The following is a 134,016-nucleotide window of genomic DNA, read 5'->3' on the forward strand; positions in this document are numbered from 1 at the left end:
TGCGACTCTATTCCAGTACGTAGCAGTATGTTTTATTATTTCCTAGTGTATTGCTTAAATGTTACGTATACGTTAGTTATTATCAATTATAATACTGTTCTAACGAATTTTTGTCTAGCGCACGTAGTGTCTGCTGAAAACCGTACGCTTTGCCATGAATAGGCTACAAAGTACACTACAGGTAGGATGTACTTATTGAATTTTGACTCCATTTTTATTTATATACTGTACAGATATACAAATATGTTACAATTACAGTAATAAATTGTTGTTATTAATACGTTAGCAAAGAAAAAAATGCTTATTTCAACGTAAAAGGTTGTCAAAAACCTATAAACATTAATGATCGCTATAGACCGCAGATAGAACATAACACCTGTTCCACAGAAAAATCCAGCGGGGGCGCAATAGCTGAACCGCAGTATAGCCGGGGATCACTGTATAATAAAAATTATGGGCTTCATGGCCCCCCTTGAGCTTCACAGGCCCCGCAGCGATGTACCGGCTGCACCCCCTCTCCTCGGGCCTGCATGCAACACCTTAACCTGATCCCAGCTGTGGGGCTTTTCGGAGGGAGCACGATGGCAGGGGGCTGTTGGGTGATTTGAAATCACTGAGAGATCCATGTTTTTATTTTTTTTAAGCTGCATCAGGAAATTCTTCAGTGTCTTGTCTGTCGTGACAATGATCCAAAACACTAAATCAGCACCAGAGCAGGTGTACACGAACAGTCGGAACTCTGTATATTAGAAAGGTCATTACTTAAAATCCAGCCAAAATGCTGTTGTGCTATTACTGGCAGTTAGTTTTGTCGTCTGGCTGAGATTATTACCAGTAAACAGAGTATCTACCCACATCCTCGTCTATCTGCTCCTTATCTTAGTCGGAGTCACGGGGTGACGGAGCACAGGGCACAAGGCAAGGATGCAGTCTGGCCGGGAAATGAACAATCCGTAAGTTTATCATTGTAAGGGTACACTTACTTTATCTCGTAAGATTTCGTTTGTACTTTTCACAAACGGCCCAGAATAAATAGTTTTAAGTTGGATGAATAGGAATCCATTTGTATGTTAGCTGTTTGTTTAAAAACCTTCTTTAGATGACTATCAGGTCACCTTTGTGACACTTGCATGCAAAAATTATTTGTAACACGCGATAACGTTTCCTGGATTGTTTCATGTCCGTAGTGTTTTGTAAACGTGTTATTCCTTTAGCCCACGAGTGAGATCGTTATGTTAGATATACTTTATCCATCTAGGGAAAGTAACCCTCCTCCCCTTCTTGTGCGCTCCTCCTCGCTTCGCTTGCTTCCAAAAGCCGGTCTTTCTTATAGCCGGGAGATCATTAGCATTCATCTCACATTGTCCCTAGTGTGAAAGAAAAGCGAAAACAGGCGAGCCGGCTCATAGAACATCGCCACGGCAGAAGAACTTCAAATTAAGGGTAAGCTGCACCACCTACGTGATTCCTCTGCTTGCGTTACCATGTTCATAATGGTATAGCTCGACGTTGTATGACCCATTCGATTCACGTGACTTTACTATTTGCGTGACACGAACTTGCACGATTCGTATTACATTTATAATGTGGTTGTTGCCCCGCAGACACGAACTACTGCCATAATGAAATTCTTATTCATATTCTTATAATAAGAACAATAATAACAACAATAATAATGGCTATATTAACAATGGTTATATTAACAATGATTATATTTTTTTATATGAAATGAATGCTTAAGCGAAACGTTTCCTAGAAATTGCATTTTCAGTTACTTTTTATTTTCAAGTAAGACAAAAATTGGAACCGTGTCAGTATGAAACTGTGTGTCAGTATGAAACTGGGATATAAGTCAGTTATCAAGGTGAGTATTTAACAAATTCTGTTCAACTAGTTTATTTTGTTATCTTGGATTTAAATCTAGTAGTAATGTTGCTCATGTTTATGACTGATATATGTTTAATTAGCATGTGTGAGTGAATGGTGTGTGAGTGTGCCCTGCGATGGGCTGGCCCCCCATCCTGGGTTGTTCCCTGCCTCGTGCCCATAGCTTCCGGGATAGGCTCCGGACCCCCGCGACCCAGTAGGATAAGTAGTTTGGAAAATGGATGGATGGATGGATATGTTTAATTAAAAGAGACGATCTGTAACAGAAACTGAGGATGGTCAATACCACTGATTTTCATTTGCAGTTCGATCCAATATCAATCTTGCCGATATTCAGTGTCAGTCTTCCCTGATGATAAAATTTGCCGAACGGGAGCAGGTGGGGAGGTTGGTGATGGCCATAAATTATGGAGGGGATGGGGGGGGGGGAGTTGTACCCGCCAATAATCAAAACCAGGCAATACAACCCCCCAGAATCTCTTAAATGGGTGGAGACCTCAACCTCCCCGATGCTCAACACAGTCATTCCCTTGGGGCTGGTGTCGATAAAACATGATGACCTAATGTTAGAAATGCATGGATCACAAGCTTCTAATAGGCTACATAATTCGGAGGCCTGATCTCAGGTCTCCGATAGCTGCATATTTGTACCTGCAACACCTGTTTAATGTGGATACTTAGATGTGAATATGATTTGAAAAATCATCTGTGATGATCAACGATCCCCTCCATGAGCTACCTGTGCTGTTCATGGGATAAGGAGTCATGGATGGATGTAAAATGCATAGGTCTGTTTCAGCCAGCACTGCCTCTTCTGCATCCAGCTCTGAATTAAGGTCTGTTAGAAGCCCAGTCCAATTTTAATATCTTACAGTTCGTCTCAGACATTATATTCTGACATGTTTTTAGTCTTAGTTCCCTGGGAAGACACATCAGTAGTTACTTTGACTTCATGTTACACACGGGGCTGCACCAGCTGTCAGGCATGCCTGGCATTTTCCTGGTGAGCATTAGGTATGTGAGCCTACAAAAAGTTCTGCTTATTGGGGTGACGAATGATGTCAAACTAAAAAGTGGGGGGCGGGGGGGCACGCCCCCCAATTAAGTGGTAGCATATGTGTTATCAATCTGTGAATGTTCATTGAAATACTCTGCATTCTGGAGATGTCGAAATGTTTCACCTGTTAATTAAAATATTTTGGCATCCTGTTTGCCCTGTACAAGACCTGTCATTGAACATGTGTGGGCTTGTCTCTGCAGTTTTCTTTTTTCTTTCTGGTATTTAGTAACCATGGGGCTTCTAGCTTGACATGGACAGGAGAGGATTGGCTGGTTAATATGCACTTAAAATTATCAGAATATTCGATTTGCAATTAAAACACGAAGTATTTTGCTTCTGATGTTCTGCTCTCTGGTTTGTTGTCTCGACTGGTTTGGATTTTTTGTGAGGAACGTGCTGTGATGACCTTGGCGATTGTGAGCCTGGAACGGCTTACAGTTCATCACTTGATTAGAAGATAGCCTTAAGCGATCTTCTGTGGGTGACCCCCAGGAAATGGTCTCAAAACTTCTGCCTAGAGATTCTAGATAGACAGGCACCCTCAACAATGGGGTGGGTTAAATGAGAGCACATGAGAGTCATCCTTAGATTTTGTTGTTATAACTTAACTTTGGTTTGCCAACGACTTGAAACGTTCACCCAAACCCAGACTGGCTCATAAGCTATTTGTCTGACACAGACCTCAAACAGTCCTATAGACACTAAGCAGCCAACAATTGTGAATAAAATTTGCCAGAAAACAAAACAGAAAGAATTCTATCTAGAGCAGTTGACTGTGTCTTAAACAAGTGAAGTTTTTCTTTTCTAGAAGCATTAAAACAACTTAAAAACTCATATTAAACTGCAACCATACCCCTGCCTTCCTTTAGTCCAGTCCATTTCCTCTTTAGAGTAAATTTGTAGGTACCCCAGTCATTTCTTAAAGCTGAATGTCATCAATTTTTATAAAATCTATCAAGGAGCCTTCCAGGACGGGTACATGTTGTCTGCAAACACGCCGACACAGAAATGGTTAAGATACAAGACAGCCCAAGAAGAACCTACAGTCTCATGACCTGCTAGTACGATCCTTCCGTGTGCCACGCCCCCTCGTTACCTCCTGTCAATTCCTGATTGTATTCAGCTGTTCCGTGTTATCTCTGTGATGATCCGGGTCGGGGAATCAGGGTCAGGTAGACGGTAACGCAAGAAACGGGGTTTTTTAAGGCAGAAACACATGCACACGGTAGACTACGTCAATGACCGGACTGGGGAAATAGATTTGAACGCGGACTAAATACACAGGGCTTCTCAGAAATAACACGTGGGGCTTTTCAGAGGGTAGCAAAGCGGCGTGGCACACGGAAGGATCGTACAAGCAGGTCGTGACATACAGCGTATCTATAATTATCTAAAACCTGCAACTTGATAATGAGCAGATAGCAGATTTGAGAAATCGAAGTTATACAGAACAAAATGTAAAAACCTGATCAATATAAATTCCCAAATCATAACTGATTAGTTTGAAATTATTGATATAAAATTAAAAATCCCGCATGTCATCTATTGTATGTTGTATCTTTATATTATTATATAAAAGGAGCTCCACAGCATTCGTGGATGCATAATCACACAGGACCTTTGTATTATTATAAAGTGCTGATTTAACCTTGCGTAAATATACTTTTATTTAAGTCAATATTCATGGAGAAAGTCATTGTTTAGCCTGAGACAGATTATCAGAAAGATTATCAGCTATATGTCCAGGCTAAGAATATGCGTCCAACTTCCTTTTGGCTTGGAAATCTGGGTGGGAAGCTGGCTGTGGACTTTAGGAGTAATTTGAGGTGTATCGCGGAGGTGATTAAATTTTAATTTCAAACAGCTACAGAAAGCTGCACTGGCAGCTGCTGATAGTGGAAGCGGTCCAGCTTGTATTGCCCTCCTCTCGGTGCTCCTCAGAAGCAGGATCTGCTCTCAGGCTAGTTGACATGGCGCTGCAGTAACGTCGTAAAACGGCTCATTAATTACGACTAGGGGTCATTAATGATTAAGGGTGGTTAAGGGCCACAGTCACTGGTGTAGAAGCGGCTCATATGCAAACGGTCATCAGTAGATGAGGACGCTCTCTCTCACCTTCAGTGCTTTCAGGCCAAAACATACATGCAGCCTGGAAGTCAGAGCAGTGAGGCATGATCCAGAGTGTCAAGGCACGACGTTCAGGCAGATACTTAAAGTTTAACATCAAGAGGCCGTGGGAATTTGGAAGAAAAGGATGTATGCATCAGGTATATCTTGGCATGTATGGACCATTTTTAGGATGCTGGATTCTTGGATTTATGACCGAGATGGGAGAAGGGGCATCGATAAGATCATGTGTGAGCGATCGCTGTCACACTGACGTTGACGTCACTGGAAGACGTTATGCAGGTGTGACCAACTTCTGGAATCTGCGTATGCTTACTGGGACAAGTAAAAGTAGGACAGTAAAGCCTGCCATTGTGCATGACTGAGTATGAGGAAGCGATGAGGTGAATGAGCGAGCTTCTTACCTGACTTCACCCAGTCCGAGTACATCTACCCCCCCGCCCCCCCAAAACCGCACTCCTACCCACAACCTGGATTTAATTCAAAATCAAATTCCAGAACAACCTTGTAAAGTCTCCCTAAAAACCTTGTTTATTTTTGACTTAATTTCACAGCCTGTGTCTAAACACATCGGTGTTGCGCAATGAAACGCCACTTTGCATCTTGTTGCTTTGTGCGAGGGTTTCTTTCCCCCCGGAGAAGTGAGAGAATTGAAATCTGTCTGCTGGCGCTTAATTTTCTTGGGACGGAAACACCCAGAACTGGCACATCACTGTCGCTATGGCAGGAGGAGGCTTCTGGGCGACTTGTGAGGACGCTGTTGACATATTGGCAGGTCTTTCTTGCATTCCTTTATGTTACCTTCTCGCCCAGAGCAGGGCTTTGAGGACGTTCCCATAGCAGACGCATTATTCCGGCTATTTGAAGTCCAGCTTCTCAGCGAGGGGGAGGCACAGAGGATCACAGAGTGCCGAAGAGACTCTGCTGGAGTTCTTCCTGCACCTCCTTCAAATTCAGTCATCGAAAAGGTAAAAAAAAAAAAGAAAAACAAAGTTTGATAAACAGCCAGAAGTTAGCGGAGGGTGGGGGTCAGTATTCATTGTGAAAGGCCGTGGGGCTCTTTGTATTCACAGAAGTCATACAGTAGCAATATCAAGGGCATAGGACTGCAACAATGAGCCCGATAGTCATCACATAACAATATTTATTGACACAATTACTGCCCTTTGATCTCCTGCACTGATGTTTCAGCCACAGACATGTAACTGTAGCGTGATTGTAGAGTTTCCCATTATTGATACAAGTGTTGGTGTAATAAGGGGCGTAGAGTCCAGGGGAAGGGGGAGGAAGTGTCCCCCCTGATGTATCTTTTGGCTTTATTGATCCTCCCCAATTTAAATGATTAAGTTGCGCTCCCCCTAATATCAAACTTCTTCCTACGCTGTTCCTATACTTTATTTGCCTTTTGTAGGGATACGTAGGAATTCTTTGGTTTTGGCCAAAATGACTGGTGTGGGGCGGGGGGTGGTTATGATAAAAGTTGTCAGCAAGGAGGAGAGTCGCAATGGTAAAAGAGTGCTGACCTGGGGGGGGGATGGATTGCCCTCTAAGAAGATGCCACCCTAGTTAGCCTTGTAAGGATATAATCTTTTTCGTCTATGACACACACACATATACAGGTGAGAGCAGAGTTGTGGGTCAAAGCCAGGTCAGCCATTTATTTAATATCTATATGGTACTTTTCAGAGTTTAGGGAAGAATTGCAATTATTATTAATCTGCTGGTCACAGGATTCAAACAAAGAACCTTCTGGTTATGAGTCCCAACCTGCCAGACACACGCGGTCCCACGCTCTGCACAAGGAGCGTGGGACCGGGGACTGGGTGCAGCTGGGATCCTGGCACAGGAGCAATGAACAGCACCCAAAGTTGGACGACAACACCTTACTTGTGTTCATTTGAATTCACTTGTTGTACGTCTATGAATGAATCACATTTGTCTTTTTTTTTTTTTTTGCTTGTTAATGCTTATAGTGATATTGTAGTCTGTTGTTTGTGCAGAGGACTTTGTGGTTTGGAATCTGGCTATGCTGCATTAGCAGCGGGGCGTGATCCCCAGTGCCTGTTTGGGCTCTCAAGCCATCGTGCCATTGCCGACCTGTTGATTCCTGCCTCAGCCTACCTGGAGGCTAGTTAAGACTTGAACCAGCAGCGACTGGAACAAAATGACAACTTTCACACATAAACAGAAGGTCTTGAGGTCTTGGTGCCAAGATTAATTGCAACAGCGTGACAATCAGTAAGATTCACATAAAAACATTCATGCAGTTCCATCATGGCGTTGTTGACGTAGCTCGTTTTACTCAGAATTTTTCGAGTTTCTACAGTTTTGTATGAAGTCTGCCGAGCATGCGACTGCAGATCTGTCAGTATCGCCACAGTTTATGTGCACCTTTTGAGCTTTGAACTTTGGTTTCCTTTTAGATATTGCAAGGTTCACTTGCGATGGGAGTGGTATGGTTTCCATGGCGATGGCCTACCTGTACTTTGCAACTGGCACTTGCAGTTATAACGATGTCCAAAACAAACTCGGAGTGAAGGACCATGAGTCTGTGAAGTGGAGGTCAGCTGACCAATTGCCTGTTCCTTTAAAATGAGTCAGCCCACTATAGCTAAAGCCAGATGGAACATAAGAACATAACAAATTTACAATGGAGAGGAGGCCATTTGGCCCATCAAGCTCGTTTCGTGAAAACTTAACTAATAGTTGAATTGTTAAAATCTTATCTAGCTCTGATTTAAAGGACCTCAGGGTTTCAGCTTGCGAAACACTAACAGGAAGACTATTCCATACTCTAACTACACGCTGTGTAAAGAAGTGTTTTCTCAAATTCAGTTTAAAATGTTCTCCTGCTAATTTCCACCTATGGAGTATTTAGACTAATATTGAAGTAGCTGTTTGGCTGAACAGCATCCAGACCTGTTAGAATCTTATACACCTGGATCATGTCGCCCCTTAGTCTCCTTTGCTCGAGGCCAAACAGATTCAGCTCAGCTAACCTCTCCTCATAAGACATTCCTCTAAGACAGGGGTAGGGAACCTGATCCATGGGGAGCCGGTGCAGGTTTTTGGGATGACCTCTCAATCAGCCAATAACAGTGGATTCCAAGGACTGGAGTTGAGAATCGCTGCTTTATTATTGGCTGACTGAGAGGCCATCCCAAAAACCCACACCGGCTCTCCATGGATCAGGTTCCCTACCCCTGCTCTAAGACCAGGAATCATACTCGTAGCCCTATGAGATCGGGGTAATATTGGCGTGATGCCAAATCTGTCCCTGAGAAGCTTTGGCCTTGGGGAGGGACACTCCAGTTCTGTTCCTTTACATGGAGCAATGATGCCACAATGTCTCAAACATGTTTCAAAAAAAGTTTCCTCACAAACTCAAGGATAGTAACGGAACGGTTAGCAACAGAACTAGTGAGTTCAACGCCCACTCGTATCACACGTCCGTGACATCTGCGATGCTTGTGTGCTGCCTACCCCTTACTCTGATTATACCCCATCGGGTAAAATTCAGTACTTTAGATCCAGCCACAAAAAAATGGGGGGTGTCTACAACGACCCATGGCAACGAATTTCAGATGCTGTCTACTTCTGTCTTCGCTGTGTTAGCAGCACTTGTTTGTAGACGTCAGTAATGCATTGCTGTTGACCATGTGGCCTTGCCCCAGTGCCTCTGTCTGGCTCAGCCCCTCACTTCTTGACGTCACTAATATCCTACTGAGCTCCTACTGCCTACTGCCTCATGATAAACAAATCCGTACGCATTGCCGACTGCGTGTGGAGATCATCATCTGCCTGCGCACATCACACAGATCACTACAGACTGCTATCTCTGAACATCAGCTCCATCCGATTTCATTGTATCCTAAAAAACCTACTTGACTTTAGCGTAATACCGCCCGCTTACCTGAATCCCAGGGGATTTTCACCCTTTCTGTGTTACATTGCCACACTCAGAATCCCCTGTCTACAAATATCACTCCCCTTCACATATCACACATTGTTTAGTAGCTTATGGTGGAATGAACTCCCCCTTGATGTCCGAACAGCTGAATCCTTGACTGTCTTCAAGCGACAAGAAATACCTGAAGTAATTCTTCTGTATTCTTACTCGGATTTTTTCCTTGTGTGTGTGTGTGTGTGTGTGTGTGTGTAAAAAAAAAAAATAAATAAATAAAAAAAAAAAATAATAAAAAAAATTGCACTTTCTCAAGAGTGTTCAGATAGATGGTTTCATAGCCTTATTGAGCTAGTATCGGAAAAATTTGTCGCAGAGTCTCAAAGCACTTATGTTAGTCGCCCTAGCTAAGGGCTGTAAAATACTGTAAATGTTATGACTCGGTGTACAGAATAGTACCCGTGTCTCTGAACTATGACCCTTAGTCCACAGGGATTATTCCCATAATGCAGTGTGCCCTTTCCTAGAGTCCAGTAGATGTTGTACACATTTACCCCATCCAGTGACTAACTGTAATCAATGAAATGACCCATTTCCAGATAAACTTATTGACGAGGGAGAGAGATCAATGATCAACTCTGTCGGGTCAGGTCAGGCTGGGGAGCATGCACTGGTACAGTCCATTGCCACGCCTACCACAAGCTGAAACACCACGAGCTGGATCGCCCTCAGGGAAACGCACCACATGGCCATCGTGCCGTAACTGACGTTCCCTCACAAAGCAGGTAATGTGCCTCATTCTCCTCTAGCAACCGCTCCTTCAACAACAAGCGGTACCCTAGGATTCTGAAGGAGTCCTGTCTTCGTCTCAGCTCACTGGATAGTGTCCATGTCTCACAGCCAAACAGCAAGACAGGGAGCACCGGGACTCTAAAGACTTGGACCTTCCTCCCCCTACAAAGATATCAGGAACGCCACACACCCCTTTCCAGCGACCTCATGACCCCCCATGCTCTCCCAATCCATCTGCTGGCTTCATAGGATGAATCAGCAGAGACGGCCAACAGCTGTGCCCCAAGAGGTCATTAAAGGCCAGGGTCTTGCTTTTGATACAGGAGACTCGCAAACCCAGACACTCAGACTCCACCCTCAGTATCTCAGCCCCGATCAGAGTCGCCAGTGACTCTCCGAAAATCACTAGAATCATAATGCTTATTGTTCTGAGCTCCGTGCCAGAGGGCTTTTTGTTTTTCATCGCTTTTGTTCTCAGTACAGCTAAGTCATGAGTAGCCTGGCAGAGGTCCAGAGTCATTGTCCGATATCATGGTCCTGAATTATGAAAGCATTATACTTCTGGATTATAAGAGCATAATTTTGTGAATGTTCTATGGGATCTGGTGGGGAGGCAGAGCTATACCCCTGTCACAGGACCCAAAGAGTGCCACAGAATATGTCCCCTTTAGGGTTCCCACTGTTATTGCATATCTGTCACACTGAATGGCTGTAGATTTTCAGGCACAATTACACATCAAAGGGAACCTGTTTAAACACATAAAACACATTATTCCATTGATTTAAAGAACAAAGATACCCAACACAGTACTGCCCTTGTGTTAAAGTAACAATTTAACCAGATTTTACTGATAATTAAATTCTAGGCTATTCAGTCTCTGCATGGTCCTGCCAGAGCTTCTGCGCCACCTGCGTGTTAAAGGCTCACGCTGGGCAAGCCGCCATTTCTGAACTGAGATGAGGAAACTTTAGAGGGAAAGAGCAGTGCAGGAGAAGAAGGTGGCCACAGTGAGGAAGACTGTGAGGGACCCTGGACAGACCCTGGACAGGGCAAGTCAGTGTCAAGCTAAACACAGCCATCCATCGCCTGCCGCCCTGTGGAGTAACGTCCCATCGCACTTACGTCCCATAAGAGCCTTCATAAAATTAATCGCGAGACGTCCAAAGCAGATGCAGTGGACTTCAATGGACGTATTTTGCCGTGTGCTCGGCATGCAGCACGAACCAAAACAAACCTATTGTTCTGCCACTGTAGAGCTTTAGTTACATATGATTGACATTTATATTATACAATACATTTGACTTCTCCCATATAATGACCGAGATACGTCCAGACTGACGGCCACACTTCTGAGACAAAACCCGGACATGAGTAGATGGATACACGTAGTATGTGATGTTGGGAAACAGACACTCGCCAGAGGTGTGTTCATGGCCGCAGGACATGCGCACAGGTCCTCGTACGAAGTGCTGCTTGATGACCTCGGCTCCCTGCATTCCTCTGCTTTGTCACTTTGATTTACTGGATTAATGGCCACTTCTTACAGTAATGCTGTTAGATTACTTAACATGTGCCTCGGGTTACTATGCCAGTATATTTCCCCGTATGGCATAACTAGTTTTGTGCCGGTACCCAGTTAGCCTTAATAGCAATCCAGCCTGCTTGTTTTAAATACGCTTGCTTCAGTTTTCTAGTTCATTATTCTTGTGTACCAGACATCCTCAAGTGCCATAAGTTTACCGAATTTGTGAAGCTTCACATCCCCAGCAGGGCCGTAAACCGCCTGGGTTACTCCTCTTCCTCTAGTGCATTGATCTCTGCTAATGAGAGTTGGCATCTCCCAGAGTTTATATGTTAGGTAGTGTTTTCTCAGGGAGTTCGGCGGTACATTCAGTATGAATCATATGCTCTTAAATCTTCAAAGTCAAAGGACAGGTGTGTCTGGTGTGACAACATCCGCGCCTGCAAAACAAAAAGTCAGAAATATTACACACACAAAGAAATGACTGTATCCATAATGAAAGGATTACAGAAAGTCCAGGTACGGTAGGACGCTCGAAACCAAAACGTAATCCTAAATCATAGGCAGGGAAACAGGCAATGAGTGAAGAGCAAACCAGGGCAAGCGGAATCCAAGTCACAATCCAAGAGCAGGATCAAGAAGGTTAAGTAAGGGATCACAGCACGGTAAGTTATTGGACGGTCCTTCATGTTCAGTATGCAGAAAACTCGCTAAGCAGAGAGTGATAGGTATATAACTGGTTTCAGATTTTGAGGATCAGGGTTGAGTCGCTGGTTCAAGCTGGATTTCCGATCTGAAGTGGGATTGATTGTTGGACATAACGATGCCCATTCCCTCCGTGCCACGTTTGGGCATTTAGGCGAGCTCAGATGAAACTCCGCGATGAGTAACAGATGTGAGATGTTCCCTTTTGGGAGCTAGGACCGTATCTCGTGGCTGTAGCCCTCCCAGTCAGCCCAGTTTGGGAGCTATGAATGGAAATGTAGGAGCATTTCTGCGGTGTGACCTTAGGAGGCATCACGGGAGAGGAGGTTTGGTCGGTGGTACTGGTGAATGTATCAGGCTGTAAAGCACGAGCTTTGACAGAGAGACCCAGAATGTAGGAGAGATGCCTTAGTGGGATGGTAATGGAAGGCGGTAGGTGACTGGGTCAATGTGGTGGAGTGTCTTAAACAGACTGAGGAACCGTGGACTTGCAGAGGAGGCGGAGTTATTTGCCCTGGGTGGAAAGCCAGACCCTCTGTGGACGATAAACCACCGTGCTGCTCCGCGACTGTCTTCTGACGAGCAACTTTTTGCAGATGTGATTTTCAAAGCTGGACGCTACGTTGAATCCATCAGTCTGTCTCTGGGATATCTGTTGATTTCGTTTCCCACTGGTATGGGGGGTGGGGGGGTGGTGCTATTCTAAAACGCTGTGAGGTGTGTATAAGCTGTGACTGACATGATTAGTACGCATTAAATAAGAAAGCACTTGTGCTCTTATGACAAGAAATTCCCATGCATTTTAACCTTTATACCACGAATATGTTCTCGCATATCAATTACATCATTCCCTGTGAATAAGAGAGCTCCTGAGCACGTCCTGCTCAGGGGATATAGCTGTTCCTTTCTATATAGGTCCATGGGCAGTAATCTGTGGGGAGAGGCTCTAATTCACCTGCATTTAATTGTCTAAAGCAGGGGTGTCAAATGTTTTTGGTCTTACCAGGAGCTGGGAGGGATCAGAAACGTGGACTGTCTTTAAGGGAGCTGGGAGAGATCAGAAATATGCACTGTCTGGAAAGGAGCTGGGAGGGAACAGAAATATGCACTGTCTGGAAGGGAGCTGGGAGGGAACAGAAACGTGGACTGTCTTTAAGGGAGCTGGGAGAGATCAGAAATATGCACTGTCTTTAAGGGAGCTGGGAGAGATCAGAAACGTGGACTGTCTTTAAGGGAGCTGGGAGAGATCAGAAATATGCACTGTCTTTAAGGGAGCTGGGAGAGATCAGAAACGTGGACTGTCTTTAAGGGAGCTGGGAGAGATCAGAAATATGCACTGTCTTTAAGAGAGCTGGGAGGGAACAGAAACGTGGACTGTCTTTAAGGGAGCTGGGAGGGAACAGAAACGTGGACTGTCTTTAAGGGAGCTGGGAGAGATCAGAAATATGCACTGTCTTTAAGAGAGCTGGGAGGGAACAGAAACGTGGACTGTCTTTAAGGGAGCTGGGAGGGAACAGAAACGTGGACTGTCTTTAAGGGAGCTGGGAGGGAACAGAAACGTGGACTGTCTTTAAGGGAGCTGGGAGAGATCAGAAATATGCACTGTCTTTAAGGGAGCTGGGAGAGATCAGAAACGTGGACTGTCTTTAAGGGAGCTGGGAGAGATCAGAAATATGCACTGTCTTTAAGGGAGCTGGGAGAGATCAGAAATGTGGACTGTCTTTAAGGGAGCTGGGAGAGATCAGAAATATGCACTGTCTTTAAGAGAGCTGGGAGGGAACAGAAACGTGGACTGTCTTTAAGGGAGCTGGGAGGGAACAGAAACGTGGACTGTCTTTAAGGGAGCTGGGAGGGAACAGAAACGTGGACTGTCTTTAAGGGAGCTGGGAAGGAACAGAAACGTGGACTGTCTGGAAAGGAGCTGGGAGGGAACAGAAATATGCACTGTCTGGAAGGGAGCTGGGAGGGAACATATATGTGGACTGTCTGGAAGGGAGCTGGGAGGGAACATATATGTGGACTGTCTGGAAGGGAGCTGGGAGAGATCAGAAATATGCACTGTCTTTAAGGGAGCTGGGAGGGAACAGAAATATGCACTGTCTGGAAGGGAGCTGGGAGGGAACATATATGTGGACTGTCTGGAAGGGAGCTGGGAGGGAACAGAAATATGCACTGTATGGAAAGGAGCTGGGAGGGATCAGAAATGTGGACTGTCTGGAAGGGAGCTGGGAGGGAACATATATGTGGACTGTCTGGAAGGGAGCTGGGAGGGAACAGAAATATGGACTGTTTGGGGTCCCTGAGGCCTGTATTGGGAAACACTGGTCTAAACCACTAACCCAGTAATCATGTAACTCTGAGAGCCATGCTGATGACAGAGCAGTGAGCAATGATGTCTGGGCATTTTCTTTAATTACGTAATTAAGAACAGGTTTTCATGTTGATATGAATAAGGGCTAAACAAGTGTGAAATTAAGCTGCTAAAACTGGGATCAGCTTCTCAAAAGCAATTATAATGGTTTGACACCAAATTTCGCAGACATCCAGAGGACTAATGGATAAAGTCAGTCAAAGAAACCCTGAACAGTTAAGGCAGAAGCATTTAATTACACAGACGTATGGTGTATGTTTGTATATCCATCCATCCATTTTCCAAAGTGCTTATCCTACCGGGTCGTGGGATGTTTGTATATGTGACAGTGAAATTTGAAATGGAGCTACTTCCAATGCTGGTTCTAGCTGATGCGGCACCCTTGCAAGCATCACCGCTGGCCCCCCCTGTCTGAGACAAAGTGAAATTTCCTAGCAAGCCGGTGCCCCTCGTACGTTGGTGTCCTAGTCAGTGTCATCTATAGGGTTGACTGGCCCTGGCTATTTCAAACGCTCATAAGCGGGAGGACTAGGCCGTGTGAATCAGTAGCGCAAGGTGCACTGCGTACTGACGAGCTATAGGGCTCCTGGTCTGAAGGTGCACCAAGTCACCTTATTGAGCAGCAAAGAGGGACCGTCTGATGCCGTGTGCCGTTTTTGCAGCACTTCCCACAGGTACAATCCCAGCATGCTCCAAAAATGCTTATTAAACTCTGCAGGAAGCCCATGCACCCAAGGTGCATTATCATATGCAAGCTGTACTACAGCAGTGCTGAGCTCCTCCAGCGTGATCTGCTCTGACTTCATTTTGCACATTTGGATCCTGTGATTAGCTTTGCTTTGTCACCCATGTCAGGCAATTTCTCCTAATTTGGTGTCTGTTTCGTCTATTGGTTCTGTGCTCATCTTTGCTAACTTGCTCCATCTGTTTCTCGTTGCCCTGCGACCCTCTGCAACCGGCTGATTGTCTTGCGCTCCTTCACCTGCCCTCTCATTAGCCTGGTTGTTTGCATGTAAGTTGCCTTTTACCAGTCTGTTCACTAGACTCTCAGTGGTCATGTTGCTGTGTTTCGTTTTCCTAGTTCTGTGCCTTGTGTTGCTCTTTTCCCTAGTTATCGTCTCTTGATCGTTTTGTAGTTAGTTCCTGCTTTTGATTCCATGTGGTCCTTTTATTTTGCGGTTCACCGCTCTGTGTTATGTTTTGTTAAATAAACCCCTTTTGTCTTGGAGCTGTAAGTGGATCTTTTCTCATAAGCACCATTCCTTACTGCTATAACACCAACTGTTTTATGTTGGAAGAGTGCCAGTTTTGCTTTTCCTCATTCCTTTGGCTTTCCTTGTCTGCAAACATCATCTAAAGTGGTAGTTGCGTTTCTAGGTTATTGATCTCACACTCTTGTGTATGAATGACTGTTTTCATGTGTACTGCGGCGTAAGAGACATGCTGGTGGGTTTGTGCTATTTGTCACCATTGTTAGATTAAAAGTCTGCTGCTTTGTGTGATAGGAAAGAAAAGTTCTGGGCGAGTTTGATGTTAAAGTACCAGAAAGAGAGTCTTGTTAGAAATGAACGGGGGGGCAGCCAGAGAGGAGACATGCACAAAAGCGTCATTAAGAGTAACATCACTCTCCACCAACTGAGTAACGAAGGCATACTGTAAGCCAGGGGTGTCAGACTCCAGTCCTGGGGGGCCGGTGCCCTGCACAGTTTTTGGTTTCCCCTCATTTAACACACCTGATTCAACTCCATGTGCTAATTACCACACCGCTCATTAGCTGAATCATTTCTGGCGGAGCAGAGAAAGAACTAAGCTACACAGGACTCCGGCCCCCGAGGACTGGAGTTCGACACCCCTGTCGTAGGCGTTCATAATCAATCCAGTGCCAGCAGAATCTCCACCACGGTAACGGAGGGATTGGCAATGACTCTCACCGCGGGCAGAGGGCGGCTGGATCGAAAGCTCTTTCTGGTGAACTCTGACGGCGAAACAATAAGCAACACAAAAATAAGGAACGCATCCAACAAAGAAACTTCTACAAAAACCACAAAATGACTTGAAAGAATTCCGTCATTCAACGTGCACTCCGTGTACCTCTGTCACGTGTGCAGGATTGATAAGTGGGTGGATGGCTAAGTAACGGCTTGTTTTCTGACAGCCTCTTCAGACCTGCCTGGGCCATGGTGGTCCCACCGTCGAAGGCCGGTCTCTGGCACATTTTCTGCCGTGGTGTCTATAGCTGTGACTGGAGCAGAGGGAAAACCAAGCAGCACAAACGCAGCAAAGTAAGTGGTTCTGGCGGCTGCCACACCTGCACCACCCCCAGATGCCTGCTGGTCATGTGACTCATTCTTAGTAGGTATACTGGGGAACAGCAAGTGAAAATGGAGACACGAGTCCGTAAATATTGCATGCACACTAATAATACAGACAACCTCTTGCCTTGCAGCAGAGGCTAAATGTAGCCCAAAGGTTAAGGAAAAAACTGCATGTAACAAGCAGGAGAAATTTTGCAGGAAACTAGAAGTGGTTAATTAACAGTGGAATGTGTCTATGGGGGGGGGGTCTGTGGATGGTGTGTGCTGAATTGACTTTGAGGATTGGATGAGGTTCTACTAGCTACGCCTGTTTCAGATGAAACTGCTGGGTTTCGGCCTGTGCAGAGCTGGGCAGGATGAGGCCTGCATCGAGTGGGGGGGGTGGGGGACGTCCCCTGTCACAGTCTGCCGGCTCCGTTTGATACCGGCTCCCTCCATCTGCAGCTGCTAAAGAGTGTTAGCCATATGACTTTGCCGTATTTGGGTGGGACGTTAGGGAGAAGCTCAGGTGGAGGTAGAAGGTTAAGGAGAAGCCCAGGTAATGCAGTTGGTGTGTGGAGTTTGGTAGCAGAAAATAGTTCCAACATTAAATTGCTCATTATAAAGTCTGTGCATGATCACAAGTGACCAGGTCATGATTTCTGGTCAGAGACATTACTGTAGAATTTTCCACAATTTTTGGTGCTTTAATCATCCCAGAATGAATGCCGTTTAGTCCCATTGTATTTGAGAGAAGACCAACATTTCTACCAAAACTGGGCAACTGCCAGCATAACAGTCTAGATGGATATAAAGCACTAAACCCCCACTAAAACATTTCTCTTCTTTTAGTTTTGGGGTGAGCTGCCCCTTAAGGAGAACCCCAGCTAAATGCAGGAGGTCACATAAAAGCCTGTCAGATTTGCAGAGCCCTGTTCCAGGCTGGAATTCACTAATACAGTTTGATTAAAGGTACAACAGCATGTCTGTGCCTCAGGCTTCAGAACACAGCGCTTTGATAACAGGCCCGGCTCTTTTTATATTACCTTTGTGTTACCTTAGTGGCTTGTTCTGTAGAAACCTGAACAGAAAGTATATGTATTGCTGCAGAAATACATATATGACAGACCCGCTTGTGTGTAGCGAATCCCCCTCGGAGACCTCTGACCTCTGACCTTTCCCCTGTTCTTATTAGCATGCATGGCTCTGCATTTTCACGCTGGTGTCTGCACTCACTCTGGGCTGGCTGTACATCTGCATGATGGCATACAATGATCGCGATGATGTCAACTGGTGAGCTTCGTCCGTATATATGTTCACCCGCGCACACACACACACACACAAACCTGTACTCATACATTTGTGGGGACCATGCATTCACTTCTATGGGCAAAACCCAAATCTCCACAATGACAACCATAACCCCTACTCAGCCGTAACCTTAATCATATGCAATCAAACTTAATACAAGACTTTTGGCATTTTTAGTTTAATTGCAGTTACAGATTTTTATAAAAATTTAATTTCCCCTAATCGGGACCAAAAAATATGGTCCCCACAACATCAAAATAACAGGTTTTTATCACAACGTGGAAACATTTGGTCCTTACAATGTAATGGATTGTCTCTCACACGCGCACACACACACACACACACACACACACACACACACAGAGCAAGTTGAATAACCGATCAGTGGTTCAAACACCAACACACCAACGTGATTTTGTATCTTACGTGGGAACAAGCAAGCAAACACACCAAACAAAAAGCAAACGGTCACTGCAGGGTTCAAGATACAGATCAAAGCCTTTGACGGACATTCTGAGCTCGTCCCCAGCCAGCACGATGATGCTGTAACAGCCGAGCACTGAGAAACCTGCATACATGCTGCCCCTACATCCCGTCTGCTACTGACCTCTTCTTCATTCCCACCGGAGTTGTGCTTTTGACATGATCACCCAAACATCTGGAAGCCTTTGAAGAGATCTGATCTTTTAAAAGGTTCTTCTTTATGTCCAACAGGAGGGTCCAGTGGCACTCAAAACAGTGGGTGGTTTTAGGGTTGAATCTACAACCCCTGATCAGCACCCCAGACCAAGCATGTCTTCTTTAAAAGGTTGTGTGTGTGTGTCTGTGTGTGTGTGTGTGTGTGTGTGTGTGTGTGTGTGTGTGTGTGTGTGTGTGTGTGTGTGTGTGTGTTGTGTAGAGACCTCCCAGCTGCTAGAGGGCGCCATGTACTGTGCTGGTCATTGAAGGGTAATCAGTTTTAAAGCTGTTCTATGCTCTGTGGGAGTGAATGATCCCTGAAAGCTAGTACCTCTCACATTTTTTTGCCCTGTTGCTTTATTCTTCTGCACAACAGGAAGGCCTTCATTTGCCTGAAGAAATGGTTGAACTGGTTCATGATTGTGGTGGTCTTCTCTTCACTGTTGGCAGTGTACTGCTGCCTCCTGCTGGTGAGACCCTGAAGCTGGGGGGCGCATGCACCACAGACTGACAGCAACTACATGAACAGTAATGCTGCCACCTAGTGGGATGAGCTCAACTACCTTAGGCTACCAAACCATTTTTATTGCTGTGAAGTTACACAAGCCTTTGTGTTTTTTTTTTATATGTAAATAAGGTTTTTAAATGAATCTTTCAGCTGTTTTCGCTGTTCCTTGTGGCCATGAGGGAGCCCTTAAACCACCTTCACGTTATTCATAAGGTACATTTGTTCCAGAAAAAATATTTTTTTATAAATGAATGATTTGTTTCTGTTTGCCTGACTTACCCTTGTGCCCCTTTCCTGCTGCTGCTCTCTGCATATTTTGAAAGCTGCGTTTTAATCTTCCTTTCTGCAGGTACTGCTGGTTTTCTCGGTGTTAATCATCACTGCTGGGCTTTTGGGTATCACCTTTAGGTGGCCAGAGGAGTGGAAGACTGTGTCCCTGTCTCTGCAGGTAGGGGGCGCAATTGGGCAGCGCACATGTACATATGCACCTGTGGTTGTGTCTGTTCCACTGACCCATCCCTGTGTCATCTCACACAGGCCACGGGTCCCTTTCTCCAGCTTGGCGGCGTATTGGCCCTCACCCTGCTGAGTGGATTCGTTTTCCGCAGCTACCACAAAACCCAGAGCAAAGGTTAGTGAGGGGACAGGCTCCAGACGTGCTTCCCCAATATACAGTGCCCCCTAGCAGCTGGGAGGTCTATGCACGACGCACACACTACTCCAACTCCGACATGCTTTCGGCAAGATGGCAGTAGGAATGTTCTGCTGACCTCAAGAAAGTCACCTTCTACAGAAGGCCATAGCTGTTATTATCTCATCCACCATCCAGTTTAGTGTTGCGGTGAGCCTGAATCGTAGCGGGCGAGACCCTTGGTGGGAGGCCAGGCCTTTATAGAGTGGAAGCCGAACACAAGCAATCACACATTAAGGGCGATACGGCGATATCTAGAGGAAGCCAGTGTGAAAATGAGAACACACAGGCATCTGAAAGTCCGTGAGGCCCTGATTCCGTGAGGCTACCTGCCACGTGTCGGTGTGTGGTTTCTGTCCAGCTTCCTCACACGCATGATTACCCACATGCAGCTTCCAAGGTCGTCATCATGGGCACGTTCACGCTGCTGACGGCTGCAGTCTTCCTCTCCCCACTTTCGATTGAGTCTCCATGCCTCTGTGAACGTGTCCCCGGTAAACCAAAGCTCATTGGCCACAGAGGGGCACCGATGGTGAGAAAGATCTCCCAGTTCTATCTACTTATATGTGTCAATTTTGAGCAAATTCTGATTATTGGGATCATTTTCTGTATTAATTACTTGATTAATGACGTTGATTCAGTCTGTTTGATTTAGTTCTTTTCCCTCTTTGATCTGCCTCATTTGTCTTCGATCGATGTGTTTGATATTAGCTCGCCCCGGAGAACACAATGATGTCATTCAAGAAGAGTGCAAAGTATGGGGTGTTCGCCTTCGAGACCGATGTTATGATCAGGTAGGTCCATGTGGAGGAACATGGGTCTTCAGCCAAAGACCAAGCAATGTTGGAGGAGAACAGACACAAGAACCACCGGGTCACTTGGCTAACTGACATTGCTCTGCCTCCTTTGCACACGCCAACGTGCTGGGGAGACCAGCAAGGACGGAGTTCCCTTCCTTATGCATGATGACAAAAGCCTCCGTAGAACGACTGACGTCCAGGAGCAGATCCCTGATCAGGCTGATAACAAGAGCAGCAGCTTCACCTGGTCACAGTTAGAGGGACTGAACGCGGGAAACTGGTTCCTGAAGGTCAGTTCTGTCATGACCTGCTCTGAGCTGGTATGATGCCCGGGTTCCATCTCACTACATGAAAGCAGCTCCTATTTCCCAGATCCCATAATGGAGAAGCTTTTAACACAGCGAGTGCTGCTTTCCTCACTGCTGCTCTGCTTTGTAGAATTAGGCAAAGCTCTACCGTCCAAGTCCTACAGCACATTTGTCTGTGGCTCTTTTTCCAGAATGATCCATTCCACACGGTTTCATCGCTCTCAGAGACAGAGAAGGCGGACGCAAAGAATCAATCCATTCCACGCCTCTCTGAACTGCTGGCGCTGGCTAAACAGGAAAATATCTCTATAATCTTCGACTTGAAGGAGGACACAAATAGCAGCAGTGACACAGACTATGTGATTGACACAATCTTGAAGTCCGGCATCCCTCCTGAGCTGGTGAGCTAGTCTTCAGCTACCTTCATGCTGCCTGTACCTCATTCTCAGTGACTGGATCTCTCACTGACTGTACCTGACTCTTAATAACTGTTTGTACCTCATTCATGCCGTCTGTACCTCATTCCAAATGACTGCCAGACATTCACTGACTGCACCTTACAATGAATAACTGTTTGTACCTCATTCATGCCGTCTGTACCTCATTCATGCCATCTGTACCTCATTCTCAATGACTGTCAGATACTCACTGACTGTACCTGACTCTTAATAACTGTTTGTACCTCATTCATGCCGTCTGTACCTCATTCCAAATGACTGCCAGACATTCACTGACTGCACCTTACAATTAATAACTGTTTGTACCTCATTCATGCCGTCTGTACCTCATTCCAAATGACTGCCAGACATTCACTGACTGCACCTTACAATGAATAACTGTTTGTACCTCATTCATGCCATCTGTACCGCATTCTCACTGACTGTACCTGACTCCTAATTACTGTCTGTACGTCATTCATGACGTCTCTACCACATTCTCAGCGATCGTGTCTGACTCTTGTAGCGCTTTTCCTCTGGCATACAGGAGCTGAGCTGTACTCGACCCTAACCACAAACAGAGACTAGTTACACTAGTTTTCAAGTTCAGACCGGTATCTCTATGCATTTCGACCAGTCAGACGGTGCGATCGCAACCGGCGTGGCTTGGTCATGTTTTCAGCCCTGCTAGTAAGCAGAGCCATATCAGCACGAGTACAAGCTCCCGTAATTTAGAAAATGTGAGAGTGCCAGTTCGTGATACGGCGCATGGATGCCTCGGTTCTTGCTGGCAGTGGGAAAGGCGCCTTTAGAGACTGTCCCACACCCCTTCGTGACCATACCTGGTTCTTAGATACTTTGCTGATTTTTGGGGATCGCAGTGTCCCCAGCCCGCTTAGAAGGCCGGTAGGTGAGCTGGTGCTGCTCTGCTGATCTCCTAGGTGCTGTGGCTGCCCCCCCTCCACAGGAAGAACGTGATGACAAAAGCCCCAAGGTTCAGACACATCTATGACAACGAGACGGAAATGTATCTCCAGAAAGGAAACCAGCTTAACTACAGATATAATGAGATGACCACCCAGAAGATCAGGTAGATGCTGAAGATGGGGCACAGGGCAGATGCATGCACATGTCTACTATCTATGGCAGCTTTACCTTTGATCGAGGTGTTTAATCTGATCTGTATATATAATGGTCCAAGTGTCGTCATCATCATTCAGTCTCCTGAGGAGCCTTAAGACTCACGAAATGAATGCTGGGAGCCATTTTTTATTTTCCGTATGTCACATGATTTGATTTTGAATTGTCTGAGTAGGTAGAAGTGGAAGAGAGTGTTAATGACAATACCAGCACCTAGAGTTGGACACGCCCAGCCGCCTACAAAGGAGACTGATAGTGTCGCATCACCTGACCTGGTCGCCTGACCTAAACACAATTAGAAATGGGTTTTGGAAGAGTTTGACCAGAGAGTGATGTAGAGAAAGTAGCCAATGAGTGCTCAGCAAATATGTGGCACCTCCTCCAAGACAGCCGGAACCACATCCCAGGAGGCCACCTCGTGAAACCGCCGGAGAAAGGAAAGCAGAGTCGGCGCATCCTTGAAGCAATTGGGGCTAAGGGCCTTGCTCAAGCACACAATGGTGGCATCTCTCTGCCAACCACCAAACTTAAACCAGCAACCTTCTGAGTCCCCACAAAGCTGCATACCCCCCCCCCCCCCAAACAAATTATTTTTTGTTTAAAGCTTATTTATCATATTCCACGTGTTACCTTATAGTTTTGATGTCTTTAAAATTATTAAAAAAATGTAGAGAATAGTATGAAAACAATCTGCGGGTGGGTGTGTCCAAACTTTTGACTGGTACTGTATTTGATAGCTTTGGAAAGCTCCATGCAGTGTGGACAGTCAGAACTGTTATCTTATTAACTGATCCACTTATCCTAAGTGTACAGTTTAGCCATTTATGCAGCTAGATACTTAATCCAAACACTAGCTACCACGCCCCCTGCTGGCTGCATTGACTGCCAGTGAATAAGCCCCGACTGGATGTGCCTGGGGGTGACAGCTGCAGTGCGTAGGCCTCGTATGATGTGCTTTTTGACCACATCCCCGTCATACAGTACTCATCCTCTCGACAGAGAACTGCAGCAGAATGTGTCTGTGAACCTGTGGACGGTGAACGAGCCCTGGCTGTTCTCCCTGATGTGGTGTGCTGGGGCCCACTCTGTCACCACCAACGCCTGCCACCTTCTGCAAAGCATGAAGGAGCCCGTCTGGTACTTGGTGAGGACCCGGGTCCGTGGCCCACAGCTCGAAGCTACATTATAAAAAAGCTCTTAAGCAGGCCAGGTCACCGTTAGTGTTTAGTATGCAGATACTGAGCCATCCCATAAATCCATAACTGTTTTCAGGCACCCTCCACCTATAAAGCCATATGGATATGTGCAGATGTGGCGTCACTGCTGGCGATGGCGGTGGTCTTCTTCCTGCAGTAAGTCCGTCTGTTGTCCGCTGACCTCCCCCCCCTCCCCCGAAACACTGATTTCAGGAAACGCTTCACAACATATTGCAGTAACACAGTAATTCTTTTCAAAGATGCTGTGTCGGTAAAACCCTTCGTTGGTGCAGGCAGCCAGGAAATAAATACAGTTCTCATTAAGATCTGCGGAACTTGTAGTACGGTCACCCTGCGAGGAGCCTAAAAAGCGCCGTGTAGTCAGCACAGACTGTAAACGGGCGTAGCAGTCACTCACAACTTCATTACCCGCAGGAGAAGATGGAGGAGTAAGAGGAGATATGACAGTCCGAGCCCTCCACTCATCCTCCAGCCTGAAGATGACGGCTCGCCGACGTTCCCCTAAACCCACTGTCTTCAGATGACTGACGGAAGACATGACAAACTATTTCTCCTACAGAACCGTATCATCTGTATTACAGGAGACAACAGAATTTTCAAGAACGCATTTTAGCATGTTAATGCAGGAAATACAGATGAAATATGCAGGAAATTTTGAGAGAGCTGGTGTGTATTTTTTCATTTCACTTTTTTATTTTTTTACTAGTTTTGTTTTCCCCCCCCATGTCACTCTTCATTTCTGAATCTGTGATGTATGACACTGTGACGCGAGTAGAGTAATAAATCCAAGGGTCATTTTATTTTTTAAAAATAAAACTTTTATACTGTCTAAACACAAACTATTAAATGTAGGCGTACTCACTGGGTTTATAGCACGTGCTAGAATGGATGTTTGTGTGGTGTTATTGTAGAGCAAAGGTAATGGACAGTCTGCTTGGAGCGATTTTGAATTTAGATAAAATGTGTCATTGGTCTAAGTAAGTCTACAGAAGGTGACATTCCTTATCCGTCATTATTCACTGGTGAGAATATGCCCACGATCCCTGGGTCTCCTCCTCATGCCCCATGCAGTTATTGGGGGTTCAGTGTTAAGCATTACAGTGTCTATGGGATAATAAAGCAGAATATGACACTTTACAAAATCAGTATGTATCACGATGTTGCCAGTTTGATGTAGACACAGAGACTAAGAAATAAATATTTCTGTGGATGACGGTTGAATAAATTGCTGGGTTTGCTGCCTTGTCCCCATGTCACTCACAGTGCATGTCACCTGCCTGACCTGGGGACTGAAAGGGAAAGGTCACTCCTGAGTGAATTTGTGAGGCCAGTCAGTCAGTGTTTCCCAGATAACAAACAAAAGAGATGAAAGCTAAATAATACATTAATAGACTCTGGACTGATCGATCGATTCATCCATCCGTCTAGTGTTTGACTGGTCAGTCACTATTTTAGGGCTATTTCATAACTTAAAGCTCCTCAGTGTCAACAGTTTTCCTGTCCTCCCCTGCCCTGATGTGTCCTCTCCTCCCCTGCCCCGTGGTGTCCTCTCCTCCCCTCATCTCCCCTGCCCTGTGGTGTCCTCTCCTCCCCTCTCCTCCCCTCTCCTCCCCTCTCCTCCCCTGCCCCGTGGTGTCCTCTCCTCCCCTCTCCTCCCCTCTCCTCCCCTGCCCCGTGGTGTCCTCTCCTCCCCTCTCCTCCCCTGCCCCATATTGTCCTCTCCTCCCCTCTCCTCCCCTGCCCCGTGGTGTCCTCTCCTCCCCTCTCCTCCCCTCTCCTCCCCTCTCCTCCCCTGCCCTGTGGTGTCCTCTCCTCCCCTCTCCTCCCCTCTCCTCCCCTGCCCCGTGGTGTCCTCTCCTCCCCTCTCCTCCCCTCTCCTCCCCTGCCCCATATTGTCCTCTCCTCCCCTCTCCTCCCCTGCCCCGTGGTGTCCTCTCCTCCCCTCTCCTCCCCTCTCCTCCCCTCTCCTCCCCTGCCCCGTGGTGTCCTCTCCTCCCCTCTCCTCCCCTCTCCTCCCCTGCCCCGTGGTGTCCTCTCCTCCCCTCTCCTCCCCTCTCCTCCCCTGCCCCGTGGTGTCCTCTCCTCCCCTCTCCTCCCCTGCCCCATATTGTCCTCTCCTCCCCTCTCCTCCCCTGCCCCGTGGTGTCCTCTCCTCCCCTCTCCTCCCCTCTCCTCCCCTGCCCTGTGGTGTCCTCTCCTCCCCTCTCCTCCCCTGCCCCGTGGTGTCCTCTCCTCCCCTCTCCTCCCCTGCCCTGTGGTGTCCTCTCCTCCCCTCTCCTCCCCTGCCCCATATTGTCCTCTCCTCCCCTCTCCTCCCCTGTCCCGTGGTGTCCTCTCCTCCCCTCTCCTCCCCTGCCCTGTGGTGTCCTCTCCTCCCCTCTCCTCCCCTGCCCTGTGGTGTCCTCTCCTCCCCTCTCCTCCCCTGCCCCATATTGTCCTCTCCTCCCCTCTCCTCCCCTGCCCCGTGGTGTCCTCTCCTCCCCTCTCCTCCCCTGCCCTGTGGTGTCCTCTCCTCCCCTCTCCTCCCCTGCCCCATATTGTCCTCTCCTCCCCTCTCCTCCCCTGCCCCGTGGTGTCCTCTCCTCCCCTCTCCTCCCCTCTCCTCCCCTGCCCTGTGGTGTCCTCTCCTCCCCTCTCCTCCCCTGCCCTGTGGTGTCCTCTCCTGCTCCGCCCTATTTGCAACTCTTAATAAGTAACGGTGAAAAGCAAAGCTTGTGTCTTTTTGTGGCAAATTGAATAATATGGCTATTTTCTGTGCTTTACTGGGATTTTAAGCAAAAATTCCCAGTATCCGAGCGCCGACGGGACCGAGATCCGTCAGCTGCCTTAAACGTACACTTGAGTTTGCAGAGCTTCTGCATCGCATCCCGCCAGCTCACAGGCCACATTGCAGGTGATTTCAGAGCCAAATCTTAAGTTACTCTCTCAGGAAATGGGAACTATTTTGACTTAGATGGTATAAAGACTGCAGCTCCTGAACACACGGGGAGGGAAGGGGGTGTTCCACACAGCACGATTTACCAGTTAGCCGCATAACTTAAGCCAAATGGGAAACGTATGAAGCGGTAAGTGATATTCATATTGGACAATCCTTACATTTCGCTTAAGTGGCTTAAGGTGCTGCTTCAGGATCTCCTAAATAAGGAATGCATTTAATTAATATTCAGTGTAGTGACCTTTTGTGGCCAACAGGGGGCACTACTCAAATGCGTGGTTTGAGTGGTGGGATCCCTCGTCGCTGTGCATCATCACTGCTTCTCTGGACTTGGACCTGGAACATGCTGCAGACCCACAGCTGATCCCACTCTTAATTTCTGGGATGTGTACAATGATGATTTCTCTCCCACAGATACAGATCGAGCAAGAGCTGCTGGACGGTGCTTTATCAGCAGAAGTAGGGTAAAACAGGGCAGGCGGTCTCAGGCCACTAGAGGGCGTGCGTTCCTCTCAATGTGTCATATTCAAAGCCAAGAGGTTTCCAGGTGTCTTATTCCAAACGTGGATGTACTCAGTGATCACTGTACACTCGCCTGTTTGGATGTGGTGTACAGGCAGGCAGCGGTTGTCACTGATGTACGTCAAAAATGCACCGAGTTCAGTCGAAGAAAAAGACATCCACCAAGCATTAAGAGACCTGGGAATCTCATCACACCGTCCCTCCTCCAGCTTCACTGCCGGCGGGGTGCGACCCAAACACACAGAGGCACTTCGCCATAGAAGATCAACACAGACCTGCCAGAATGACTCTGTACTGATGAGACACGAGGGGGTGTCGTGCAGGAAGATCGCGAAGGCAGGATAAGAAAGCTTGTGAGCAATAAGCGATGGAAGCCAGAAGTCAATGGAGGACTTCAGTCTTTGCGAACGTGGGGAACAGTGCCCCCTGGTGAGCAAGAGGAGATAAAGCAAGTGAACAGGCAGGACATGGGTCTCAAGGACAGTGTGGCACATCACATCGCCATGGCATCCTGCAGAGCCACGCATCTGCTGTTCGTACCACCCGCATTAAGCACTCCTGTGTTTTCCCACTAAGAATCCAGATCTTTCTGGATGTTTTCGTGCACTGGAGCCAGAGACCCCTTCAGCTGTGTTCTTCATAGCCGACTGTAATGTTCGTGGAACTTTGCATTGTGCACCCTGTTGTTTTACCGTTACATAATGCTGGATGGTGCAATGACTCTGGTGTCCAGCAGGTGGAAACAATGGTACAACTGTTGTGGTATTGGATCTGTTTGCCTGGAGTCTTACATGTGTGAATACTAAGGCTACATACTAAAATTTACTTCGCCAAGACTGTCTTGTTACTCATCAGTGCTTTATGTCTAATATTCCATCCATATATCTTCTAACATTCATCTTATCCCGGTTCACTAGGGGGGCTTTTCCCAGGATGTGAATTACTAATATATACAACTGAGCACATTTTATTAAAGTAATTAGTAAAGTAATTTGGGATATCTACTCACAGGAACGACAGCCAAGGCCCACTGAGGTCGTTAACATGCTGAAGTTATTATTGCTGTGAGCGTCTCGCGTTAGGAAGGGTCTCCTCGAAAGACTGAGTAAATCTCTGCACGATTTTGCGGAAGCGAGATGCCATTTTGCTTCTACCTCCCACCACCTCTTACATTCATTTTGAAAAACTGGGAGCAGTGAAGCTTTAGAGAAGCGTGGGGCTGCTGGTCCGTCTCGTTTTCTTCCGCAGAGATCCAGGCGTATTATGAGGTCACTCTGAAGCGGAGCACAGCAGAGAGTCCAACAGACAGTGTCCATCCCAGGGTCCAGCTCCAGGGCAGGTCCAGAGGCGAGATAGTCGGGAGAAATCCAGTTGCTTCCACTTCATCCCTATTTACAGATGTTTGTGCAGAAAACATCTGGCAGTGAATGCTGGAATAAGCAGCAGGGGGCGATATACAGGTCAGAGGCAGAAAGGGTAACATTGACAGCAACATTGTCAAGCAGCCTAAGAGACCAACATGCTTCATGCTGAAGTCCATCCATGATTCTAGCCAGACCTCTGATACAAAAGAGATCCAGCTGAATTCTTGGTACAAAAAATAACCCACAGTTCCAGTTCTGGTCTTGTTGGTGATCCAGCAGATTCAGCCAAAGTCCTGGTACAAAATATCCTGCAGTTTGAATATGAATTTTAGTGCTAAAGAACCTGGTTTTACGACTGACCCTTCAGCTTGAGCTTTTGTGAACTAGCTAATTTAAGCATCAAAAAACTCATCACACCTGGTCCTGTTCGAGAAGCAAAGGGTTTGGGGTGTGGAGGGTGGTGGACTGTCTTCCTTAATTCTCAATGTGCGGAACAAGCTAAAGAACCTCAGTGATTGTTTCTAGCGGTGATGGGCTTTGGTGGTCCTGGAAAATAGGAAGATGTATTATTCTGTTAATTTAGTGTTTATTTCATGCAAATTGGGGTCACACGAGCATCCATCAGGGCATAACAGATCGGAGTAAACGGAGGTTATGGGGTATTCTGAAAAGCCTGGGATGGCGTTTTCCACGGAAGCACATCCCGCTGCGGAGTCCATGGAGCATGTGACCCAATGGGCAGCGGTCCAATGGGCTCCCCAGCTACGGACATTTGGGAACCGGATTTGGACCCGGAGTCGGACTGTGTCCATGAGCTGCATGTGTTACACTGATGGTGTGAATTTGTATTTTTTTAACCAAAAGTCAATGAAATTCAACAGCTAAATTGTAGATTTTTAAAAATAACAGAGAAATAACAACCAAATAAACTAATAAATATAAAAATATGAAGATGCAAGAGCATCAACAACTGACAGATATATCAGTGTAAATACCACATCCTGTATAGATAACATGCACATAAGATATATCAATCCATCCACCCACCCATCCATCCTCTAACTGTCTGTCCTCATCAGGGTTACAGTACGTGAGGCTTGTACATGATATCATAGGGTACAAAACCAGAACATAAGATATATGTCACTATTAAAATAGTTATATGAGTATTGTATGTAAATTGCCATTGTGGACAGAGATTTATAAATACAGCATGTATTAAATATACATTCAGCAGCACAGCTCAGATTTATTCTTGTGATTCCTTGGTGTGTGTGTGTGTGTGTGTGTGTGTCTGTAATATGTTTATATTACATTGTGGGGATGAGATGTTGTGGGGACCATATTTCAGGTCCCCACAAAGATATGTCACTGCATTAAAAAAACTAAAAATTCCAGAAGTCTTGTATTTTGTTTGGTTACTTATGGTTAAGGTTAGGGATGGGTAGAGGTTAAGGGTGTCGTGATTGGGATTAGGGTTTTTCCCATAGAAATGAATGGACGGTCCCCATTTAGATAGGTGCACCAACATGTGTGTGTTTGTGTGTGTGTGTATGTGTGTGTGTTTGTGTTTGTGCACCCCTAGGCTGTGGCAGACCTTGTGTGCAAACGAGTGAGTGTCACTCACAACTCGGCCAGATGGAGGCAGCACCAGCGATCTGCAGAACATTCCACAGTTAGATCCAAGGCTGCCGTAATGGACCCAGCTCTGTCTGGGTCCCGGAGGATGATTGTTCAGTCCACAGCACCGAGTCACACCTCTGAGTCACAGCACCGAGTCACACCTATAGTCACACCTTCAAGTCACACCTCAGAGTCACAGCGCAGAGTGACACACGTCAGTGATCAGTGGAATCCATCAAAGACTGCTGTGCGTTAGAAAAGCTTTGAAAGCATTTTAACAAAGGGAAAGGCCCGTTCTCCTCATCGGCAGTGAACTGCACCCCCACCCCCACTGAAAGTCCTCCCCCCAGTGCACCCCCACAGTTGTTCTCTTTACTGCTGCCCACATTTCTGCTCCGTAACAGGGACACTCTGTACATGTGCTGGCTTGCTGCTCATTTGTTTGTTCTCTCTTACAGGAAGTGAAGAGGCAGGGGGTGTCATTAGCACACATCACCAGGAGGGGGAGCCCACAGAAGGTGGATAGGGTGTCTGCTGTGGTTACCCGCTCCTACATCGATGCTTGTTCTGAATATTGGCCGGGGCCAGAAGGATTATATTGCTCACAGACTTGTAGGATTATAGGTCAGCAACGAGAGCCGAAAGTGTTGGCTGATTGCAGCATCTGTTCCCAGCACAGACACTGGCATTTCCAAAAGAAACGAAAGGAAAATCACAGACACATTCTCAGAACGGCTGGAAAATGTAAAAAGCTAAATAACAAAAAATGACTATGAGACATTGATATTCGTGTGTTATTTTTGTTCGTAATTGAGTGAATCCTACTTTTTTTGGAGACGTTGTGATGAAGCAGCGGGGAAGGCTTGCGGAGCAAAGGAGAGAGAGATGTGGGAAGAAGTGAGCAGACAGAGGAGGAGTGATAGGACAGACAAGGACGGAGGAGGAGAACAGAAGGAGGAGGAGGGGGACAGATAGACAGTGTGAGGAGTTTGAAGAGACGAGAGATGGATTGTCATGATGATAGAAGAGGTAGTAGTAAGGAGGAACGGATGGAGGGAGTGAGGAGGAGAACAGAAGGGTGAGGATGATGATGGGGCATGAGGAATGAATGGAGGGAGTGAGGAGGAGGACAGAGGGGAGAGTTTTAGAGAGACGGACAGCAAGAAGAGGAGTAGATGGAGGGAGTGTGTAGTGCAGTGCAGTCTGAGCAGCTCAGCCTTCCCTGAGTTGTCATGGAAACCACCTCCCCCCATCCTGGTACACTCTCTCTCTCTTTCTCTCTCTCTGCTCTGTCTCATTCCCCTGTTTTTCCCTTCTGCACGCATTGTGTGTGTGTGTGTGTGTTTGAAAGCCTGCAGTCCTTCTCTGGAGCTAAACTCAGAGCCTGGCAAATACACACGCGCACGCCGCTCTCCGTCCTCCCCGCCCCGCCTGCTGGCTTCACACACACACTTTTTCCCTGCTCCTTACCACCGTTTTCCATCAGGCTTCCCTCTCACCTTCCATTCTCAGGTCGGCCTCCTCCTTGCCATGTCATTTCCTGTCTATGTGTCCCTATGCCCTGATGCCATCATGCCTGATCCAGCCAATCAGAGCATTGACGTTACAAAGGCTACATGCTGATGACCCCAGTAATTCTGTAGAATCTACACAGACCATGAGTACAGAGAGAGGCGTCCGCCAGTCCTCATGTGGGCTGTGATACCTGGCGACCCTGCACCTTTAAATCTACCTCTGCATCGTTCTCCTTATATGGGCTGGTGTCCTGTCATGTGACCCACAGCTAAACATGTGACGTGCTGTTACAGGAGGTGTGAATGAGAGCCACTGCAATGTCCCTTTTCCCAGGAAAGCACTGCATTCTGTATTCGACTTCTGCTTAATACCCGCTGTGCCTTAGTCTGTGTTTTACAGGCGGACACCTCTGCGTTCGTTCATTCTGCAGACCCTTCTCAGACACTGTCAGCCATTAGAGACTTGAATATTATAGCGTCTCACTGGCCACCGGCCGCACAAAACACGGAAAAGGCAGCTGGATCTGAGCTGACGGTAAAGGCCCCGTATCAGGACAGGCTGATGTATTTGTGTTACATACTCAGGGTGCAGGCAGGCTTCCGATCCGCCGTCTCTGATGTGTTATGTAGGCGTCTGCCCACTGATTGGCCCTGGCTGATCAGAGCCACCGACGCTTTCGGTGTTTTGTATATTATATAACATTAAAGGAACAGGCCGGCTTCGCTCTGGAGACGCCGGTGGGCCCACGCAGACACACACACACGCAGAGTAGATATATTCCTATCATCGTGGGGACTCTCCATTCATTTCTACGGGCAGAGCCCCTAATCCTTACTATGATGACCTTAAGCCCCACCCAGCCCTAACCTTAACCGTAGGTAACCAAACAAAATACGAGACTGCTGGCTTTTTTTTTTAGTTATTTCAGTATTTTGATTGCATGCTGATTTTTTTTTTTATAAAATTTAGGTTTTGTGGGTATCTGACTAATGTCCCCACAACAGGTTTTATCACATTGTGGGGACTTTTGGTCGCCACAATGCAATAAATCAGATCCATCCGCCCACACACAGACACTTTGGATTTGATCATTATTCCCTGTTTAGCTGTATCCTATTCGTCTTTTTTGCACCCTGCACTGGGACGGGATGGTATATACTATACTATACTATACTATACTATACTATACTATACTATACTATACTATACTATATATAGTAAGTGCATGACATGCATGAACCGTTATGATTGGTTAATGATGAATGACATATGGTAATTGCATGACATACATGAACCGTTATGATTGGTTAATGATGAATGATGTATGATAAGTGCATGACATACATGAACCGTTATGATTGGTTAACGATGAATGTACTTGGGATCAGTGCGTAACTAACACTTAGTTATGTTTCATTAAAACATTAAGTAAGAGTGTACTACTATAATATTTGTGCCGCCTCGGGTAAGGTGTTACCGATGTTGATTTTGATTGTAAGTTTCTGTAAGGTAGCTCTTCCAAGCCACGCTTCCCAGCTTTGCTTGGTGTTGACTAGAAAGATCTGTTTTGTTGAAGGTTCCCTCTCTTGGAACCTTTTTTCTTTCAATCGCTGCTACTCAGCCTGCAAAGCTGCATAAGTTACAGGAATGGAACCACATGTTAAGGAAATCACTTTCCTGAGTGTGTAATTAAGGGCACAGTCTGACACATACACACATGTTTGTATTCGAATTACATTTGGTCCCCACACTGTAATATATACATAACCCCCCCCCCACACACACACACACACACCCATACACTTCTTACTCTCAAGAAGTATTAGTGAAGTATTATTTTAATATTTTAGCATTGTTCTCCTCATTTCCTTCCCCTATACCCGGAAACCCTGCTAATCATGTGCACGGCTGCTGGTGGGGTGACACACTTCCCAGAATGCACCAGCCATTTTGCTGCAAATATGTGTCCAGTCCTAAGGAGTATGGGCCCTAACAGGCATGTTTTCAAGAGACATAAAAAAATTGAATATTTCAATTCACCATCCAGATGAACCAACAGTTTGTCTCCATGGTGACGGGTGCTGATTGACAGGTGCTCAGGGCGAGTCAGAACCTCCTTCTTAATGTTGGTACCCCATGTCCCTCGGTGTCCCCACAGTCCTGGCCCCCTTCATGCTTTTTTTAGCACATGGCCACCTGACAATGGACTCATTTTGAAACTTGTGACATTCTCTGGAGGTGACTGTTATTTCTCTAATTGCTATTATTACCATTATGATCTCCGTCAGTAAAACCACATTATGCCAGGTGGCCTGAAGCACCATTTAAACCCTGCAGTCTGAGAATCTGTGGTGCTGCTGAGGTTTGCATGATCTAAGACTTGGCTCTGTGGTGTCATTGATGTCTCTAGCTCACACGGTGGTTTAGAGACTCGGGTTCTGCGAGCGTGCCCCTTTAAGAAGCAGCCATTGACACCCTATGTACCGCTGTTCCTGTCCTTCCTCTCCCCCGAGGTGCACTCCACAGCCCGTTGCGCGCGCCGCCCCTTTAAGAGGGGCTGCTGGAGCTCTCCGCTCTGCTGCTGACGGCGAGGCCGGCAGCCGATTGGCCGAGCGCATCCAGGGCCAGGCGCTATGCTGCAGCCTCCCTCGCTCTCCCTCGCTCTCCCTCGCCCCCTCAAATCTCTCCGTATAATCAGCAAGTAGGACAGGCAGGCGGGCGGCAGGCAGGCGGGCAGGCGGGCGGAGCGACGATTTGGAGCTGCGAGGAGAGGAAAGCAGAAGGAAGAGGAGCAGAGGGAGAAGGAGAAAAAGCACAGGGAGAGGGAGGGAGGGCTCCAGCAGAGGATTAACCACATTTCACGCCTGTTTAAAGATATCCTGCTTATATGATAGACACGCACGTCCACGCCGGCAGAGCCCAGCGTCCGAACCCTGCTCATAGTCACATCCGAGAGTGTGTCTCTGAGATGGACCCGTGAGAACGTGAAGCTGGCGTGAAGCTGGCGAGATCCTTGCGTGAGGCTGGCGTGTAGCTGGCGTGATCTCCGGCTCTCCGTGGGACGCATCATGCACTGAGGCTCCGCGAGCCGCTCCGTGTTTCTCTCCGGCATCTCTGTCCTTCATCCGGCTGCCGTGAGGGGGGGGGGCCACAGCGACAGCGTCCCCCCGCCGTGCACCCCCAGCATGCTCAAGCACCAGCACTGCTGCAGGTGCCCAGAATGCGAGGCGCCCCGCCTGGCCGCCATGCGCCACGGTGACTGGCAGCCCGAGCCCTATGGATACCCGGCCGGCTACGGGGGCGGCGGCCAGACACTACCGTCCTCAGCCCCTGGAGGGGGGGGGCGGCGGGGGAGGAAGCGGGGGCACGCTCGGGAGGAGCAAGGGGAAGAGCTCCTCTAAGGGTGCTGTCAAGGCCGCGGCCAAGATCAACAGCAACGGCTCAGAGGGCCAGGGGGCGTGGTGGCCAGAGTGCACCTGTACTGGCCAGGAATGGTACGACCAGGTATGCCACCTCTGTCAGTGGGAGCGCTGAGCACAGTCAGCTGGGAGCGTTGGGTGGCATTCACTGCGAGTGGTGGGCAGGCTTAGCTGGGAGTATTAGGTATAGTTATCTTGCAGTGTTGGGTATGGTTAACTGGCAGTGTTGGGTATGGTTAACTAGCAGTATTGGGCACGGTTAGTTAGCAGTGTTGGGCATGGTTAGCTGGCAGTGTTGAGCACGGTTAGCTGGTATTGTTGGGTATGGTTAACTGGCAGTGTGGGTATGGTTAACTGGCAGTGTTGGGTATAGTTAACTGGCAGTGTTGGGTATGGTTAACTGGCAGTGTTGGGTATGGTTAACTAGCAGTATTGGGCACAGTTAGTTAGCAGTGTTGGGCATGGTTAGCTGGCAGTGTTGAGCACGGTTAGCTGGTATTGTTGGGTATGGTTAACTGGCAGTGTGGGTATGGTTAACTGGCAGTGTTGGGTATACTTAACTGGCAGTGTTGGGTATGGTTAACTGGCAGTGTTGGGTATGGTTAACTAGCAGTATTGGGCACAGTTAGTTAGCAGTGTTGGGTATGGTTTTCTGGCAGTGTTGGGCACAGTTAGCTGGCAGTGTTTGGCACAGTTAGCTGGCAGTGTTGGGTATGGTTAACTGGCAGTGTTGGGTTAGGGTTAACTAGCAGTATTGGGCACAGTTAGTTAGCAGTGTTGGGTATGGTTTGCTGGCAGTGTTGGGCACAGTTAGCTGGCAGTGTTTGGCACAGTTAGCTGTCAGTGTTGGGTATGGTTAATTGGCAGTGTTGGGTATGGTTAACTAGCAGTATTGGGCACGGTTAGTTAGCAGTGTTGGGTATGGTTTGCTGGCAGTGTTGGGCACAGTTAGCTGGCAGTGTTTGGCACAGTTAGCTGGCAGTGTAGGGTATGGTTAACTGGCAGTGTTGGGCATGGTTACCTAGGAGTGGTGATAACAGTTAGCTGGAAGTGTTGGGCACAGTTAGCTGGGAATCTTGGGCACAGTTAGCAGAGAATTTTGGGTGCAATTAGCTAGGAGCAGGGAAGGGAACTGAATTGATGGTCAGGTTCCTGTCCTGCTGTTTCTGGTGACTGGCTCAGGATGATGGTCTTACACAGAGGTGGTGTATATCATCAGCGTTTGCTGTTACACACTGGAGTATCACCACACAGGGCTGAGGAAGGCGAAGGGAGTGTGGCATTCCTAGCCGAAGTGTAGGATGCCGAGCTTTAACTGCACGTCACCCCAGCTCTGAGACTGAGACGCCAACTGCGCCAACACACTGCGCCAACATGAGTTTGGCAAGGAGGGCAAACGTCTCTCATCAGTCAGAGGAACGGAGATGGGGGGGCGGGGGGGGGGGTGAATATGAGGAGTACAACCCAGAACAGGTACTAAGGAATCGTATTAAAAGGGTGAATGGGGAGTAGGAAGAGTGTCACTGCGAGCACCACCTAAACATCCAGTGAAAAAGTGACACACACGACAGTGTGAGTTCATGAGCATGCAGATCCCCCCCCTCCCCGCTTACGTGTGAAGGACCAGTAAGTGTGAGAAGAAGGGAAGGAGTCGGTGGAGCACGGAAGTAAGATGGAAAATAGGATATCTTGGGCCAAAGGAGAGAAATCCCTGTGAGGAGCTGAACACAGGCAGAAAGACCCGGGTTCTCCTCTGGTTCTCCATCAGCACCCTGCGGCACCCTCTGTGCAAACAAGCATTTCGGAGATTAAGACACAGTGATCAAACACAAAGGCAGGCAGGCAGCCAGGAAGAAGCCTGAGCGTGTTGATTCGGATGCAGAGGGTCTTTCCTTAGGGTCATCTGAGACACTGGATCCTTACAGGCATGGGCCATAATCTGGGCATCGACGCCCCCTATTGGTTAGCTCCTGCAAGGTCTGTCTCAGGTGGCTGGATAAGAAGTGTCACGGGTAGGGAATGAGCTGTTGAAAGCGAGGAATGAAAGAAAAATCAAATAACATGAGAGATGTGTTACATGTTACATGTTACGCTGTGTTACATGCAGTAAGACTGTGAACAGATTCTGGAAAGATCCCGATGAGCAGGACCTAGGAAGCTGTTGGATTGTGAGAGAACAGCTCTGGCTGTGTGTCCTGCTGTTGCTTTGTGCGGCTCAGCCAGTTAGGATACTGTGTCTGTGAGTGGAAGGTCGCAGTTCAAATCCCAGGGTCAGTAGAGTAATTTCACCATTGCGCCCTCAAGCAAGGCCCTTAACCCCCAGTGGCTCTGGGGACTGGCTGATTGTGCTTCCTGTCACTCTTGATTAAATAAAGACAAATAGTGGTCGAAAGAGTGTGTGTGTGAACATCTCCACCTAATATGTCTCCGGCTGGCTCTAGTGATTACCTGGTTCTCCATCCCTGGCATGGTGATAGCATGGTGAGGGGTGGAGGTCTTGGTACGGTGCACCTTGCTAAAAAGGGTGAGATGTAAAAGATGGAGATAAGCATACAAGGGGCACCATCAGCGGGATTCTGAAACCGAGGGCCATGGAGACCCTGGGGAACCCGCTGCCTTCAGGGCCCAATCTGTGACAGTCCTCCATCCAGCTCTGAGGCTCAGTTCTGTGGCCAGGATCACTGTGAAATATTCATGGCCCTTTATGTTATTTATTAACTGGGAAGATATTGAACATTTTCCAGAAGCTCCCCAGTTTTCGTTGTCCATGTAAAACACCGTGCTTGTGTGAGTCGGGTTTGGAATGAAGCGGACCCTCTGAAGGTGTATGGTGGAGATGTTCTGGCTTAGATCAGCCCTGAATCGGCCCAGGACCGGCCCTGACATTATGTATTGGGGTGGGTTGCTTAGTAGGTCAGGAGTCCGTGCTAGTGATCAGACAGTTGCTGGTTCAAAACCCGGGGACAGCAGACTGATGCTGCTGCTGAGCCCTTGAATATGGTGTTTAAGCCCCAGCTCCAGGGGATCTGCATGCTGGCTGACTCAGGTGTCACTCTCACCTGTGTGTGTCCAAAGGAGAGCATGACTGGACATCTGAAAAGAAGCATTCAAATGTACCTGTACTCATACTTGTATAAATGGCATCTCATTTCATTATAAAACTTCAGAGTTTAATGTAAGCAGACCGTGTCTCCTGCCAGCTGTTTCATAAGGGTGTCCGCTTGCATAACGCAGTGATGTGTCTGTTGGCTAGCAGGGTATGGCAGTCAGCAACGGATCAGAGTCATTCACACTGCTTGTTGTACACCTCAGCCCAGCTCTCGGGATTTTAAGGGCCGTCAACAAGCAGCACTTCTGTCCCGGGTCTGCTGGATTCTCAGGTTCATGAAAATCAAATGTATTCAGGAATGAGTTTCTACCCCGGTGGCGTGTTTGCACTCTGTCTTCCTACGCACTGAGTCCGTGTGGCGTGCTGTCATGTCACTGCGCAGGCTGAGATTGCAGCAGCCTTCGCTCTCATCGCAGTGGATGCAAAACGGGTGAAGAAAACGGTAAATGAGTGTTGAAAAGCCCCCCTGCTGGAGTGTAATCGCCGTTCCGGCCAGTTGCAGGCAGTGTACAGTTCAGCGGGATGGATGCTGTGCCTGTTCTCAGTGCCAGAGTTCACAGAATGATTTTACCGTTGGACCCTTGAGAGAGGTCTTAACGCGCAGTCGCCCCCCCAGGGACCGTCTGACCCCGCGTTCTCTCAAAACGAAAAAAAAAAGTCACTTTAGATAAAATCGTCTGCTAAGTAAATTTATTTAAACTTTCTCCTGCAGTGTGAATCACGTTTCTGCTTGGGCCTGAAAAATGTGGTGGTGATCACATGATGAGGAACCCACCAATAGTAGAGGAGAGAGCCCTCAGTACAGGGACACACAGCAGCATAATATATATACTGGGGGGGGGGGGGCAGGGGTTGCGTGGTGGGAACCCAGGGCAGTGGAGCAGGTCTGAAATGCGGGTCAGTCTGAGCAGCACAGTGCGAGGGGGATGGAGCGCGAGTCCGGACCGTCACTGTGACACATCCGGCGGCCAGACGGGCTGGCGCACAGCGGCGTCTCTCTGGACATGGTGTCTGTACAGTGACTGATGATTACACCACTGACTCATGCTCTCTCATCTGAGCGATTGCTCGCTCGTTATGGGGGTCGTGTGCAGACAAAAACACATAGGAACAGAATCCATCCCCATTCCTACCGGGCTGCCCTGAAGACCACCTGGCGCTGTCCCACAATGCACTGCAACAAACTAGACTGACCGCTTAATACAGCATCATGCTATAGATTGCGTGTGTGACACAGAATCTACGGTACAGCAGATGGTCCATTTGATTTATCCAAAATATCGATTCAGATTCTGCGTACAGATTTGTCACCTTACGATTAAAAATTAAATTAGAAAACTTCAGAGAGTGACTCACCTTACGGGAAAATGGCGAAAAGGTCTTTGCTTCGAAACTGGAGCATGTATATTTGAACAGGGCAGCAGTGTTTGGTTAAAAAGAAAGAAAAAAAGATGTCCATCGTAAAACAATGGCATCTGAAGGGGTCGGGGTCGATAGGTGCACCATGTTCCTCTGTGTCGTTGTGTGATGCAGGGAGCTTCTGCGGTTCTTATTCCTGCTGAATAACACAGACGCTGAACTCAAAATGAACTCAGGATGAGCCCTCAGCTGGACTTGACCCAGAATTCCCAGTGTGTCCCTGAGATATCAGCATGTGACCTTAGGCGCACACACACACACACATACACACACACACACGCTCTGCCCTAAAGGGCCAGTAAATCGGTGTAGCGTGAGTTGCCCTGTTTAACTGCACTGTGCTGATGGCTTTGGTCTGTGGTTTTATACTGACCTACAGTGCGTGCAGTGTAGGTAGCCCTCCCACATCAACAGACTCCACCCCCACCTGCTGTATAGCTCCAGATCTGACTGCCCGCAGTATGAGATAGTGAGTCTGCTCATTGGTCAATGGTTGGCTTTCAACTTCAAATGCTTTCCGAACTCCTTAACACCTGATGCTTGGCTTACACTTTTGTGCTGCTAATTCCTTTGTGGGTAATTTTTAAAACCGCTGTCTCTCCACTTTTCCTTACAGGACCTGGACTGTGATGTCAATTAAGTTTCCTTCTTTTATTTTTGGCTTCTGTTTACTGTAAATTCAGCTGCACTAGTAGCTGGAGTCAAGCATCACATCTGACCAAAAGGTTGGAAGTTCAGGACATAAGAAAATAATTCATAATGTTCCTTTATTATCTTGTTGAGTGAATTAGAAATAATTGGGAAACCGAAGCTAAAAAGGGTATATTTTATGTTTACTCACCAGTACCAACACCCACCCCACCCAACAGTGATGACATCAGAGCAGTGTGTTGAATCTAGGAGAGGAATAGAAACCTGCTTTTTACTCACTAACCCTAAGCCTAACCCTAAGCCTAAACTTAACCCTAATCCTAACCCTAAGCCTAACCCTAATCTTAACCTTAAGCCTAAACCTAACCCTAATCTTAAACCTAACCCTAAAACTAACCCTAACCCTAACCCTTCATGGAGACTGTGCTGCATTATCGCTGATGCTTCCTAATTTAAAGTCAGTAAATTCCATGACACTTCAATGGTGATGGTCACATTTCATTTGACCACTAAAATGATGAATGTAAAAAAGTTGAGTCAGGCAGCTGAATGGCTCATAAATCCTGAAGGAGGGGGCACCCCCCATGGTCCCGTGTCCCCCTTCCCAGGCCTCTTGCTCCACCCCCAACCCTCATGCAGCTTCTGTAGCTGAAGCTCAGCATGCTGCATTGTTGCAGTCTCAGCCTGTAGTGGCTGCTGTCCTGTTCAGCTGATCATCAGGCATTGCAGGCAGGTTGCATCAACCCAGCGAAGCCCCCACACTCAGTGCGCTCTCCTGCCTCCAGACTCCACATCAGACCCAGCAGCAGCAAAGCCTACAGAGCTCATGGATCAGGATTCAGCACTATCACAGTGCATTGGCTGCCTAATGACAGCAGGTGGGATGGGATCTGTGGGAGGGGTATGTGGGCAGGGAATTGTGGGATGGGCTTTGTGGGAGGAGCCCATTGGATACATTTTGTTGGTGGAGCTGGTGGGATGGGGTTTGTGGGAGGAGCTCACTGGATAAGCTGTGTTGGTGGAGCTTGTAGGTTTGTAGGAGAGGCTTGTTGGATAGGCTTTGTGAGTGGTGCTTTTCAGATGGGCTTAATGGGAGGAGCTTGTGACTTTCTGGGTTTAAGGGATTAGATGGCTTTCAGTAACCAGAGTAGTTTATGAGGACCAGGGAATCTGGATACAACACAGAGGGCAGATTGTGCTGGAAAACCCCGAGGTGATATAAAAGTTTAAAACAAATGCTTCTCTGCTCGGCCTGGCAGTAAACAAAACAACACATGGATAAACATGCACATGAATGTATTCATCAGCCGCCCCGTAGCAGCAAAGTGTTATTACTCCGTTCTCTCCACTGCAATGTGCTGCCACTTTCAGCTCCTTACAGATTTTCTAGGCTGAGACGGAGGCATGTTGCTGTGTCGCTATGACGAGAAGCAGCGTGGAGAAGCCCTCATGTAGGCATTTCTCTGGGTGGGGGGGGGTGTCTCCTGCATGGCTGGGTCAGGACTCGCTGGGAGTACCCCCCCCTCCAGTGTCTGTGCAAACCTGGACCTTCTACCCTCAGCGGTCTGTCTTGGCCACATACATTGTGAATCGCGACATTTCCTGACCTTCCCAAGTTTCACGTGGATCTTCTCAAAGTGTGTCTCGGGGGGGGGGGGGGGGGGGGGGGGGCGGTCGGGGTAAATACACAGTGCAGACCAGATCTTTCCATGCTACGCCTGTTCCTGTCTACTTACACCAATGACGCAAATGTGCCATTTACATCACTGTACAGAATGACAGGAGGCCCTCTTCCCAGATCATGCTCAGTCACATGATTCCTAGGGGTTTGTGCCAAGGTTTTGCTTGGATGGAGCAGTAGGACCCAGTGCTGTGCAGCAGCCAGAGTGGCATAGGGGAACCAGCTGTTAGACCCCGGTACAGGGCTATAGGGCCGGCTGTGTGTTTGTTCTATGCCCCTGCCTCGCTCTGTATGAGAATGTTCCAGAAACACATTCTCTGGGAATGCAGCTGGATGCTAGAACTGTGAATGGAAGAGTCTCACTGTACTTCCTGTCAGCCATAGCACCACCATCTGTCCTCTGTACTGGGCCTCTCTGCTCCTCCCCTTTCAGGGAGAGACATCGAGAGCAGGGGGAAAATTATATAGCACAGTATGACCCCCAGCTGGGGACCTGGGGTAGGATATCAGTTGGATAGGAGATGATGTTTATGCTTTCTGCTGTATAGCATAGACGCTGGCAATGTGCAGGCTGGTGTGCATCATACCATCTGGCTCCTACTGCCTCCGTATGACACTCACTCCCCCCCTCCTTCCCCATGCCTGTTCTTCCTCCCCGCAGGCCAACCCTCCCCCTGTGATGGTGAATGCAGACTCCCTGGATGCTGGTCCTTATGTAAGTACCTGGTACCTGCTCACAGTCCCGACTGCCACGGGGGGGGGGGGGGGAATGTAAAGGAATATATCGTTATAGTGTCCCCACACTTCTGGGGAGTGTCTAAACCCACAGTCCTGCATCTGACTGGTTCCGTAAGATAAGGTATAATTAGGTAAGAGATGATTTATTGATCCCAGAGAAACACTGTTGTTGGTACTAACAGGGATGCATGTTTCCTGCTGCAGGTAAACGGGAGTGATGGGATGTACAAATATGAAGAGATAATCTTAGAGAGGGTGAGTATTGTTACTCCGAAGATCATTGCTGCGATGATCAGTGGTATGTCAGCAGACCAGCATTGAGTTTGGCTGAGCTGTAACACTGTCCACTAGATGGCGCCTTTAGCCCAAATTAAATGCAGTGATGGAAGGACGATGCTTCTCAAGTCTTTTATGAGCCTGGTGTGTAGGACGGCGTTTCTCAGATGTTCAGTCCCGTATTACTGAGTGCTGAGAAATAAAGTCCCCACTGGATCTGACTGACGTCCGAGTCGCATCAGCCACGATCACAGAGCAGGGGCAGCCCCAGTCAGGCAGGAAGAAAGGAATGGAGACAGATGGAAAAAGAAGAAAAGGGAAGGAAGAGGATGGGAACAGAAAAGAGGATGTGAAAGGGTAATGGGGGAGAGAAGGAGAGATATCAGGGAGAAGGAAGGAGGGAGGAGAGAGACAGGAGAGAGAAGGAAGAGAATGAATAGGTGGGGCAAAGACAGCGGATAGAAGGAAGACAAAAGGAAAGAGGGAGGAGAGAAGGGAGGAGGAGGGAGCAGACAGCAGAGTGAAGGAAGGAGGGAGGAGACAGGAGAGGGAAGCAAGAGAGAAGATAGGTGGGAGGAAAGACAGCAGAGGGAAGGAGGTGAGAAAGGAGGAGGAGAGAGCTACTGCACGCGTGCTCCGACGCAGCTGTGATGTCTGATTGCCTGGACACAGGGAAACTCCGGGCTGGGCTTCAGCATCGCCGGAGGGCTGGACAACCCTCACATCCCCGAGGATCCTGGCATTTTCATCACCAAGATCATTCCAGGAGGGGCGGCTGCCATCGACGGCCGGCTTGGGTCAGTCACCTTGAGCGTGACTCCTAATCACCGCTGACTGCAAGGACTTTGCGTTTCCTTGTAATCAATAACCCCCCCCCCCCCCCCCTACCAACAGGGTGAACGATTGTGTACTGCGGGTCAATGACGTCGACGTTTCAGAGGTGGTGCACAGCCAGGCAGTGGAGGCGCTCAAGGAGGCGGGGCCAGTGGTGCGGCTGCTGGTGCGACGGAGACACACACCCCCCGGGACTGTGGTGGAAGTTAATCTGCTGAAAGGGCCCAAGGGTGAGACACACACACACACACAGACCCATATATATATACACATACAGGCACACAGACACACATACACACGCATCCTCTGTCTCACGGACACACCTTCCTTCTCCTCAGGTCTGGGCTTCAGTATTGCCGGGGGCATTGGCAACCAACACATCCCCGGAGACAACAGTATCTACATCACAAAAATCATCGAAGGTGGGGCTGCGCAGAAGGACGGCAGGCTGCAGACAGGGGACCGCCTCCTAGCTGTAAGAGAGAGCAACTGCATTCACCACTCCCTGAACGTACTGAAAGCACGAGAACACTGAACACACTGGCAGAATGACACTCAAGGGACTGACACACGGACACAGTGACATACCAAACACACTCATCACGCTGAAAAAGACTGACATACTGACACTGAACACTCTGATTAGACTGACACAGTGACATGACAAACACACTGAGCACACCGAATAGACTGACACATTAAATGACACTGTCATTCCTGCCCAGTGACACATTGCTGCCTGTCACACACTCCTGGTCTTGTTTGTGGGGTTATTTCTGATACACGTGCAAAGTTTGCCTGTCCACCTTGTGTTTAATGCATCAGGAGCATTACACATGGGGGACACACCGACGTGTGTGTGTGTGTGTGTCTCTATGCAGGTGAATAACATCGTGCTACAGGATATCCGCCATGAAGACGCAGTGGCATCACTGAAGAACACCTCCGACATGGTTTACCTCAAGGTGTCCAAATCCGGCCCCATGCACCTCAACGACATGTATGCCCCCCCGGACTACTCCAGCAGTATGTACCTTCTGTTGCATCCCCTATCGCCGCGTACTCACTTATTTCCCCCACGAACTCGATGTCGCCACCCTAGTGACTACTGTGGGTATTTATCTACTTTTATACTCCTTCTCCTCCCTCTGCTGGTCTCACACTCCCTACAGCCTTCCCAGGAAGGACAGAAAACCACGTAGGCCACAATTCCGGTGTGGCTTACATGAGCGAGCCCCCCCAGAACACTCCCCCACGCTACTCGCCCTTACCCCGACACATGATGGTGGACGATGATTTCACCAGGTGAGTGATGGATAGCGGGGAAGAAATTCTTGTCTTTTATGATGCACTGCAAACCCACTGTAGGATTTTCCATTTGCTGAATTGTTTGACCGACAACAGGTCAGGTTGCATATTCTACTCTATGGCACCAGAGGGCAACAGAGAGCAATAAAACAGAAAGGGAATAATGGCCAGCTCGTATTCTGTCAGTGAACACTGGTCCGTCACCAGACTCTCAGGTGTATACGGAGTAGATATTGGCCTATTCCCAGTCTCTGAGGTGTTTATATAAACAGGACTTGGTACTGCTCTGAAAGTCTCAGTACTCAACAGTTGCCTCTGTCCACCCACATTCCCAAATGGCTTCCCAGCCAGGACCAGATGTACACACTGACAAAAAGGCTCCGGAGTTATGATCCATCTGTGACCCATCAGGATGAAGCGACCTTTGCACACAATGTGCACGACATACACAGTGGCACGCTCTCAAAGCTGCTGCAGGTAGGAACGGCAGAGCAGGCAGGGTGACGGCAATCAAACCGTTAACAGCTCGTCGCAGCCCATTTATTCTTAGCTCCTCTGACACGCTTAAAATATCTCTGGCAGCCTCTTGCAGTAGTCAGCTGCCCCCCCCCCCCACCCCACCTTCCTTTGTGGAAAAGCGCATCTCATGGCAACGACAGGAAATCCACAAGAACATGTGAAGAAAAACCCCTGTGTGATGTGCGGAGCAGAAAAGACATTGGAAGACGCGGCTCCTGCCCGCAAAGCGGCGCGTCCTCATCCAAAGAGTGTCTCTGCGAGTCAGTGCTGTTCCAAAGCCTACTTACCACATTAGTACACGGGAACTAGGACTGTGTGGGGGAAGAGGCGAAGAAGAGGAGGATGTTGGCCGGTAATTACAAACAGAGAGAGAATATGAGAGAACCGGAGTGGAGAAAGAGAGGAGGAGAACCAGAGGAACTGAGAGAGACAGGGAACGTCAGACACAGAACAGTCGAGGATCATTCCACAGCTTGGGGTGTGCTTGCATTCCTAGAGAGGATGAACCGAGGTGAGACGTCCCATGAGCAAGAGGGACAGCTTGTTTCCTCCCCGTGAAACACACACATAACATTCCTGCTGAAGTGCTACAGCTCATTCTCGTTATCACCCAGATATAAGGGGTGATGTCTCCTTGCTTGCTTGCTTGTTGCTGCCAGACTGCCAAACTCTTACAGGATGGAAATCTGTAGCTTCACTTAGGACGTCAAACTACTGGCAGGTTCCTCTGACAGTTGTGTGTGAGAGAAACCAGAAAGGTGACTCGTACATGGCCAGGGGGAGGAGCTGGGGGCGGGCCCTGACTCACACCGGGGAAACTTCTCTTTGGTGGAGGATTCTGTCCGCCCCTTGTTGACTCGGGGAGTCACCATGAACATCAGAGCGCAGAGAGCTGGAAACAACCTTCACGCGCATGAGGCCACCTAGACGCAGAAGTGATTGTACCAGTGTGTCAAACGGCGCCAAGAGCAAGACGAGACCAGGCTGGGGGCCATCAACCAGCACCTCTAATTCCCAAGGAGCAAACACCCCAGCAAGAGCTGCCATGTTCACCGTCAACATCGCATCAGCCACGCCACACCTGCAGACCCCTGCAGCACACCCCGGAAAGAAGCAACTCCCTCTCCCAGAACAAGGCTCCAGGTAACTGGGGTGCGAGGGGGCCACGTCCTGGGTGACCCCCAGGGACAGAGGTGACACCGATGGTCACACAGCCTTTTCCTAATAGGGGAGTGAGGAGAATCAGCTTCGCTGAAGTGAGGCTGCAAAGTTAGTGCTGATCCTCACCAAGCAACAGGTGGTTAAGGAAACCCACGATCAGAAAGGTTGGGGCAGTTGGGGTTCTGCGAGGGGGTGTGCATTTGTAGAGCCTGTGTGTCTGTGTGTGCGCTCAGGATTCAGTGTGTCCATATCTGGTGGCTTTTTGATGGTATCTCACTGTGGTTCTTACTGTCTGTTGAGTCTTGCCATTGGTTTAGCGTGAGGCTAACAGGAGCCACATGCAGGATTGCCCACGTGCCAAACCCAAGACATACAATGCCCGTTAATGCCACTGTGCATGAGTGTCTTAGCGGCCTCTGTGCCAGCTGTCTCCAGACCTTTCTCCCCTAATTCTCACCTCTCTCCACCAGGGAGGCACGGAAGGTGGTGCTGCACAAAGGCTCCACGGGGTTGGGCTTCAACATTGTGGGCGGCGAGGATGGCGAGGGCATCTTTGTGTCTTTCATCCTGGCGGGTGGGCCAGCCGACCTGAGCGGAGAGCTGAGGAGGGGTGACCGCATCCTCTCGGTGAGACCTACTCTTCCAGTGAGACAGGTTGTCAAGGAAGACAAACAGAGTACATTTATTCTGTGTGTGTGTATGTGTATGTGTGCATGTGTGATGTAATGTAGATTCCCACACGATGACCACAGACCGGTTTACATTGTGTAAAAACATCACAGTTTAGTCAAACTTGTCCATTGGTGCTGCCGCTAAATCGACCGGCGGGACACATTTAAGACATATAATAAGTTTAACCGTTTCCATTTCTTTCACATTGATGCGCGATCGTTAGCGGTCACAAAATGTACGCAGCTTGGTACAATATATCATTTATTCTTGGAAATTAACTAAACCCGCGCAAACCCTCTCGTATCCCACAATACGGTGGAATTTTGGGAACCCTTAAGAGATATGATTCCTAATGTTCTTCCAGCTGCTTTGGACTTCAGTACTAGCAAGGGCGGGGGTTCCGGCAGGTGCGCTGACGTGTCCTCCTCGTCACAGGTGAACGGCGTGAACCTCCGCAAAGCCACCCACGAGCAGGCGGCGGCGGCGCTGAAGAGAGCGGGACAGACGGTCACCATCGTCGCCCAGTTCAGGCCAGAAGGTAGAGACCACCCGGTCTCCTCAAACGCGAGATAACAGGAAGAGCATCCAGGAATATTTCCGCGCTGCTTTCTCGCTCATTCATATGGGCGGGTCGTACTGTCAGGAATGGTGTTACTCTCCAGTGCTGTGCAGATACTTTCTGAGGAACAGGTGCTCACAGGTTAGAAAGGGGCCACTAAATCTGTGCTCACGCACAGAAACACAGTAAATAGTTTGGACAAAACGGGCAGGTGCTCAGATGAAGGTTGAACTGATTAGAGCTCAAATGCACAACCAGCGCATTTCCATTTTTTAAGTATCTGACAAGGTCCCCAGTAGTTTCATGTTTAAACTCTTAGATCACTATCTGCCTGGTCTTCCAATCTAGATGATAACCACTTCTTGGGTCTCATCGCGTGTAAGGTTGTTTCTGCTTTAGGCACAATAAAAACGAAGCACAGCCCAAAGCAGAAACATAACCGACTCAAGCAGTGCTGCGGAGTATATTTTAAATACACAAGCGATCCGCAGATTATATGGTTGCCGCCCGCTGGAATAATACCGGGTAACCGATGTGTAGGTGCAGGGTGTTGGTTGGAACTCCGCAGAAGGGCGTTAGCCGCTCCTAGCCCTTTAAGGCAGGTAGGAAGCGTATCGGCGGCTCACTTTCACGCAGCGCCCCAGAGGAAGCCCTGCTCCGCAAACGAGGACATGCTCTGCCGAGGCTGATTGGCTTCGCGCTCGGACTCACCCCCAGGAGGATCTGCCCACCGCGGCGAGCGATCGCTGGAAGCCGGGGACCTACACAGTCTGCGAGAAATAGGCGCCGTGCGAGCCGCGCGTGGGGGGGTGGAGCGCCCCGGGTGTAGCTAGAGCATGGGAGGAGAAGTGCCGAGCGCAGGGAACCGTACGAGCAGCCAGTAGGCTTGGGGAGAGAACGGGTTTGGACAGTACCGGATCAGCGCCCGAGAGCCGGAGCAGCCGCTGCTAGCATGTTGGCTGGAGGTGGCCGCGGAGCCGTGACTTCTGTCCGGCCGGGTAGAGGAGTGAACAGGAGCGCCGCTGTGCCTCTCGGTAAGCGATCCGTGCCAGTGCTGGAGCCGGCCAGGTGACCGTGACCGGGCGCCGATCAGGAGCAGCTCATCTGCTCCCATTTATGTACATTTCCTCTTCTCTCAAACTCTACTCTTTTTCCGATGCTGCGCTTACGCTTAAAAAAGTGAACTGATTTCCTACTGACGAAGGGGTGGTATGTCGATCTAAACCTGTGTTAGGGTTAGGTTTAGAGTGTTAGGTTGAGAGTATGAGTTATAGTTAAGATCTGGGAGTTAGAGTTGTGGTGTTAGGGTGTCAGGTTACAGTGTTTAGGGTTGGATCTAGACTTAGGTTTAGGGTTAATGTGTTTGGGTTAGGGTTTTAGGGTTTTCAGTTGGTGTCCTTCAGCATCTAGCTGTCCTGTAATACTCAGGGCCCCCACTGAAGACTTGGCCTATTTAAGAAGAGGCGTCATCACACACACACACACACACAATGCCATGGCTGAAAGCAGAACAGTGTGTGTGCCATCCCAGGGAGATCAATGGAAGCACTGCTTCGTAGAATTACCTTAAATATTTATTTAGATGATGTCATACTACATTCAGGAATTCTGCCGTCACCCGTGGTAGCAGTGAGCTACCCTGAGCTTCCAAATATTTTTAAAAATATTAATGATTGTTTTGGCACTGAGGATGACAGAATCAGTTTGGCGTTTGTTGCAGTTCCCACCCCCCCCCCCCCGCCATGGTCCCAGCAGTTCACTGCGGTCAGTGTCAAGTGTAACCCAAAACCGTCAAGGCTGGGCGCTCCCCGGAGCGAAGAAGTTTACCATTGAAAGCACGAGTCTTAGCCGAGCAGTGGGAGTAGCCAGCTGTTTGTGTGGATCGTGGTGTCAACGTCGAGCAGATGCGAGTTTCTGTTGAGACGTCCCTCCTTCACTATGACAGGAATGTGGCAGTGTAGGTTCTGTTACGGCATGCCTTCCTGTGTAGCACGCAGACTCCGGCCCGGCCCGGCCCTGCCCTCTGCAGTGTGGACCTGCCCTCAGGAACAGCTATTCCAGGGAGCGTTTGGCGGTGTGGGCTGGGGTGGCATTGAGATTCGGTGTGAGGTGGGCTCCTCGCTTTCCGAGCCTCGTTTTGATGTTAGTTGAGCGGCTTCCTCACATTTTGCAGAAATACTGTTCTCCATTTCTCTCTTCTCTTTATTTCCTTGCCACCTTTAAGAATTCCCTTCGATTATCTTAATTATCAGACCCCTTCTCATTTTTCCTAGGCAATAAACATTTTATAGAAATAGTGTTTAGGCTTTAGGGACAAACTTCCAGAGGTCAGGTCTGGACAGGCCTAGCTGGACCTCGTCCTGGTGGGCCGATGGGTTTGTGGACCACCACGATTTTTCATAGGGGACTCCCAGCCCCCCCATGAATTGGAAAAATTCTGGTACATAGGTGCATGGGGCAAAAAGTCCAGAACCAATATTTAATCCCAGTCCAGCCCTGCCAGAGGCCACTCCAGTCTGGCTACAGGTGTGAAATGTGCCTTTTTTGCATCACCTATGTGCACGAGTTGGTCAGGATTACAGGATGATGGTCAGGTTCCTGCTGTTTGTGCACCATTGGGACCGAGGCGGCTTTCTGTCTCTCTTCTGGGATGCTGGTGACGTTATAGGACTATAGCACCGCATCCAGACCGAAACGCTCCGGGGCTGCAGCGGAGACCTCATTTTCAGTCTCCCCCTCTCAGTGGCTGCACAGAAATGTCTCCTTCGCTTGCCAGGAGCATTTGCACGTGCATGTCTGTCAGATTGGTCACCAGCTTGCCTCACCCCGACGAGTCACCGCGCTTTGATGGTGACAGGTTCCTTGTCCATTCCTGTCGTCACCAGTGGCTGTGACAGTACTGTGGTGTTGTAGTCCAGCCGGTCTAACAGAGGGACAGATATAGCCACCTAGAGAGGATGGGTAGGGCATGGACTCCTCTAAAATCCTTGCCGCTTGGGTTATTTTACTGCTGTGCCACACGGCACTGGAACCCACCCCCCCCCCATACACACACACACACACACACAAACACTACCACCTGTTTGTTTTCCCACACCACAACAGGCCTTGGCAACCATGAGGTATCTCCACGGTTACCAGCAGCGCGGGGTGGAGTTACCTGGCCTTTTTTATCGCCGTGTCACTGGGCAACTGATTTGGCTTCGGTCCTCGTGTGGCTACATGGATGCTCCTCGGGGTCCCTGTCAGTGGTAACTTGACTCGAGTCATGTAAGGTGCAGTGTCCAGAGTGGAGATGAGGTCCCACATGGAGACGGTGATGCTCTGATCGCTTGACTTCTGACCTGAATCCTGCACCTTGGCTGTAAGGATGTTATGGTACGATTTCGCTGGAGTCGCGTTGCACTCCATCCCCCTCATCGGTACCCTCCAGGTCTTTCTTCTCGCCGTCTTTCTGCTTGTCCCGGGCACCATGACATATGACGTCAGGTCATGGTTGCAGCTGTAGCTCACTCGCAGTGCCTCTCTGTCAGGAAGCCTCTCTGTCCATCATTAGCAGACCATCGGTCCCTTTGACTTGCTTCCAAGAGCTCTAGGAACTGTGTGAGGAACAACCTGTTGGGAATGTGTTAGTTAAGATAGACGTCGGTTTAATGTGCATGTTTTTTCATGACGATGCCGGCAGTGAAACTTGCCAGGTGTGCTGGTGCGGATTAGAGGAATGATGTTGCATAGTTTTTTTTTATTCTGTGGAAAATGAAAGATCGATCTGTGAGCCAGATGAACATTCCAGTACAGGTCTCATTCCAGTACTTAGATCTTTTTTAAGTGGTTAATGAGCCAAAACATTCCTTGTCCTCTTCTACAGAAAATGCCTGATCATCTCCATTGTTTGGTTCTGACTTTCAATATAGATAAAGTATAAATATGAGCCAGCAATATCAACCAAGACTGACACATTGGGCCCATTCTGATAGCTTGATTTTTAATGATAATTGCCCAGTACCAATGTTAACCAATATATTGTGTATCTCTAGGATGATACCCCTTCCAGGGAGATCCTGGAGTTCTGGCTAGTGGCTTATGGGATGTGTTTGTTTCTGGCAGAATACAGCCGCTTTGAGTCCAAGATCCAGGACCTACGGGAGCAGATGATGAACAGCAGCATGAGCTCAGGGTCAGGCTCCCTGCGGACCAGCGAGAAGCGCTCCCTCTACGTCAGGTATGGCCCCTGGGGACTCTCACACCCTTCCAGGTGTCTGTTAGTCTCCGTGGGCCCTCACACTGTTAAGGGAGTCTGGCAGACAATGTGGGATACCCTCACACCCATACCGGTGTCTGTCTGTTTGTCCATTGGATGTATGTCTGATGAGCTTACAAGTTGCTTCTGCAATGTTTTGGAGAGGAACGAGGTTCTTGTGTGAGCTCCGGACTTTCTGTGAGTATGTAGGTACTTTTAGGACTACATGCACAGATAAAATGGTCTCTGGAGTGGTGAAGTTAAATACAGAGAGCAGTTAGTGGATTTTTAACTGAAGTCAAAGCAAACACGGGTGAATGTAGGTCATGGCGTTGTAAATGTAGGCCTCCCTCTGGGTGATGTCACATGATGAGTCACTGGGCGCCCATGCCATGACCAAAGTTAATGGAAAACTTTTTTAGACAGTCTGGCCCACACACACATGTATATTATGGAATTACAAAGTATATGATGTAACGTCAGTAAGTAGGAGCAGAATATATAGAGCTAAAGGAGGTGCTCAGCCACTTTTGATTTAAAATAGGTTTTAGATTCTTAAAGAATTCTACATGTTTGTGCAAATCATAAATGTGGGAGATCAGTTTGAAGAGCAGTCAGTTCAGGATGATGTGCAGCATCCCTGAGGAGGTGGGGCATTCAGGGGCAGCGTCCCTGAGGAGCTGGGGCATTAAAGGGCAGCGTCCCTGAGGAGCTGGGGCGTTAAAGGGCAGCGTCCCAGAGGAGCTGGGGCGTACAGGGGCAGCGTCCCAGAGGAGCTGGGGCGTACAGGGGCAGCGTCCCTGAGGAGCTGGGGCATACAGGGGCAGCGTCCCTGAGGAGCTGGGGCGTTAAAGGGCAGCGTCCCAGAGGAGCTGGGGCGCACAGGGGCAGCGTCCCTGAGGAGCTGGGGCATACAGGGGCAGCGTCCCTGAGGAGCTGGGGCGTTCAGGGGCAGCGTCCCTGAGGAGCTGGGGCGTTCAGGGGCAGCGTCCCTGAGGAGCTGGGGCGTTCAGGGGCAGCGTCCCTGAGGAGCTGGGGCGTTCAGGGGCAGCGTCCCTGAGGAGCTGGGGCGTTCAGGGGCAGCGTCCCTGAGGAGCTGGGGCGTACAGGGGCAGCGTCCCTGAGGAGCTGGGGCGTACAGGGGCAGCGTCCCTGAGGAGCTGGGGCGTACAGGGGCAGCGTCCCTGAGGAGCTGGGGCGTACAGGGGCAGCGTCCCTGAGGAGCTGGGGCGTACAGGGGCAGCGTCCCTGAGGAGCTGGGGCATACAGGGGCAGCGTCCCTGAGGAGCTGGGGCGTTAAAGGGCAGCGTCCCAGAGGAGCTGGGGCGTTAAAGGGCAGCGTCCCAGAGGAGCTGGGGCGCACAGGGGCAGCGTCCCTGAGGAGCTGGGGCATACAGGGGCAGCGTCCCTGAGGAGCTGGGGCGTTCAGGGGCAGCGTCCCTGAGGAGCTGGGGCGTTCAGGGGCAGCGTCCCTGAGGAGCTGGGGCGTTCAGGGGCAGCGTCCCTGAGGAGCTGGGGCGTTCAGGGGCAGCGTCCCTGAGGAGCTGGGGCGTACAGGGGCAGCGTCCCTGAGGAGCTGGTGCGTACAGGGGCAGCGTCCCTGAGGAGCTGGGGCGTACAGGGGCAGCGTCCCTGAGGAGCTGGGGCGTTCAGGGGCAGCGTCCCTGAGGAGCTGGGGCGTACAGGGGCAGCGTCCCTGAGGAGCTGGGGCGTACAGGGGCAGCGTCCCTGAGGAGGTGGGAGTGGAATATGAGGTGGTGTGTTTGGGAATTTCAGGTATTCGCAGAATAGCCTGTACCTGGAGGAAGGTGGAACTCTCCTCCGCCAATCCTCTTACTCGCCAGCTGCCTGCCGCTGATCTCACCGGATATCCTCGTCCTTGCGTGTGAGCCGCCCAGAAAACCAGCAGAACGGGTTTACTGTGTTGTACAATGATGGTCCTGTGTTTTGGTCACCAGCCTTCAGGGCAGGGTTTTCCAGACCCTGGGACGGAATACTTTGGGATTAAGCTTAATCCCTACGTTTTGTGAGGGGTTGATGCGTGTCATCCCTTTGGTGCCAAGCAGTATCCTACCTATGACAGTTAAACCATCGGGCTGTCACAAATGTAGTCTCCAGTGTCGCACTATGCGGGGCTCTGTTCAACTACAGTAGTATCTGTGACAAGTGACTGACAGTCAGGTGCGTAGTCTTCTTTGTCAGGTTGTACAGGGCCCTGTTTGACTATGACCACACCCGTAGCAGCTGACTAACAGTCATGCGTGTGGTTTGCTGTGTCTGGATTTTCAGGGCCCAGTTTGACTACAGCCACACTCATAATGGCTGACTGATGGTTACAAATGTAATTTCCTGTGTCTGCCTGTGCTGGGCCCAGTTCGACTACAGCCACACTCGTAATGGCTGACTGATGGTCACAAATGTAATTTCCTGTGTCTGCCTGTGCAGGGCCCAGTTCGATTACAGTCACACTCATAATGGCTGACTGATGGTTACAAATGTAATTTCCTGTGTCTGCCTGTGCAGGGCCCAGTTCGATTACAGTCACACTCGTAATGGCTGACTGATGGTCACAAATGTAGTTTCCTGTGTCTGCCTGTGCAGGGCCCAGTTCGACTACAGCCACACTCGTAATGGCTGACTGATGGTTACAAATGTAATTTCCTGTGTCTGCCTGTGCAGGGCCCAGTTCGATTACAGTCACACTCGTAATGGCTGACTGATGGTCACAAATGTAGTTTCCTGTGTCTGCCTGTGCTGGGCTCAGTTTGACTACAGCCACACTCGTAATGGCTGACTGATGGTCACAAACATGGTTTCCTGTGTCTGGCTGTGCAGGGCCCTGTTCGACTATGACCGCACCCGTGACAGCTGCCTTCCCAGCCAGGGCCTGAGCTTCTGCTACGGGGACATCTTGCACGTGGTCAATGCCTCCGACGACGAGTGGTGGCAGGCAAGGCTGGTCACGCCCCACGGGGAGAGCGAGCAGATTGGGGTCATCCCCAGCAAGAAGAGGTATTGCTGTGTTCTTTACATGGTATAGTATCAACTCGATGAGACAATTCAGAAATCAGTACAGGAGAGTGGAGAGTCGCCCTCGTGTAGCTGCTGGGGCGGGGCAGGGCGGGGCAGGGCGGGGCAGGGCGGGGCGGGGTGGGGGACGTCCCTGCAGCTGCCCGACTAACCCGTCGTCTCTGCCAACAGGGTGGAAAAGAAGGAGCGTGCACGGTTAAAAACTGTCAAGTTCCACGCCAGGACGGGTATGATCGAGTGTGGCAGGGTGAGTGTCTGGCTGCACCCCCCACCCAGCCACCTGGGGTTCTGATTGGGGGGGGGTAAAGGTGGCAGTCAGGATAAGACAGCTTCTTTCCTGGAAAACCAATGGCAATTACTCTGCTCAGGTGTTTAATGTCATCTGTCACACACAGCGACCGATTCCCAGTGGCGCATCCTGGCCAGATAAACAGTAAAACCAGCAGAGAGTATGAAGGCACAAATCAAGATTTTGTCGTTTTCTGTGTCTGATTCGTTTTGATTTCAAGATTGTTTTCTTTCCTCTGTCCGTTCCTCACATGTCCAGGTGTTAGCTTACAGATGTACACAGATGGTTATGTACTGTGATGCGCCGCTGGTTGTGTGTTTTACACCCCGCTTGTGTGTCCTGCCCCTCACACCCTGGCCACATCACAGCACTCCCCTCCCCCGTCATCGTCATGTCACTGTGAGCCATCCAAAACGCAATAACACAGAATCGTGCTGTGCTGCTGGCATCTCGTGTTGGGCGGAGTGGCCCTGTGGCCCCTTACCCCCGCATCCATCCCTCTCCGTCTGCATTTCCTCCACTGAGTCAGTAATCCCAGGCCCCCAGAGCCTCTCCAGATTGCTTTAGCGCCTGATTCACACCTGTGAGTGGGGCATTTTTTGTCCCATTGCTGACTTCATAGAGGCAACGAAGAGCTGCTTAGGTCAGAACTGACGCAACCCCATCACTTTCAACTGGAGTTAACACCTCCCCCGAAACACTCCTCCCTTATAAACACACAGGGGGAAATGTAAGCTGTGTGGTACCTGCAGTGATCTGGAATGCATCCGTTTGGATGGGAATGTCCCCTGGTTGGTCACCCTCCCATTCTCACTGTTTCGCCATTTGTCGTGCATCTCATTAAGGCTCATTCACGTTTGCCTTTCGTTCTGTCCGTCTCTCTGCTCCCTGCAGTCAGTCAAACTAAAGCGTAAAAAGACATTCATCCTCTCGCACAAGTTCCCGTTTTACAAGAGCAAGGAGAACATTTTGGAGGAGTATGTGCAGCCTGACCGTGAGTACCCATGAGTACCCAAGGGGACAGGGCAACGCCCACTCTCCTCAGCACTTTCCTCCCTCTCCTCTCGGCTGTGGGCGCTGTTGGCCCTGGGGTCACTCACATGGGGGTGGGGCTTCGCTGAGATTGTGTCAGGAGGAGAACCAGCCTTGTGAAGCCGTGTACATAGCTTGTTCAAATTGGTTCTATTTGTCTCATGATATTAAATGAATTTGCATTTTCCCATGGCAACCAAAAATAACACAGTGGGGTGCCACATGGTGTTCATTCTGCCTCAGCCCTAACGAAGCTTTATCGAAGATATTAGGACAACCCCAGAGCTCCTGGTGTAATTCTTTAGCTTCCAGAAAAGTGGTGGAAAATCCTTCCGAACGCCATGTACAGCCCCATCATGAGCCGTTATTGCACTCAGTGGGTGTGTCCAAATTCAGGGGCTGCACCCTTCTAAGGCTGCATTCAAAGACCAAATGCATCACGGAGGCGCGACATGGCTGTCGCATTTGGAAGGCTCCTTCAAATGCAGCCTAGAAATGCGTCCTCCTTGTGCCGAATCGTAACGTCTCCCAACATATCCCAAGACTCCTCCCACAGAGCTAAAGTAGGTGTGTCTGGCTAAGCGATAGGAGGGGGGCGCTTCATAACTCAAGGGTTAGAGCGGGAGCGGCGAGTGACACCAGACTGTCCCGTTTCACTCTTTCCGTTCGACTTTTGAAGAACGCAGCCTACAAAGGCTATGCCTTCCTAGACCGTGTCCTTTGAGGAATCAGCCCCTGAATTTAGACACAACTAGTCTATTGTTGTGTCTCCCCCAAAAGAAGGGAAGTCCTGCCACTATGCCAAGCCCTCCCATTGGCCAGTGGGCTGACAGGCTAGAAGGTGCTGGTCCTCTCCCTGCTGTCTGTCTGCCTGGCTCTTGCTAACTTCTCTCCCTCCTGTCTACTCTCTTGTCTCCGTTTCCACCCTCTCTTCTTGGAATGTCTTCTCAGGACTTCCCAGGTTTAAGCGATGACTTTTATGGATCAAAGAGTATGAGTAAGTGTGTTGGGGGGGGGGGGCTTTTTTGGAATTTTTGCAACCTCAATCCTCGCCTGAGAGGTCTCTGTAATTCTAAACAGCAAAAGCTGAAAATCTTGAACCGGACATATAGTTGGCCCCTTCAGTCTAGTCTGATCATACAGGATACGTAAACCATGATGGCGCTAAGGTTTTTGCACCTCATCTTAAGATCCCCAACTGTTGGCCCTGACCTCATAAAGGCACCCCAGGCATGAGGCTTGACTCCAAAATATCCATGAGGGACTTTTGTCTTGCAGGTCCCATATAAAGTTTTAACTATTAACTGAAAATCCCAGGGAAAATAAGTCAGTATGTGGGTGTTGTGCATTTTTGAGATGTTTTTCCTCTTCCCTAGAGTGTTTGACATCCAACACGAGTGACAGCGAAAGCAGCTCAAGTAAGTAGACCCTGTTCCCGGAGATCTTCCGTGAAATCCACACCACACATCGCAGAGGTCACTGTCCATGCCGTTTTAAAGCCTCGCTTTTGTTGAACGCACTTGTGTATTTTAGCCTCAGCCAGCCCAGCCCTTCTCAGTTCTCTCTTGTCATTACAGAGGGCCAGGAAGACACCATTTTGTCGTATGAACTAGTGATCCGACAGGAGAGTAAGTGAGTTAAATGCTAAATATTTTTCATGATTGCTTCAGAATAAGGTTTTTAACAAGTTTTTTCTTGAAACTCTATTTAGTTCATTACACAAGGCCTGTCATCATCTTGGGGCCAATGAAGGACAGGCTGAATGATGACCTCATCTCAGAGTTCCCTCACAAGTTTGCCTCTTGTGTCCCACGTGAGTGACCCAGCGTCCTGTCATGACGGTTTGGTGGGCCTGGTGTCCTTGGGTTGGTCCTCGGCTCACTGTGCTATCTGGCAGACACCACGCGGCCCAGGCGGGAGAACGAGATGGACGGTCAGGACTACCACTTTGTGGGATCACGGGAGCAAATGGAGAGGGACATACAGGACAATAAGTTCATTGAGGCTGGCCAGTTCAATGAGAACCTGTATGGCACCAGCGTGATGTCTGTGCGAGCAGTAGCACAACAGGTATGCAGCACCTAAAGGATCAAAGGCTTTGCCCCAGGGTTTCCCAAACATCATGTCACCCAGCCTTATGTACCAAGTTCCTTAGAAAACAGCATTGTACATGCAAAACCTGTGTCCCAGCCCGTGATCGGAAAGCCCCGGCTCTTAAATTGACCTTGCGCTACCTTTGTCATCCTGTTGCAGGGTCAACACTGCATCCTCGACGTGTCTGGGAATGCCATAAAGCGGCTGCAGCAAGCTCAACTCTACCCAATAGCCATCTTCATCAAGCCAAAGTCTGTTGAGGCCCTCATGTGAGTCTTGCGTCCTGTGCTAAGCAGGCAACAGCTGAGTATAAAACATGCTGCTGTCTAAACCACATTATATCTGTCTCTGGGCTCAAATAATGAATACGTTCCCTTGAACAAATTCATTTATATTTGATCATCCGTTCGGAGTCCTGCCCTAGTTAGTCTTTACAGGTATGAATTTTTACCTGGCTAATTACTGATCTGTCTAGTTTTGTAATGAATGCTCTATTGTGTTGTTGTTCTCCAGGGAGATGAATAAGAGACAGACATATGAACAGGCCAACAAAGTCTTTGAGAAGGCAAACAAGTTGGAGCAGGAGTTCAGCGAATACTTCACAGGTAAGAAGCACTCACCAAACTCGCATAGTCTGCCACTTCAGCAAATTATTGTCCCACTACTTGACAAGAGACTGGTTCTACCATGTTGCTGAGGGGCTGAGCTTTGCTGGATGGTTACGCTGACTCCCCCCCCCCCCAAAATTCCTTACACAGCAATTCTACAGGGCGACTCAATAGAGGAACTTTACAGCAAAGTGAAGAAGGTCATCGACGACCACTCTGGTCCCTACATCTGGATCCCTTCCCCAGAAAGGTTTTGAGCTCTCAGTCCTCTGGTCCTAGGAGCACCTTTTATCTCTGCAGACCTACATGTGCTGTAGGGTTTCTACCACTTCACGTCTGACGCCACGACTGCAAATGTGTGTAACTCCCGCATGAGTTTTAGAGAAATCCCCTCAAATCTGGAAGTAACATTCCAGGCTCATTTTTATTCGTGGACATGGAAGCAAAAGGAAAGGTACGTGGCAGAAGATGGACAGTGAGTCTCAATGTCTGAAAATGTGTACGAAGTGGGGTCTGTAGGTGCTGCTGTCAGACTGGGGATGAAGACGGAATAGTTTTTTTTTTTTTTTAAGTGTATAAACACTGGTGTTAAAACACAAAACAGTAGAAGGATGGCAGGCATTTTGTTTTAGTCCTACATTATGTTAACAGCATATGAACTGACCCCCCCCACCACCACAACCCCCTATGATGCTCAGACAGTTCTGCTCATGCTTTGTTTTTCTAATTTTATGATGTAATTACAAACTGCTTACATTTTAAATGGCTGCATCAGGACCTCTTCAGAAAATGGGGAATCTGGATAAAATGGCATAAAAATTGTTTATATTCTTGAAACTTCCACACGATTTGGTAAAAATGTACGATTTTAGTACATATTAAAATGTTTTACACGTGATCAGGTTTGACTACACGGTGGACTCGTTGAATCTGATTTTCTTTGTGTGTGTTTACTTTCTGCTGGGAATCAGGGAGTTTACAGGTGAGTGTGGACTCTGTAAAATGCCAAATTGCCCTGCATAATTAGCTAAACACAGTTTAGAAGGGCAATCATTAAATGTGGTTGTGCCTGCAGTTAGGTAGTGGGGTAGTAATTTCCTGTTCCCCCTCGCTTTCACACCCATTGTTACTTTAAAGAGAGAGCTTCTCTTCATACTTCTGGTTTTCCTGCGATAAAGGGAGGGTGTCTTACTGCTGAGAACAGCAGTCCTTAGGAATACTAGATGCTTCTGTGTTTCTCATGTGCTCCATGAGGGATTCACTGCACTCAGGAATTGTAACGTGGGCCCCAGCCACTGGAGGACCCCACTGTAAAAGTGAGGAGTTTATGAAAAGGGCCACACTTTGGCAGAGGCTAGTGAAACACAGACTGATGTCAGGCTGGACAGAAGTATTACTACTATTGGAAGTGCAAGGATGCTTTTATCGGAGCTGTCCTCCTGTGCAACATGGGGCCTCCTTAATGTCCTCCACCAAACCAGCCATTATACGCGGCACACTTTTTTAGATCTGCGAATGTAAATGGCCCCGAATTTCTCGCTCCCAGTGCATTATGCAGGGGCTCAGACTTTATTCTATTTATTTATTTAACGTTGTGTAAGTCGGCTTTGAATTATTCCAGGGCTAATTTCTGCGCAAATGATGGGCAGTTTCAGCCAATCACGGCAGGGCTGTGAGTTCCTCTGCAGGCAACCTGTGTAGATATGGACTCATTGTAGGAATCATTAAGTCGTCGCTATAATGCAGGCACCAGCCTGCCTCAGAGCGTGCAGGTAAATAAATATTCAAGGCGACGAGTCCTCAAACACAGCTGGCACTGTTTCCACAGGCAGCCCTGTGCTTTAGGGTTTCCCTGTTCTTAGAGCTATATGTTATTTTTTTTTTTCTTTGGGGAGAGGGGTTATTCCTGCCGGTTGGTTCACTTGGCATGGTGGCTCCCTGGGGCTGACCTTGCTGGAGTCTGGGGAACACAACAGTACACCTGCAGTTTCACGACGGCAAGCTTCATTTTGGCTGTTTTTTGCTTTTAGTTCTTGGAGTTCGAAATAAAATGTGATAAAGGGTTGCAGTTTGTTTTTTCCCTTGACGAAATAAGCCCACAGCAAAACTTTGACAATTTTTAATCCATAACGAGCTGGTTATCCATGTCTGAAGGCTGATCACTCCATCGCACTGAAAGGAGATCTGGGGATATGCTCCTCTTTTCTCCCAAAATTAACCCCCCTTGCTGTTTAAAAACAAACCAGCAGCAATGTCGCAGTTCAGGAAGCATCTGTTGGGGGGGGGGGGGGCATTGACTATAACTGGTGTGTCATCAGTGAACAGTAACACAATGGTGGGTTCAATGAAAGAAATTGGTGGATATAAGGTGGGGTTCCAAGTCGGCGATTCGATACCTTTTTCTGTGGCAGTTAACCCAACAAACATTCAATGCCTGTCTCTGAGTGCAGCTTCAAGCTACATTCATTCCTCTAAACACAAGCACATCCTCTCAGCTGCCTGGCTGCTGTGTGCTTCTCCAAAAGAGTTTTTGAAACAGATTGAGGGGAGGCCAACCACTTACTGCACACATACTGTGAGTCAGCAGAGAGAACTTCACAAAATCGTAACAAGAAAACAAAATTCAGTAGTTAAAAGCTTCTATCCAAGCCAACAGGGGATTGTAAACAGTAAGGGGTCGGGGCAAAGGTGCCGTTACAATGTAGGATCCAGACATGGAAAACGGAGGAAGGCCGTGACACAGGCCCTGTGAGAGAGAAGGGTCAGCTGCTTACTCCTCCATGACGACGTTCCTGTTCACTTTATCCAGCCGGTCGAGTACCTCTGCGTAGAGGCTTGACATCTGTAAAGAAAGCAAGGTGTGGCCTTTCACACATCACTTCACCTATTCGTAGTGGTGGTCTTTTTCCTAAAGAAACTGCAGGATGTGAACCACCTACTGGTTAAATTTCCTTTGTGCCTACGCTGGCTCCTATCCAAGGGACCGAAGGGCAGTCTGCTAATAAGTTATTCTGAGTCTCAAATGCAATAAACAAATGACCCTTTTCTGCACGTGCAGTGAATGGGATCACTTGGGTTTATAGAGGAATCAAACAATGTTTTATGTCTCAGTCACGGGGAATTGCCTGTACATTAATACCAGCGCCCACTACATCCTTCACATATGACAATGGTCTTATCCAACGTGCATGGGCAGGAGTTCAGGGCATGAGCTCCCCCTGGTGGCCGTACCTTTATCCGATAGCTCTCCTGCAGGGAATGGAGATGGCAGAGGAAGGCCATACCCAGGCCACACCACCTCTCTGCCTCGGGGAACTGGGCGAGACTGAAGAGCAGGATGCCTGTGTTCCAAGCCCGTGTGAGCAACCACAGAACCTCCAGTTCCGGCAACTCCTCAGACTGAGACAGCAAATTGGGTACCCAGTAATCTTATCGCCATTACTGTTATTTCTCCCATTACGATACCGCGCCGTTCTCATGGCCTCAGTCAAACACAGGGCCACCAGACTGGGCCTGGCATGTTTAGCATGGCAGCGCTACACCAGGCATGTGGTCTAGAAGTGCATTTGCACAGATAACTGTCCTCACTTGCATGTCACCCTTCTGGGAGTCAGGTTGTCCTAATTAAAGGCATCATGTGGCTCATTAAGGATTTTCTTCCAATATTAAAAGAAAACAGTTTGCCTTCTGAATGGCCTCCACCCCACAGACCAACAGGAAATGGTGGTGGATTTTAAAAGGGGTCAGTGGAGCTCACCGCAGAGGCGATGATGGAGCGGGCCTCCTCAAAGTACCCCCACACCTCCTCCAGTATGCGGGGCTCCACCTCGGACACACCCCCGGGCAGTGACAGCTCGATCAGACTGCACACCCACCGGCTGCGGGGGAGCAGGGGTGTCAGGCGAACAAGCACCGCTTGTTTACTCTGAGAGAGACTGAGCCCTCACCTGCAGCGGGACAGGTCCTCCCGGGGCTGCTTCCTGTGCAGGGACAGCGCCATCTTCAGGGCCCTCTTGGACACCTGAGGGAAGTGAGCCGGAGACTCCATAGCCAGGGCTGTGGGAGAGAAAGAAAGCAGCACCAGATAGACGCGGCTGGACTCACCTGCCAAAGTAGACCCTCATGTGAGAAACTGAATGTTGTCCCCAAGGAAAGGAATGGGACCTGTCTTTTCCCAAAATAATTTTCACTTCTTTGAAACCAGAGTTGCTCGTTACAGAGGAAGGCAGCCAGCCAATCTCGATCACACGCTGTCTGTGGGGTGGGTGTCCACTCAGGGCAAGTAACACAATGTAGGAAGTTCCTCAGGAGCTCCAGCACTCTCTATTCCTTGCCTGCAACTGTCTCCAGAGTCTTGATTTCCACAGGGTCCATCTCCAGGATGGCCTCCAGCACAGCCTCCAGTTTGGGGTCGCTGAGCTTGGCACGAGCCTCAAACTCGTACAGGAAGAGCAGAGTGTCGGTGGGATCCCTCAGGAAGTCTCCTGTGGAAACAAGTTACATGCTGCAACTGCTTAGCAATGCCATTACAGCTGCACATATTGGAAAAGCAAACGCTTGATTACCTGGCAAATTCTAGAAAAACAGTTACTATGGGAGGAATTAAAAATGAATGAATGGACACCTGTGGCTTTTAGAGTTTTCCAGATTTCCCTGCAGCTCTGAATGTGCTCTAAGGCCTGCGTCAGCTGCTCTGTCTGAGGAGTAACAGGAATCTTTGTGACACACTAAGCCCTCCAGTGGCTGCCAGCTGACACAGCAGCTGGGAGAAACTGCATATGAGCAGAGCAGTATTGTGGGTATTCCCCAGAAACCCTACCTGAGGTGCTGATTGTGCAGACATCCTATAGAGCTCCAGGCAAGCTGCAGCAGCCATGAGGAGGCAGGTCTTCTGCCCCATGAGCACAGCTTTTTTAGGCGGGCAGAACTGGGACAGCTACAAACGTGCACATGACCATGCGTGTTCGGAGAGAACAGACCCCATGGGAGGTGCTAGATAAACGTCCACACGTAGCTGAACTGCTGTTTCCAGAGTCTGGGACAGGAATTCCCATCAGCCCCGGGTACTAACCTGATAGGAGAGCACAAAGAAATCCCGCATCCTGTCAGGAATTGTCACACACTGGAGGGCCAGGTTCCATGCTGGGTAATAAAAAAAAAAAAACAGTCAACGAGGAGGATCTCAACTGCTGATTGTGGAGTGGAGTGGAGGGGAGGGGAGGGGAGAGCATTTACCGATCTTCCTGAACCAGCTGGCCTCCTCGGCTCGTTTTGCTGGGTCCGAGCCAAGATCGCTGGGGAGCTGGGATACCTTCTGCAGAGCTGTGAAGGTGAGAGGCGCATGGTTAGTGGATCACTGTGTACCAGCCTGAGAGACGTCCTTCCACAGTCAGTCAATGTCATGCGCGGAGATCCGGTGGACAGACAGGACCTCGGCCTGCTCTAAACCCACGCCGAGGTGTCTGTAAATGACAAATGTCCACCGGGAGCTGAGAAGCATGACTCACCCATTGCCAGGTACGACTGGACAGCATCCAAATCTGCATCACTGCCAAGACAGAACACAGAAGAGTAATTTTTAACTTGTTATTTAACTTATTTACATACTTCCGTCATGTGCAAATTAACTACTATGAAAATGACATTTGATAAAACCAGAGAGGATCATATTTGACTTTGGCGCCACCTGCTGCCTGTAAGACAACTTCCTCACTAACTACCAACCTCATTTCCTCACTTTCATTTTCAGTGGCAGAAAGAACAAGTCGAACCAAACACCTGTAAAAGACAGAGGGCCTCTGAGGTTTACAAACAGACAACCTGGCATCTCTGTGTTATGAATTAACCTGCACCCACCTACATACCGTCAGCTCCTCACAGCATTATTCATCTAGTCCATTTTTTTTAAATGGACCAGATTACCAGATAAAAACCTTCAAATACCTCCACCCCAAAACAGCAGCAGTGAGCCAACCACAGTCAGGAAATTCAATGTCAGCTCATGTGTACCCATGTGGGAGCTAGGGGGCGCCAAAGGTCTAGCGTCTATCTGCCGTGTGACTTACTGCAGAGCCCTGAGGACCTGTGCGCTGTCCGCCGAGCTCTGGCACAGGCTCCGCAGGGCTGTTGCGGCCGTGTCCGGCTGTCCATTCTAGGGGATCACATGCAGGCAGCATGGTCACCACGCACCTTCTTGGTCGGCATGGTAACTGCGGGCAGCACAGGTCGCTTACCTCTAAGGCCATGTGTGCTGCCGCAGCCAGCAGGTCTGAGGCCGCACGGGGCCCCATCAGGAGGCGCTCCTCGCATGAGATGGGCTCCTTCGAGAGCTTTGCCATCTGCCTCACGGCTTCTGTGGCTGTACAGACACAAGCAGGGCGAGCCAGGGGGAGCATGAGCTCTCTGTGCAGGATGAAACCTTTCAACCCCCCCCCCCCCCACCCCGGTGCAGAAGCAGAACTGCCATCAGTACCCTGCAGCATGTCCTTCTCCAGAAGTGCCACCTTGTAGATGCTGAACTGGGTGAAGATGTTGCAGGGGTCACATCTCTCAGCCTCATTCACGGCATCCTTGGCCTGTTACTCACATACCACCAATTATACCGTCAGCATGCAGATCATTAACAAAGGCTGGCAATATGGAGGATTACATTTAATGGCAAATACCAGGGTTTCACACACATCTGGGATGGGGTTGCAGGGAAGCCTAGAGCCAAAACTGCAGGTACCTTGGTGCTTATGGACCGTTTGCCCAATAGTTAACAGCTCTAATGGTGCATTTTCAAACAAGCCATGTAACCTTGATCTATTACAGTCGAACCCCGTTACTACGTACAAGACGGGATATCAAAAACATGTACGTTATAAGCATAGAACGTTGTAACCACTTAGTGCAAGATGGATGAAAGAACTCACGAAATATCCATGTAAATGATAAAACTTTAATAGAACAGACCCTTAAATTGACTACAAAACAAACGAACACATTATTACTTGTTAAATAATTCGACAAAGCTCATTTGGATCCTTGAAATTTTCCTTAAATTACTCACGATTACTTAGTGCCGGCCGGCGATAAACGGCAACGAAAATACACAACGGCTGGTCAAAATGTATTTTTAAAATAAACATTCGCATCCAAATTGGCATTTAGCCTGAAAATATGAATAAAATATTGGTCAAATTTAATCATAAAATCCTTTACTTCCATTATTATTCTGAATTCACAATTACCGGCATGACCGGTATTTCACAAGGTTTAATAAACAAAGAATACGCACACAACACTTGACAAGCCATTACTACTCAGTCTAGTAACGATCGGTCAAGGCAACCCATTTAACGCCAAGCAACGCAATAGACAAATGTGCATTGTCGGGCGAAGATCAGGTAGATACAGGTAGATGTAGCGACACAAGTTGTGGTGGGTGGGGAGAGCACTGTACATTGTAACGATGGTTAGTTTTCGTATTTTCTCTAGAAATTTGGATGTTGTATCGAAGTTTACACTGTAAGGGTGTACGCTGTAAACAATGGCTGCTATTGGAATAATACATAGGCTAAAAACGGGAATTAGAAACCTGTATGTTGAAAAGGTGAAAACGTTGTATCCGGGGTACGTAGTAACGAGGTTCGACAGTATAATGAAAATACTCCCTTGAATACATTTGTGACATGTATAGTAAGCACTAGTGTAAGTCACACTGGGGTCGTTCAATGTGCTAGGTGACAGAACAGCTTAATAGGAACACTGGCCTGGGCAGTACTGAGCACAGGCCCACAAGCAGCACCTTCTCCAACTGCTTTAGCTGCAAGAAACAGGAAGCCCGGTTCCGCTGCAACTTGGCCAGGTTCTGATCTATGGCGCCGGCCGGGTAGAAACTCAGGGAGTAGCTGTACCACTGCAGGGCCTCTGTGTAGTTGTGGGCCTGGTGGGTGTAGGAAGAGGCTTCACAAAGGCAGCCAAGCAGCCCTGAAGGTGTCTTTGTGGCATCGACAGGCCTGGGCCCACCTCAAAGTGCCTGGCGGCTCGGTCCCACAGCAGGCTGTGCAGAAGGCAGAGGGTCTGAGGGGACAGCGGTTTGCCGGCATGGTGTTCTGTGGGCGAAAAGACTTTGGGGACTTGGGGGACTCATCCTACTACTGCAGCCAATCCTGGTGTCACTGAGATCTCAACCCACCCCCTGCTTACCTCACAACAGCACACAGCCGCCACCCTCTGAGCCCAGTCCTCCGGACCGCACCCCACCACATACCCAGCCGCTCCTCCAGTACCTGCCATGATGCGCTCCACCTGCTGCTTCCCCTGCGCCTCCCTGCCCCTTTGCAGCAGCAGCTCCACATGCAGCACCAAGGCCACTCCCAGCTCAGAGCTCGACTCAAAGCATTGGCAAACCTGCTGCAGGAACTCAAAGGCCAGACTCTCCCTGAGCAGAAGGGACAGAGCACCAGCACCATTCACTAATAATGGCTAAATGAAACTTCATGATCCATTTTCTGCTTCATGATCCACAAGATGGCGCTCTTGGTTTGCTTTGGGGCATGACTGGAGCTAATTTTTGAATAGAGGGCACCATCTAGTGGTGACATAAAAAACAGCAATTGGTTCATGAAGCTTCATTTTACCTATTTGTCCATGAGAAAATTTGCTTCCAAGCACAGAGCTTATAGCATGCAGTTTGCCAGCTGGTTTGAGGCTAAAAGCCCAGGTCAGGTGACCTACTCTCGGACAAACTGCAGCTCATCATGCTACCTGACTGAAATCAAAGCAGTTCACAAATCTATTGACCAGTTGCGAGTTAAAGTAGACATCAGCGAAAAAGCAGAGGTTGGAGCCCATTGCCGAAGCTCTGCAGCTGTACCTGTTCTCCGTCATGAGCAATCTCACTGCGCTCAGACAAACATCAAGAGGAATCTCTGGGCCGAGCAGCTCCATTATGGCTGATCACGAAGGGTAGGAACACAGACAGATGTGTAAAATGTCATTTTAATACATAAAACATCTGATTTATTTCATAAACAGTAACCAGCTCTGCTGGTCAGGGTTTCATTCACTATGACCAGTCATGCTTTCTGAAGCCATATTTTCTGGGCTATGCAAATTTACATTACACCCACCGGCTCTGACGTGTTCGTCTTGGGCTTTGCAGGTCAGTAAAATCCGCATTTTTAGGAATAGGCCTGATGGGTGCACGCTTTCCTGAAATGCAGCAACACCATGCAGAGTTTTGGGATTGTGGGACAGAGGCTGAAGCCGGAACTTTCACAGAGGTGTGCAAACAGTTCCGAATACTGACACGGGCGCACCTTGTTGGCTAAGGTCACAGCACTGAGGGCCTTTTCCTGGTACTCCTGACAGTCCCACTCCAAAAAGACAGTCGCAAGAAGCCTCAGCACTTTGGCCTAAGCAGAGACAGAAGGGAACAGTGGGCACTTCACACAGCCTCCTTCATTATCCTGCCACTTCGAGCCGCCCATCGCAGGTCAGACACTTACCCTCACTGAAGCTCCGGGCCCAAACTCATTCATCTTCCCGATCTCATGGCTCTGGCTGCAAAGCAGGACCAACTCGCATGAGCCCTTACAGATACCTGCCCGTTGGCGGAATGTCAACCACTCACGGCATCAGTTAGAGTCCAAATGAGTCAAATCTATTCTGTTCTCTTTAAGTGTTTTGGGAGAATTACAATTAAACAGTAGGATCTCTTGGTTGCTCACAACCACAAGTCATACTGGAGCAACTGAAAGTCATAAGCAAGTATATATAAATATCATGAAAACTTCCCTTTGTTTTTTTTTACAGATATCATGTCGTATTATGCAAAAAATGCCCCATAAACCAGTTTATAATGACCCAGAGTGTTTCCCACTTTCCTTCACTCTTAACACAGGTACCTCAGCCAAAAGGTGCTCTCCCTGTACTTTTTCAAGGTGTAGTTGTTAATGCCAAAGTTATAACACAGAAGACAGAGGTAGCCAGTCTGGAAAAGAAAAAATGACATTTTCCAGAACCTCACTGCACAGGATCCTTAGCATTACGGTGCGTGAGGGTTAGATAAGGCTCATAACATTCACTTCCAATTTTCTTAGCCCTAGGAGAAGCCCCAAAATAAACCCAGTATCCTGGAAGCGAGTTCCTACCTCTTTGGGAAGCCGCTCCAGCATGTCCTTGCACCGGGAGACCTGAGAGACGCCCACCTGGTGGTTATCCTGCATCAAAGCCTACAGAAAGGAGAAGGGTCATGGGCACAGACACTCAAACACGTGTCTGAAATGTTAGTATTACTGAAGACGAGCATTACCGTATTTGGTATTCATAATTCACTTTTCTGTTTATAGAAATGACACATATCACAGTGTTCTCACAGATTCAGCCTGGTATGTCAGAACTCTGAAAAGGTCTTTCTCGATGTCTCCTTTTGGGATGTTGATATCCATCCTTCTCTCACCTCGGGACATGAGTTTGCTGTATAAGAGCTCCAGACTCTGAAAACAGTAGGAAAATATCATATAGAATAACAACAATCATCCATCTGCCAACTGCTTATCAAGTCAGGATCCTGGACGGATGTAGTCTCACTCGGGTAGGACAGGACACAAGGCTGGAGTACACCCTGGTTGGGATACAAGTTCACCAAAGGGTATGCAAGCAAAATCGCACAACATGGACATTTTAGAGACACCAGTTTACAAAACTGCATGTCTTTTAACTGTCAGAGTATGTGCAGGAAACCGATGCAGAAAGAGTAAATATCACATACTTCATGCACAGAGCAGGGGTAAGATTCAAAACCCCAACCCAGGAGGTCTGAAACAATAGTGCTACCCAAGGAGCCATGGTGCTGATTATTACAGACAACAATAGGATGAAAAGTATACTTTCACATATACACCATAACTTAACCATATCTGTCTGAAATGTGGAAACAACAGGTAAGATAATGTTTAACGTACATGGGAGTCGCCCTCAGAAAGAGCATTATCAATGTCAACTTATCCAGGCACCGTCATGGTGATCAGCAGCCTTCCCCAGAAGACATGGAGCATAGAGTAAGGCTCAGACAGGGCCCTTCTACAAGCACTTACACATTCAGCACCCAGAAACACTCAAACTAACCATGTCACCTGCAGAGCACATATTTAGACTACAAGGACAAAAGCTGTCATGCAGGGGAATTCAAACAAGCCGAAAACATGAAGTTTCAAGTTGAGTAGAACTGTCATCTTTCAGACTTACTTTGACAGCAAGGTTGAGAAACTCATCTGCCATAGTAGGATTTTTGCAGTCAAGCCACGTTCTGCCGGTCTTGGTGGCCATCTGCACATACAGAAATGCTTGTAATTTCTACTACAGACTGTGCACTGCCTAAATGTCCATTCACCCATCTTCTAACCACTAATCCTAAACCAAGTCGGGGGAGTTAGGGTTGTGTTGGAGCCTATTCCAGGCGGCACATTGAACAAGGCTGGGGAAAACCACAGTCAACACACCAGTCGACTGCATTCATGCAAATTTTGGGCAATTTAGAAACACCAATTACCCTTAGTGCATGTCTCTGGGCTTTGGGAGGAAACATACACATCACAGGGGGAGTATGCAAACTCCAAAAAAATCCTGTTTTTTAGTGAAATGTTTCAATTTTCTCTTATAATGGGCTCTTTACTGTTTCTTCACCTTATTCAAATGGAATCCCCCCTATTGTCAGTGTTAAGGCACACTTGCCCCTGTTTCATGGTGACACCCAGGACCTAACATTCCCTGTTCACCTGTTTACACAGTGCTCGCATACTAAAGCAACGCAACACAGATCTCCTACTCAGACACCTGCAGCAAGAGGCCTACTGGAGTTAATCAGGTGAACTCACCAAGATCTGCCTGCGAAGTGTGCTTTCTGATGGGCTGTCGGACTCACACACATACAGCAGTCTGCATGCCACGTGGCGGACTATTGGTAAGTGATTACAACAGTCCAATAAAAACACGTGTATTAAATACTGTTATTACAGTTGCTCGAAAGCCCCATGCAAGGTTATTTTAAAGGCCACATAGGTTATAACAATGTGATTGTGCATATAAAAACATTTCCATGTTTGATTATTGCTATCGATCATCTACTTAGTCTGTAAATATTCGTATAGTTGTACTGCTTGTATGGGTGAACATTTTTAGTGAAATAATTTGATTGTAATCTGCTGTTATAATTATGATCTCTATAGTTGCATGTTGCTCTTTAACTGTGAGGGACAGTACATTCACTTGAAGATCTTGAAGTTTATACGGTTACCTTTGGCTTTATGCTCGAGACTTATAGCCGAACCCACATGCTTCGTCACTGCCCAGTTCCACAGTTGTACGGCGGTCTCTTCCACCTGCACATGCGGAGTACGGACACGCTAGACCGCTAAACACATTGGCTCATGCGTGCTGATCGAAATGATTACAGGTGTTGGATTATGGAGCTTCTACATATCATTAAAATTAAATTTTGATTATCTTATTTAACGATCTCTAAAGCACATCACTGAACTTTAGCTGATGACCTGTAAATTAAGTGCACGTCAGGGGTAGTTTGCGCGTTCCAGGTATGCGCGCACCCCGCGACGCACGTCCCCACAAATGGTTCCCACCTCTGGATCCCACGATTTGGCGGCGGTCGGAGGTTCCAGACTTGAAACTTCTCTCAACAGGTTTTCAATTATTTCCTCTATATTCACATTTATCTGATTCTCCAAGAGTTTCTCTGTGAAAACTAAAAGGAAAATGTAAAAATAGGAAATGTGGTGCTTCCGAGCCCGCTAAACTGTATCAGACGAACCGGAAAAAAAAACACTTTACCACAGTAAATAATTTAAACCGGTTGCTGGCTGCGATAACACCTCGTAAAAGACTGTCAGGCAGCGAACTGACCAACGTACTGGGTGGTCGAGAACTACCTACCTCTAATCTGTGCAAATAACGTTTCCATTTGTAAAAGTAAGAATATATACCGTGTGTGAAATGGCTTACGAGTGTGTAGCTGTACACGGCTAACCGGCACGCGGGGCCTCGCGCGAATGTCCGCGCGCCCTCATGTTACAGGTATGCTTATTTTAACCAAAGCAACGTAAATTTCCCACTGTGTGTGATTGAATGTGCCCTGTGACAGACTGGCATCCCATCCTGGGTTTGTGCCCTGTGAATATCTGTTTTCCTGTCCAGGATGTTCCTCAGCCCTTTGGGGTTGGCCCTTTGAATTTCACCAATGCAGATTGCCCATAGTGTTCAACTGTGTGGTATAAAGTATTTGGTTTATTACTAATTCAGGCAAATAATTCATTGTGACTGGCGAAATGAGATTCATTCAAGATTCAAAGTGTTTATTGTCATATGTAGAAAAGTGCATTTCTCTGTGCAATGAGATTCTTACTTTGCTGTCCACACAAAAATGCAGAGGTACAATATAATAGAAAATATAGAAAAATAAATAGTTTTAAGTGTAATGTGCAAAAAAATTACAGTATGGTAATATGGTATGGTAGTATGATGTACATTAATCATACTCCTGTCGGCTGTTAAGGAGTCTGATGGCACTGGAGAAGAAGGAATTCTTAAGTCAGGAGGTTCTAGATTTCACACTCCTGTACCTCTGTCCTGAGGGTTGGGGGTGTGTGGGATCTTTAAGGATGGAGGCAACTCTCCTCTGGACTCTGTGGTGGTAGCTGCTCTGCAAGGAGGGCAGTGGAGTCCTGATGATCTTCTCCACAGTCTTCACTACTCTCTGCAGGCGTTTGCAGTCCATAGCTGTAGAGCTGCAGTACCACACGGTGATGCAGCTGGTCAGTGTGCTCTCCACGATGCAGCTGTAGAAGTTGCTGAGGCTCTTGGTTGACATACCAGATTTCCTCAGCCTCCTCAGGAAGTACAGCCGCTGTTGAGCCTTCTTGACCAGCTGTGTGGTGTTCATTGTCCAGGTGAGGTTCTCACTGATGTGGACACCCAGGTACTTAAAGCTGCTCACCCTCTCCATTTCAAGCTCCCGGATGAACCGATCACTGCGGTGTCATCCTGTGGGATGCCAGTGTTTGTGGAGATGCGGGCTGACGTCCTTTTGCCGATCCTCACAGACTGAGGTCTGCCAGTCAGAAAATCCAGGAGCCAGTCAGAGAGGCACATATGGCGACATTGCTTTTGTTCAGCTCTACAGCAGAAAAGGAAAAGCACACTAACTTGCTGCATGATTGTAGAACCACAAGATGGCACATTACTAAAATGGAGCCGAATGGCTTAGTCCGAGGAGAACTGTCTACCTAGAATAAACACACGCAAAGATGGATACCATGACCAAACAGGGGAATCAAAGCCATAACTGTGGTTTTAAGACGGCGTTGCTGGCTGTGCTGCCCCACTGTAAGTAAAACGTATGCTAATATTACTCCAGCAATGCCTTAGGCTAAGATACGATGGGGGATTCTCAAGAATGAACAGCTACAGAACATGCTTGGTCATATTGATCCAGAAGGACGGCAGATAAGTGCTTGGTTTTAACCCTAATGCTGAAGGTGTGGGTGTAAAGCTAAGTGATCTGGGCTGATGCTCTGGAACGGTAGTCGAAATGAACCCGGAATGTCAAGACGACCCTGTACAGGATGAGGAGTATGGAAGATGGATGACTGGATAGGTGGCAGTATATGTTTGTTCTGGTTTGTATTAATTAGTTGCTTGCTAATTAGTTCCTTTACATTTCCTTTGTACAGCTCACCTTTGTCCATATATACCTGTGTTGCCATGTTAACATCAGGAATGCCTCTGGGATGGATTTCTCCTGTATATTCATGGCTGAATCATATTATATGGACAACGTTATTGGGACACACCTCCTAATCATTGAATCCAGGTGTTTCATTCTGAGTCATTCCCACAGGTGTATAAAATCAGCCACGTAAGTATGTAGTCAGGTTTACAAACATTTGTGAAAGAATGGGTCAGTCTGAAGAGCTCAGTGAATTCGAGTGTGGTATCATCATAGGATGCCACAAGCAATAAGTCAGCTTGTGAAATTTCTTCCCTGCTAGATATTCCACAATCAACCGGAAACTCGGTTACGAAGGGCCAGACCGTGCAAAGTAACAGCAGGGTCATGGAGTGCTGGGGCTCATGGTGCGTAAATGTCGCCGGCATTCTGTTGACTCAATAACTGCAGAGTTCCAAACTTCCTCTGGCATTAAGGTCGGCAAAAAAAACTGTGTGTTCCAGTGAAGGGAACTCTTTATGCTGCAGCGTACCAAGACATTTTGGACAATTCTGTCCTTCCAACTTTGTAGGGACAGTTTTCGGAAGGCCTTTTTCTGTTCCAGCATGACTGGACCCCAGTACATAAAAAGCAAGGTCCATAAACACATGGTTGGGTAACTTTGCAGTAGAAGAACTTGACTGGCCTGTGCAGAGCCCTGACCTCGACTCGATCAGGCACCTTTGGGATGAACTATAACAGAGATTGCGAGCCAGGCCCTCATGTCAAACATCAGTGCCTGACCTCATAAATGCTCTTCTGGATGAGCGGGCAAAAATTCCCACAAACACACTCTAAAATGAAGCTGGACACCGCAAACTGGCCCCAGTTCTCCAGTGAAAATGGCTTTTGAGCACTGTGCTTTTAGGTTAGCATTTCAAGCATTATTATCTAGTCGCCCTGCTGGGGTCTTAGCCTTGGTCTGAGGACTTACTTTAGGCGGAAAAACAATAATGAAACTATGTGCCTACACTTCATATAAACTGATTAGACTAATCTGATTTGTCTTGAATATTTTCCTATTGCAACCATGGCTACATTCAAGCGTCTAGTAACTGCATATTAAGAGAAAGAGTTTGTCAAAGGTTAATTTTAATCCATCAAATCTGTCATTCTTCCATAATCCAGTGCAAGGTCACTGGGGCTTATCCCAAGAAGGAATGGACACTGAAAAGATTTTTATAGGTAATTACATGGGGGAAAGCATATTATATTGTAAAAGTGAAGCAATAGTGTATATTAAAACAGCTAATTAACACACCTACAGGCATTAATTAATTTATTTATTTAGAATATAGCCCACCATTAAACTACCTTCCAGTATTGGCCGATCCCCTGACTATTGATAAGAATTAAGTACAAGGGGATAAAAATTTGAACTCCCATAACCTGTGTTCTTTGGGATGGGAGCTTGTTTTCTATATTAAGCCGGAGTGTCTCCGGCTCGGAAAGTCGCTTTGAGGCTTTAGTCGCGACTCGCCCCATTTGCGCCAGAAAGCCCCGTTCCAGCTCATCCTGTGACGCCTCCCTTCCTCTGCTTCTCCTATAAAAGCCGCTGGTTCAAAGCGTGCGATCACTGCTCAAATCGGAGAGCTGCAAATGCAGTGCGGACACGTTTATTTTTAAAAAGGAATATGTACCATTTATTACCCATCATGGAAGAAACCGGTTGAAAATCGAGTACGTTTATAGAAGCGCAGCACCTGTCCGGGGAGATTGGCGGACCTCTGTACGGGGGCCTGGAATATAAGGAATACGAACAATATTCTCTTAAAGTTTATTATATGGACAAACTGGTCCTTTGAATTTATTTCCAGATCTGTACATATCGTCGGCACGTTTCTCAGCGGTGTTTTCGCGGGGCTTTGGTGAAGTTCCCGTACCCCGCGGTAATCCCACCAGTGAGAATGAACAGATCTCCGTGCGCATCTCTCTCACTCTTCTTATACTGTGTAGCGAGTGGTGAGTCCGGCATTCTTGTGCATGATTTCTTATATTTCCCATTTATTCAGCCATGAACCATACCATTTGCCATATATGATAGGCCAGCTCAACTTTTAACTTGGTTTTTCGACATGACTGAGTGCCCTGGTATCAACACTGCCCTTGCAGGATATTTAAAAAATCGGAAGTTGTCAATGTAAAATGTTTGTATTACTTAGGTTAAGTATAAAAGCACTATGTAAAACAAATTGTCACATACTAAGTGTCGATGAATTTTTATGGTTTAAATCGCACTTAATGATTTTGTACTCTTGAATACTACTTGGCGTTTCTCTAGCGGAATCGTCAATGAAATTTTCATTTGCAAATCTGAAAAGCTCTGACACATTTGCCTGTGTTTAAATTTTATTTTAAAGTGTTATTGTGGAAAAACAGTGGCCTATCAACGGAAAGTGTTTCTCGTGCCAGCGAACTCCGCACTTACGTCGTGGACGCGGTCCCTATTTTCTCCACTAGAGGGCATGGTTGCGCTGAAGCTCTGCTGTTCAATGGCTCTAAGCGCTGTGCAACATCTAAAATGCTGGAAGTGGAAGGGGCTTGTGCTTAATCAGTTATTCCTGTCAGCGCGTTATTACCCGTGTGTTTGTAAGGACACTGACCCACAATAGTATTTCAATAACGTATATATCAAGTACACACAGATGAGACAAAACGTTTCTCCCACAGCTGGAGAAAGTCAGACTGATTTGATAATCTAAGGAATGCTCGCACTGAGGGCCCCATCGTGTTTACTGCTTTTCCTCCCAAATCAGTCTATGAATTGATTTGGACTGAGCGAGCTGTGGATGTTGATATACAAGTTAAACCATTTAAATGCTGAAAACAACATGTGCTTTAAAATATTTCCTACATGAGGACTGCCAATTTGACAGAACCTAATAAAAGCAATAATAATAACATTTACACCTTCTCAAGCGAGTTAACATTCTTTGCCTGATTTATGACCCTATAATAGCATTCTTACTTACACAAAAATGTGTACAGATTATACCAGTTAATGTATGCATCCCAGCACAATCGCAGAATATTTATTTGTTTAGGAGACAGTTTTTTCAGTGGTTGCCTGCAGATATTAATGTGTTACGTGGAGCCATTGCTAATGGTTTTGTAAAGTACTAAAGCTGGTCCACGCTGTTTTCTATTTTCTGTGCATCTGACCTGTGTGATCATACAGAGTGATAATGTCTTTGTTATGGACAGTTAGTGACTTCGCCGACCTGAGATCACTACAACGGCACTAGCTCTTATCCGCCATTGTGTCACTCCTAGTTCTAGAAGAGTTTTATTGTTTTATTCTACCACATTCTCAATGCTACAGATTTACAGCTTTGATGTCGGACTGATATTTAGATGCAGAAGCATGCAATGAAAAGTATCCGTTCCTTGTTGTCCAACCTGCCACACCGTCACGCATCCGACGTCCAGCATAGTGGGAACAGACTGTTCAGAACAGTGTTAGGAGCCCAGTTATGAACACCAACAAGAGGCCGGGGGGGGGGGGGGGGGGGGGTCATGGAGGCTGCTGATGTTTGCACAGATGCAGAGGAGTCTGAGAAGCTGAAGGCATGCTCCTGTACCGGATGGGTTTCAATCCGGATTTAACTGGATGAGACCCAGTGCAGGTTTGCATAGTGCAGAGGGTCTGGGGGGAGGGGTGGGGGACTGAGATGTTGTGCAGTGATTACAATAGAAGTTTTTCCGTGGGGTGATTTTACATCCTGCATTGTATTCTTATAAAGCGAAACATAAACCATGATTCAAGTATGAGTGCTATTGGAGTGAAAGGTTACAACACAGACGGCTTTGATTTCCATCTTTCCTGACAGCCCACCTCATTTTGTGAGTGTGAAAGGCTGTCAGCCTCCCTAAATATCCTGCTCTACCCACAACCACAAACGGCAGCCTCACCCCCTTTGAATGACGCAATGTTTCCCAGCCTGCTATTGATCTTGAACATATTCCTCTGGGTCAGCGATGTTTCCAGTTGATCTTGATATGTTATTTTTAGCATTGTGCACCTTCCCTAGTCTTCCTCCACGAACTGACAAGGCATGAGGTGGATGGTGCTTCAGCTTCAGTATAGGTTAGCCAAAGGCAGCGGACCTCAAGGGGGATTTCCCTTCACATATCGCCGAGCTCAGTGCAGGTTGTTGGCTCCGTCCTGGTTTTCCGTTATGCCGCTTGGCCAGAAAGTTCAACAGCATTGTGACATTTTCTGCTGTCTCCTTTTCAGTTATCTGAGCAATCATGACAGCCTCTTCATCTGAATCACATGTCAACGAATGCAGAACATAATATTGCTGAACTGAGCCATTGCCGTGAATCGGTAATGATTTGTGTGATTATTTGAGGCACTCGGCACTCATATGAATCTTGTTTGTACTGTCGAAGTATCCTGGCTCTTCAGATTCGGGCGTGTGTGTTTGCCTGGATTTTGCTGTACTTGTAGGGAAAAAATTATTTTAAGTTGTAGCACCAAAGATTCGTTGCGGTGGGGTAACACATTAATGTGAATGATACTGGTGATAATGTGAATGTCTGTTTGAGTGCACTGTCACTTTTAACAGGAGAATCTGCAGCCTAACGAAAACAATCCTACTGCTTCTTTAGCCTGGAAAAGCAGGCCAGGCCTTACCTCTGGGAGCCTGCAACCCCCCTTGCTGCTGAATCAGTGGCTACACCTTATTTTGGAAAAAGGCTTCACTGCCTTTCCTTTCCCCAGTGAAGTCCATAAATCTGCCTTCAGCACACATTGTGCTCTGGCTCTCCATTGTCCTCTCCGAAGATCCAGATGTACAGGCATTGCCGAGGCTCCAGCCTTGGTCTCTGCGACCGCATGGCGCAGTAGTATGGACTGGGACCCTGGAGCCTGCAGTGGAGCGGCACTGTTAGACAAAAAACATTGTTCTCCTTCAAAGTAAAAAGCACGAGTAAAGAATAGATCTGTCACATTAGACGTCAGTAGCTTTGGGTGAGAAATGCTTGTGGAAAAACTGTTAGAAAGGGTGTTTGAGCCAAAGAATAACAGCCCAGTTCAAGCCACAGACAGCAGGTCCTCTGCAGTTTTAGTGGGGTCCTCTATTTCCTTGCTGTAAGTGCATAATAACCAAATAATTAAATGTAATGCACATGGCTGGGGGATTCATCATGAACTCAGGAGCCTGTCAGGACCTTTGCAGAAGAGACCCATTTAAGGACTGTTCTGAAACGGGAAGGGACTGACAAGAAGGTCCTTGCTGGCTTCTGTGTAACTTCCAGTCGCCGTTGTTCTGCTGCCATAACCATGGAAACCACACATCGGCAGTGAGTCACCTTGCCTTTCCTCTGCTCTTTAGTGCTTATCAGCGAGCAGGCCCCAGTGTATTTTTGTTCCTTTTGTCTCTTCGGTCTCGGATTTTGTAACAAAGACGATTGGTGAGGTGACGCGGCATGACCGTGCTTCGCGTGAGGGTCTCGCGTGACGTGCCCGCCTTCACCCTGAGCCTGCCCTGGCTCGCGGGGCGGTCCTGCCCACATGGACGGATGGCACTGCCAACGCAGGAAGCACACAGAGATCCGCTGCCAGGCCAGTGAGCAGGGAGTTCCGTGCATTCTTCTCTAGCGGGCGGGCTTACAGCGATGGGGGGGCTTCCCCCAGGCAGTCTGAGATTCAACAACACCCATGGTCTGCCCCTGGGGAGTACAAGGTCCTGCACTTACCACACCGCCATGGTATTTATGAGTGTATTTACAATACAACAATACAGCTCAACCATTAGCCTGTATTGTTCCCAAAGTGTGCTTTTGTTTAGGGAGCAGGCTGGTGCTCTTCATTGTTTTGACAAGGACATTTCTCATGTCCCTCAGGGCAGAGGTGCACCTCTGATCACGTCGCGGTGTGCTTCTCCTCAGCCTTTGAGAGCAGTAGTTTGTGCAAGCAGTTTCAGTTTAATCCCTGGCCAGACGACTCGGCCTCCCTGCACCCCCTAAACCCTGCCATTCCGGAACACAACGGCGTGCTGATGTCGGCCCAGGGAAGCTGGAGTGCAGGAACATGGCATGGTGGGGTTTAACTAAGGAGATGCCAAGTCCTGCTGAGAAAGTCAGCAGTAGATACTAAACGAGAGACTCAAGGGCCCATGAGTTGCACAGTTCTCTGATTTAAGGCTGAAAGATTTTAGCTCATATACCTTTATTTGGGTGGAGTAGGTGACGCTCAGGAGAAACAGTAGGTCCTCATCTGGAAACTTCTGTAGGTAAAAACCCAACGAAGAGGTGGTGGCACCACCAAGGTACAGTACTGTGCCAATCTTAGGCAGTCGATGGAAATGTTTTAAGCTGTTTATCTGGGAAGCAAGTGTATATTTGCTCAGAACAAAAACATAATTTACCATTAGAACATATTCCAATTAATAGTAATGAGATGTTGACTAGGTTTGGCAGCGATTGAGTAAAAAAATGCATGGTTGTTGTGGAAGGTTTCTGCAAATACTGGGGTGACTTTAGGAGAGGTTTTGAAAAGGCCAAGCTGACACATTTTGACAGACGTCATAGTTTTACACCAAGTTGAAGATCATCTAAACATCATTTTCTTTGATTGCCTAAGACTTCTGCACATTTCTGTATATGTGTCCCTTTGTGTGAATTGATCAGCCCTAGTATTAATAAAAACCCATGTGGAAAGAAAGAAGATACTGCAAGCAAATTAACCACACTTGCTGCAGGGATTTACTGACCCAGCTCCCCCAGTTGTACTTCGCTTTGGATAAAAGTGTTTTCTAAATAAATAAATGTGAATGCAAATTAAGCCATGCTTTCCCCAGGTCTATGAAAGACATGTGCACCACATGTGAGCTTTTGGGAAATAAAACATTCTTATGGCGATTGGGGTTCAAGTCTTGAAATTAATACGGCGTGTTATTTTCACTTCCATATGTGTCCTGTTGCTTTTATTTATACACATGCATGCCAGGGCTGAAAGGTCAAGCACAGTTTCCACATAAGTGGGTTAAAACTGCCAGCATGGTTTCTGCCATCTAGTTAGTCTAGTTGACGCTTCAAAGTGTACATCACCTGTTTCTGTAATGCCGGGATCGTTCATTTCAAAGGTTTTAGTGCAGCGTAATCGCAAAGCGCCCCCACCAGGCTAATGGCAGTATTACAGATTGAGCTTGTTTGGGTTCCTGAGGCTCTCTCTCCCAGCACCACTAAAAGGAACAATGACAAGCGTGTCTCTTTGTATTTTTGTGTGTGTTATGTGTATGAGGCGTGTACAATGACTTTTCCCCCAAAGACATCTCAATCCGAGCAGCCATCTGAATGCTCTTTGTTGCCAATTCTGGTGAGTGACTGACTCAGTGGAGAGCAGCCTGAAAAGGAGGAAGTCGCTCATGTCATGAGAGCAGTGCCTCACAAACAGGAGGCAGAAGGACAGGCCTTCCAGCCCCCAGCGCCATCAGCAGGGCCTGTCGTCAGTTCTTGCAGGCCTGCCATCAACACTCCCACACCCTGCTGGCCCCTTGTCATCCGTTGTTCTCTATTTATTTTTGCTTGTTCTCGTCTGTTTATTAATAGCCCGTGAGCCTGAACAAGGTCAGTAGTTAATGAAGTGGAGGGCCAGGGGGTGCCATAGAGTAGAATCTATTACAAAAGCTGGCTGAGATGATGGGCCATGGTTCTGATGTGACCTGGAGCGGGCCACTCTGGCCGCGGTTTTGGAGTGGCCTTGAGCAGGTTGCTCGCACCCGGCTCTGTTCCGTTCTTTTCACCTTATTAACATGCTTCGTGAGCAGCAGTTAACCATGGTTTAAACCAGGGAACCTGTTCCATGGAGGATGGTTTGGGTGCAGGTTTTTGTAATGACATCTCAGTCAGCCAATAACAGAGGGTTCTCAGGACCGGAGTTGAGAACCACTGCTTTATTATTGGCTGATGGGAAGGTTTTCCCATAAACCCACACCCACACTGGCCCTCCATGGAACAGGTTCCCCAGCCCTGGTTTAAAACATAATGTGAAGTTCACTGCTTCCCAGAGGCATCCTGCTGTTGTGGGTCTGAGGTGAATCCTCACAGATTCAGGTTTATTGGCCAAATTTGTTCACGCACACAGGGAATTTGTTTCTGCCTGTCAGTGGCTCTCATTCACGCAGGAAATGATGTGTGGTTGATACATTGAAAAATTTGTCATTGAAAGGAATGTAGGAATAAATGCAATAAGTACAGGGCCATTCACAGCATGCTTTGCTTGCTTTGGAGAGGTGGCTCTGAGGCTAGGGATCTGTGGCAGTAACTGGAAGGTTGTTGGTTCAAATCTCATCAGTGTCCCGAGTCATTCTACTTCTTAACCTGCACTTGCTTCATCCTGGGTATGACGTCAATCTACATCCAGCCCTATAAGGAGGTCCAACTTACAGGGGAAATCTTGGGGGATTGGCACTGCAGCCACCAGAACTAGTGTGGTGTTGAGGTATCACCCGCCACATGGCTGCACTCAGGTTCTCATCCCTGAGGTGGTTTGTTATGTGGTGGATGCAGCAACACACTGTATCAGTGCACGCTCCTTACCTCTCTCCTCTTTCTCTACTATGGTATATCACTGTGTAAATGACCATTTGTAAAAACTGTACATTGAATCAAGTGCAATATTTGTTTGGCCGTGTAGTGCAGTGTTTGGTAGATCCAGCTGCTGGGACAATCTGTCTGCCCCATCGCCTGTGCTCCGTACAGTGACGCAGTGCTGGTGTTCAGTGTGCTGCTGGAGCAGGGCCATTTCCACAGCCGCGTGTCGTTGTGCCCCCGTAGGGCTGCTGGAGGCGCTGAAGCTGCCAGCTCCGCTGCTGCTACCCCCCGGCGACACACTCCTGTACCAGGCTGGGGACTCCCTTCATCTCACCTGCAGGTACGCAGCCTGTCCCGCTACCCGCCTCGCAGCCGTCCACTTTCTGCGTGAGCTCTGACTCCTACTCCCCTTGCGCACCGGCATACGCGTGTCCCGCCGCAGATCGCACACCCCTCTTCGTCTCTGTACCTGTCAGAAATCTCCATTGAGGAATTCGCCACTCAAGCCCATTAATCTTCATTGCAGAAGTAACATCTGTTCCTCTCCTTCATTGTGAAAGTCATATTTCCTAAGTTTACTTCCGAATGACCACATGCGGAGCAGAATTGTTGCTTCATTGTTTAGTTTGGAACGCAGCTCACAGCATTCGTATCCTCGGTTCCCTCATTTAGGAAGTCAATAAGTGCTGCCTAGGTGCTTAGCTGATAAGGGAGTCAACACCGGCTCCTTAGACCAGCGTGGAGCGCACTATTTTCCATCTATGTTTCCTTCAGTCCATTTTCCATGACCTTAAACTCAATGCCAGCTTGAAGCCTTTCATAACAAGCCTGACACACTAAGGACTAGTTAGAGACTGCTGTCCATTTAAACTGTATGTGTTTGGATAACCGGAAAGGCAGAGCCTCACACATATCTGTGACATTACTACCAAATCAGAGTAAACAAAAAAAAATCACCTGGACGCCTGGATTAGTGCATAGGAAATGTCTGATAGTTTAAAATTAATGCATCTGTTAGTAGCTCAATGCTTTAAGGCTAAATAATGTTGAATATCCTTAAATTACTCTTGTGAGTAGCTGAGTAAAGTCTTAGATTTCAGCTGTGAAAATAAAGCAACGTACACTTTGCTGTTTGCACCATGACCCTCCTTGCGGTTCACCCTGGGCTGTCCTCCTCCTTCACTATTGATTTTGATGGCTCTGGAGTGACGGAAGCAGTTGGGCCTGACATTTGTGCTGCTGTGTTGCTGTCTGTAGGGGGCAGTCTGGACTGAGCTGGAGCCTGCCCGAGCGAGACCTGGGCTCACAGGGGGTCTCGGTGTACGAGGAGGCCTGCGAGGGTAGCGAGTACAGCTACTGCAGCCGCCTTGCCATCCAGGCACTGACGCACAGGGACACCGGCTGGTACTCCTGCAGCTACAGCCAGCAGAGCCTGGACGAGGGCAGCGCCACCTATGTCTTCGTCAGAGGTGAGCAGTGCCTGCTGGCCTCCAAACACTCCTCTCTCATTATTGGATGCGGTCTAGTCCAGCAGAGGTGGAAAGTTCGGGTCCAGAAAGTATTCTGCTTCTCTGGCAAACCTTGGTCTGGATTTGTACTTTCAGGACCTGAAAGTGTGGTTCATTAAGTAAGGATGCTGTGTCTGTGAAGTGAAGGTCACTTGTGCGAATCCCCGGGTTAGCAGAGTTATTTTACTGTCGAACCCTTAAGCTCATCTTCGTCAGCAACAAGCTGACCCACCTTGCTCAAAAAAATACTCATCACTTCTAAAAGCATCTTCTAAAGTAATATACTCTTTCTGCTATATTTCCCATAATGCCAATTTAGCATTTGGGTGTGACAAATCTGTGGGAGGGATGAACAGCAATGACAGCTCAGTGAATCTCAGAAGTACAGAACCATATTGGGTCTTGGGAACTTCTCGAGCTCAACATGTGATAAATGGACGATTGAGGTTCAAGCAAAGCTCCGGTGATTAACTGGGTTTGTTACTTGGTGTGATCACCTGGGGTGTGCCATTATAATCATAGTCACTCATTCATATTCCAACCACTCATTCTGCTGCCAGGGAGCATGAGGTATGAAGCTGGTATGCACCCCAGATGGGATGTTGATGCGTTACACACAACTCAGGCAAATTAGAGATGCCAGGTAGCCGAACAGAGGAAGGAAATTGAGGCAGGTAATTGCTGGCAGAAGCCAGAGTCCCCAGATCAGAGTAGTGCTCAGAGGAAACCTGCATACACACTCCAGAGACACAGAGCGGACATGGGATTCGAACCCAGAACGTATGAGATCACTGTGTTGCCCCACAATTATAATGAGAAGTGATTTTTTATTTTCACACTGAGTCCGTGCACGTGCTCCAAGGCTTATCTCCATTTATTTATATACTCAATTATTATTTTGTGAAAAAGCTTTTAAACTATGCTTATAGATTTTTTTGGTAAAATATGCCGCACCCCATCCCCCGCATCCAATGCAGTGCTGGGAGGCCTGGCACAGTTTTATGCTTTTTTAACCCCCCAGCAGTGCCCAGTCCTGTGTCTGGACAATAAAAGGAATGACAGAAACAGGCTCCGTGCTATACCTCAGTTAAGGCAGCCATAAATGGGGGGGCTTGGGGGGCCTGGTCCACAGCAGCATGCTTTACCAGCACATGCTAAGGGGCCGCTCTGTGGGGGCAGGCAGGGGGTCGGCATGTCCCTATGAGGCAGAGACAGAGGGACTGTATGGGGGCAGGCAGGGGGTCGGCATGTCCCTATGAGACAGAGACAGAGGGACTGTGTGGGGGCAGGCAGGGGGTCAGCATGTCCTTATGAGGCAGAGACAGAGGGACTGTGTGGGGGCAGGCAGGGGGTCGGCATGTCCCTATGAGACAGAGACAGAGGGACTGTGTGGGGGCAGGCAGGGGGTCGGCATGTCCCTATGAGACAGAGACAGAGGGACTGTGTGGGGGCAGGCAGGGGGTCGGCATGTCCCTATGAGACAGAGACAGAGGGACTGTGTGGGGGCAGGCAGGGGGTCGGCATGTCCCTATGAGACAGAGACAGAGGGACTGTGTGGGGGCAGGCAGGGGGTCAGCATGTCCTTATGAGGCAGAGACAGAGGGACTGTGTGGGGGCAGGCAGGGGGTCGGCATGTCCCTATGAGACAGAGACAGAGGGACTGTGTGGGGGCAGGCAGGGGGTCGGCATGTCCCTATGAGACAGAGACAGAGGGACTGTGTGGGGGCAGGCAGGGGGTCAGCATGTCCTTATGAGGCAGAGACAGAGGGACTGTATGGGGGCAGGCAGGGGGTCGGCATGTCCCTATGAGGCAGAGACAGAGGGACTGTGTGGGGGCAGGCAGGGGGTCGGCATGTCCCTATGAGGCAGAGGCAGAGGGACTGTGTGGGGGCAGGCAGGGGGTCGGCATGTCCCTGTGAGGCAGAGGCAGAGGGACTGTGTGGGGGCAGGCAGGGGGTCGGCATGTCCCTGTGAGGCAGAGGCAGAGGGACTGTGTGGGGGCAGGCAGGGGGTCGGCATGTCCCTGTGAGGCAGAGGCAGAGGGACTGTGTGGGGGCAGGCAGGGGGTCGGCATGTCCCTGTGAGGCAGAGGCAGAGGGACTGTGTGGGGGCAGGCAGGGGGTCGGCATGTCCCTGTGAGGCAGAGGCAGAGGGACTGTGTGGGGGCAGGCAGGGGGTCGGCATGTCCCTGTGAGGCAGAGACAGAGGGACTGTGTGGGGGCAGGCAGGGGGTCGGCATGTCCCTATGAGGCAGAGACAGAGGGACTGTGTGGGGGCAGGCAGGGGGCCGGCATGTCCCTATGAGGCAGAGACAGAGGGACTGTGTGGGGGCAGGCAGGGGGTCTGCTTGTCTCGATGAGGGAGTGAGAGTGACTATATGGGAAACCCGGCTCACTGATTGTTATTTCCTCCCTGGACGTCTGTTCATCCCCAGGAGGGGGGGAGGGGTACGACCTGTTAGTGTTTATGGTCTGATCTCCACAGCCAATGCACTATCCCTGTCTCCATCCCTCTGTTTTTCTCTAAGTCCCCCTCTCTCTGGTTCTTTCTCTCTCTCTCTCTCTCTCTCCCTCTCCCTCTCTTTCTGCCTCATAGCTGCATGCAGACTGAGCATGTCCGTCAGCTGTTTGGTTGATCCGATCAGTGGGTCGAGTGAGTCGAGAGCCTGTCTACCTTCTGGCATTTCATAGCAGTCAGAAAAGTTTCATAACCACTCTATGCTTCTTTCTTTGCCGTTACCTGTATTATTCTCCCATCCCATAATGCCCTGTCCAGTTAGCCTTACATGACTCTGGCGCCTCTCTGACCCGCCATGCCTCTCGTCCCCGCAGACGAGCGGTGGCCCTTTGTGGAGCCGCACTCTCAGAGCCCGCTCACCCTGTTTGTGTACGACGACGCCGACAGCATCGTGGTGCCTTGCAGGGTCACAGCTCCTGACTTCCATGTTTCGCTCTCAGGGGTGAGATTCTCTTCCTTTGTTGTAGAATGTCTCTGTATATGCAGCCCCTTCATTGTGACATATTGCGATATATGAAATGTACCTGTACACAGAACTTTTTACCAAGCATACATAAGCACACCGGTAACTGATCTTGGGAAGAGGTGCCATGGGTCCCCAGCATTTCCTGTCATGTGACATTGAGGACAAAGGGGCCATTCTGCCTGCTGGCTGTGGGTACAGGAAGGGGGTGGAGGTGTACAAGTCACCTCGTCTTAAATAAACATTCTGCTTTACACTTCATAATGACGAAAGTTCCGTTTATAGGTATCTGGGGATATTCGGGAATTCCTGGTGCTTCCAGGGGACACAAGTTATGTGTCTTCTTATGAGCCTCATGTTCGGCAGGGACTTATGTGACCGAACTCCCTGCAGAGAGAATCCCAGTTACATGCTTCTATAGGGCTGGGAATGGCTCCATGTCCTGCAGACAGCGGCCTATGAACTGATGCATTCATGGAAGCCTGATCGGGAAGGTGTCTGTGTTCAGGTCCCGGCCAGCGTCAATGACGCCGTGCAGTGGGACCCGAAGGTGGGCTTCCGGGTCCCTTTCAGCCGCCAGACCCATTATGACCTCCTGAAGTGTGCCGTGTCCCTCGCCGGTCAGCTCCACGAGTCCTACTACATCACCCTGAAGCAGCGTGAGTCTCAAATGCGGGAAGCGGGTTTACAGCGTGCCACACGGGATAGGTACACATCCCGGAGGTTTCGTGACCGCGAAGCGGTGTGCAGCTCAGCAGGTTAGGATGCGGTTCCTATAGTTGAGCGTCGCCAGTTCAAATCCCAGTGTTAGCAGAGTAATTTCACTCTCCAGGGATTATATGAACCTGCTTTCTCAAAAATGTTTGCTGCTTTGGATAAATACGTAGGCATGGTTAGTTGAGCTGCCTTGCACAGCTGCCCAGGTCCGTTTAGCTGCGCTGGGGGAATACGGGAAAGCTCAGTGGCTGCCGGATTCTGACTGGTCCTTCCTGCTCCACCCTCCCCAGCCTCCTTCCTGACGAACGTGCGGATCCAGCCGGAGCGTGTGGCGTTACTGGTGGGAGACACCCTGGAGCTCGTCTGCTCCGCAGACACCACCTACAACGGCAAGATTGTCTTCACGTGGGAAGTGCCAGAGTCCGCTGTGAGTCCCAGTTGGGGGCTGCCGTCCATCGGCTTAAATACAGCTGTCACCCATCCCCCCCGGTCACACGCTGTGATGGTTATACATGCCAAGAGACATAGATAGGGACAGATACACAAAAATGTAACATGTGAGGAAGTGTGTGGGGGAGGGGGGGACGTTGTGTGTGTTAAGATGCTGTGCCTGTAACCAGAAGGTTAGCAGTTCAAATCCCAGGGGCAGCATTTGCTCCTGGTACCCTCTCAAAAAAAATTCATGCTGTTTTGCATTAGTGCATCTGCTGAATGATTGTAAGGGTGGCTGTTGACACACTCATGCCCACAGGTGAACCAGACACATGAGTTCAAGAAGAACCGGGGCGTGCCGAATAAGGTGTTCTCCATGAGCAACCAGCTGGTCGTGAAGGGCGTCACCCTGGCTGACAGTGGCCGGTACCACTGCAAAGCCCAGCTGCTCTCTGAGAAGCACATCTCAGCGGATGTGCTCGTTCACGGTGAGCGTGCGCCGGTTCTTGACCTGATGCCTGTTAGCCGGGGTGCTCTCCGGGATGTTGAGGATCTTTAACAGCCCCAGATCTCGCCTCGTCTACATGCCTCACAGGGTCATATTTCATATTTAATGCCCATTTGTAATTTTCTCTTTCTTTGGAACATGCCAGAGAGGCCTTTCCTCAACGTGTCACATAAGGGCAGCAGCGTGATCACTGTCCTGGAGGGCCAAAGAGTGACCTTTGACCCCGTGATCAGTGCATGTCCCCTCCCCAGCACTGTCATATGGTAAGGCTGACACACAGGGCACAGTCTCTGTGCGGAGAGACGCTGTAGGTCTGTGTGCGGTCCTGTCCATTAACTACAGGGCGGTGTTCTCTCCAGGTTCAAGGACGGTGTGCCCCTCTGGGAAAACTCCACGTGCTGTACGCAGTCGCATTTCAGCCTCCTCCTCAAGGAGGTCCGGCAGGTGGACGCAGGCGTCTACACCGTTGTTGTGGGCAATGAGGACAAAGGCCTGTCCGGGAATCTCAGCTACACTCTTGTGGTGAATGGTGAGGCCCTATATCTCTGTAATAAATATTGAGATATTCAAGCTGAAACTATAGCCAAAATTATTTTCTCCCATAAGAGTCTGTCATATAAGTTGGTGGTGTTGCCGCAAGTCGTGCCAACAGACACAAAGCATTGCCGACAAATCACTTGCATTTGCTCAATATCAGCCCTATGGAATCCAAAATATTTACAGATAACGGAAGACAAATGTCTTTTGGTGGCCAGCTCTTGTTTACTTTTCTCCTCGTCTTTCTCACAAACATGTAAAATAGCCTATGAGTGAGTCTGACAGCGAGGAGGAAAATATTTATGATTGGCTCAAAGGGCGCATATGCAGAGCTCATGCAAAAGCAGTGGCAAGCTCTTAACGTAATTTTTTTTCACACATACAAGATAATCTTGAAAAGAAACCATCATTAAAATTACAAAGCTTGCTAAGTTTTGTTTCTAATGACAAAAATTAATGTTTGTAGCATAGCTTGTAGGTGTGATAGTCGCATGTGCTTAACACACGATGTGGATAAGAACGTGGCACACCATGCAGATCTTGTGTCAGGTCAAAGGAACACGGCCTGTCGCAGCGTCACTCCCGGTAACCCGCATGATTTTTGATCACAAATGTGGACCCCCTGCACTGTGAAAGTGAAAGCGCTGCTGTTTCCCGCCGATCTGCTGGAGGTACTCCTCCTGCATGCTGCTGGAGCCCCCCCCCCTGCAGATGGTCTTGATTAGTGGCCCCTGCGAGTCCCCCGGTCCTCTCGCTGCGGCACCCACCCCTCCTCCCCTCCACCATTTTATCTCCATCTTTCTGCCGCTCGTCTTTCAGTATTTTGCTGCTCTCTGACATTCTTCCTCCCTCCTTCTCCTCCATGTCGTTCCATTTCCTCCCTTTCTCCCAGTCCTGCCGTGCTCTCGGCTTCTGCCTCAGCCCTTAGCAAGTTCAGTGTGTGGGTTAGTAAGCGTTTAATCAGCAGAGGGAGTCCAGGGGTCCTGTCCAAATGGTGTATGGACCCACTCCACCACGAGACACTTGCTTTGGACTGACTTTCCAAGAGATTTTTCTCCAGCCGCCTTTTGCAGTCACTGCAGATTTTTTCTGGAGCGCTGCCTCGCGCGCTAATCACTGACCAGCTCCCTGCCATTTATTTTTACTGGCCTGAAAGGCAGAAGGGCTGCAGGACAAAGAGAACAGACACGCGTGGGTCCTGGCAGTGATTAGGAAAGCAGGGTAGGCTTTGCTCATGCAGCGTTTGAAGATCACTTGCTGCTCCACTTCACTCCACGCTTCATGTGCAAACAGCTGGATGCAGATGGAGCCTCATTAGGCCTCAGACTGTGCTGCCTGAATGGAGACAGGAGGGTGCCCCCTACTGCCCCCTATGTCAAATCATCATGTTGTTTTTACTGTTGCGTTTTTAAATACATTTATTTGTTTAATATATGCTTTTATCCAAAGCACCTTACAATAGAGAAATTCCATGTTTCTTCTCACACAATTCGTCCCATGTGTCTGTCTCCGTTCATCCCAGTGAAGCCTGTGATCATAGAGGAGGAATTGGATACGTTGACCCAGCCCTACCTGCTAGGGAGGGAGTACGCGCTCACCTGCACTGCCTTCGGAAACCCCATGGCTGACATCGTTTGGGAATGGCAGCCCTGTGACCCGAACCCCACCCTCACACAGTGAGTGTCCCCTTCCGCCCCCCCCCCCCCCCCCCCCCCGGCAGCTCGCGGCCCACCTCACAGGCACGCCCACCCTATGAATGTCCATCCTGCGGTCTGTCTACTCTTCAGCTTGGTGGCTTGGCATGAGGCTGAAGTTAAAAACTGTGTTTTTCAGAATTCATTCAAATAAATTTTTTTTTTAAAGGCACTTGTGACAACCCATTACTGCGTGATTTACACAAAATGGTTTGGGAAGCAGGAAAAAGCGAAGAGGGAAAGAAAGAATGCTGGACACTGGAGGAGAGGAACCAAAATTCCCAAGAAATTATACCATCTGATGGTCCAAGGTCAACTAAGAGTACATGTTACAGAGTAGAGTTCATGCCACTATCTGTATCCCTGGCATCTCTGTGCCCCCCTGCAGTGGTGTGTGTGTGATCCCAGCCAGATGTGGACGGCCCTAAAGCCCCTTACAGCCTCACCCCACGTCATAACTCAATCTGCCATCTCACCCCTTTTTTAATTCACCCTCAAATAACCTATTCGATTTACAAAGATAAAGAACTTGCAAATTAAACGCTGTCACCAGGAGGCTCGGTGAAATAGCTCTGTTGGCTCACACTGCCAGGGTTGTGGGTTCAGTTCCCTCTCTGTATTCTTGGACATTGTGGGCTTTGCATGTTCACCTCATGCTTGTGTGGGTTTTCCTCTGGGCGTTCTGGTTTCCTGCTGCAATCCGAAGGCCACCAAGCAGGGTATTCAAAGGCTTCAGGGCTCTAGGCTATGAACAGATGCTGTTCTCGAAGAGTTCTAGGTTCTGTCATATGATCAGTCAGAAGGTAATTAGGTCTGCTTCCCCCAGAGATCAGGTATATCAGGTCTGCTTCCGCTTGGAAATTGGAATCGCACTGAATGAGATTCGGCTCTTGGCCTATTGACCATACGGGGTGTTTACCAGGGCGGGTCCATCCCACTGGGACCCTGTGGCTGCGGAGGGCTTGTACCTGAGCCTGCACCATCTGGCCTCTCAGGGTGCCCTTGCTGACAGGATGTTCCTGAGACTCTGAGCATGTGACTCACTTTCTGGCGAATGCTGTTATGAATAGTGACGAACTGCATTCTTACTCATGCTGACGTGCTTTCCCATTCAAGCGGCACGTTTCCCGCTAAGTATCCCTCGGTGTCCCTCATGTTCCCGTGGAAAACAGCTGAGAAGCTGAGGCCTGGCAGGCGCCACACTCATCCCCGCTGGCATTTCCTTTGGCGCATCCTGTGCCGGCCTTTCCGAGCAGGAGGCTTCCTGCCGGCGGAGCGGGCAGCACGGGGTCTCCGAAACATCGTCGCTCTGCTGTGCCGCCGTTGCTGGAACCCCTCGTCGATTGGTCTTATTTATGGCATTGCCATGTCTTTTACCGGTGTCTTCCTGTTCACCTCTTTGTCTCCCAGCTGCGAGCAGGCCTTCGAACCCAGGCGGGTCCAGTTTGGGGAGACGGAGCTCAGTGATGCGAAGATGAACCGACTCCACAACAGGATCAAGGGCATCGAGAGGAAGAGCGAGTCAATCAATGGCAGAAACAGAGTCAGTGTTGCCACCCTCTTCCTCTTCTCACTCATCTCCGGCTCTTTGTTTGAAATATTGGTGATTGTTTTCAGCTAGAGCTCCTCGTCCTTTTTGGAGATCAGCTGTCCATTTTAAGATTGAGATGCACTAGCTGATGCGTTGAACTTCTGACATGTTCCTCTGTCAGGAGCATGGATGATCCTGCGTCTGTGACGCCCGTTAATTGAGTTTCTTTACTTTAGTCTCAGTTATCTCCCGAGACGCTGAAGCAACCAGCTGTGCTGCATCTCACCTGTTGGCAAAGCCGTCATAATCCCAAACGGGCCTCCATGTTTCCCTGTGAAGGCAGCAGCCCAAACACTGCTGACTGGTCTCTGTGTGAGCAGGGTGTCATGTGTGTCCTTCCTGCTCTCTGCTTCTTTGTGACTTGGTTGGAAGAACCAGAGATCAGGGTAGCATAAAAAGAAATTAAATATCTTGTGTAATGTAATTGGACAGCAGGGTATTGGAAATTTTTCAAATATCGCAATGTGATTTTGTGATAATAAATATTGGGGTATTTATGAAACAAAAAAAAAGATCAACATAAATTTCTTACAAACCCGTCTATGAGTGATTTAAACAGCGAGGATGAAAATGATTATTATTTTCTCACAGAACACATGTAGCGCTCATGCAGAAGCAGCGGAGGTGAACTTTAAAATATACTAGATAATCTTGAAAAGGAATAATCATTAAAATTGCAAACTTGCTAGGTTTGTTTTCCTTTGACATAGTAAAAATGCTTTAGCGACACTTAAATTCCTTGCGCTATAATATCTGCACAAAATTGAAGAAAAAGCCCGATCTTGATCTAGCTGACTAGTGATGTATGAATTGCATGCATAACACGTGATGTTGGTATTAATATCGCACGTCTTCCAGTCATACTGCAGCCATTTTCCGAACTCAGTATAAAATAACCTGCCTTGAACTGTGATGTCATTCGGTGCTGGTACTAGTTTACTGTACTTTTGGTACCTTCCTGAAGTACAGTACCTGGTGCAGGGGAAAAGAGCCCCTTTATAACTTTATAGTGCTGTACATTTTGTACGCATTTGTATGTCCTCTGCTATGCTCCACGCTTCTCCTGTGTACCAGCATCTTCTGCTACTTCTGGATTAAAACCCAGGATGGGGGGGAGTGCCTAGGCCAGTTTGAATCCGACTGAACGTATACATGCAGGAGTAAAATGACTCCCAATTGCATTAGACTTGCATTAGTCAGACCAGCATGTTTACATGTACTTTTATGGTCTGACTTTAGTCGAACTAACACAATAATTTGATTTGTAAATGTACTCACTCTGAGAGAAAGATCAGGTATTCAGAAGCTTCCCTCAGTAAACCACACCAGCTACTGCAAGATGTGAAAAATATCACATTTCTGCGCCACTATTTGTTTGTTTCTTTTTCTTGTTTCCTGAAAACCTGTGACTGATTTTCCTTATTGATAAACAAAACTAAGACGTACAATTTTTTATCTTGTCTTAGTCATTAAACATTAGCCATTAAATTACGGATCAGCTTCCGTGAAGAGTGATGGGAGAGGTCTCCTTGTAAGGAGTCTTACTGATGTGGGTCGAGGTTAAATCCAGTAGTCAGAAGTCAGGGATGATCACTCGGTATCAGCTTGCAGCGGTGAGGAGACCAGTGGTTGACCCTCTGCCATTCTGCCATGCCGCAGACCGTCAGCACACTAGTGGTGGCGGCAGCTGAAGTGTCCGGGAGCTATACCTGCTTGGCCTGGAACGAAGCCGGCAATCGGACATGGAGCACACCCTTCTACGTGGATGGTGAGCGCCCCCTAGCTGTGATCTTTATATAAGGGACAACATTTTCCCAGTCTTGCTGTATTACATTGGCCACGCTCTGTACAGAAACCCACACTCGTGAAAACGAGCCACAGAATGAGGAATGCGTGCACCACGCAACAGAGAGTCCTCAGGGGGCTAATGGGAAACATCTTGCCCCCTCCCTCCACAGCCAGCGTACATTTAGACCTATAGACTATGAAACAGAAAAGTCATATGACTCCCAATAACACCGGAGGGCACATTCAGCTTCTCCACCATGCTCTGGTCCATCTGGTAGTCTCTGTCTCTCGGTCATGTGACTGATGGGATGTTTAGGTGTCAGCCAGCAAAGGACTGGTCCTGCTCTGGGACCTGGAGAGGGATCCATGATGGTTAGACGCAGAAGCTGGGTGGGGGTGGGGGTGACAGCAAGCATCAGTCCTGCAGATGTGATTGAGGGGGGGATGTTGAGGTCAGCTCTGGAGTTATGACAGCAGGCACAAAGGTAAATAGGCGTTCGTCCCAAACCACCCACTCCCCAAAGCCCGAAGCTGTCTGGTTCCTACTGACCTGCCGTATTCTGGCCGCCATCTCTGTCTGCTGACAATGTGCTTCCAATTATCAGTGATGAGACTGGAAATTACTGCGTGTTTCCTGTTCTGCCGTCCAGGCCACGTGAAGTTCAGTCCCTCCTGCGTATTCTCCACCATCTTCCTCAGACTGGAAACTGCCTGCGGATTTGTCCGATTGGGCGTAAACATCTGTATTTATCCATTAATTTCTCTTTCAGGTCACGTGGAGAGCATCAGAGTAGAGCCTCAGAAAGCCATCGAGGGGGACAATGTGACCTTGGCATGCCGGGCCACGCGGTACCTTTACACGGACCTGCATTGGTACGGCCCGCAGAACGGGACCGTCCCCGTTACAGGCACCACGCTGCAGGTTGAGCCGCACTCCATCTTCCTGCCACTCGCTCTTGGAAGTGTGCCCAGGGGTAATGTCCGGGACTATGAGTGCCGAGCGCATAACAGCTACACCCACCAGGTCATCCTCAGGAAGTCTGAACTGCTGGTTGAGGGTAAGCTTGCGACAGAGGTGAGGGAGAGACTTGAGTCGCTCCAGCTTGTTCTTAAGGGCAACAGGAAGGTCGTATATTTTTAGCAGAGCAGAACTGTTAATATGAAGCAAATGTGGCATCTATTTTGGGAGTTTGTTTTCCTCACAGCATTTCTTAAGTGTAATTAGTCATTTATTGTGTTAGTGTTTGTTCCTGGAAATAAGCCCTCACACAGCTCTGGGAAAACCGTAGCGGGGGCCTGGCCGTGCCAAGAGGCGTAGCTTTCAGCTAACGCTCGCAAACACCCGCCTGAAAAGCCGGGAGCGTTTCCGGGGTGATGCGATAGACACCCACACTGGGATGTGCCTCCCCAGCCAGGAGAGGCCCGTGGGTGCAGGTGAACCTGACCAGCCAGGCAGTGAACGCCAGCAGTACGCTGAACCTGGTCTGCCACGCCCACGGCGTCCCACCCCCCCACATTGCCTGGCTCAAAGATGGGACCCCCCTGCAGGAGGCGCCAGGTAAACAGCAGCTCCGGCCGCACGATGGCTGTCTGTCTGCTTGTCTGTCTGCCTGCCTGTCTGTCTGCCTGTCTGTCTGCCTGCCTGTCTGTCTGTCTGCCTGTCTGTCTGCCTGTCTGCCTGCCTGCCTGTCTGCCTGCCTGTCTGTCTGCCTGTCTGTCTGTCTGCCTGCCTGTCTGTCTGTCTGCAGGCACTCAGAGCTTGATTCTGCAGACGGTCTGCTATGGCATTTTAATCATAAGTATCATTTAAAATCACATGTCAAATCTTGATCAAAGTCACTTTATTCCCTTTCAGTTCAATGACGCGTGGCTCATGCACAGATGAAATGTCGATCTCTTTGGTCAGAAAAGTGACAAAATACAAATAAAGATGTAAAAACATGACTTTAAGTCCTAAGACATTAAAATCTACACATGCAAGTTGTCCCTGCTTATCAGATGCTTCTGCCTAAAGCAGCTCTAATACTGTATCCTGCTGTCCGCTTTGGGGTGGCACTGTGTGGATCAGCACCATAGGATAATGTATCTGTAGTGAGAAGGTCACTGGTTCAAATCCCAAAGTCAACAGAGTGATGTCACCATTGGGCCCCTGCGCTAGAGCTTGACCCCCCAATTGTTCCAGGGACCCTGCGTTCACAAAAAAATGTATGTTACTTTAAATATCAACTACATAAATATAAATGCATTGTTATGTCTACATATTTAGTGAACTCCAGATAATAGTCTTCATGCTTATGATTACAGTTACTGGCCTTTCGCAAAGGCTTTCAGAGAACCAAGAGTGTGCTGGGGTTTGTGGTGTTTACAGAGCATAGCTGAGAGCTTTGTAGCACATGGAGTGAAGCATAAGAATGTAAGTTTGGCTGGAACGCTGCTGTGCGTGACCCCACACCGCGCGTGTGAAGCCAGTCTGAATCAGCAGCAGATGCGCCCCCCCCCCCCCCCCGCCTTCCCTCCCTGCTGACGTTGCCGCTCGTGAATCTCCAGGAATCGCCCTGACCCCCAGCGGTATGCTGACCATCGAGAGGGTGAAGAAGGAGGACGAGGGGATGTACGAGTGCCTGGCCAGCAGCGTAGAGGGTGAGGCGAGGAGCTCCGCGTTCATCACCGTGCTGGGTGAGTTGCCGGCATGACCTCCCTCGCCAGCCGCTAGCGCCCATCGCTTCCTCACATCCGCTCTTTTGATCTTTGAAGGTGTGAGGACGTACTTTAGCTTTTCTCAGCAGCGGTCAGCACTGATGCATGTCCAGCATCCGTTATCCATAATTTAATGTGTAATGCGGAGGTGGAAAGTTTAGATTCAGAAAGTACAAATCCGGACCAAGATTTTGTTTCAACCAACCAGTTGAGTCCTCTGTGGCTGAGACTCTTTGTACTCAACTGGTCGGTTCAAATAAAATCGAAGTCCAGACTTTTTGGACCCGAACTTTCCACCTCTGATGTAGTATCTGCTAATACGTGTCTTGTCTTCTTCACAGTCTTTCACATTTCTCTTCACATCGTACCGAGTATAATCATGTATGTTTGACAACTTCGATACGGGAAATTCCGGGCATGCAGTAATGTTTCTGGTCCCCAGGTGAGGACGGGAAGCCCAACGCGGAGGTGATCATTCTGGTGTGCACCGGGGCGGCAGCCAGCTTCCTCTGGCTGATCCTCACCCTCATTATCCGCAAGCTGAGGAAGGTACAGCTAAAGCGTCTGCCCACCCCCGGCCCCCCACCTTAACAAGGACAGAATTATAGCATATCGTGGCACAATTTAATTCTTTAAAATACCTCATTTCCCGTGAGGCCTCTTGATAGACTGAAATGCACTAAGTAACCAATAAGGGATGACAGAATTCCTAATAAGTGATAATATTTGTTTATACATGTTACTATTACAGCAGGAGTCTCTGCCCTTTCTCCTGACTCTCCCTGCTTGTCCTCCCATCCAGCCCAGCTATGCGGACATGGAGCCAGGCTACCTGTCCATTACCATGCCCCTGGACGAGCAGTGCGAGCTGCTGCCCTACGATGGCACCCGATGGGAATTCCCCCGAGACCGCCTGAGGCTTGGTGAGCACACGCCCGATGACATCAGTGCTAGGAAGCTCGCAGTTTGCGCCGTGGGCGTGTCTGTGTATATGGGGGTTCCCTGGCCGTGAGGCAGGGTGAACAGCGAATATCGATGGGGGCATCACCGCTGCCGTCCAGATGCCCTGCAGCCCCCTAGGGCTGCACAGCGGGGCTCTGCCTTCAGCTGCTCTCACCTTCTCCCTGACAGGTAAAACACTGGGCCATGGAGCTTTTGGAAAGGTAGTGGAAGCTTCTGCCTTCGGGATCGACAAGCGCTCCACCTGCAGGACGGTCGCTGTCAAAATGCTGAAAGGTGCCACTGTTTGTTATGCTATTACTCTGTATGGGGGGTTCATTGATCTAACGCAGAAAGAACGGGAGCGCAGTGATAAGCACAGGCGTGCCGAGAGCCTGTGCACCGCTGTCAGCCGGCTTACTGCGTTATTCATAAGTGTGCTGTGCAGATGAGGCGGCGTGAGTGTGTCCCATGTGCTTTATGAATCATCTTACGCAGAGGGCCCTTAGATATTATTGACTGAGAGCCAATATCACCCCCCTACTGATTTATGACTGCTGACGTCTCACATTCCATAATCCAACTCTCCCCTAATCAGTTATTGCACAGTAAATTTCCAGCCAATGAAGAGAACTTGAATCAAAAGAATTTCCTCCCGTGGCCAATAGTTTGGAAACCAGATCATTCTTTACAACATGGTCAGAAGTAATAAGTGTCCTAGCATTTTAAACATATTTCTTTCAAGCGATGTGTTGCTTTCAAGTATGTATGTATGTAGATGAGCTCAGGTGTTGCCGTTTCAACCTTTAAATCAAGCCTTTCAAAGGACAAAGGACAAAGGACTGATTCCCTGCTGCTAAACTGACTTCGCAAGCTGCCAGAATGAACACTGGCTACACAGATACCAGCCATGAGCAATCGAGCCAGAGGTCATCAGGCAGATCAGTGATCACTGATAAGCAGTGTTTTTACTCTGGATGGTTTAGCACCTGCTGACATGCCACCAGATCTGGGCATCCAGATTCCCTACAAGGTTTTAAAAGAAAATGCATATTCCTCTTCATAGAGACCATGAATGAGTCCAGTCCCTGTCATTATGGTTCGCATTTGTGTCATGACACATTGCAGCTGTCCCAGAGTCTGTATGCTATCATTAGATCTCAGGGCTGCTCTCTTTGCATTCCATGAATAAGCTTCTATAAACCAAAGCACTTCATTCGTCACATATCTGAAAAAAAAGTTTGCGGTTTAAATTATACATTGACTCCACATGCACATTGTATTAAAACAGTGCTTGTCTTCTTTAGTCTGAAGACTTTTTAATACAGTTCGACGGGAGATCTGAGCAGGTCTTTATATAATTCTGTGAAAGCGTGTGAGGCCAAAGGACAGTCACACTCACACACCATTCATTCTACCATTGCCGCTTTCAAATGACAAACAGTGGGGTTTATAAAAAATACATTGAGAGATCTTCCCTTATATGCCCATAGAATCTCAACCCAGAAGTCCTTCCTAGCCAATCGTGTGACTCCACTCTGTGTGTTGGACAGGGGGGGCCTCAGCCAATGAGAGCCGGGCCCTGATGTCTGAACTGAAGATACTGATCCATATTGGACATCACTTGAATGTGGTCAACCTACTTGGGGCATGCACCAAGCCTGGAGGTAAGTCAGGGTTATTTTTAAGGTAGGGGGAATAATAGGGGCCAAAATTCATACGGAGGGGGCAACCTTTGTCTTCAGCCAATGATACGGTTTGAGTCAGTAAGTGACAGGAAGGGGGGCATTGTATTTGCTGTTGCATACAATGGTTTTTATTTTTATATGAAAAACGTGGGAAAAATATTTAAATTGAAAAATAACTGCTAAAATTCTCTTAAAATACAGGTGTTGTTTGACTGAACATGTGTTCTGTGCCCCTGTAGGGCCCTTAATGGTAATAGTGGAATATTGTAAATATGGGAATCTGTCCAACCACTTAAGGAGCAAGAGGGGAGACTTCGTGATTTATAAGGTAAACCTCCTGGCCGGGGTGGGAGCGGTTGGCGTCGCTCCGTTCGTGCCGCTTCAGCCCGAACACTTCCTGTCGCGTCTGTGTCTCGCTCAGAGCCGAGATGGCAAGACGGCATCCCCGCGCCCAGGGGCCGACCTCAGCGAGCCCCCCAAGCGCCGGCTGGAGAGCGTGGCAAGCACAGGGAGCTCCGTCAGCTCCGGCTTCGTGGAGGACAAGAGCTGTGACTCAGAGGAAGAGGAAGAAGGTTAATGGCGCCACCTGCACCACTTACAACCTGTCAGCACCTTCCTTCCGGAACCTTCCTTCTAGCCTCTGTCTCCCTGCATCCTCCTTCCTGCAGTGCCCCCCACCCCCAGGCTTAGCTGACCTATGTTCTACTCCCAGCATCCTCCGGAATTGCCATCAGTCTGTTTTGTGACCGACCTGTACGCAGCAGTGGTCCCATTAGGTGTGTGAGGTTTTGTTTGATGAGCCGCTCACTCGGGCACCCTTGAGTCACCGGAAGCCCCAACACTGACATCCATTTGCCCGAAATAAAGGACTTGTGGCTTGGGTCTACCCTGTTATTCCACAGGGTTCCTGCTGTTCTGATTGGCTGTAGCGAGAGATCAAAATCTGATGTGATGCATATACTTCCCCACAACATCCCTGCTGTGTCCACAGAGTCAGAGGACGTGAGCAGAAGGCCACTGACAATGGAGGACCTCATTTCCTACAGCTTTCAAGTGGCCAAAGGCATGGAGTTCCTGGCATCCCGAAAGGTACGAATCTCCGGGGCTGGTTAGGTGACACTGAAGGCAGAGGTGGATAGTCCAGGTCCAGAAAGAAAAAATCCAGGCCAAGATTTTGTTTCAACCAACCAGTTGAGACGTATGTTAATGTGACTCTTTATGCTCAACTGGTCGGTTGAAACAAAATCCTGGTTTAGGTTTTTACTTTATGGACCTGGACTATCGACCTCCGAGTGACTTCTGACTGTCTTCAAAAGCCGCCTCACAGGCTGAAAGGAAGGCGGCTTGTTCGTGAGCCGGATGTCTGCACAGATTTGAACTCCCCCCTCATCTTGTTTTTGGTGGAAATTGAGAAACTGCCCATGGACATGATAGCGGTGTTATCGCCTACAGAACGCGACCCTGCTGAAAGTGCTGTAGAATGCTTTTTCTGTTTTTCAAAATTGTTCTCTGGTGTCTACATGGAAGGTATGTGAACTTGGTTTGGTCGAAAAATGTCCAGCAGTGGTTTTACAGGCCCATTTACAACCCTATGATTTTGGCCCTAGAATGAAACGGCTGTTTTCCCTTATTTGGGGGGGGGGGCTCATTAATATGTTTATTAGCTCTGCTCTGATTGGCTGGCTCATGACGAGGCACTGCAGTGGCTCACACTGAACCAATTTGCCACATGTAACTGTAATAGTCCCACTTCAGTCTTGGCACAATGTTAGCATAGACTTGGTTTTCTGGATTGTAACAAGAACATTGAAATTATTTTTCATCTCACCCAACAGATGATTTTATGATGCCATCTTTGTCATGCACGTTTTATCAAGAATCCAAACAGCAAGCTGAGCAGCTTGTAAATGTGTTTGTAACAAATTTGGAGGTTTTTGGTTTTTACTGCAGTATCAGTTAGATACACTATATTGCCAAAAGTATTGGGACACCTGCCTTTACACACAGATGAACTTTACTGACATCCCATTCTTAATACATAGGCTTTAATATGGAGTTGGCCCACCCTTTGCAGCTATTACAGTTTCAGCTCTTCTGGGAAGGCTGTCCACAAGGTTTAGGAGTGTGTTTATGGGAATTTTTGACCATTCTTCCAGGAGAATCTTTGTGAGGTCATGCACTGATGTTGGACAAGAAGACCTGGCTCACATTCTCCGCTCTAATTCATCCCAAAGGTGTTCTGTCGGGTTGAGGTCAGGGCTCAGTGCAGGCCAGTCAAGTTCATCCACACCAGACTCACTCATCCATGTCCTTATGGACCTTGCTTTGTGCACTGGTGCACAGTCATGTTGGAACAGGAAGGGGCCATCCTCAGACTGTTCCCACAAAGTTGGAAGCATGAAAACTTCAAAATGGCTTCAAAGTTTATTTCACTGGATCCAAGGGGCGAAGCCCAACCCCTAAAAAACAACCCCACACCATAATTCCCCCCCACCAAACTTTACACTTGGCACAGTGCAGTCAGGCAGGTACCATTCTGCTGAAAACTGCCATCGGCAGTCCATCGGATTGCCGGACAGAGAAGCGTGGTTTGTCACTCCAGAGAACACGTCTCCACTGCTCTAGAGTCCAGTGGCAGCGTTCTTTACATCACTGCATCCGACACTTTGCATTGTATTTGGTGATATAAGGCTTGGATGCAGCTGCTCACCCATTCCATGAAGTTCTCTACACACTGTTCTTGAGCTAATCTGAAGGCCACACGAAGTTTGGAGGTCTGTAGCTATTGACTCTACAGACAGTTGGCGACTTCTGCACACTGTGCGCCTCAGCATGCATTGTCTCCACTCTGTGATTTTTACGTGACCTGCCACTTTGTGACTTATTTGCTGTTGTTCCCCATTGCTTCCACTATGTTATAATACACTAACAGTTGACTGTGGAATATGTAGTAGCGAGGAAATCTTACGAATGGACTTATTGCACAGGCTGCATCCTATCTCGGTACCATGCTTGAGCTCCTGAGATTGACCCATTCTTTCGCAAAATGTTTGTAGAAGCAGCCTGCATGCCTAGGTGCTTGATTTTAAACAGCCATGGCTATGGAAGTGATTGGAACACGTGAATTCAATGATCTGGAGGGGTAACCCAATCCTTTTGGCAATATAGTGAATTTGTTTAGCCAACTAAAAGTAGGCTACGGAAAGTACAGAAGCCTTTTCAGTATCACAGACGAGGGAATGTTTTTCCAAAAGCACAGCCGCTAGCAACGTAATTAGCAACTTGTAAGTTACTAACAGGAGCTTTTGGGAAACATACCCCTGACTTACCTGTTAAAGATGAACATCAACCTGACCTGCTGACAGTTCAGCTTCTTGGGAAGTGTCGACATCCCCAGCCTCAGACGGCACACTTGCACGTACAGCCTGCCATTTTCGCTGTCGTCTGGCATACGTTACGTTAGAGGGCATAGTTAAGATTGTTACGTAGCAGTCTAAGAATCTGAAAACAGCCCATTTCACTTCCTAATTTTACATATTCAGGAATTAAATTTGTAAGAGGGAACAGCAGTATTTGAGATTCATGGTGTGTCGTTTCCATGAACCGAACTCTCCTTTTTCAACTATGCCGAGGAAAAGTCAGATTTTCATTCCAAGGCACCTTTAATGTTCACATCTTCTAATGGCCTGTAGCAATGTATTCCTGAATCCACCATCCCCTTGGTGTAGACAGTGCATCGGAGTTATCTCACTAACATTTGTATACCTTCCCACACACACTGCACAGCATTAAATGCTCGTGAGACATGTACAGATTTGCTATTGGTCATGCCCTCATCGTGGAAGGACATGGAGCCCAGTGCGGCCTCCTGGTCAGATTCTGTGGTGTTTGACCCTTTTCTCGCTTTTAGTGTATCCACAGAGATCTGGCTGCCAGGAATGTCCTGCTGTCGGAGAACAACGTTGTGAAAATATGCGACTTTGGACTCGCACGGGACGTCTACAAAGACCCGGACTACGTGCGCAAGGGCGATGTGAGTGTACCCGTCTTGGCGCGGGGTGATGGATGGTACAGAGCATGCTGTTAACATCTTTGGAATGCTGCCTTACCGTGCACCGCCCGCTGCGGGGGGTCGGGGGGTTTCTGGGGGGGTCATGTGATCTTTCTCAGCCGCTCAACATGACTGACGGTTTGCTTACCATCTGCTAAGCCACCCCTGCAAAGCACACGCACAGCAAACTGAACCCAGCTGAGGAAGGCAGCAGAGCAGTGCTCAGTGATGATGATAGTGGTGGTGATGATGATGATGATGGTGGTGGTGGTGATGATGATAAAGGAGCAGTTTCCTTGCTTGGCTCTTAAATCATGATTTGGTCATTTGAAGGTGGACTTTGCAAAGTGCCACCACCTGACACACGCTGTGTGCTTTGAGCTCAAAAGGAAAAACTGGACACCCTCATCATTCTGGCCAGCCGTAGCGCAGTGATGTGGCCTGGCAGGTGCAGTGACTGCACTAAATAGTCGATGAATGTATTCCGTATTTAGCAGATGCAGCAACATGTGCTGCGACCCATCTAGCTAGCCATCATCTTCTGACTCTGCTGACTAGTTATTTATTTACTTTTCGAAACATCTGAGGGAGGTGGGAGGTGGCGGGCTCCAAAATGACTTTCTGAAAGGGGCCCTAGACACAACAAAGCCGCCGCTGGGGAGGGTCCCGGTGATTGAAGTCGATGTCCCTCCGCCGCTCAGGCCAGGCTGCCCCTGAAGTGGATGGCACCGGAGGCGATCTTCGACAAGATGTACACGGTGCAGAGTGACGTCTGGTCCTTCGGCGTGCTCATGTGGGAGATCTTCTCTCTAGGTGTGTATCCGACCCTCCATCCTCATTGTTACAGCTGACACTTCTGCTTCTTGGAAAAAAATATCCAGTGATTTTTTTTTTTTTCTTCTCAGTGTCTGTCATCACTGTAAATCAGTCAGGATCTGGGCCCGATTAGGAGTATTAAGTACCCCTGGGCAAGAGCACGTATGACATCATGTCAGACAGGAACACGGCTGATTGGTGGCTCATGAAATTCAGAAATGCAGCTAAGTCAGGGAAAACATTACATAGGCTACTGAGTGCGTGCCATGTCACAAAAAACAATATACAGTCATATTAAATAGTATTAAATATATTATGTATTGAACTGCTTCTCAAAAAACATTCGTGAATGGGATGGTGGTGGTGGGGGGGGGTTCTTGGGCGGTTGCCCTGCTTAGTGCACCCCCCCATGGATGTGGAGCCCCTGGGCACATGCCCAAATGCCCATCCTGGCAAGGTCAGGCTGGGTGGTTGATATAATCCAGGGAGCAGCTAAGGCACCCTGCACCACAATGCCAATGTATGAAGGGAATCATCGTGGGCTATGATTTTCCTAGTTGCTATTTAGTCATTTGTTGGCCACCATTGAAGCATGAGGATGTCTCCCCCCTGTTTGCCCCCCCCCCCCCCCCCCCCCGTCATGTCCATCCCGTGGCTCAGGAGCATCCCCCTACCCCGGCCTGCACATCGATGAGGAGTTCTGTTGCACGCTGAAGGAGGGGGCACGGATGCGTGCGCCGGATCACGCCTCTCCACAAATGTAAGCCGAGCCCGTCCAACGGCTCAGATCACCTTTGGTCTGACAGCCCTTTCAGACGGGGGGGGGGGGGGTGGGAGGCTATTCCAGAGGAAACTCTCAACTGGCAGGAGGCATCTGTAAGGACTGTGTCTGACCACTAGAAGGGCTGAGGGGCGGCATGGTGGTGCAGTGGTTAGCACTGTTGCCTCACACCTCTGTGACCCGGGTTCGAGTCTCTGCCTGGGTCACATGTGTGTGGAGTTTGCATGTTCTCCCCATGTCGTCGTGGGGTTTCCTCCGGGTACTCCGGTTTCCCCCCACAGTCCAAAAACATGCTGAGGCTAATTGGACTTGCTAAATTGCCCATAGGAGTGCATGTGTGAGTGAATGGTGTGTGAGTGTGCCCTGCGATGGGCTGGCCCCCCATCCTGGGTTGTTCCCTGCCATGTGCCCATTGCTTCCGGGATAGGCTCCGGACCCGCCGCGACCCAGTTGGATAAGCGGTTTGGATTGGATGGATGAGAGGCTGAAGTGGAATATTAGCAATGTGCAATACAGTGCAATGGGAGGACAGATGCAGGTCACCGGTTGCTTAGCAACCTGATGGCTTGGGAAAAGAAGCTCACTTTAACAGAACAGATGCACCAGCGTGGGCACATGAGGAGGCAGCAGTGACCTTTGACCCCCATAGCACAGCGGCCATGTCCCTCACCAACAAGCTGTTCACAGGCCTCTCCGTTCGTGCTCCATGCTTCCTTCTTATTGTGGAAAAGCGTCAGCTTCTCATTTTCCTGGAAAGCATTTTATTTGGAGCTAAAACCTCATGCAGATGATGTTCTAAATGCAACCCAGACATTGGCATTCAAATAATAAAGATGGCATTCCACTTCATTCAGCAGGAGGCCCAGTCAGCCTGATGGCCGTGCTGATAGGCTTGTTTCAAGGGGTGGCAATAAGTATGTGAACATGTGAAAACGTTTAGATGAGTAAGGCCTTAACATATAACTCTGACCTTTCACCCATGACCTCTGACCTGACTAGCACACATGAGATGAAAGGAGATTTGCTGATTAGCCACCCAAAAGACCACTATTGCTGTTAAGAAAATATTTAGTTTGCACTGTGGGTAACCATTAGGGTAGCATAGATTAAAGGTTCAAGGTTTCATCAGTATATTACAATAATATTGAATATAAATAGGTAGGAAGGACAAAGGGTACAAAGGGAGGATGGTACAGCAAGGAGCAGAGGATCTCATTCCACCGTCATTCCCTTATAATTGCATAAATCTGGGATTGTGGCAGAACATCTGTGGTTTTTACGCGACGATTCCCCAGCACTGTAGGCCGAGCAAACAGATCACTCATGAATTCGGTTGGCTCAGCATGTGCCTGCGTTTCTTTTAAAAACCAGCCCTGTTTATGCTCTTCATGCTGTGCCCATGAAAACCCATATGAGCAGCTGATGGCTCGTCTAACCCTCCTTCAGCCGGCCCTCTGATCATGTAAGCAGGGTGGAGATTTATACTAAGAGCAGCTGGGGTACAAGAGCACCGGCTGATCTACATCACAGTCTGGTACCATCACGTCTTAGACCTGAGCTAGAGAGCAATTTCCCTTTAAGCTTCTTTGACTTGATCTAAGTTACCCTGTGAGTAATAATTTACTTGACGGGGCACAAATTATACAGTCTTATACTATTATTTCTGTATTAATAAACCACAAACTAAGTCTTAGATAACTGAATAATGTTTTTCCCCCCCATCTCTACTGATCTCATGCTAATTCATTATTAATGAATCGCGACATGTTTTATTTCAAGCAGTTACTATATTTGTTGCTATATTTGTTAATTATGTAAACCTTTGTGTACTACTGAAGGAATTACTGATGTAACTAGTAATGAAAAACACAAGTGAAATACTGATCTCACGTTTGTTCATCATTAATGAATCGTGACATCTTTTATCTCAAGTAACGACAATATTTGCTCATGTTTGTTTATGAGTGTTTATGATTTGTACTTCAGTAACTGAGTCATTACTAAGTGTTTGTGCCCCATCGAGTAAAGTGTCACCACCTCTGTGTTTGTTTATGAGGTTCCACCTCTGTAAGGATCCTGTCTGTCCCACAGATACCAGACCATGCTGGACTGTTGGCACAGCGAACCTGGGCAAAGGCCCACCTTCACACAGCTGGTGGAACGGCTAGGGGACCTGCTTCAAGATAACGTGCAGAAGGTAAGGCCACCCTGACACAGTGATGCCTGCGGTTCACGAACACTGTGGCTTATGAAGAATTTGGTTCACAGCCAAAGATTTAGTGAAAAAACATGCATTGGTTCGCATACAGAGTTTGGTTGACGAACAGATTCCTTCGACCAGATTCCTTTTTTTATACAAGTGTAGCACCAGTATGTCCCAGTATGTCCCTGAATGTCCCAGCATGTCCCAGTATGCCCTGAATGTCCCAGCATGCCCCAGTATGTCCCAGCATGTCCCTGAATGTCCCTGTATGTCCCAGCATGCCCCAGTATGCCCCAGCATGCCCTAGTATGTCCCAGCATGCCCCAGTATGCCCCAGCATGCCCTAGTATGTCCCAGCATGTCCCAGTATGTCTCAGCATGCCCCAGCATGTCCCAGTATGTCAGTATGAACATTTACACATGCTAAATACACACGAGGATCAGACCGGATACAAACAAGACCCAGGCAAACGCACATGCGACAATAGAGAAATGTCAACAACAAAAATTAACAACAACAACAATACAAGGGTTAATGGATGGAAATCTACTTCATGCTTTGAGTCCCGTAATTTCCCATAAAAGCTGAGGGACTTCTAGATGATTGGCCTTTGATTGGTGAGGCCATGGCAGGCATCTGACCTCACCTTAGTGCTCATGAACCCTCGTGACTTTGTTCACTCCTGTGCATGTGGCTGTTTCCCTCCCATAAGGGACCAGTGTCAGGCTGCCCCTGCTCCTGTAAAATCGCCTTTCCGGGGCTTTATACCACCATGCAGAGCAATCATAAGATCTAATGCCTCCCCACAAGAGGGCTGGGCTGCCCAGGCCACTAGGAACCACCCGCATTGTGAGCTGAAGGCATCTCCTAACATAAACCCCGTCCAGATGCAGGACTTCTGTAGCTGTTATTGACTATGCCTTGTAACCAAAGACTTATATCCTGGAAAAATTCTGTGAGTATTTTGGGCCATTCGCTCAGATTGTAGTTTTGCATATGGATGCTGTTGTGAGCAGTCTTAGGAAGCGTGTGTCAGGTTATGTGTCCATGGTCATTAGCTTCAGCTGCCCTGAATGTTCTTGCTGCTCTGTGGTTTGGCCCCTTTGCACTGCGTAGCATTGAGTGCATCCAATCCCTCCTGACTTCCACACCACAAGCTGGTGAGAGGAGCCTTTTTGCTCAATGTCTGTGTCAAAGCGTACTGTCAGGCTTCAGAGAAGCGAGTCATTCATGAGAGATTAGTGCCAGGACAACCAGAGAGCAAGGACTGAGCGGATGATCATTTCAACCAGAAGCACAAACAGCTACCAAAGCAACCTACCTGCATAAATGGCAGAGTAACCTCCAAGCAGATAGGGGGTGCTGTGATACATGGAGAGACTCTAACACTCCCTTTTCTGTCATCTACAGGAGGGTAAGCACTATATCCCCATGAACACAAGCCTGCTGAGCAGAGGGACAGAGCCCTGCAACGCCCCGGTGCAGGGGGATTCCGGGGGTACCTGGTAAGGCCTGGCATACTTTCCAGTCACTTGGCACATGATGAAGTAAAACAAATGTGTGATACTGTTTTCAGTAGAGTTGGAGATGCCAGTTTATCAAACTCTGTGTGTATGTGTGTGTGTGTGTGTGTGTATGTGTCTGCGTGCGTGCGTGTGTGTGTGTGTGTGTGTGTGTGTGTGTGTGTGTGTGTGTGTGTGTGTGTGTGTGTGTGTGTGTGTGTGTGTGTGTGTGTGTGTGCGTGCGTGCGTGTGTGTGTGAGCGGGTATACCTATCCTTATGGGGACACAATGTCCCCATAACGTGATAAATATATATAAACTATATTTTATAAAAAATCGCTGACTGCTATGAAAAAGTTAAAAATGCAAAAACTTGCTTGGTTACTTATGATTATGATTAGAGCTGGGTAGGGGTTTAGGTTGTCATAGTTACCGTTAGCATTTTTCCCATAGAACTGAATGAGCGGGCCCAATAAACATAGGTATACCCTACATGTGCGTGTGTGTGTGTGTGTGTGTGTGTGTGTGTGTGTGTGTGTGTGTGTGTGTGTGTGTGTGTGTGTGTGTGTGTGTGTGTGTGTGTGTGTGTGTGTATCATTGTTTGTGTGCGTGTATCTGTGTCTGTGTGCAAGTGTCTATGTGTGTGTGTGTGTGTATCATTGTTTGTGTGCATGTATCTGTGTCTGTGTCTGTGTGTGTGTGTTTGTGTGTGTGTCCGTGGGCCCTTAACCCTCAGCTCAAGGGGCGCCACACGTTAGCTGACCCTGTGCTGTGACCCCCAAGTTATGGAGAACAAGATGGGGTCAGCAAAGAGACGCACCGCGATGTGCTTGTGCAAATGGCACATAAAGCTTGTCCGCTGTTTGGATCGTTTTTCTGAGTGTCGCACACTGAAGCCATGGATATACTCCTTCAGGAATGAGGACGTCATCCCTAGCAGTGTGAGGAGCATCTATCAGGTGACCATGGAGGAGAAGCTGGACCAGAATCAGGAGGTGAAGGGATCCTGGCCCACCACACACACACACACACACACACACACACACACACACATTACTCACATTATCTTACACGCTGTTGGCAAAGTTTTAATTGATGGTATTGACGGTATGGGGTCTTGCAAGTGTTTCGTCACAAGCCGTTCTTCGATGACTGCACTACCTCGCGGCCTGGTACCACGCTGTTTCATTTCCCACAGTCATGCTGCAGAAGAGGACTGCTTTGTGCAGTGGAGAAATCAAAATGGCCGGTCAGGCATCGGTGACGTCATCAACTGGAGACAAAATAATGTCATGTTTGACGCCCTTGTTCTTCTGCACTCCCCAGGGAAGCCAGTCAGGCAGTGGGGTGATCCTGTCACCTGAGGACACCGCGATGCTCCGGCCAGGCTGGGCCAGATCCGTTCTCGGCCGACCGACAAGCATCACAGCCCTGGGGTAAGTGTTTTTAATCTGATGTCAGACTCGTCTCGGACAGTCAGGCATCGGTGGGCTCTCTTCCCCAAACACTCTCCCACAGTCCAGAATGCAGATGTGATCGTTTGCCCACTGGTGAATATTCACATTCCTCACAATCACTAGACAACCGTCACTGCCCCAGGAGATTCCCATAAACCTGAGCAGACTGCCGGTCTCGCTCCAAGCAGACCAAGGAGAGAAACATTATGGATAGTTGGGAAAGGGGCGTGGGGCTTAGTTCCCAAAGAGAACACAAGGACAGACAGCAAAAGTGGGAAGAAAGTGTGACTGGATAACAGTGAACTAGAACAAGACATGCTGGATCAGGAGTAGGAACCGAACTGGCGCATGCGGGCTGCGTTTCTCTGAACACAGCACCTGCAGTGCGGCGGCTGCGGTTCCACGGCTCGGATCCTGCCTCTCCAGGTTCACACACCCATGCGAGTCTGGCAGCTTTTCTCTGAGTGCTGCTTCTCAAGATCAAAAACAGCATCTCCGTATAAGGAAATGAAAGAATGAAGGAATGATGTAAATCTAGCGCCAGGAACGTATTACAAGTTACCGAAGTCCGGGGGAGTTATGTGCTGATGTGAGGTGATGAGTCAGCCCCCCCTCCCCTCCCCTGAGTTGAGGTACGTGCTGGGACCCTGGAGGACCTCAGTGACCTTACACACCCTCCACCTCAGCCACCCTGATCCCCCCTGTCTCTCCCAGCCCTGCCCTTCACACTGCGGCTTTTCTACAGGTTTAAGGCAGCGAGCTGGAGCCGGGAATCCATCCTACATGAGGGGCAGAGAGAACGAACCCAGCAGCCCGTACCTCCTCTGGTCCTCAGCCCGGACGATGCCAGCCTGGAACTCGCCCTGGAGTGCCACAGTCCACCCCCTGATTACGATGACGTGGTCCGCTACTCTGCTCCCCCAGTATAACTACACCCACCTTGAGGAATCCAACATACTGTCTTGGAGGCAACAACAGAATAACCTTTCCTGCTCAACACTATACTCATTATATTGTGTGTGTGTGTGTGTGTGTGTGTGTGTGTGTGTGTGTGTGTGTGTGGTAATGTGCTGCTGATACAAAGCAATGTAGCAATACAGCAACAGGCCAATAGCTAAGGCTACAACCTTGCAGCTAATGAAAGAGAAGCACCGTTATGCAGTACATTAATACAGCAACACTGCAGTATGTAACCAACATCTTATGAATCAGGACAGAATATTTGGAAAAATGTGGCTTGGTTGGGTGAAGAAATGCTGGCCAGCCAGTCCAGAGGTGAAGGATCAGTACAAGATGGAATGTGTTCAGAATGAGCTTACTGCTCTTTGGGGAAGTTCCTGTAGAAGCAGACAGCAGAGTTACAGTGCAGAAGTAGTGGAATCAGGGAGCCGACTTTTGCCGTCACGCGCAAACAGCAGCCTGAGCCGCTGGCTGTTCGCAGGCGATGGGCGATTTAAGGGTATAAGAGAGTCGTCACTTTATTAAGCCGGAGTGGACTTTGCTGGGCTTCCTCCTCTTCATGTATCATAGTTCTTTGAGTGGCAACAGATTAATTAGTCTGAGTTCTGGGGCGTTAGGGTCCCGGGGAAGACATCAGGAATCAGGCACACAGACACTGTGACGGTGCCTGTAGCTACAGGGAGAGTGAGTTACGCTTCCATGGTAACAGATGGTGTCCTGATGGGAGAGATTTATGTGGGCTGACAGAATTAGCATCAGTCCCACAGGTTATGTCAAGATGCAGGCTGCTTCTGAGCCTGGGCATTCTGAGCGATATTTACAAAAGCAGACCTAAGGTTCTCAACTCTGTGGTTAATATGTGTTCTTTGGTGTGATAATGTAAGTGTACATACAGTATATGTAATCCTGAGTACCCTGGGGGAAACGCGCAGGAACCCGGGGAGAACATGCAAGACCCACATGCACAGGACAGCAGTCAGAGCCTGGAAGCTGCACTGCCTACTGCTGCAGGTTGTAGTAGCTAGAAATTAGTCAGCATTGGAAACCGCTGACATCCCTGTGTTTTTTTAATAAGGGGCATTTGAGCAGAATCAGCCCAGACTGCAGATGTCCCGTCTGGACGCTGAAACCTTCTGTAGTGTCTGTGCATGGACGTGCTTTCTAAGTGGACCCTCGTCCCTGTGCTTAACGCTGGGGTCCCTCTGCCTCCTCTCTGAGGTCACTTCCTCTGTGCTGTCTCTTTAAATCTTCACATGCCGTTGCCTTACTTATTCACTTTTCTGAGAAATTGCAACAGTTAAACTCTCAGTCGCCAAGAATATATGCTAATACTCATTTGAGAAAATGAGCAATAAACGTCATAGCTGTTAGGTCTTCATCGTAAAACTGTCTGACAGTCCAGTCTATTTTTTAATGTGTTTTTGCTGCTCTCTACTCTACGCAGTGGCATGTTGAAACCAAAAATCGTGTTTATGTTTCTACAGAGGTTTTGTTGTGTTCCTAATGTCTGAATCACTGGAATCTGCAGAGCAGTTGTGTGGATAACTGACCTCAAGCTGGCTGCTGTAAGACACCTCTGTAAAGTGCGGCCACATCCAGGCCAGCGGCTGCTGTGTGATGGAGGGACTTTTACCCGGCCAAGGTGATGAGTAATAGCAGCCAGACCTACCATGCTTCACCTCAGCTCTGCTCCTCAGTCCAGTCACAGCACCCCTCCCTGGCCTGGCACCCATCGGCCTGTAGCCTGAGCTGATCCATGCCAGGTGTGCGGCATCCGAACCGCCTATCATGAGTACTTTGACAGATGTGCCCAGTGACCAGCACAAAACGAGGTGTCCACTGCTATAACGAGCCAGTAAAAATACAAGCAACCGTAAAGCTATTATCTGAGCAGCGAAAGTGTTTTTTTGTTTCAATATGGACTGGAAGCCTAGTATGGAGAATTATGAGCCCTGATATTATTGTCTTTCATATGTAGTTTAGTTTTGTATTTCACACATTATTAACCAAAGTAATGGAAACATTATTATTATTGAATAAAAATTTATATATTTATAGACTAACTCTAACTGTGATTCATTGTCTTGTCTTTCCCATAAACATGGTTTCAGACTGAAGTGGGCTGTGGATAAAATGGTTTGCTTGCACATGCATGTTGGGGCGATCACCCTTCTGCCCTTTCGAGGATAATTACTGTCTGCTCAGGTCGTCTGGGGCCCCATCGGGAGGGTCTGCTTCATCATACCCTCAGGGTGGGGGTGGGGGGCTGCATCTTCCCATCCTCCTTATTTATCGGCTCTTGGTGACTTGGTGGTTGTGTGAGGGAAAAAAGGCTCTCGGCAACAAGTATGATCTGAATTGTCTGCCTCTCATTGGGCCAGTGAGAGTCAGAAGTTACTGACGTTCAGAGTCTGTTTGTCCAAAGCAGGCACTGCCCGTCATTGCGTTGCTCAACTCCTAGCAATTTCACAATGATTATACTAAATGATGTTTAGTGGGGTCATGGTACGGTTAGGGTTTGTCCTGCGGGGTGTGATGTTGGATGGTGTGCGGCTCAGCAGGTTGGGACTCTGTGCCTCTGATCAGAAGGTGGAATCCCAGGGTTGGCCGGGTGATTTCTCCGCTGGACACTGAGCAGAGCCCTTAACCTCCGACTGCTCAGAGGACCATCTGACCCTGCTTTCGCAAAGCAAAGGTATCTTGCTTTGGATCAAAGCATTTGCTAAGTGGAATAAATGAAACTCTGTATCCATTGAAGACAGAAGCATCGCCATTGTGCACAAACGCTAATGACTTCAAACGATCAATCACTCATTGGAGACATCGCAAGTATGACACCCAGGAAAACTAAACTTCCAGCACGGCTCTTCTGAAGACAGGTTGTTCCAGTTGATGGCAAAAGTGATGTGGATGAACCTAAAATGCATGAAAGTCCTTTATTATCTGCATGAGGATATGAGGTGTTATTGGCTAAGGACTTGGAAAAACTCCTGCCTTGCTATGCTGCACCAAACTCCATATAGTCAATCATATGTTTCCTCTAATTATAGTACAGATGCTGCACTACTTACGAACTTTCAATTTACGAACTTTCAGACATACGAATGAAGAGGACTGTAAGTCCAAACTGTGTTCCTTGGGCTCCCGTTTCCTGTCCGCAACATAATTTTTTTTTCCTGCGCACCAATTCCGCCCAGTACGACTTCTGGCTGCTACTCCCGTCACGCAGCAGTGTAGCGTGCAAACTCCCAACCCCCTAGTTCTTTGTACTTCATAACGACTTACGAACATTTCAAGTTGCTAACAGCCGTTCGGAACGTACCTTATTCGTAATTAGAGGAGCGTCTGTATATACAAGATTCATTTCCTCTTTATTTCAACGTGCACTTTGCATAATGTGATGTGGATATTTTTCCATGAGTCAACAAAAATTAAAAAAAAAAGGTTGATATCACCCATCTTCTAACTGCATATCCTGGTGAGGGTGATGGGGCACTGGGGTCTATCCCAGGCAGCAGAGGGAACGAGACAGGAGAGATTCTGGGTGGGATTCTAAGCAGATTCATATTAGATCAGCATGGATTTCTAGAGCTGGGCTTCCTGAAGTAAAAGGTAATGGTGATTTCAAAGACATGAAAGGGGCAGGCGCTGTTTGAAGGAAGATTATAAAAAATACTGGACGGTCCCTGAGCCAACGTCTAGGCTTCTGGTGAGGAACAGTAGCGCCCTCTAGTGCTCAAGACAAGGCGAATAGAGTTTTTACTTTGGGGTAATCTGTGGCCGATGACTTCGAGAACTGAAAGAGGAAAAGGCAGATCATCTAGGTCAAGCTGATCAGCTACAATGTTGATGATCTGACAAAATTATGATCTCTGGGACCCATCGTAAAAATTGTGAAACTAGCTACCATCCAGCTGCCTTCACAGTAGAGTAGGTTTGCCACATTTGACTAACATTGCTGGAGAATTTTCCCCCTGTGTGAGCATGCACACTAACTGAGTTTACAGAAATTCATCTGTGAGACCAGGTCACGAAGAACTGAGAAGTTCTGCTCCACAGATAGCTGTGACTTTCTAAGGCAGCACTGAACGTGTTCGTGAGCAAACCCCAAACTGGGAATGTCTCCCTTAATCCAGCAGGTCATTCTCAATCCAGAAGGCAGCTGAGTGGAACCTCAGCGGGCAAAATATGGGACTGAAGCAGAGGCAGTGCTGGCTGTAGGGCCTAAATGACAATTTAAAACATTTAGGACAGACGTAAGACATCCAGTGGCAGCAGACATTTGCTGACAACCCAAAAATGTCTCCTGTCATTTCTGGCTGCCGAGGCAGCGAACGAGCAGTATTTTGTGCAGAATTTGACCCTGTGTCCTTTCTGGCAGCGCTGTGTGATTAACTGCTCAAGCCTTCTTGTGTGTAAGGACTGTGCAAGAACATCCCTGACCTTGGAGGGCTGAACAAACTGGAACTTCAGTCAGAGACTCCTCCGGCTGTCAAGAAACGTCAGCATGAATGTCAGCTTCCCAGCCCGAAAGGTCCCCTCCTATTGGCTGATTCGGAAGCCGCCAGATTCCCATTCTGCATGCTGATTGTACAAGAAGTATTTTACACTGTGAGGACGACATACAATCAGAAATAATCTGTCACGTCATAATCTGCCACCTTGGCGGTATGCAGAATATATGCGAAACTGAGATACTCAGGTAAAGAAGAATCAGATCTTTTACAAGTTCTTTACAGCAAATATCAAATTTGATCAATTGCATTTAGCACAGGAACAGCTCAGTAAAGTCCATCCATTTTCTGTAACTGCTTGTCCTATTTAGGGACCGGAGCCTATAGGCGCAAGGCAGGGAACAACTCAGGAGGGGGCGCCAACCCATCGCAGGGCACACACCCACACCATCCACTCACACACCAGTCACTCACACACCAAACGCTCACATCTCTGGGTGATTTAGTAACTCCAATTAACTTCAACATGTTTTTGGACTGTGTGGGGGGGGGGGAGCCAGAGAACCCAGAGGAAACCCCACAATGACAGAGGGAGTACATGCAAACTCCACCCTCATGGAACCCTGGCAGAGACTCGAACCCTGCTCCCAGAGGTGTCAGACAACAGTGCTAATCACTGAAATCTGGGAAATATATATATATATTTAATATATAAGTATAGTCCCTTTTTTATCTCTGGCACGCGTTACATTTTCACCTACCTCCAGCTCTATGCATACTGTGTTCGCTTGCTGTAGTTATGTCGCCTGCCCACACGGGGACAGTATTAAAACGCTTTACAGCTCCGGCCACATGGTCCACCTGGGGTAGGCGGGACGTGGTCTAGGTTGGGCTATATTATAGTAACAGTATATGGCGATGTGCCTGTGTTGCTTGCAGTCAGGCTTCTAATAAATAACACAGTTACTGTTCAGCTACTTAAGGAGCCAGAAATTGGTGAAGAGATTATTTTTACTGATTGAATTTTTAAGAATTAACATAGGCCTAGACGAAACGAATCAGAAAGGTAGCAGTTTGACAACATTAACTAAGTGAATGAAATACATGAACTAAATGTATGAAATCAAGATAATGTAATTATTAAATACCTACGACTGAATGGATGGATGGATGATGGATGGATGGATGGATGTTGCTGATGTGTTTTGTAAGGCGACACACCTTCAAAGAAATCGGCGTTTCTTATGATTTGGCTGTTGCCTGTTTATAGACTCATACATTCCTTCCAAATAGGCTATGAAATTAGCGTTATCTGAAGAGATGTCATGACGTTAAGGGACGCTGTGTTCTGTTATTCCTGGAAATCTAAAAGGAAGATTAAATATGTAGTGGCAATTTTAGGGAGTTCAAACCTAACGTAATTAATATCTTAAACGGTTATTCGAATGCATATATATGTGCCCACGAGTCATAATCTCATGCTATAGTCTTGTAGATATTTCCTGAATACCTTCGGTGATCGCACGTAATTTCAAGGTGATTAACCGTAACATTTTTGTGAAGGAATTATCGAAAACTCTGCGGGATTCGTAGTTCATTCTTTCCGATTCATTGGTTTGACGCAGCACGGAAGTTATTTTGTATTGTTACATGTTAATATGTGGTTTATAACACTTGTACTTTTCTGTACTTATTTCTGACTGTACAAAAATAGCGACGATTGAAAGTCAAACTGAGTTAAGCGTATCTTCGTTTTAGAAGCAATGGTAGCTGCATTTTCGATGAGAAGAAATAAAAATCATATTTTCATGTATTCTCCAGTCAACAAATCTCTTAAGAAAATGCTTATGTCTTAATTGTCTTAATGTCTTAAATGTCTTAATTTTCTTAATTTCTCTACTAGTCTGATGCGTCTTTATGGTCCCTAAATGATCCTATGTTGCATTTCTGCTCTGCTTATATTTGTACTTGGCATTTGCTGGAAGCTCAGCCTAGCTGCACGTAAGCCTAGTTTATTAATTTACGGCATTTATGTTTGTAATGTCCTATTTGCCTCACTTGTATGTTGCTTTGGACAAAAGTATCTGTTAAATATGTATAGGCCCAATGTGATGTAAAAACTGAACTTTAACGACTTAAAATTCGAAATTAAATATACACGTGAGATATCCTTACACCATGGACCATGGAAAGCTTTGAAATTTCCATGTCAGATTTTTTGGCTTTTAGGCCAGCTGCTGGAGGGGGGATAAGATCCATACAATTATTATGTATTCCATCCATCTTCCAGCTGTTATAGTCGCATGTTGAATCTATCGAGAGCAGCAATAGGGGATGACAGGAAAATTTGTAAAAATTGAATAGTGCCGCTAAAATAAACATCGATAATGAAATGGGGAAACCGTTTCACTTTTTGTGCAATCAAGTACTTCAGCTTTACAAATAGGTCTAATTTGAGATGGCTCCTAGCAGGAGTCCGCATGTAAACTGGTGGTGGGTTAAACGCATTTTACTTGGGTGAAAGTGGTGCTCTGCACGTGCATTACAAGTAATATTCCAGCATCCCTCCAACCGGAATTAGCTGTGGAAGCGCGATCTCAAAGCGGTGAGGTGAGAAGGAGGCGGAAAGTGAGAAGTCCGCCGTAACTGCATGGAGTAGTGTCACTTTCCACCTCTTTTTGCAGAAGTGCATGTTCAGCAGATACTCGGAGGCTTTCAAGAGCCGGGAGAGTGTGGATGCAAGCAGGTCGCAAGCGACTGCCACGAAATTCCTGCAAAATATGACGAGGGAACAGTTACACAAAGCACCGTGTATAACTGATACTCTCCCTTTGACGTGAACCTTATGCGTTTAAGATTAAGTTTTAATACAGGTTTATTAAAGGATAACACAATAAATACGAGTTTATTTAAATAAATACTGTCATATTAAAAGCCCAATAATATTACAAAATGAATACACCGAATTTTAATGAATGAGATATATATATATTCATGTATATATATATATAAAAAATATTCATATATATATATATATATATATATATATATATATATATATATATATATATATATATATATATATATATATATATATATATAAAAGCAATGTATGAAATCAGTGTGAGCACTCGAATTAAATTAGGATATAAACTATTGGAATTGCGACTACAGCGTCTTTTAAATACTGGACCACGGAGGCTGGTTAGAGGTTTGTGGTGCGTAAAACAGGGGCACTGGGGGGGGATATAGGAGGTGCATTTTGGCGGGGTTGTCGATTCCTCATTCGAATGCAAATGCCATGGGTCTCAGGCCCGTTCTGACGTCAGGCGGTCCCTGGTATACCTTTGCCAGCAGCACCTTGTCAACAGACCTGAATCATGTGCGATTGAGACGCATCTGCAGGAAGTACGTCGCAGCGCTATCAGTCTGCAGGGCCGCACTGGACTACTCTACAGGCATCTAGCAGAAGGTGCTCAGGGAGCAGTAAGACCTTTGGCTTTTGAGTAGCTATTATGTCCCCATAAAAATATTTAGCTGCCGTGTTTGCGAATCATGTACGTGGGTTATCTTGTGGATAAAGAGAGCAATATGTACCACCAAGGACCTATGAGGCGCTCCATTAATCTTCCTCCGCAGAACTTTGCGCCCAGCGCGCAGTACTCCGACTTTACGGGGTATCACCATGTACCCAACATGGAGAACCACACGCAGCCCACAGCGGCCTGGGGCTCTCATTACGGCGCACCAAGGGAGGACTGGGGCGCCTACGGCCTGGGACCCCCTAATAACGTACCTACATCCATGAACACCTCATCACCCGGCCAGGTCCCGTACTGCTCCCCCGACTATAACTCAATGCACCCGGCCGGATCATCGGTTTTGCAGCAGCCACCAGAGAATATTAATGTCGCACAACTGTCCCCAGAAAGAGAGGGACGCAGTTCGTATCAGTGGATGAACAAAACTGTCCAATCGTCTTCTACCGGTAAGTAGGAAAAAAGAGCTGGTCTTTACCACAATGTTTTCGGATTCTACTTCATTTGTCCTGAATCAGAGTGTCGCGTTAAAACTGTCAAAGTGTAAATAAGACAATTACACTATATGTAGCTGTATAGTATGCCTATGTGCTACATAAGAATATATAGCCTTATACTATTAAACACCACCAATTACATAATACGTACAGTAAATTGGAATTTCGCGTATTTTAGGCCCCCTTATAATGTATAAGGAAAATTCTAGACTGGATTTGCTTGTTTGTTTTAAAAGTACCTATGAAATGTAATTTAACTTAAGATGTAAAATTCTGCAGGTCAAATAAGCAAATCTAGTCTATCAACAAACCGTACAGTGCATGTTTGTTCAATAGATGCATGCATAAAATAAATATACTTCATTTTTAATGTTGTAAAATATATCGAATAGGCCAATAAATAAATAGATATATCAAGCTAATCAAAATACGACTAGATATTTATTGTAATAATAATGCAGACAATACGTTGATGAGCGATTCTTAAAATATTCAACAGGCAGAAATTTTATATGGGCAGCAAAGTCTTGGCCTAATTGTGAAATAATGAAACTGGGAAACAAAACTGCAATGAAAAATAATTGTACGTGATATTTCGGTATTGAAACATGATGTGATGTTTATCAAACGGTTAATCGGGGTGTTGTAAGATGCCAGTGAAAATGTGATATGGATTGATTTTATGGATGCTATGGTAGATCTGCACATTAGATCTGTTTTGTGCGTAAAACGCCAGACACTCTTGTAATGCTAATGTCTCCACTCCCGTAAACTTAATGTGAGGTCCATTTTCCTGGGCGACATTGTCTCAGGGTTTCGGTGTTATCTGTCATGTTCAGGCGGCGGCCCCTTCTAACCCTTGGTTTTACTTTGATATGCACCAACGTTTCTTCCTCGGTCTCCATTATTCAAAGGTTATATTGCCCGGAAAGGGCGATGATTTTCACAGCAAATAAAGACCCAAGTCCCTTTCGTACTGCCAAAGGTTCTGTTCACTCAAACGAGAAGTCATTACTAAAGAAAGAGCCACTTCATATCTCACTACCTATTAAAATTAACCGCTTGCGAACTATTATTCATTATAACCGAATCCTTAGTGAAATAGAATTTCGCCAATGGCATTCACACTAACTCAAAATTAATAGCACATTCATGTTTTATCTTCCTTACTAGACCTAAACAAAATTAAATGCGAATATTTTTACGTAGCACTATAAATCAAGATGTTATTATTTCTGTAAGATGAAAGGGCACCGACCCTCTTTACTGTTTGTAAATCAAACAAGTCGGACCTGATGTGGACCAGAGAAATTTCTGCGATAGTATCGCCTTGTGAGCCCTTTGTGAGACGCGTGTTGCCGCTTAACACTTCAATGGGGTTTGGCTCATTTTTCCGAAGCCCTTTGTTCTGCAGTTTGTTCAAAAGTCACATCAAAGAGCATCTGCAGCGCAATTTGCATACGCAGCGACAAAGCGAGAAGCTCTCAACTCCCAGCCACATAAATCTCGATTTTAAAATAGGCCTAAAGCTGTCATTTACCGATGACTTAATGATTTAATTAAATATTTTGCTGCAATATAGCAACGATATCTTGATGATGATTTGGCATGCATTATTGTCTTTTTAACCTTTATTAGAGCATTAGGGATTAAATTTAACTTGACTCAATGTCCACACACACTATTGTACAATAATCAAGATTAATTTTTATTTGTCTGTATTTTTACACTTGTAAGTCATCAGCTCCAAATGAAAATGTGCACATTTAAAGTACGTTTGTTTTTTTTATATAAAAAAAACAAACGCTTATGAAATAATGTAGGACGAGCAGTTTTGGGAAATGGACGGATGCGTGGATGAGTAGTATGACTCCTTAATAATATTCCCACTGTTTCATAGTGAAGTCGAATTTATTCGCAATTAAAGTTCCTTCGTGTTCATTTTCAATACCTACCCATTAATCGTATGATCATTACATTCTTTATAGGCAAAACGAGGACGAAGGAAAAATACAGAGTCGTTTACACAGATCATCAGCGGCTGGAGCTAGAAAAGGAATTTCATTACAATCGATACATCACGATTAGGAGGAAGTCTGAGCTGGCCGTCAACCTGGGCCTTTCGGAGCGACAGGTAAGCAGGGCGCCGTCAGCCCGAGAGCAGCCGAGCCGTGAACGGAGGGTGCATTATTTGAGATGCTTATATCCAATTCTGCTGCTTCTCCGACAGGTGAAAATCTGGTTTCAAAACCGCAGAGCGAAAGAAAGGAAGCTGATCAAAAAGAAAATGGGCCAGTGCGATGGAAGCGGCGGCTCAGTTCACAGCGACCCCGGCTCCGTGAGCCCGCTGGCCGTGCCCGGCTCGCTGAGTCCGTCGGACATCCACGGATCCCTGTATCCACCGCCGGGCATGAACGCTTTGCCACCGATTGGGAATATACAGCAAGTCACTGTGGGCCAGTAAACTCCTGCTGGGAACTTTGCAACTTTAACTGAGCACTCCATCACGCTGCGAGGACGACGCAGCGCGACCCGTTAACGTGGATTTATAAATTATTCCAAGAGCAAAGTCCTTTTAAGCCCGTGCTGTGGATTATAATACAGATGTTTCAAATGGAAAATGCTGGCGGCTCTTCGAAAAAGATTCTTTTAATAGGTTATTTTTAAAAAGAAAGCGGAAAACAATGTCTGTATGGGCCAGAACTAAATATTATTGGTTCTTGTATGACTTATTAAAATATAAATAGGCCCATCATTTTCTGTACGTGTCGAGAACGAGTGTTTACATGTTTGTAAATAAAAGTAATCGGGTGCATTTTAATTGCACTGTCTTCCTACCTCTGTAAATGTGGAAAAAGCTCTTTACACTGCCACGAGCTTTCGGATTAGACGTCAGTGCCCCTTTTTCATACGTATACGGGTACATTTTAAAACTTTGGTGTCAATTACATACGGGTATGACGTTTGATGGAAACGTTTATAATGCAAATAAAAGGATTTTTCCCCCCGAAATTGGTCAAGTTTACTATGTGACTGGTAGAATATATCGAAAATAATATAATGATGGCATCGCTGCTGTAGGTCTGTGTTTTTCTGTCGTAATCGAATATTATTATTCGTATCTCTACTGTCAGATGTTAAGGTACGAGGGCGAAGCAATACACTTTTATCTGAGGATGCAATTGAAGTACATTCCTAGTATATTGATTCACGAACACGTTCGAACTTACAAATAGCTGACGCTATTTAGAATAAAATTGGCAGGCATTTAACTCTTAATTTTAAATTGTCTTACGAGAAATAAAAATAAATTTTGTTCCGTGATTTTCTGTGTAATTCAATAGTATAAATACAATGGGCCTCGTTCGGTAGGCCTATCTTTCATTTTACAGGCGCTCATTCAGCACTGGATAGCGTTGGAAAAACATCCCCTAATTTTATAAACCCTTTAAAATTTCACCTTTACTATCTAACTCAGCTAACCCTAAGTGTACTGCAGTTAGCTTTCACTGGTCTATAAAGTCATTTTATGGGCAGTTAAATTACTAGTTAAATTTATTACTTAGAGAGTTATTCCTCTCTGCTAATTCTAGTCTTACAGGTAGGATTTAAAGCAGGTATGTAATTGCTCTTCTGTCTGTATTTAAAGGATTTTGTTGACCAGTGACATTAAAATCAGTGTCACCTCACCTGTCTGCTATATGAAGCGATAAAGACGACCTGCAGAGGAGGGTGTTATCGTTTGGGGTAATATCCTAAATATCCTCATCAGGGCTGTGGGGATCAGAGTTTATGGACACAAGGCAGGGAATAACCCAGGATGGCGTACTAACCCATCACAGGGCAGACTCACACACACCAGTCACTCACACACCATTCACAGCTATGGGCAATTTGGCAACCCAGATGAACCTCACATGTTGTTGGACGTTGGAGGGAAACCCAAGTACCCAGAGGAAACCCCACGATGACACGTGGAGAGCATGGAAACCCCACACATGTGGAGCCATGGTGGAGACACTAACCATAGTACGCAGTGTGGGAAACAGCACTGCTAAGCACTGCACCACCATGCTGCCCCAACAAAGCAATCACTTTGACTAACAGAATTGTCATTAAAGAGAGAAACTAATAATGTAAATAAAAATATCACTGGTTATTTTTGATGCAGGTGTGACTCTTTTAATTGCCGTGACTTTAGGCGGGCTGTTTACCCCTGGAGGGAAGGACTGTTAATCCCCTTCACAGGGTATTAATCTCATACTAATTAGGGTTAACCAGCTAACAGCAGCCCTACTGTGGGTGGGTAGATGGAAGCTGGCCACTTCCAGCAGCACTTTAGGGTTGACCCCAAGCTGGGTTTTACACTCTTACACACGTCGGCTGACTCCATTCAGGGTGTCACTGACTGCTCGCGGGATTTAATAACTCATAGTCACACACGGCACCATGTCACCGTCTGAACGGGGAGACGAGGCAGGAGGCCTGACATTTCGGGACCTCAGGGTCATAATTCAGTCAGACGGGTCAGTCACGCTTAATCGGTTTGATAAATGTAGTTTGGCTGGAATAAATCCTGATCAGCCAGACGGTTGGTCTGAGAGCAACCATGTAGGGGCAGGTGAGGATGGATGAATGATGGATGGATGGATGGATACTTTATTATTATTGCAGAAGAAAATTGCAGGTTTATTGTAACACAATACGCACATTTAGACAGTAAAAAGACATTTAGACATGAATACATAGTAACAATAAATAATAAAAGACAATACAAAATAACAGTGTAAATAATGCCAGAGAAAGTATCACACAGAATTCTGTAGTATTGGCTCAGAATAGTATCACACAGTGGGCTGTTCTGTGAATGAATGAATGTTCTGTGAATGTCCAATGAAAAGTGCCTAAGCGGTTCAGATCCATTCAGACGGTTGTTGGTCGGTGACTCATAAAGTTTAATGGTTGAAGGTAGGGATGACCTTGTATAGTGCTCCTTGGAGTAGGGGAACTGTCTGTCTGTTGCTGAAGATGCTTCTCTGTTTAGCCAAAATGACGGGCAGGGGGTGGGGGTCACTGTCCTGCACTTTCCTGAGTGATCACTTTGTTCCACCTCCAGAACTGTAACTGTATGACTAGATAAAGGAGGCCATCTTCACAACCAAGCCACCTCCCCCAGCACCGGGTGGGTCCGTCTCCATGTTGACGCGAGTCCGGGGTGGAAACGAGAGGGGGCCGCACTAGGCTGTGGGAGGGTGCAGACAGGGCAGACCAGGGGAAGTGCAGGGCAATAAAATGTACCTCCAGTATTGTGACCCGGGGTGACAGGTGATGGAGGAGGTCGCGATTATGATGATTGAGGGTCCTGGTTCTGCCCTTTTCGGGCTTTCTGCTGTGGGTCTTTGGCTGTTTGCAAAGGGGCCTCTGCATCCTGTCATAAAAGATTACGACCCCCCGCTTTTACGGCGCTCGGGCCCTCAGAGGAACGGCCCCTCATTCATGCTGCCTGTGGCTTATCTGGCCCTTTTTGTCCTTCGCTGGACTGAGAGGTTAGCAAATTACAAGCGACAATTTCTCCGCATCTCTGGAGCACATCTGCTCAAAATCTACCTGTTTATTTAAGCACCTTTGATCTGTTTCAGGATCCCTGGGATCTGATCTCAGACCTGCAAGCCGCGGAGGAGATCGCTGGCTTTTCTCTTTTTTCTCCTGTGTTTTGGCCGGACAGCCACAGCCTGTGCTGGGTTTCTCTAGCTTCGTTTATACAGGCCAGCAGCCAGCCCCTCCAGCTCACGGCGTATTGGGTGCAAGACGAATAGCGGCAAATTAAAAAAGGCCATGGCTATGGAGAGTAGCCCCTCAGTGGGGGCCTTCCAGTCAGGCTGACATGGTTGTTTCTGGGTGCCTGTGCTGTTTCTGGGTGCCTGTGCTGTTTCTGGGTGCCTGTACTATTTCTGGGTGTCTGTGCTGTCTCTGAGTGTCTGTGCTGTTTCTGAGTGTCTGTGCTGTTTCTGGGTGTCTGTACTATTTCTGGGTGCCTGTGCTGTTTCTGGGTGCCTGTGCTATTTCTGGGTGTCTGTGCTGTTTCTGAGTGTCTGTGCTATTTCTGGGTGCCTGTGCTGTTTCTGAGTGTCTGTGCTGTTTCTGGGTGCCTGTGCTGCCTCTTTATGGCATTCTGCTCCCCGCAGGCTAGCTAACTGCTCTGTGACACATTTCTGCATCTGTGCTGTCTGGAGTTTCACCAAAGCAACATCTCAGTCCCGTGAGTAGTATCCCCCCTCCCCCCATGTGCAGCGGGTGCATCTGTGTACTGACCCTCACCCTGTTCCTACAACGTTGTTTGCTAAAGCAGCACAGGGGAGACCCCTGTCTAAAGTGTTACCATCATCGGCACAAAGTGGAAATTGCTGGTTGCTTTAATGGATTCAGAGTCCATAATAGAGAAAGCTGTGTCTAATTATTGTGTAGCGAGTGAATCTAGATCAGGACCAAAGGAGAGTGTCTTATTTCAGCAGCGTGACCAGGAGGTGCTTTTAGAAACCACTGAAATGGGGAGATATTAAGAACATTCCAGAATTGGTGCGGATTTTCTGTCCCCCCAGGAAATTTTAAATAATTCATGTACAAAATACTAAAGTGGGGACTTGCTGTGTAACTTATAGCTGTACAGAGATGAAATGTAAGTATTGTTGTAAAGAAAAAGTGGTTCCAAAATATTATCAAAAATATCAGGCTCTCAAGTGCCCCCTAAAATGGCATGTTTTCTCATTTACCAATTCCATGATTATCAATGTGCATGTCAAATATAATAATTAAAATAAGTTTTAAATTGACTTTTTTATGATTTTGTTCATATACACCATGTCTCTTGTAGTTGTTAAAACAATTGATCATCATTTTAAATAACTGCAGTTGGATACTGGGGGCAGCATGGTGTCACAGTGGTTTGCACTGTCGCCTCACACCTCTCCACCATGGCTCCATGTGTGTGGAGTTTGCATGTTCTTCCTGTGTCATGGGGGGGTTTCCTCTGGGTGCTCCGATTTCCCTCCACAGTCCAAAAACATGCGGAGGTTAATTGGTGTATGGTGCATGAGTGTGTTCTGCAATGGGTTGGTGCCCCATCTCGGGCTGTTCCCACCTCCGTGGTGGGTTGGTGCCCCATCTCGGGCTGTTCCCGCCTCTGCGGTGGGTTGGCGCCCCATCTTGGGCTGTTCCCACCTCCGTGGTGGGTTGGTGCCCCATCTCGGGCTGTTCCCCACCTCTGCGGTGGGTTGGCGCCCCATCTCGGGCTGTTCCCGCCTCTGCGGTGGGTTGGCGCCCCATCTTGGGCTGTTCCCACCTCCGCGGTGGGTTGGCGCCCCATCTTGGGCTGTTCCCGTCTCCGCGGTGGGTTGGCGCCCCATCTTGGGCTGTACCCCACCTCTGCGGTGGGTTGGTGCCCCATCTCGGGCTGTTCCCGCCTCTGTGGTGGGTTGGCGTCCCAACTTGGGCTGTTCCCGCCTCTGTGGTGGGTTGGTGCCCCATCTTGGGCTGTTCCCGCCTCCGCGGTGGGTTGGCGCCCCATCTTGGGCTGTTCCCGCCTCTGTGGTGGGTTGGCGCCCCATCTTGGGCTGTTCCCGCCTCTGCGGTGGGTTGGTGCCCCATCTTGGGCTGTTCCCGCCTCTGTGGTGGGTTGGTGCCCCATCTTGGGCTGTTCCCGCCTCTGCGGTGGGTTAGTGCCCCATCTTGGGCTGTTCCCGCCTCCGTGGTGGGTTGGCGCCCCATCTTGGGCTGTTCCCGCCTCTGCGGTGGGTTGGTGCCCCATCTTGGGCTGTTCCCGCCTCCGCGGTGGGTTGGCGCCCCATCTTGGGCTGTTCCCGCCTCCGTGGTGGGTTGGCGCCCCAACTTGGGCTGTTCCCGCCTCCGCGGTGGGTTGGCGCCCCATCTTGGGCTGTTCCCGCCTCCGTGGTGGGTTGGCGCCCCAACTTGGGCTGTTCCCGCCTCCGCGGTGGGTTGGCGCCCCAACTTGGGCTGTTCCCGCCTCTGTGGTGGGTTGGCGTCCCAACTTGGGCTGTTCCCGCCTCTGCGGTGGGTTGGTGCCCCATCTTGGGCTGTTCCCGCCTCTGCGGTGGGTTGGTGCCCCATCTCGGGTTGTTCCCGCCTCTGTGGTGGGTTGGCGTCCCAACTTGGGCTGTTCCCGCCTCTGTGGTGGGTTGGTGCCCCATCTTGGGCTGTTCCCGCCTCCGCGGTGGGTTGGCGCCCCATCTTGGGCTGTTCCCGCCTCTGTGGTGGGTTGGCGCCCCATCTTGGGCTGTTCCCGCCTCTGCGGTGGGTTGGTGCCCCATCTTGGGCTGTTCCCGCCTCTGTGGTGGGTTGGTGCCCCATCTTGGGCTGTTCCCGCCTCTGCGGTGGGTTAGTGCCCCATCTTGGGCTGTTCCCGCCTCCGTGGTGGGTTGGCGCCCCATCTTGGGCTGTTCCCGCCTCTGCGGTGGGTTGGTGCCCCATCTTGGGCTGTTCCCGCCTCCGCGGTGGGTTGGCGCCCCATCTTGGGCTGTTCCCGCCTCCGTGGTGGGTTGGCGCCCCAACTTGGGCTGTTCCCGCCTCCGCGGTGGGTTGGCGCCCCATCTTGGGCTGTTCCCGCCTCCGTGGTGGGTTGGCGCCCCAACTTGGGCTGTTCCCGCCTCTGTGGTGGGTTGGCGCCCCATCTTGGGCTGTTCCCGCCTCTGCAGTGGGATTGATAATTATGCACATGTGTCCAACAACATGCGTGCAGCTATTTTACTGAAACCTATTTAGCCCTGCAGAGGACGAGAATAAAACAGTGTGACATGACACAGAGAAAATGACGTCATCGAGCCAATTGCTAACACCATTTAATTTCCTCTTTTTTATATTTTATCTTTTCATCCTTGATTGTGTCACGCTAACCAATGCAACCCTGATACTCATATTATCAGAATGAGAATTTCAGTTTTTCTTTATTTATATAACTAAGTTTGTCCCTGACTCTAACAGTAATGTCACTTCCCGCAATAAGCATCTATTGCTGAGAAAAACACTTCAACACCGTTACCGTACCGTTTTTATTAAAATAATCTTAAATGATTTTCTCAGCTCACAAGGGTTTAACTTATTGTCATCTAATACTTTGAACAATCAAACACATAATGTACATTTGAAATATTGGAAAATAAATACTGAAATTAGTTATAAAAATAAGTGTAACTATTGAAAAGTTGGGCGTGGTGTGTTTCAAAGTTGCTTTGAAATGAATATGTGAAGTCTTATCTAAAATTAAATGGATATTCAATGTGAATGTGGTTTTCTTTACTTGGTGGTAAAGGATTTGTTAAAGAGTACTTCTTTTTCCAGATTCCTGAGTATTTGTGTCAGAGTTGTGCTAAGCATAGCACACAGCAACTAAACCATCTCATAAAAAAGTGTACCTTTGATGCCTGAGCTGAACAAATTAGCAGTTTTCTTAAATACATAACAGAAAATAGTAAAATAAAGGTTTAGTTTTGAAATGGTCCTCCAGTTCTGGAATGAGCCAACTGCCCGTCTTCATCATAAGAAAAGTGCATCCTTAGAGAGAGCAGAAAGGTTAGCCAACGGCATGCTGACTAGGCTGTGATTGACAGCTGCACAGGACTAGCCCACCTGAGCACCTCGGCAAACCGGGTCCATTACCCAGTTCTCTGTCTGCCCTTTTATTTATCAGTAAAATTTACTAGTTGCTGGTTAGAAAAAATCCATCCATCCATCCATTTTCCAAACCGCTTATCCTACTGGGTCACGGGGGATCCGGAGTCTATCCCGGAAGCTATGGGCACGAGGCAGGGAACAACCCAGGATGGGGGGCCAGCCCATCGCAGGGTTAGCAAAAATGTTTATAATAATAAATAATAAATATTTTGGTGATTCTGTGTTATTGTGATATCCATTCAGAGAGCTGAGTATTTACCAGGGTGTGGGTACAGGGCGGGGTGGAGAGCGCCACCTACTGGGTGCATGGAAAACTCTGAGTTGTGTATCCATGCAGGACACTCTGTAACGGGGGGGGCATTCTGAGTTCTGCAGATGTCCACGGACACCCAAGTTAGACACAGGAGCAGGCTGGCATCACAGACAAAACTGGAGGTCAAGATGACCCCTGAACACAGAGAGGGCGGGGTCTGAGGGCAGCAACCAATGAAGGCGCGGAGTCCCTTGCTGGACGAACCTCCTTAAAGATGCCATGTAAGTATGCATGTATGGGGAGTCCCTCTGGGGGTTACACAGGTAAAGCTATTTTAGGACAGATTTAAATGTGACAGAAACATAAGGAAGCCTGACAAAAAATATGTTACAAGTTCAAGTAGCAGTGTGCAGCAGGAAGTGGAAGGAGGATGTTGCCTAGCAACAGGAACACAAACTGACATACAAAGGAGAAGCAACACATTCAGGGTGCAGTTCAGGCAGCTGCTGATGGTCCTGTGCTTTTCCTGGGAACCACCAGCAGGAAGGAGGGGGGGGGGCTGATCTCTGTCCCAGCAGGGAGCCCGATGGCCTTTAGCGGAGTGAAGGATTTGCTGGACCAAAGTTAACCATTGATGCTCCAGCACCTTCCAGACACACAAGCTGTGGGGGGGGGGGGCAGCTTTTCATCCATTAGGATCACATCAGCGCTCACACTACAGCAGCCCCCCCCCCCCACAGGGTTCAATGGCAGCCTGAGCTCCTGAACTTCCCACTTTCTCCACAGAATTGAAAAGAACAACATACTTAAGGGCACAAAGCAGGCCATTTCATTCATGGTTCCTTAATCACTGACAAAAGGCTTGAGGTCTCCTGGTAACTGCTTATCCAGTACAGGGTGAGTTTGAAGCCAGTCTCAGGAAGCGCGGGACAGGGGCTCATCCTGGCACCCCAACAATAATTCTCATTTTAAATTGAAATGGCTTGTTGAAAATGTTCGGCAAACTGCAGTGTTGTTTTACAGCTGCTTGACAGGATACGTTTTCTACTTGATGTAAAAACTTACCACAACACTTTTTATGCTATGTGTAGATGGATGTCTTCATTATTTTGTGCATAGAACACAGGACTGGTTCTGCGGTGCATTTTGATCTCATTTCTCCCTGATTTATGTCTGGAGTCTCCCCAAGCCCTCATTGCAGTCTGGGACAGTGGGGGGTACAGTCGCAGCCAACCCTCCTCGTAAAGCTGCTCACTCGGGTTTGGCCCTTAGTTTGATTTATAATCCCAGCTAAAGGTAGTTTTTAAGAAAGCCATTTACTCTATGGCAAATCAGATAAAAGGAAGAAGAATTGTAACAGGGACAGGGGTCTTTGGGGGTGCATGTGATAGGGACAGGGGTCTTAGGGGGTGCATGTGACAGGGACAGGGTGTTCTGGGGTGTATGTGACAGGGACAGGATGTTTTTAGGTGTATGTGACAGGGACAGGATGTTTTGGGGTGTATGTGACAGTGACAGGGTGTTTTGGGGTGTATGTGACAGTGACATACATCTTTGGGGTGTATGTGACAGGGACAGGATGTTTTGGGGTGTATGTGACAGGGACATACATCTTTGGGGTGTATGTGACAGGGACAGGATGTTTTGGGGTGTATGTGACAGGGACAGGATGTTTTGGGGTGTATGTGACAGGGACAGGATGTTTTGGGGTGTATGTGACAGTGACAGGGTGTTTTGGGGTGTATGTGACAGGGACAGGATGTTTTGGGGTGTATGTGACAGTGACAGGGTGTTTTGGGGTGTATGTGACAGTGACATACATCTTTGGGGTGTATGTGACAGTGACAGGGTGTTTTGGGGTGTATGTGACAGTGACAAGGTGTTTTGGGGTGTATGTGACAGTGACATACATCTTTGGGGTGTATGTGACAGGGACAGGGTGTTTTAAGGTGTAAGTGACAGCAGGATAATCTGAGAGGATGGGGAACCAGGAAGGTGGAGGACCAGACAAGGAAAGGAGCAGCTGTCTAGCTTCACCCTTGCCGCAAACTGAAGTGCTTTCAAATAAGAGAGCAACTACACCCTTTGCAAATAAAAAGTCATTGAAAACATTGAAAATATATCATTAAAACCTAGACATGTTTATCTGTATATTTCCATCTTTAAGCCACGGCAGTAAAACACGAAGAGGTGCCCTGCGGCACGTAAGGAGCTCAGCTGTGTTTGTCCTCTGACAGCTTGTTCACCACCTCATCCTCCTTTCTGATTCGCTGGCTTTCCTGGCTGTTTAATGCATAGATGTGCTTCACATGGTGGGAGCGACTGGAGGAGTTAAAAAAGACTGGTGTCCCTCCACCTCTCAGCTCAACAGCCCTGAACAACTCTTCGATTTAGCCGTCCAATTAAGTACCCGAGTAAAGGGTGTGGGGTACCACACGCACCCCCGCGCGTCCACACAGAGCGGGGAGCAGGTGCAGAACAGGTCAGCCTAGTAAAACGCCATCAGCTCATAAATCTACCCTCCTCCACCTACCTCTCACAGCCAGACATCCAGGCATCTGTTACAGGCCTGAGCCTACACCCCCACCTCCAGGCAAGGTCTGCCCCCCCCCCCAACAAGTCTACACAGCTGCATTGTGACATTAAGGTGTCAGAGTCCCATCCCTTAGATTTGGGGGGGGGGGGGTGACGTGACGGAAATGTAGCCTCTTATTTCCTGTTATCATTTGTCTGTTTTCTCTTGATTTATTTCTCCTTTGGTCTCCCCTGGCTGTGTCTGTGTACTTCCCCCTTGTTCAGTGGTCACATGACATCGGGACACAGCGCCTTTGTTTTGGCAAAGAAAACAGACGCAATCTGATCGCAAAACGTGGCAGGTTCACTTGCATACATACATTCGTCTTCCATACAGCTTATCCAGCTGGGGTCAGGGGGAGCCTGCAGGTCATCCCAGGAAGCAAGGGGCAGAAGCCCCTGGGTGGGATGCCGGTCCGTCAGACGCTCTGGATTAATAAGGAATCCGCAGAACTCTGGGAGAACCAGTAATAAGGTTGGGGTGAGATTCAAACACCGATGGGAGATGACAGCAACTCACTGAGCCACTGTGCCGCTCATGTGTGTGTGTCTGTGTGTGTTTGTGTGTGTCTGTGTGTGTGTGTTTGTGTGTGTCTGTGTGTCTGTGTGTGTCTGTGTGTGTTTGTGTGTGTGTGTTTGTGTGTGTGTGTGTCTGTGGGCGGGTTCCTGTTCACCAATTTGTAGGGACCAAATGTTCCCACAATGTGGTAAAAGCTGTTACTTTTTATCTTGTGGGGACATTTTTCAGGTAACCACAATATAAGCCTCAATTTTATAAAAATCTGTGAATACAATAAAAAAAATGAAATAGTCAAAAGTTGCTTGGTTACTTATGCTTGAGGTCAGGGCTGGGTACATAGTCAGGGTTTGAGGATTAGGGTTATGCCCACAGAAAGGATCCTCTCGAAGATATAGCTACATAATCTGTGTGTGTATCTGTGTTGGTGTGTTTGCCTTGTCAGGCCCCCAGTTAGACCCCGTCCCTCCCGCGGCCCGCTTGTTCATACCCGCCACGTCGCCATGCTCGTCCGCCCAGCAGGACCCTCCATGAGGCCGCTCTCTGGCCTGCAGATCAAAGCCTCAGTGATCCTTGTCAGATAATGACCACCCCCCCACGACGTCGTTCTTCCTCTGCTTATCAGCTTAACGAGGTCCTCTTTGATGGGGGTCGCCCGGCTGTGGGCACCAGAAGGGTCCTGTCCAGCGTGTCCTGCTCTCCCCGCATTCCGGGTCAAGCGGGGCTTTTTCTGCCGGTCCCCTCGCCAGGTGAGCCCTGCCCGCCTCACGGGGGATGAAACGTCCACAGGGCGGAAGGTCACTCAGGTCTGTGCGTGTTCCACATGCACTACAGCTCTACTCAGTAATACTGTGAACAGTCTTTGAAATTAAGTGCTGGCATGTCCTTCACTCATAACAGAGATTTACTAACCAAACACAAATATACAAAATCAAGTCACAAAACTACAATTATTTTAGGACCGTCCCTGCCTTGCGCACACTCTGGGG

General features: G+C 48.1%; 5 protein-coding genes across 10 annotated transcripts; 4 read left to right on the forward strand and 1 right to left on the reverse strand.

Annotated features, from left to right (window-relative positions):
* Positions 1-1,300: 1,300 nt before the first annotated feature.
* Positions 1,301-24,978, forward strand: gdpd2 (glycerophosphodiester phosphodiesterase domain containing 2). Of its 4 annotated transcripts, none has more exons than XM_049028318.1 (16): positions 1,304-1,443; positions 5,888-6,042; positions 16,525-16,651; positions 17,859-17,956; positions 19,029-19,122; positions 19,311-19,373; positions 19,510-19,608; positions 19,698-19,791; positions 20,244-20,383; positions 20,563-20,645; positions 20,788-20,941; positions 21,151-21,360; positions 22,338-22,486; positions 23,536-23,680; positions 23,809-23,888; positions 24,168-24,978. In XM_049028318.1, exons 3-16 carry the CDS (start codon positions 16,547-16,549, stop codon positions 24,256-24,258), a joined length of 1,605 nt encoding a protein of 534 aa, XP_048884275.1. In that variant the 5' UTR covers positions 1,304-1,443; positions 5,888-6,042; positions 16,525-16,546; the 3' UTR covers positions 24,259-24,978. The 4 variants fall into 4 exon arrangements, with proteins under 4 accessions (XP_048884278.1, XP_048884275.1, XP_048884276.1 ...); XM_049028319.1 differs by having other exon boundaries at positions 1,308-1,443; positions 5,893-6,042; XM_049028321.1 differs by lacking the exon at positions 5,888-6,042 and having other exon boundaries at positions 1,301-1,443.
* Positions 24,979-34,425: 9,447 nt separating this feature from the next.
* Positions 34,426-60,264, forward strand: LOC125750304 (disks large homolog 3-like). The gene is given in 22 exon segments (XM_049027897.1): positions 34,426-35,073; positions 35,075-35,216; positions 42,653-42,706; positions 42,934-42,984; positions 43,678-43,802; positions 43,900-44,069; positions 44,178-44,314; positions 44,721-44,865; positions 45,012-45,144; positions 47,298-47,454; positions 47,935-48,037; positions 52,166-52,280; positions 55,134-55,310; positions 55,500-55,575; positions 56,512-56,611; positions 58,026-58,067; positions 58,227-58,277; positions 58,361-58,462; positions 58,547-58,719; positions 58,903-59,012; positions 59,257-59,348; positions 59,502-60,264. Coding segments are annotated over 22 exon segments (2,538 nt in total). The 5' UTR covers positions 34,426-34,897; the 3' UTR covers positions 59,609-60,264.
* A 1,191-nt stretch (positions 60,265-61,455) lies between these two features.
* On the reverse strand, positions 61,456-72,404 carry tex11 (testis expressed 11). 2 transcript variants are annotated; one of them, XM_049027896.1, is made up of 29 exons: positions 72,288-72,404; positions 71,978-72,099; positions 71,635-71,719; positions 71,216-71,295; positions 70,587-70,667; positions 69,716-69,835; positions 69,491-69,571; positions 69,245-69,330; positions 68,846-68,900; positions 68,657-68,752; positions 68,468-68,549; positions 68,212-68,290; positions 67,625-67,776; positions 67,362-67,447; positions 67,141-67,278; positions 65,824-65,869; positions 65,585-65,709; positions 65,417-65,502; positions 65,076-65,129; positions 64,859-64,899; positions 64,587-64,673; positions 64,423-64,493; positions 64,171-64,287; positions 63,976-64,048; positions 63,686-63,835; positions 63,299-63,407; positions 63,109-63,229; positions 62,583-62,750; positions 61,456-62,193 (listed from the first exon to the last, which is right to left on the reverse strand). In XM_049027896.1, exons 1-29 carry the CDS (start codon positions 72,313-72,315, stop codon positions 62,122-62,124), a joined length of 2,691 nt encoding a protein of 896 aa, XP_048883853.1. In that variant the 5' UTR covers positions 72,316-72,404; the 3' UTR covers positions 61,456-62,121. The 2 variants fall into 2 exon arrangements, with proteins under 2 accessions (XP_048883853.1, XP_048883852.1); XM_049027895.1 differs by having other exon boundaries at positions 65,824-65,926.
* A 3,279-nt stretch (positions 72,405-75,683) lies between these two features.
* kdrl (kinase insert domain receptor like) lies at positions 75,684-113,556 on the forward strand. 2 transcript variants are annotated; one of them, XM_049027893.1, is made up of 30 exons: positions 75,684-76,080; positions 82,903-82,999; positions 83,917-84,128; positions 86,999-87,126; positions 87,656-87,806; positions 88,155-88,291; positions 88,616-88,784; positions 88,950-89,067; positions 89,164-89,333; positions 90,864-91,017; positions 92,446-92,578; positions 94,286-94,394; positions 95,185-95,472; positions 95,826-95,972; positions 96,962-97,090; positions 97,554-97,660; positions 97,914-98,034; positions 98,243-98,347; positions 99,604-99,717; positions 99,978-100,066; positions 100,160-100,310; positions 100,730-100,827; positions 103,649-103,771; positions 104,491-104,602; positions 105,266-105,365; positions 107,478-107,583; positions 109,001-109,095; positions 110,009-110,087; positions 110,419-110,528; positions 111,295-113,556. In XM_049027893.1, the coding sequence occupies exons 1-30, from the start codon at positions 76,026-76,028 to the stop codon at positions 111,476-111,478; spliced, it is 3,891 nt and encodes a 1,296-aa protein (XP_048883850.1). In that variant the 5' UTR covers positions 75,684-76,025; the 3' UTR covers positions 111,479-113,556. The 2 variants fall into 2 exon arrangements, with proteins under 2 accessions (XP_048883850.1, XP_048883851.1); XM_049027894.1 differs by lacking the exons at positions 105,266-105,365; positions 107,478-107,583; positions 109,001-109,095; ... (1 more) ...; positions 110,419-110,528; positions 111,295-113,556 and adding an exon at positions 104,695-105,223 and having other exon boundaries at positions 75,700-76,080.
* Positions 113,557-119,518: 5,962 nt separating this feature from the next.
* On the forward strand, positions 119,519-122,463 carry LOC125750852 (homeobox protein CDX-1-like). Its single transcript, XM_049029168.1, has 3 exons — positions 119,519-119,951; positions 121,988-122,133; positions 122,230-122,463. Exons 1-3 carry the CDS (start codon positions 119,519-119,521, stop codon positions 122,461-122,463), a joined length of 813 nt encoding a protein of 270 aa, XP_048885125.1.
* Positions 122,464-134,016: the final 11,553 nt, after the last annotated feature.

The sequence above is a fragment of the Brienomyrus brachyistius genome, chromosome 10 (genome assembly GCF_023856365.1).
Source record: "Brienomyrus brachyistius isolate T26 chromosome 10, BBRACH_0.4, whole genome shotgun sequence".
NCBI classification, from domain to species: Eukaryota; Metazoa; Chordata; class Actinopteri; order Osteoglossiformes; family Mormyridae; genus Brienomyrus; species Brienomyrus brachyistius.

Coding starts and splice junctions, on each gene's coding strand:
- gdpd2 (XM_049028321.1), top strand. CDS start 16,547: ATGGTGGTCCCACCGTCGAAGGCCGGTCTCTGGCACATTTTCTGCCGT. Junction 17,957..19,028: donor GATCGCGATGATGTCAACTG/GTGAGCTTCGTC, acceptor TCTGCACAACAG/GAAGGCCTTCATTTGCCTGA. Junction 19,609..19,697: donor CTGTGTCCCTGTCTCTGCAG/GTAGGGGGCGCA, acceptor CATCTCACACAG/GCCACGGGTCCCTTTCTCCA.
- kdrl (XM_049027893.1), top strand. CDS start 76,026: ATGAACAGATCTCCGTGCGCATCTCTCTCACTCTTCTTATACTGTGTA. Junction 100,828..103,648: donor AGTTCCTGGCATCCCGAAAG/GTACGAATCTCC, acceptor TCTCGCTTTTAG/TGTATCCACAGAGATCTGGC. Junction 110,088..110,418: donor AGCTGGACCAGAATCAGGAG/GTGAAGGGATCC, acceptor TGCACTCCCCAG/GGAAGCCAGTCAGGCAGTGG.
- LOC125750852 (XM_049029168.1), top strand. CDS start 119,519: ATGTACGTGGGTTATCTTGTGGATAAAGAGAGCAATATGTACCACCAA. Junction 119,952..121,987: donor TGTCCAATCGTCTTCTACCG/GTAAGTAGGAAA, acceptor CATTCTTTATAG/GCAAAACGAGGACGAAGGAA. Junction 122,134..122,229: donor TGGGCCTTTCGGAGCGACAG/GTAAGCAGGGCG, acceptor CTTCTCCGACAG/GTGAAAATCTGGTTTCAAAA.
- tex11 (XM_049027895.1), bottom strand. CDS start 72,315: ATGGAAACGTTATTTGCACAGATTAGAG. Junction 71,720..71,977: donor CCAAATCGTGGGATCCAGAG/GTGGGAACCATT, acceptor CCGCATGTGCAG/GTGGAAGAGACCGCCGTACA. Junction 68,901..69,244: donor GAGAGCACCTTTTGGCTGAG/GTACCTGTGTTA, acceptor CCTGCTTTGCAG/CCAGAGCCATGAGATCGGGA.